Source organism: Odontesthes bonariensis, chromosome 24 (assembly GCF_027942865.1).
Source record: "Odontesthes bonariensis isolate fOdoBon6 chromosome 24, fOdoBon6.hap1, whole genome shotgun sequence".
Taxonomy (NCBI): Eukaryota; Metazoa; Chordata; class Actinopteri; order Atheriniformes; family Atherinopsidae; genus Odontesthes; species Odontesthes bonariensis.
The window spans coordinates 11,114,486-11,257,195 of record NC_134529.1 but is presented as its reverse complement, the minus strand read 5'-3'; the positions used below and the strand labels follow the sequence as shown (position 1 = coordinate 11,257,195).

At 40.2% G+C, this 142,710-nt stretch overlaps 9 protein-coding genes and 1 long non-coding RNA gene across 17 annotated transcripts in view; 6 read left to right on the top strand and 4 right to left on the bottom strand.

Moving 5' to 3' along the window:
• Positions 1-20,231, top strand: part of LOC142375293 (uncharacterized) — a 28,324-nt gene extending 8,093 nt beyond the window's left edge. For both annotated transcript variants that reach the window (XM_075459271.1, XM_075459270.1), the window contains 20 exons: positions 1-553; positions 726-905; positions 2,584-2,622; positions 3,386-3,504; positions 5,164-5,320; positions 5,534-5,673; positions 7,643-7,769; positions 8,934-8,969; positions 9,429-9,589; positions 9,731-9,851; positions 10,804-10,949; positions 12,056-12,182; positions 13,226-13,255; positions 13,391-13,503; positions 14,019-14,151; positions 15,344-15,483; positions 17,966-18,089; positions 18,311-18,469; positions 18,897-19,059; positions 19,641-20,231. The exon at positions 1-553 is cut by the window's left edge and continues 2,838 nt beyond it. In XM_075459271.1, the coding sequence (XP_075315386.1) occupies positions 1-553; positions 726-905; positions 2,584-2,622; positions 3,386-3,504; positions 5,164-5,320; positions 5,534-5,673; positions 7,643-7,769; positions 8,934-8,969; positions 9,429-9,589; positions 9,731-9,851; positions 10,804-10,949; positions 12,056-12,182; positions 13,226-13,255; positions 13,391-13,503; positions 14,019-14,151; positions 15,344-15,483; positions 17,966-18,089; positions 18,311-18,469; positions 18,897-19,059; positions 19,641-19,729 (2,857 nt within the window). In that variant the 3' untranslated portion in view covers positions 19,730-20,231. The remainder of the gene's footprint in view (positions 554-725; positions 906-2,583; positions 2,623-3,385; positions 3,505-5,163; positions 5,321-5,533; positions 5,674-7,642; positions 7,770-8,933; positions 8,970-9,428; positions 9,590-9,730; positions 9,852-10,803; positions 10,950-12,055; positions 12,183-13,225; positions 13,256-13,390; positions 13,504-14,018; positions 14,152-15,343; positions 15,484-17,965; positions 18,090-18,310; positions 18,470-18,896; positions 19,060-19,640) is intronic.
• A 41-nt stretch (positions 20,232-20,272) lies between these two features.
• On the bottom strand, positions 20,273-28,615 carry LOC142375294 (NAD(P)H oxidoreductase RTN4IP1, mitochondrial-like). Its single transcript, XM_075459272.1, has 9 exons — positions 28,008-28,615; positions 27,735-27,886; positions 26,315-26,383; positions 25,833-25,957; positions 25,349-25,397; positions 25,101-25,237; positions 24,522-24,705; positions 22,590-22,685; positions 20,273-21,026 (listed from the first exon to the last, which is right to left on the bottom strand). Exons 1-9 carry the CDS (start codon positions 28,303-28,305, stop codon positions 20,850-20,852), a joined length of 1,287 nt encoding a protein of 428 aa, XP_075315387.1. The 5' UTR covers positions 28,306-28,615; the 3' UTR covers positions 20,273-20,849.
• A 17,292-nt stretch (positions 28,616-45,907) lies between these two features.
• On the bottom strand, positions 45,908-47,747 carry LOC142375008 (uncharacterized). Its single transcript, XR_012768857.1, has 2 exons — positions 47,608-47,747; positions 45,908-46,987 (listed from the first exon to the last, which is right to left on the bottom strand). It is a non-coding gene; the product is annotated as an uncharacterized LOC142375008 (long non-coding RNA).
• A 4,648-nt stretch (positions 47,748-52,395) lies between these two features.
• LOC142374927 (sine oculis-binding protein homolog) lies at positions 52,396-65,094 on the top strand. 2 transcript variants are annotated; one of them, XM_075458799.1, is made up of 7 exons: positions 52,396-52,728; positions 55,279-55,408; positions 55,675-55,869; positions 57,200-57,351; positions 58,623-58,718; positions 58,830-60,734; positions 62,832-65,094. In XM_075458799.1, the coding sequence occupies exons 1-6, from the start codon at positions 52,636-52,638 to the stop codon at positions 60,723-60,725; spliced, it is 2,562 nt and encodes an 853-aa protein (XP_075314914.1). In that variant the 5' UTR covers positions 52,396-52,635; the 3' UTR covers positions 60,726-60,734; positions 62,832-65,094. The 2 variants fall into 2 exon arrangements, with proteins under 2 accessions (XP_075314914.1, XP_075314913.1); XM_075458798.1 differs by having other exon boundaries at positions 58,809-60,734.
• A 1,018-nt stretch (positions 65,095-66,112) lies between these two features.
• On the top strand, positions 66,113-96,731 carry LOC142375585 (rho-associated protein kinase 2-like). 5 transcript variants are annotated; one of them, XR_012768993.1, is made up of 34 exons: positions 66,113-66,536; positions 71,817-71,898; positions 72,651-72,751; positions 73,381-73,518; positions 75,778-76,038; positions 77,892-78,039; positions 78,422-78,560; positions 80,172-80,263; positions 82,626-82,785; positions 83,661-83,760; positions 83,881-83,960; positions 84,475-84,523; positions 84,617-84,752; positions 85,007-85,098; positions 85,750-85,996; positions 86,631-86,737; positions 86,853-87,012; positions 88,102-88,262; positions 88,384-88,568; positions 88,679-88,748; positions 88,963-89,066; positions 89,604-89,790; positions 90,216-90,309; positions 90,637-90,731; positions 91,020-91,208; positions 91,634-91,802; positions 91,989-92,210; positions 92,817-92,884; positions 92,976-93,064; positions 93,541-93,619; positions 93,744-94,011; positions 94,148-94,427; positions 95,258-95,343; positions 96,180-96,731. XR_012768993.1 is itself a non-coding variant. In XM_075459681.1 (34 exons), the coding sequence occupies exons 1-33, from the start codon at positions 66,441-66,443 to the stop codon at positions 95,615-95,617; spliced, it is 4,530 nt and encodes a 1,509-aa protein (XP_075315796.1). In that variant the 5' UTR covers positions 66,113-66,440; the 3' UTR covers positions 95,618-95,643; positions 96,180-96,731. The 5 variants fall into 5 exon arrangements, 3 of the variants coding, with proteins under 3 accessions (XP_075315796.1, XP_075315798.1, XP_075315797.1); XR_012768994.1 differs by lacking the exon at positions 96,180-96,731 and adding an exon at positions 95,536-95,617; XM_075459681.1 differs by lacking the exon at positions 95,258-95,343 and adding an exon at positions 95,536-95,643.
• Positions 96,732-99,093: 2,362 nt separating this feature from the next.
• LOC142375504 (uncharacterized) lies at positions 99,094-100,092 on the top strand. The gene has a single exon (XM_075459538.1). The coding sequence runs from the start codon at positions 99,094-99,096 to the stop codon at positions 100,090-100,092; it is 999 nt and encodes a 332-aa protein (XP_075315653.1).
• Positions 100,093-101,831: 1,739 nt separating this feature from the next.
• LOC142375652 (uncharacterized) lies at positions 101,832-103,153 on the top strand. Its single transcript, XM_075459797.1, has 2 exons — positions 101,832-101,861; positions 102,134-103,153. Exons 1-2 carry the CDS (start codon positions 101,832-101,834, stop codon positions 103,151-103,153), a joined length of 1,050 nt encoding a protein of 349 aa, XP_075315912.1.
• A 10,051-nt stretch (positions 103,154-113,204) lies between these two features.
• LOC142375482 (voltage-gated potassium channel regulatory subunit KCNF1-like) lies at positions 113,205-118,905 on the bottom strand. Its single transcript, XM_075459509.1, has one exon. The coding sequence runs from the start codon at positions 118,651-118,653 to the stop codon at positions 117,154-117,156; it is 1,500 nt and encodes a 499-aa protein (XP_075315624.1). The 5' UTR covers positions 118,654-118,905; the 3' UTR covers positions 113,205-117,153.
• Positions 118,906-121,941: 3,036 nt separating this feature from the next.
• Positions 121,942-128,206, top strand: pdia6 (protein disulfide isomerase family A, member 6). Its single transcript, XM_075458621.1, has 13 exons — positions 121,942-122,050; positions 122,376-122,517; positions 122,875-122,932; positions 124,058-124,184; positions 124,443-124,540; positions 124,651-124,787; positions 125,028-125,142; positions 126,157-126,297; positions 126,537-126,621; positions 126,842-126,914; positions 127,000-127,158; positions 127,258-127,354; positions 127,586-128,206. The coding sequence occupies exons 1-13, from the start codon at positions 122,032-122,034 to the stop codon at positions 127,655-127,657; spliced, it is 1,323 nt and encodes a 440-aa protein (XP_075314736.1). The 5' UTR covers positions 121,942-122,031; the 3' UTR covers positions 127,658-128,206.
• Positions 128,117-137,812, bottom strand: hpcal1 (hippocalcin-like 1). 2 transcript variants are annotated; one of them, XM_075458622.1, is made up of 4 exons: positions 137,495-137,812; positions 131,452-131,956; positions 129,691-129,796; positions 128,117-128,664 (listed from the first exon to the last, which is right to left on the bottom strand). In XM_075458622.1, exons 2-4 carry the CDS (start codon positions 131,827-131,829, stop codon positions 128,567-128,569), a joined length of 582 nt encoding a protein of 193 aa, XP_075314737.1. In that variant the 5' UTR covers positions 131,830-131,956; positions 137,495-137,812; the 3' UTR covers positions 128,117-128,566. The 2 variants fall into 2 exon arrangements, with proteins under 2 accessions (XP_075314737.1, XP_075314738.1); XM_075458623.1 differs by having other exon boundaries at positions 131,452-131,950.
• Positions 137,813-142,710: the final 4,898 nt, after the last annotated feature.

Sequence of the window (142,710 nt, the reverse complement as noted above, 5' to 3'; positions counted from 1 at the left end):
CCTTACAACTAAGCTCCAGAGCAAAGAGACAAAATCTGGCCTGATACCTGCCAGGGCCAGTTTTACCGAAAGGAGCATGCTGTTTAGCCACCTGGAAACTCCGTCTTCCCAAGATAAGAACCCCGTAAAGGATGAGGAGGTTGTCAAACAAGAGAAAGATGATCAGATCAAAGTCAAGTCTCGCTTGGAGAACAGCTGCGTCTTAAGCAGTCTCACCTCCTCCAACTTCCGAGGGAAGAAGAATGAAGTTCAAACGCTGGCACAGGGCACCGACTCAGGGAATGTGTCGCCTAGCTCAGCCCCCCAGCTCAGCCCTCTACCTTTCCCCCAGCCAGCCCCACCAAGCATGATGGCCACAGCTGCAATGAAAGACACTCTAGCCATGCAGAGCAAAGAGGAAGTCCAGACTGCAGAGGTTGTGGTCAGTGACTCAGGTCCTCCATTTCCTTCTTTTAACGACATCAAGCTGCCTGACTATTTAGAGAAGTACCTCCCACAAGAACAAACAAAACCAATGCAGAGCGTACAAGGACCGGAGCAAATCAAACCAGAGGTTAGTTTCACTCTAAAAAGTGAATTAAATGAAAAATGAAACTAAGGAATGTCATTGTAGGTGAATTGAAAAACCAAAAAGATGACTTGCATGCACGAGATGTAAATGACTGTAAACGTAATCAGAGACACAAATAACAACTCGCCTGATTGTTTTATCTTATTTGCTTCAGTTTATTGGAAAAATGACATCTCTGGTCTCTGGAGGTAAGGCAGATGTGGCGGAAAAACCAAGTCTGGTTCTTCCTGAGATTGCCGCTCCAAGTTTTCCTGGTAGTCCTCCAACTACCCACCCTACACCCCCTGAGCTGAAGCCGCCTCTGGCTCAGCCGCACGGGATACTCGGAGACAATGTAAGTGTGCTTTGTCCATTATATACATATGACACATACAGAAAGCTTCATGGTGTAATAGTACAAATTAAAGCCATATATTGACGGGCAGTTCAAGTATCAGCTCAGACTTTCTTGAATACTCGCCATCTTGCTGTGCTGGCAGTTGAGCAGGAGACTATTTTTGTCCTTGGTTTCCCCTAAAAGCTCCACCACAGAAGGCTTTCATGGAAAAAATCTCATTTTTAGCTGTCATATGTTAGAAAGCTTCCAATATTTATGCTATTTTGTCACGCTTTTCTCTTTGGAATCACTTGGTTTGAGTAAAAAAAAAAAAGCTGTGCTCCAGCTGGTTTTGGTGATGCTTTAGGGCTATTCTGTGTAAATTCAACAATTTTATATAACAGTACTTCACGTTAGTTCTGTTTGTTTTTATTTTTGGTAAAAGATGAATCCACATGACACAGCAATTCTAGATATTGGTGCCATGAATTATTCCTCAAGTTACAGCCACTTTTACCAGACCCACTTAACAATTTCCCACAAAATTATAGAGCAAGTTTAGGGGTTAAAAAAAGCTAATTGGAAAGTGTATCTCTGTCATTTTGCTTTTAGAAATAGATATGTGCTGTTCTACAAGACAAATTTCAACAGGATCTTTTACAGGCACCTCAAAAATGGGTCACAATACATTGCAAATCACTGCTCAAAAGGAATGACAGATACATTTTCAGTTTTTATTAAAGAAAAAAAATACTTATTTTCAAAAATGTTATTCGTGTGACTAAAATAATCTTTCATTAAAGGTTTCAGTGTTTTCCTGTCACCTCCAAATGAGTTCCTACAAATGCACATAAGTTGTTGGGTTTGATATATTGATATATTTTTGTTGTTGGTCTTGCAAGTGTACTGAAAATTGCACAGCAAGTTTTGTCTTGTCACATCAAATATATGCTTATTTACATAAATGACTAAATATAGAAAGGTTTACTCAATATTTCAAAATTTTGATAAGATTTTTTTTACAGTGTAATGCAAGCTATTAAAAGGAAAACCAGTTGATTGAATGATCTTTCATTTAGTCTATAATTTATTAATCATTTTTCAGAGAATGTCCTTGGGCATCTATGGGAAAGAAACTTTCTAATTTGTTTTTAATTACATGGGTTCCACTTGAACCAGTATTCATGATGACGGGATCCATAAGCATGTGATTGTATGTTTGTCTGAAGCAAAAGTTCAGATGTTTGCACATTCATCTGAAAATGCATGCATTTAGATAGAATTAATTAATTAGATGTTTACTGTGCCAACAACTATCTTTTTTGGCTTAAAAGATGCTTCATTGAAGCAAATCTCAATAGTGTTATTGACTGAATAATTCTGGTAGCTCCAGGTGACAATTTTCAGTCACTTTTTACTATTATTTGGAGCTGCCAAAATTGAAAGTCACCTTAGAAGGTCTAAAGAGCCTTTTCTTTGACCGGTTTGTCGCACAGTGGTGTGTTTTAGTGTGAAATCAGAGCTGTGTGCTCCCCACAGAACTGTGTCCCTGAAAGTTAACTGAAAGGTCAAGATAATCCACTGGCACAGAGCTGCTGCACAAAACTAATGCAGTGCAACTTGTTTGGCACTTCATACATGTTTGCAGTGTCCAGTGTGTTTGTGACAATATTAATGATCTGCTTTTGCATTCCAGATAAAGCACGTCAAAGGATTTCACAAACGCCCTGGAAAGGTACAGTAGGCATAACTTTACCCATGCAGAATAGAAACAAGAGGGAGAAAAGAATCTGAACAGACAGCTCTCTGTTCTGGGAAAACATCTGCTTTTCATATGGTGTACTTGGGGGTAAACAGAGCATTAAAAAAAAGAAAAAAAAGTCTAGTCAAATGCTCAGCTGGAAACGGTTTCAATCATAGACTCATTGCTGCCAACGCAGTGCAAAGGTTGTGGTTCTTCATTATGATTAAACTTCATTATAGTTGCCGCAACAAATCCCTATTCCCCTATTGCTTGGGATTTTTAGTCTCTTGCCTACACACCAGCTATTTATTAATTCACTCTACCTCCTGCTTCAGCTGTGCTGGGGTTCCACTCACTTGCAATTTAGACTTTTGGAGCAAGTTTTAGAGTTTTGATGAGGGCCCTGGGAATAAGAAACAGAAAGGAATCTCTAGAGCAGACAGTTTTGTGGTTCATTAATTTGTTCTTTGCAAACTTCGATATTGCGTTATAGTACATTGAGATGATTCATCCCTTAAACACTGCACCATGTTGGCTTTCATAAATTTGTGCCTGTATGGCGGTTTGGTGTGGATGATCATCAGTGTGCTCCAACTGTAGCATAAAAGGGAGACAGAGAATAGTGCCACTTTCTTAGGGTGTCCTTAAAACTAGGCAAATCCTGCTTCAACATGAAAGAATGAACAATGAATGCTTTTGTCTCCATGCTTAATGCGTTGATTTTTACAAAACTGCCCTATGTGTCTCTATGCAGATGGTGCTGTTTGAAAAAGCTCAGTTCAGTGGCCAAGCATATGAGATATACAGGGATGTAGCAGATGCTTCATCACTGCAGCTCTCACCTCAGATATCTGTGAAGGTTTTTAGAGGATGGTGAGTATTCATAAACAACACAGACCTTCAGACAAAATAAAAACACTCGCGAAGGAGTGTTCTAATTAATGTCAAGTGCCTCTGGGAGGCCAGTGTTGACTGTTAATGTTCTAATTTGGTGAAATATCAGTGGAGTGCCGGCTTTTTTTTTTAACTGAACTTGTTCTTCATAACTTACAACACAACACACTCTTTTTTTTTACATAACATTTATTGTGTATATCCTTGTGGTCTGGATGCTATTTCACACAACTAGACAGCAGATTAAGCAAAGACTTTCCCGTTATCCTGAATTAAAATGGAGATTTGTTCAGCTGCAGACCAGGCCCACAGCCGGGCTTTATTATTCCTTGTGCATAGTATGATCAGTCAGCACTCACTCCAGTCAGAAACCATTTAATTTCTAGTAAATTGCTTTTAACATTTAAAATCTGTAGTCTTCATTGTAGATGCCTGAGTAACATAATGATAAACTTTCATGCAGTGATTCATGCAAAAATGAGAAATCTTTCCATGAGTATTTTAAATACGAAGGTTTCCGTTAAGAGCAGTGGTTAGTAAATAGGCATTTTTAAGCTACATACGAATTCAGTGGGTCCACTATTGTCTGTCATACTTCTGTCCCTCTTTTGTAACAGCAGCCATTTTTTCTTTTTATTATTTATCTGCTTTCCTTAGCCTCCATTAGTGGATGTTGCTGAATAGGTGTAAAGTATGTCTATTTCTGCAACAGTAAATCTAAGAATGCATTTCATGGTTTTTGCCAGGGAAAGCCACTAACTCCCATTAATCCATGTTACTTATCTGGCTTAATCTAGTTGGACTTTCTCAACGTTTTGCTCTGTGTGGAAATTGTAAAGCCCGGGATGCACAGACTAGACCAGGACAAGTCTAGAATTTTTAAGCTTTTGTTTTATGGCCCTCTTGAAGACATGCCACCTTATTTATTTGTAGATGTGCTTATGTGTGTGCTTGTACATTTTTGTGCACAAGCATGCACTGCAAATATGTAGTCATAAGGAATACCTCTGCTGTATACCTTTCTACAGCACAATAGTGCTCCCCCAAATATAGCAACTGAGTTACATAACTTCTTGCATTTGTATGTATTTGGACAACTTGGATAGATGGTTGCAGATTAATTTCCTAATTGCATCCAGTTTAATTAAGTTAAATAAAGACGGAAATCTTTGTGTTTGACTGCAAGGGAGAAAAATAGGGATTAAACTATAAGACAAAAATCAAATAAAACTGGATTCAGATAGAATCCAGAATATAACAAAAACATATATGTAAAAGTCTCATGCCCCACAAGCATTGAGAGAGACCCATTCATGCTTTTATTTCCAGCATTGTGGACCATCTTCACAGTCTGCTGAGTTGCTTTTATATTTCAACTTGGGAACAGATTTATCAGACAAAATATTTTGCATTCACTGGTGAGCTTAGAGAGCTATAGGCAGCCAGGCAAAGCTAAGTGGCTGCCAGCTCTAGCCTCATATTGTATTCACAGGGCTGTCAGTTAGGAACCAAATAAGAGTCTTTCCATAAACGTCTGAAGGATGTCTGTATCGACAAAATCGTACTTTTTATAATATATCTGCCTCATTTGTTTTTTTATTACTGCCATCTGATACCGTACTTGTGTTTACAATACAGCTGGGTGCTCTATGAGAAGCCTCATTTTGAGGGACGCATGATCGCCTTGGAAGAGGGAAACATCAATCTAGAAAATGTGTGGGCAGAGCCAGGACCGGAGACCGAAGCACAAAACAGTCCACCAATGCTGATCGGCTCTATTCGACTTGCTGTCAGGGTGAGTGCCCTAATTAACTACCATTACCCCACCTTGCCTTGGATAACTACTTCATTTCCACCTCACATCGGATCTGAAATTGCTTTATATTGAGTCTGGTCCGAGAGAGAGAAATATACTGCTCTGCTTGTTAACTTTCTGCCATTCACTGGAAGGAAGGATGTGTGTTGGCCACTGCTGATTATTCCTGTGTTTGTTTCCCCCTCTCTGTAGGATTACAGCATCCCCCATATTGATCTCTTCACTGAACCAGAGGGCCTTGGCAGAGTAACACCATACCATGATGATACTATAGAGACGGGCTCATTTGGCATCCCACTTAATACTGCGTCCATCCAAGTGCACTCTGGAGTGTGAGTATTGTTGTATTTAATTTTATTTAAGATATAAAACTTTAAGGGACTTTTTGCACTGGATAGCACAATTCAACTCGACCCAACGCACTTTTTTTGTTTTTCCACGGCAGATATTACCTTGCACTTCGTCTGTCTTTTTGTAGCACCTTGGCCAAGGCTTCCAGCGGTTTGAATTAATACTGAAAAGTTACATTGGAGCACTAGATGGGTATAGAAAGCTGTCATTTGTATGTGTATCAACAGCGTCTCTGCACCAGTACTGGATTCTTGCACAACCGTTCCTCTGGTCTAGGAACAAAGGAATTGCTTGCAAATCCATGCACATGGCTGACATATCTGTGGCAACCAACAGAAAAGCCATGTGCACGCATTGCAAATCTGAAAACGCGACTTTGCGTGGCTCTTGTTTTTCTCTGCAGACTCAGGGTGATCTCTGTACTGGAAAATAACAGGTATATTAATCCAAAATATGCAAAAAAAAAAAAAAGGGAATTTAGAAGCTTTCACAAATTTCAGTAGTGCGATGGCCACTCACATGCGCAGCAAGTTTAACACGTGGCGCATGCTGTGATGATCTATCTGCAGTGGAAAACAATGTAGAGAAAGACACCCGATAGAAGAAGCAGGTAGAGCCAAGTTAAACTGTAAAAGAACTGGGGAAAAAAATGGCTTAAGGCACTAAACGACAAAAATGTGCTTAGCAGGTATGGAGAACATTCCAGTTCTCATCAATGATTTCTTGTTTATACTGACTGGCTGTCATCAGAGGTGCAGAGAAGAGTTGAAAACCTGCTTGATGAACTCAGTACAGAGTTGTTGTTTTTTCTTCTTCTTTATGGCACTTTCTCTCTGTTTGGGTTTGACAAATTCCTTGGAGATAATAACCATTACTTTGTTCCTTTGTGTTCATCTTTGTCTTTTGGTTTTGATTCTCAGTCATTTCCAAGGAATGTCTGTCCTGCTGTTGCATGTTTGCAAAGACTAACAAGGTGGAGACTAGACGAAGAGAGTGAGAAACAGACAGAGGTGTGGGGAGAAAATGTTTTTCCACATCAGAGGTGTAGGCATTCAGGACATTTTTTCTGCCCTGCCCGACAAGGAAATGAAATAGCACTTTACCTTTTTGCTCCCGCAGCTACTTTTGTGGCCTCATCTTGGCAACCTTTAGCATTCGTTTCAGAGATTGCTTCGGTATCTCAAAACTCATTGCTATGTGATGTCAACTCATCTCTGCTCAAGAGATAATTACAAACAATTCTGGCTCAGCAGCTTCTGCTATGGTGTTTGCGACAACTATTCAGCAGATATGGTATTGTGTTGTACTCACAGAGTGAACTGACTCATTGGCGTCGTTATTATATGTCTTTTGGCATAGTGAGCTTGGCATCGTTTCTTGGTATCACTTCCTCAGCACTGGCCAAAAGAAATGGGTCAGTTTTTCCTGCCAGAAGCACACATGTGGTGACTGGATAGGAGGCATTGTGTTGTGCTAAATAATGCAATAATAAATAACAAAATGCCAGAGTTAGGCGGCATATTTCCAAAGAGGCTGCCCACGCTAAAAATGAGATGTGAAGAAAAATGCTTTGAACTGAAGCAATGCATTCCCGAGATATTTGACACTGAAACAAATAGCTTTTGTTATTTTCTCTAGTTGCATGACTCACGACTGAGGTAGATAAGAATTAAACCCAAACAAAAGAATAACTTACTCACTTGTACTGTGGTACAATTATCAAATATTATAGTTCATATTGTGGAAAAAAAACAGCTCCTACTTGTTTCTGTATTTGATTTTTTTTTTAATTAAAAAAAAGCATTAGAGAGAGTCTTGTCCTATCACTTTTTTTATTAAAGAAAAAAAACACTCAAGGCCATGACTCTTTGTGATTACTAAACCACAGGGGCTATAGTTCGGGGGACTTTTTTTATATGATGGTAATGTGGGTGTTCCTCCTTCCCTCAGGTGGCAGGTGTGCAGTGACCCAGGATTCCAGGGCATGGTGTCTCTGCTAGAAACAGGAGTGTACCCTGTTCCAGAGACCTGGGGCTTTCCATCACCCTTTGTGGGATCTCTTAGACCACTTAAAATGGTGCGTATTTCTGTACATCTATCTGCCACTTTGGTACTGTGGCTCTATGCCAGTATTGGTGTTTGAATCCACATGAACCAAACATTTTTGTAACTTTCTCAGGGGATATAGCCTTCTGACTTTGGTGATTCTCTGACTTCTCTCTTCTATCATGACATTTACTTTTCTATGTGAAAAGAACCTGCATCCGTGGAGCAAATTCCTATAAAATTTGCTGTCTAATGAAACATCTCAGCACTTTTTTTCTCAGGACTGGAGAATACATTTTTCTGCAGGTATTTATGGTTCTAAGAGGATAAATCTTAGTGGCTTTGATGATTTCCTGACCATTCCTTTGGCATCACCATATCCATATCCTTGATTCCTTTCCTGGCCTCCTCTCGTCACGTCTTAGCTCCTACGTTTTCAAAAGTCAGCAGTAAAAGCATGGCAACAAGCAAAGCCGTCATATTAAAAGAAATGACACAGCAGCATCATGCATCCATGTACTGAATGTTATGGATACCACAAAAAAAAAACCTGTGCCTCCTCACTCATAGCACCTTTGACAGGCCTCATCCCTTCTCTAGATGTACGTTGACAGAGCGCTGAGATTGATTTTCAGATGACAGGCAAGAAAATGGAGGAGAGTTGAGATGCTGAGGCACAAAATAAGCCTGGTACACCATTTTATGCATCCTTCAGAATAAACTTATGATACTGACTTTTCGTCAAAAGCTATCATTTATCATTTGTCCAGGTGTTTGGTTTATGAAAGAAATCTTGCAAAACAAGTGACACTCCAATCAGCTGCACACTGTGTTTGATGCCAATTGTAAAATGCTGTCGTGCTACATCAGTCTTCCCATGTAAGACAAAAGCAGGGGGGCATTGTCTTTTTTATGTTAGTTAGCAGCTTTGATTAGCCCGTTCAGATTGTTACTCTCCTGTCTGTCGCTCTGTAAAAGTAGGAGGTATGACGGAAGTTTGTTCTCAGGCTTTCTATGATTCCTTCTTTGTTGTTTATTTTCTCACTCCTGTAAATGTTTGAGACAGTTGTCATACATATGATATTTTTCTTCTTTTTTTTAAAAACAAAAGACAAGCCGTTTTTCTTTTTATAGGCTTCTTTTCATTCAGCACATTTAAATGGAGAGCAAAATGATGATGATGTTTCTGTTCCAGGGCGGAATCAAAGTGGAGAAACCCGATGAAGTCAAGGTATGCACAGTTTTCTCCACCATGGCATTTTTTTTTTAAGTCTTGTAGGTTATGAAGTTTCATCAATCAGAAAAAGAAGCACTGAGATTTTAAATACATACAGAATAGAACAACCAAACAATGAACTGTGATACTTGAGCTGTGTGCGTGTGGAAAACTTGTTTTATTGTGCTGTGCATTCTTTGGACCAATAATTGTGTTTATCTTACTTGAAGCCAAAAATAGATGTAATGTGGCGGAATTTCCAAAGCAACCACTTTGAGGCAGGCCCAGAATGTGAGATGAATAACGTCTTTTTAAATTTATAACTTCAGGCTGTCCCTCAACAATAGTACTACAAAATATGGATACACAGTTAGATCCTACTCTGAATGAAAAAGTTATTTCATCATGAAATATTTATGCAAACTAGATTGGATCAAGTGTTAAGAATGAAGCCTTGTCCTCTCTCCATCACAGGCTGTTGTGTATGAGAAGCCCGGCTTTGAGGGCTCCAGTTTGGAAATCGACAGTGATGTTTTCAGCTTCTGTGAGGCTGACGGAGGCATTGCAACAAACGGAACAAACCTTGACACAAAAAGGCTGAAGTCTGTGGGATCTTTAAAGATCACTGGAGGATTGTGAGTGGCTTGGATCTAAGCACACTCAGAACTCTGCAATCTAGTAGTGATTTTGAGGTTATGTAATCCAGTTAAGAGCTACAATTGCAGCTCTAATCAATACAAATAATAATCATACCTGCATTTTTCTTCTTTTTCCAGCTGGGTAGGCTACAGCCAGCCTGGGTTTGAGGGTCAGCAGCACATCCTGGAGGAAGGAGAATACCTGGACTGCAGCGAGTGGGGAGGCTCAGAGCTTCAGTCAATGCGACTGATACTTTCTGTGAGTGCTGCACTGCTCAAGCACGCCTTTGAGAAAAGTAGTTTGGCGTAAATAAGGAAGAATAACAACACAGAGATGTTTAGATTATAGCTTGACCATGATGGATGTGGGAATTTTTCATAAAATTGTAAAAGATTCTGCTCAAAAAAGGTGCACAGTGTCTGGATTTAGCAAGCAGGGAGACCCAACGTATCTGTTCCATGACAGAAAAAAAAATCATTATTCCTTATTGGAGAATTGGCTGTACAAATAAAAGTAACTAAAGCTTTCTTTGGTCAAGTTTATTCCCAAACTTACAATATAAACATCACAATATCAGCACTGGGTATTGCTTTTTTTTAAATCAACAAACCAAAACAAAACAAAAGAAAGTCTTCATAACATGACATATGCAAGAAATTACTATTCACCGCATTACCTCATTGTGTTTCTTTGGTATTGACTGCATGCGCTTTGGGACAATACATAAATATTTGACCGTTTTGTTCCAGAAACATGCAATATAGCCAACCATAGGACCAAGGAAATTCACAATGGTAACACAAAGAGAAACAAATCAATAAATACACCTCTTGGGACTTGAGGATGTCCAATATTTCATATACAAAGCATTACCTTGGCTGAAATGGCTTTAAACAATCAAATCCCAAAGGAGTGGTTGCTAAAAAGCACTATTTACCAAACGCAACAGAAACTAGTTTGACACTGATGTGAAACATGCAGGTCATGCTGTTGATTATTTGACTTCAAAATGTAGTTCTCCTTCATAGCTAATTTCCCCACTGGGGTTTGTGACTAATGAAAGATAATTAATTGGCGTACTAGGCATTCTCTCTCTTAAAAGGGGGAAAGAGAAAGCCTGAGAAGTGCTGTCTGGAATAAATTCATCTTTGTAGTCTAAATTGTCATTAATAATTCTGTAATCTGACCCGACCTGACCTTTCTGCTGCAGGACTTCCTGGCTCCACACATGAAAATGTTCAGCGACAGAGATTTTGGCAAGCTTGGGGTGAACATTGACCTCACAGTGCCTGTTATTAACATGGATGACACAGGCTACGGCATGAGGACACAGTCTATTGATGTCATCGGTGGTGTGTAAGTGACACATATTGTATTCTGTAAGTGATGGATGGATAATTGGCCCAATTTTTCTGTCCATTGCAATGCATGAGCATATTTAATCGAAAACATACCTGGAGTTCCTACCCGTCCTTCCTGTAACCAAAGAGGAGAGCTTCCAGTAACATGCAGTTACTGGAAGCCATTTCTGATGAATTCCTGCTCTTCAACCTTATAATTAGTTGAGACCAAAGTTTCAGCTAAGTCTTGGTTGGTTCACAAAAATTATTTGCCGCTCAAGTGTAGCAGCAAGTCTGCCCCACCCACGCCGACAGGTCAAGACAGATTAGCAAGTTGACTAATGTTTTAGCCTGCCACACCTCGCTTCCCTGTCAGGGTGTTGATATTAGAGCACGCTGCCTTACATCCTGCTGGTGTGGGGAATAATGTGAATTTCATGTAGATTTTGTCGAGGAGGTAGATGGCTTAGTGCTGTTAACAAGAAATTAAAACATGCTGCGAGGAAAGTAGAAGATCCGTACAAAGGTGTTTCTTTGCCGTTTCTTTGGATTGCTTTGTTTACGCTGTGATCAGCTGAAAAAATGCAGAAAGTTTCCTGTAAACAAACCAGAAGCAAATAGGGATAACGAGATGCAGAACATGTAATACTGATTGCCGCTTCCCAAGGGAGAGACTAACAAAATGCTTATTAAAGCAGAGTGGAACATTGTGTCCTTCTTTCCAAGGAAAGACTCTCACTGCATTGAAATTCTTGCTTTGCTGCTAGCCTGCTATTAGACTGCAGAGCCTCGCCTCACTGCCTTCCCTCTGAGCCTCTGATTGGTCTTGTGTTTTAACTTGCTAAGAGAGACCTGTTTTTAGCCTTGCATGTTATAAATCTACTCAAGACATGCCACATGTCACATGGAAGTCTACTATCGAGTTGAATCCTGACCAAGAGCTGTTGACTTTTATAATGAGTGTGTACAACTTTGGTCTGAATTCTTGTGGTTTTCTTTCTCAGTAATTGTGAGCACATCAAAGACAGACTTATTCCAAAGATTAAAATGAAATCGGAATCCAGAAACAAATTTTTGACGAAGTAACCCCCCCCCCCTTTTTTTTTTTTTCTCCTTTCTCAGCTGGGTTGTATTTGAAGAGCCGGGCTTCTGCGGTGAGTCCTTCATTCTGGAGAAAGGCCTGTATGGAAGCCCAGAGGATTGGGGGGCACTGCAGCACAGAGTTGGCTCAGCAATGCCTGTCACGATGGTAAGAGCTATGACTCAGTAGAAAGCCATGAAACTCTTTTTTGTTGGTGGAAAAATGGCCTGGTTATTAGTAAGACAGTCCAGTGACTGTGGTTTTTTACATGCAGTTGCTACAACAGCCAGTATGTTTGGCTTTTTTTGTAGCTCTGCATGACTAACAGTTGTGCATTTAGATGTGTTTGGTGACTTTTCACTTCCCCTGACAGCCCTGCTTTGGCCCACCGAGTGATTTCATTGCACGTGACTAGTCATGACAGATTAATTTTAAGATGGAGCGGGGGAATCTCTGAGGTGACAGCCAAAACCTGATGGAGTAAACTATTTTTTTGTGAGCATGAGTCACAAGCAAAATAACAATAAAATGTACTTGCTTGTTCAGTGGAAGAAATACTTGTCATAAGACTGAAAGCGACAACGTCTTAGATCACAAGGGTGACTCATCACAAAGTTGTTTTGGTTTAAAAAAAAAAACATTATTAAAAAAAGACACTGTATATGTTATGGTTAGTCTAGTTTAGGAGCTTCTCTCAGAAATGAAGGTCAATCTATATGATCTGCTCCCTGCAAGGCTGTTAATCATCGTGCTCATCTTGAAACCAGCCAAACCTTTTGATGGATGTGTAGACCAATAACTGTACAGCCCTTGCAAGAAGACTGCCTCAATTTAAATATCAAATTTAGGTATTAATGATAAGAATCATTTAATAAAAAAATGTTTCCATACCACTAGATGAGTTCTGAATAGAACTCATGAAAATGTGACCTCAAAGATACACTGGTTTTGTTACATTTGGTTTGGATTTAGAAAGCGCTTCCTGAAAAAGATTAAATTTGTTATCATCTTGGAGCATCTAATCTCCAGAAATGTTATTCCTGTCACTGCTGTTATTGATATCAGTCACCATGGTAAAAGTTTGGCTTCTGTTATAAAGCACACATAATTTTTTTCCCCTCCTGTACTCATTGCTGTAGAGCTAACTTATAGACATTTCTTTTGTGTCTTTTTTTGCAAATTAGGCTCACTTTCCTTTCTTTTTCTTTCAGAATGATTTTGAGAACACTGCCAAGTTTAAGGTAGGCAATAAATTGAAGAAAAATGGATGAAAAAAAAATGTCATTTAATCCTGCTGTAATATTGTCGGTCTCACCTGATGAAGTGCGTGCTTGAGCGAATGACTCAGTCTTATTGTCCTGCTGTTTGTGCCTCAGGTGCAGCTTTTCTCTGATCCAGGTTTTCAGGGCTCTCTTCTAACCCTGGAGGACAGCACAGCCTCCCTGCCGGATGGTTTCTCAGTGGCCTCCTGCAAGGTTTTGGCTGGCAGGTGAGTAATTCTGCACACTGCGGAGAAAACATCACACTGTTGTCGTTAGTTATGACATAAGTTGAATCAGTGGCATTTGAAACACTTTGCAACAACCTTCCAAAAGCAGCTTTAAGGAGCAGATGTGCCATAACTGTTGTTGTTTATTGCTCAAATTGCTGAAATGTATCAGAACCTGCTACAGGCTGCTGTTGTTCCACTAATACAGCTTTCATATGGGAGCATGTCTTACATTTCTTTTTATGCAGAATCTATAGGTCTTAATTTATTATGAAATTAAATGAAAAAATGTGACATCGCTTAGTTTAGGGGAAAAGTAAGAATACAACATTATTTTAATCTTCAAGTAATAATTATAAAGCATACTTTAGTATATAATCACTGGGATGTAGCATTGGATGTGCAACTTGATACCCAATTGTTTACATTTATAATCCCAGGAAATTCAGTCTTTGGGCTTCTTGTGCGTGTTTATAGTTTGTTTTCTTTTCTTGTGTTTTTGCAATGCCTTTCAGCTGGCTGGCATTTGAAGGCCAGGACTTCACAGGAAAGATGTATGTGTTAGAGGCGGGCAGCTACCCAGACCTGAGAGCAATGGGCTGTGTCAGCGGGAGCTCATCCATCCTTTCGCTGCAGACTGTTGGCTTTGTAAGTCTGTTTTTCAGTTCTACTAAACACCCTTATTACCTTCCCCATTGTGCAGGTTGCCAACTTTATCTCTATAATGCACATTTAAATACGCAATACGTTTAAATATGCTAGCAGCAACATATATATATATATATTGCTGCTAGCATATTTAAACGTATTGCGTATTTAAATGTGTGTATATATATATATATATATATATATATATATATATATACATATATATATACATACATTTTCTTTGCAGCTCTCCACTAAGCTTTTCGTAATAGTTTGGGAGTTAGTTTGTGCCTATGGAGCTGGCAACATCAATGCTGGAAGGCAAGGCAGAAAACAGGTTTCAGAGCAACATACAGTGTGCTCCTATCCAGATGACATCTTTTTTAGGGAAGGCCTTGCATATCTATTACAGCAGTACAGTTTTGTAGTCGAAGTGTCCAGGTGCTGGACTGGCCAGCCTGAGGTCCAGACTTTTCACCTGTTGAAAACATTTGGCACATCCAGGACTGTAGAGCAGCTAGAGTCCTACATAAAGACAAGAATGGGACAATGATCTTCTGTCTAAGGTCCGGCAACTGGCCTCCTCGGTTGCTAGATGTTTACAGACTGTGGTTAAAAGAAGAAGGGGTTGCTAGGCAGTGGTAAACATAGGACTGTCTCATAGTTTCCCAAGTTTTTGGGAATTGAGGTTGTAAATCAGTTTTCCTATGCCTTCAATGAGGCAAATAATCAGTGCAATGATTTCCACTGCAGACTTTTTAAAAAGACAAACCATCCAATTAATCGTAATACTAACACTCGGAAACTTATATACTAAGTGCTTGTATCCCACAATGAAAGCCAACAAGGCAGCCTTGCCAATTTCAGACGAGTCAGATTTAATTATGTTTTTCTCAACCTAAAAGAAAAGTCATAACCAATTAGCCAGTGACTGTCATTTCATTCCAAACTAACATCATCTGTAGAATTCTTGGGCTTGTCCGCGACTTAAAAATTACCATCCACTCTAACATGAGGGTCAATTTAGAAAACAACCTGTCTTAGTCATAGTTTCCTGACAGCGAATATGTCAGGGAGCACAGAGGTTTGAGTGTGGTCTGTTTCCAGGGTAACTCCAAAATAACCCTTACTTCAACCTGCGTGACCTGCAGCTTGCAGCATTTGTTGATGTACTTTCTATCTTTCTGGGCAGGAGTTCTCGCTGCCGTCAATCACTTTTTTTGAGCGATGTGCTCTGCGGGGGAAGAGAGTGCTTTTCACCGAAGGATCAGTCAACCTTCAGCTGGCTGGAGGCTGTGGCAGAGTCCAGTCTGTGCAGGTGGACGGGGGCGTGTGAGTACAGTACAACCACTTTTCTCATTTTTCCTTTCCTTTTTTCTTTTTTTTTTTTCTTGTTCTGGTGAAGTATAAATCTAAATGATGGTGAAATCCAAAACATTACAGCCGCTTGAGAACTGTTTATCAAGTCACAGCAAATTTAAGATTTTCACCAGAATTACTGAGCAAGTTACAGACAAAAAAAAGCTAAAGACAAAAATAATGTTGGACCATGATGTTAAACAAGGGAGCCTCACCATTGGACTATTATCTTTGTATACTTAAGGACTGTAAGCAGATGTGCATCTAAGAGGGCGTTTGTTTGTCTTGTTGACTGTGTTGGTTATGTTATATGGCAGATATATCTGTAAAAAATATATAATAAAAATAAAAATATTATTGTTGGGAAAAAAAAAAAAGCCTTTGTGGGTACAATAACAAGGCCACAAGTGATTTAATCTAGCACAAACTGACCAGAAAAGATGGCTTCAGAATAAAAACCAGTGTCATATTTCCCAAATTTTTTCTTTTCTTTTTTAACTGATAGTTTTTGTATCCAGCGGTTGTGCCACAATTAACAGCATAAAAGTGTTTCGGACATTTTAAAACATGTTGAACATCAACATGTGAACATTAACGCTCCTGATACCTACCTATGCTAATATAATAATTCAATATGACATCCACTTTTACACGTGGGCTTTTTGCAAATGCATAGTAGAGAATAAAAGATCAAGAAAAAAATTCTAGTCATATTTCAACTGGGCTACAATTGTTGACATTTTACTTTAAGCAGTACATATGACCATATGATGTGGGATTTTACAGTAATCAATATTATTGGTTGATGTGATCCAATTCTTCCATGTCCCTCTATATTACACATGAATTCATGTAAATAAATTTCAATAGTCAACTTTAACCATTGAAATAACTACTTTCAGTAATATATAATGAAAAGATGTTAAGGGGAGTCACAACAGATGACTGAACTGATTTAACTAACAGATATCACCTCAAAACGCACCCTTTTGATCTCATGAAACGTTTCAAACTGTGCTGTTTGCTCATATCTGCCACTTGAAGGAAAATTAGTTTCTTTTTATCTATTTTGAGCCCTGACATTTGTGCATAATGTGAGCAATAAATGTAAATCAGACCTACCCACTGTATTTTGACTGTAACTTGATGAATAATCCCCTGGAGTTCTCCATCAAACAGTGGGCTCAAGTTGAGTTGTCATAGACTGACCATACAGGAATGTAAAGCAGCTAGCCAGCTGTGACTGACATGGTGTGCATTTGACAGGTTCATGCATGTTCGTGTTTCAGCTGGAGACGAAACCCAGTGTGCTGTCAAAGCAAAACAATTCTTTTTTATTTTGAAAACACATCTGCTTGTGGTTTGTTTGCACCCAGCACCTCCCCATCTAAATTCCAGCTATTCTTAATCTTTTGAATATTTTCTGATCCTCGGCCAAGTAAACATATTTTTCTTGCACCCACACTATAATTATTCCTTGTATGACAAACTGCACCCCTGTGGTCTGCCATTATTGTAAAGATTGTAGAGAAAGTTGTTATAAAGCAGATAAATCCCTCCAGACAAAGCAAGGTACTTAAAAAACAAAGATGGTGGATTTCAGGATGATGAAAGAAGCAAGCCACCAGGTTGCCAGTCGAAATAAGCGCCGCCTTTATGTTCTTTTGTTTGTGGTTATTTTTACATTCGCTAGAAAAGCTCAAAAAGAAACAAGATGAAGATGAAAACTGAGTTATTTTTGTAAATGGCCTGTATGCTCAGACAAAATCTTTACCCGGTTCAAAATGTTGGATGCAAATTGCAGGGTCCTATTATGCAGCATAGCGGATGGCAGGACTGACAAGTGGATCAATGATGGAAAGTTGCTGCTGATGTGCAAGATTCCGACTGTAGGTGTGAGCCCCTGCTGAGGAAATAAAAGGCTCATAGAGAGACAGAGCTGTCTGTGGAGTGGCACATTCTTACTGCAGGAAAGACGGGCCATTTAGGCTGGAGTTACGAGCAGCATAGAATGCCAAAGCAAAATGGAACAATCACAAAGCTCAGCACATTTTTTGTACAGGAGCCTGCACTCAGAAAATTTAGTCAGTATCTATAACAAGAAAAAAAATGTACATTCAGATTTCTTTCTTTTTTTAATCTGAGAAAGGAATAGCTAAATATTTGTTCTTTCACCATGCTTTCTTGAGTGTTTTGTAATCTTCTAGCCAAATATTGTCTCCCGTGTTAAGTCTCTGTCTAAGCGTATGTCCACATACACTATTAAATGAAGAAATTAAACATAAACATGAAATAGGAATAGCAAATCAAAGGCAGTCCTAAATTCTGTGCCAGATCTTAGCTCAGAGCTATCACAGTTCTAATGGAAATATCTGACAAAGAATTGTTTTTAATTAAACTGCAGCTATGAATCGTATGAGATTTGACTGTGTTTTTGTCTATTCTTGACTGTCAGGTGGATATTGTATGAAGGAATTAACTATCGAGGAGCTCAGATTTTACTAAAACCTGGTGTGATTCCTGACTGGCGTAAGTTCTGCAGCTGGCAGAAAATTGGATCTCTTCGCCCTCTCATACAGGTATAAACTGACACTCCCCACCGGGTACTAAATGATTTTCTGTGTTTGATCTTCTGTAGACTGCATGAACACATGTATACCAGACCTGCTGTGATCTATTACCAGTTCTTACAGTTAACAACTGAGAATGAGATCCTTAAAGGAAATGAAAACCATTACTCTAACCAAAGTTATAATCCCTCTTCTTCACTGGGTAAATATCTATTCTCTTGTGTGTACAGAGGCAGGTGCCTTTCCGTTTAAGGAATAGGCAGACGGGGCTAATGATGTCAGTGACCGGTGATTTGGAAGATCTTAAAATGCTAAGAATACAAGAAACAGAGGAGACGGATGGCTTTGAGCAGATTTGGTTCTACCAGAATGGACATCTGCACTGCAAGGTACAAATGACATCATTAATCTGCACTTTGTATAAACGTCAAAGGTCTGGAGGAAAGTTTGAATAATGCTAGAAATGAGACAAGCATTAATTAAATGAAAGGCTGAAAAACAAGAGAGCGTCTCCTTAGATCGATGTTAATGATTCTGAAATAAGATCTCCGAACAGTCAAAGCCAGGTTTGTGCTAAAGATGTCTTCAGGTGACTGATACTTGATTTGTTAGCCCTCAAACACAAGTTGAATTTATACTATTTTTGAAGTAAAAATAGCTTGCCAATTGGTATTGACTATAATGCTGAGAAAAATCACTAAACATTTATAAACAAGTTTTAATATTTAACACTGAAAATTCTAGATGATTGATTTTTAATGATAAAGGAAGAAAAACTGAAATTTGTTTATCTATCACTGACTTACTCATGTCCAGCTGTTGGAGGAATGCTGTCTGACTCCCAGCAACAGTGTCACAATGGCAGGATACCGAGTGGGTCTCTCGCTGGACACGGAGGCCGAAATCCACCTGTGGAGTATCACCCCTGATGGCTTCATTCGCTATACCCCCACTGCCGACCTTGTCCTGGACGTCAAAGGTGAGCATCCACACATGGCATGTACTTTACACTCAGTGTTCAGGTTCTGTGGTTAAATCTTAACAACCATTTCCATTAAATGATGGCATAAAAGGTATAATAACTGTCCTTCATGTCCTCTTTGCATAGATTTATATCCAAATTTGGTTTAATCCAGTCTGCCAATGTGACTTAAACAATAGTCAACCTTGTTTAGAATCTCCCGAGGACTGAAGAACATTTATGTAGAGGGCTGTAGTTCCATCGCTGTCAATCAGTGACACCTTGTGGACTAAATAATGCTAGCGTAAACAACAAGGATCCTTCACTGAATGAGTTGTACTTAGTATTATGAATATTCAACCGTATTCATAATTGTTATATTGTAATTGAAATGTGATGAAAACTGAGTACTGTTGACAAAGGCTGTGATCGTGTCGTCCATCTTTGATAATGTAAATAATGTGGAGACATTAACTCATGCCAGAGTGGAGAAAACACCCTATTATAGATATTACTTCATTGGCCACAGAGAAAAATATTGTATGCATAGACATATATAGATATCTGTATGTTAACTGAAAATTGCTTCTCTCTTTTAGGTGGTTCTCACTATGACAAAAACCATGTGATTCTGAACACACTCAATCCAAATAGACTACAACAAAGGTGGGATGTGGAAATTATATGAAAACCGCTGAACTGAGGCATAGCAGTGGGGCACGGCTCTGTTGGAGACTGTGTGTTCAAGGGAAAGGTCATCCTGAGGCATCCAACCTTTTCCAGCAGAAGTGTTAAACGTCTGAAGAGGAGGTCACCCTGGATGAGAATGTATTAATACTCACTGAACATCCAACAGTGGGCCCTGAACTTGAAATACTTTACATTTTACACCTCCAGAATATATCTTAGGGTTAATATGTTTTTTTTTTTGTGTTGTTGTTGTTGTTTTTAAACAGAATAAATAATAATAAATCTGTTTTCGGTATGATTAACTTAAACAGTGTTAATCTTTTAAAGCAATGATATGTGTACTGCCTTACATTCCAGCTGCATGCAACATGAGCAAACAAACAAACAAAAAAAAAATTCCTTGTCTTTTTCTTTGTTTTGTTTAATCCAAACTGTACAGAACTGATTGTTTTGTTATCTGAGTAATAAAACTATTTTTGTCAATAAATCTCTTAAATACACTGTGCAATAGACTGATGTGAATCAACGTAGAAACTAAATGTTTCAGAATTGAAGTTTATTTATGTTGTCCTTCAAATATTGAACCAACATATTCTGTTCAGATAAATTAGTTCCACGTATGGTGACAGACATGGCGACCAGTTCCCATATGACTTATTATGGCGACAGAACAAATAAGAGCAGAAAGTTCCCGGCCCGGTCGATATAAACTGATAAAACATCTCCAGGTAACTGTTTATAACACACATGCTTCATTATACAACTCCACATTGTATAAACTGCAGCAATCAGCAAGTTGCCAGAAGCCTGGTTACCATTACCGGCTTGATGCTGACCCGATTGGCATTTAATGGTCTGCAGTTAATGCGTAGTAACTTCCTAACATGAACACAGCATAACTCAAGCACATTGCGAAAATTCCATGTTAATTCAGGAGAGTGTATTCTCCCACAAGAACTACAACCTTTGGCTTGCTCCAATTACAAGCGCAGGTCATGCTCATGTCTGTTGCACATGACCTTTCTTTTTTAATTATACAGTCTGCTGCTGTTAAACGTCGCCTCGTAAAGGTGAGTAGAATCCAAAGAGAATTTCTCTTGGCACCTGTTTTCCCCGCCTTAGTTTTGCCGGCCAGTTTCTTGCACATCTTGCTCCGACTCTACAGTCTCTGCCCAGCTGTCGTCCTCCTCAGCCACCCTGACTACAGTCTTCCCTCTCGCATGGCCGTGCTCCAACTTCTGAAAAGCCTGAGGCACCTGGCTAAATGGAAAGTGGGCCTCCACAACTGGCAGGATCTGTGACAAAAGGCAGAAAAATATCAACTATGTCACCTTAATGAGTCGGTGTGTCAGGACACAATTAAATGGTTCATTTTCAATGCTCTGTTGTTTCTACCCAGTTCACACTGGCCTGGTCCGTCTCATTTCCCTCCAGCTCGGTCACATTTGTGGTTATTCGTCACTCAACTGAATCTCCTGCAAGTCTCTCGGTCCAGACTTCACCTGCAATGTCCTGATTTCAGTTGATAATGGAAGTCCTTGTTCTACTCTGTGGGTACTGGTTAGAGCGGGCCACCAGCCCACATTGGGCATCCCAGAGAGCAGAATAAGGACGAAAGTTACCAACTGCAATCAAAGAGGGTGGAGTTGGAGTCAGGCTCCAAGTCGAGACACTCAATGGAGAAGCAGTTGAATGACATCATGGACCACTGAGCAGCCTGCAGGTAAAACCATCAGAGGGTGTCTCGGAGTGTTCGGTACCAAAATGTTAGCAATAGATCCTTTGGGACCAGTGAGTTGTGGGGTGGGGTCTTTATTCATTGAGCTTTTTTCTCATAGATCACATCAGATTAACATCTGGGGAGGTTGGAGGCTTGGTGAACACCTCAAGTTTTGTTGTGTTCTTTGAGCCCAGCAGAACATTGTACACATTGTAAGAGGATGAGCAGTGCTAGTCACTATACTAGTCAGTGGTTTTAATCTTATGGCTGATCATTTTATAAAGCCTTTAAACTTACTTTATCAGACGGGGTTTGGATATTTCATTAACAATTCTAATGCTGTTGTCTCAGAAAAATTGGAGAAATGGATGAACAGAATGAGCTTCATTTGATAAAGAATTTGCGGAAACAATTAGCCAATTCAGGCGTGTAAATGCCTACAAGCTGCGAGCGCTATATCATCTCTGCTTTCATAGCTGCAAATGTGGAAATATGAGGGAGGGGTTTAGAATGTGATGAGACTGGACAATCCTGAGCTAGTCCCACAACACAAGCAGCCGGGCTTGTTATTCTGGTCAGCATCTCTTGTCGTTAACAATGAATTTGGAGTGCGGTGGCGTCACTGGAAACCATCCACACTTCTGACTGCAAATAGGACATGCCGGGAGAACGTGCGTGTGTGGGTTTTGTGTGGTTGGGAAGGGGGGTTGTGTGTGTCCATAGCTTGCCGCTACAGGTCTGAGTGTGCCGCTTGCTGTAAGCCCCAGGACAAAAGGACAGAAGTCCCATGCGCTTTTGCGAATGGCTGCTCAGCACTGTTTAAAAATCCATTCACCGTCTCCTGGCGCCTGACTCAAATCGCCCAGCAGCCAGCCGTGCACACCAAACAACCAACCAACCAACCAACCAACCAGGATAGCTAGTATTTGATGCTCTTTTACAAGAACGCAGGGGACCTTTGAATATAGGCATGTTAAGCATCCTTGGTATGTTCATAGTACCACACTATATCTCCATAACAGCATGAATTACTGTGACTGATGTGCAAATGAGACAATTTTCATCTCCTCCATTCTGTCAGTAATATTGGCTCTGAATAGAAAGTAGGTTTGATATGAATATCAAGGCAATACAGTACCTTTCCTGCATCCACCAGCTTGCTGACCTCATCCAAAGCGAGGCCATCTGGAGTATAAAAAGCCCACCTGTAGAAGACTCCATTTGATATAATGTTCTAAAAAGGCAAACAGAGTGGGGGCAAAAAGTAGAAATCAGGAGGTCAGGGCACAGAATAGAACTCTCCGTGGCTTTCTTATAGCATAAAACTTAAAATACAAGAAGTGGGAAAAGTGTGTTTAATCAAGTGAGAGGTCAAAGAGAATTACAAGAGTGAAAACAAACACAACTTACTTAAGTTCCAACATATTAAGAAGCAAATGACCACAAAGCTCAAATGAAAGAAAGATTTTTCCTAAAATTGTGCATACACACCCGTTCGTACACTAGCTGCTTAGCTAGCTGAAGATACAAGGTTTCCAACCAATCAAGTCTGATTTTCACTTGGATAACCATTGCAATATATTATAGGAAATCATTTTTTATCCATTTTCACTTGTCAGAAACATCGTTAGCTGACTAAATTAAATAGAAAAACATAGTAAATTAAAAGAGGGATCCAACTCACTGCCTTTCATAAACGTTTTTTTTCACATGCCATCATGTTTCTGGTAATATTGTTCTTGGAAGCCATTGCTCCTATAAATGCAACCCATGCAAAAAAACTCAGATAACTTATTTTGTCCACTTAATTCTGACTTGAGTAAACCCTCAAAAGAATCTTTTTCATAGCAGATATATTGAAAACATCACACCGCATGTAAACATCAACATGAAACATGGCTGCATTTCCTTAAGGATTGCAGTATTCACTTCCCCTGTACTTCTCTCCAACAGGGAAACCAGGAAACCAGTGTGGAGCAATTTTGCTCGCTGAAATTATGCCTTTCTAGCAATGGCAAGTCAGGGTAATTGCTATGAAAAGGATCAATAAAAATGAAAACGCTGTTACATTCTAGGATAAAAGAATATTGACACCACTCCCCCGCCTCCTCAACTGTATCCTGAGGAGTACTCTGCAAGTGTAACACAGCTTGATATTGAGGGATGGTATAACTTATGCAACATCATTTTCTGACAACTCTTAGGCCCTTAAAACAATTTTTGATCATTCAATGCTATCAAGAATTTGAACGCTAGAGGGCTCAGTTGCGCCATGACCTCCCCAAGGAAAAGAGCTTGCTGTCCAGAGCTGGGCACAGACGCTGTGAGTGCTGCGGCCGAGCCCCACCAAACTGACCAGCTGGCTGCTTGCAGACAAAGGGGCTCGGAGGCTTGGCAGGAACGACACAAATACTGGTATTTGTCGGGGGGAGATAGTCAGCTGCAATCTGAACAAACACCAAATACTGCTGGGTCAGCAGCAAACACATGCGCTTACAGATACGCTGCATCTCGTCTAATGCCCACACTCACACACGCTGTCTCATGCACACATACCCAGTCCCAACACTGCCAGCTTTGCTGTCACCAAAGCCTGCACTGCCCAGAACAACTTGACTCAGTCCCAAGAGAAGCTCCACCCGGTCCACTACAATCATGACATGTACCTGACTGACTGTGCAGCTGGAGGAGCAGAACACACCAACAGTAATACAAGGACTGAACAAATTAAGGGACTTGGATTTATTATGCCCTACGGCATAATAACAGCAGAGGGAAAATATGCTATGAAGCTTGGTCAAGTAATTACATGATTTTTCCCTTCCAGTTCCACCTGAACTTCAACATCTGACCATCTGAATGGAAGTAAATTGTCGCAGAAATTTGTTGTGCTTGAACAGGTTTGCACAAACACAATGTTGTACTTACCCCTGAGGGTAAAGCATGCCATTACTCATTGGGAACAACTGTTGTGCACATCCCAGATAAGGGATTAATAATAAAAACAAGGCTTGGTGCATTTAGAGAAACGACTAGAAAAGGAAGGGCTCCGTTTTTCACTTGTGTTTACCTGAATGGCTTTGTTGTGCAGAGTGAAGCCAGCGTGAAAGGTCCCGTCTAACAGGCCCATGGAGTCAGTGTTGAGGAGTAAAGGTGATACCAATGTGACGTACTTGGCCCCTGACCATGGCTTCAGCAGGCCCATAGCCCACTGCTCAATATCTCCTCCCACATTGTCCAGAATAACATCAAACCTAGTGGTATAAGCACAAGCTGTCAAACTTAGAGAAATCTCGTTATAGAAAGGTTAGAAAAAAGAACATGTTGCTAGCCCAAAAGACCTTTTATTTATCAAAATGTAATTATCATAGTTTCCATGGAAACAAGACAGTGAGTCTGTGTTTGTCACAATCGGGGCGTTTAAGGGGAAAAAAAAATAAATCACACAGAATTTTAGAAGTACTGCAAGATTTCTTTTCATTAGCACCTTGAGTGGACTGGCACTGACTAACAATGCTTCATTACATTCTGGGGTTGGGAATCAGGCAGCACTGTCCTCCAATACATCTCTTTAAACAAATCATAACCTTTTCCACAGCACACAATTCTATGTTCTGGTTATTGCTAAAAGCACAATAACAACTCTTACTTTTCCATCATTTCAAGCTGTTCGAATGCATCTCCTGCTGTGTAGTCCACCACTTCATCAGCCCCCAGTCCTCTGACGAGGCCTTCAGCATTCTGGGAGCAGGTAACGGTTACATGGGCACCCCAAGCCTTTAACAGCTGGCAGAGCATAGAGAAAGAAAACAGGAATATACTCACAGCAAGTTGTCTTACAATCTTTCAACACCTACAAGAACCCGCAGCCAGCTACAGGAATATACTTTGCCTTACCTGAATAGAAAATGTTCCAACGCCTCCAGATGCTCCAGTGATCAAAATTCTAGGAGGAAAAACCCAAGCAAGTAGAGGATCACTCAGCTACTGTGTGACGTATCAAAGCAAAGCTACAAAAAGAAGTGGAAGCCCCAGGGGGTAAGAAGGGGTTTGCAGGATTGAAAGATATTATGCCAGAAAAGGAGTCAAAGTTCCATCAAATTACACAACCATTTAACATTTTAGAATTCTGCAGGTTAGAGGTACGATAATAAACCCTTTTGGCTATGTGACGTGAACAACAGAGACAAGGAAAAGAGCCAGAAAAATTTTCAAAGAAACTAAAGCATTAATTCAAGGACTACACTTGAAAGCACTATTTAGGGACTTACATTTATACCACCCACATCCTTCCAATACTGCCTTTCATGTTCATTAAATGTTAACAGCTAGGGGATAAAAGTTTCAGCGCACATTTATTTAGGATCCGGCTGATACTTGCCTTTTATTTGAAGAGCTTTCCCTGCAAAGACCACCTGCATTTACAAGTGCAGACAGAGCAGTGTTGGCAATATATGGGATGGATGCCGCCTCTATATGGCTCAGTGACTTTGGCTTATGGGAAACCTGCAAAAATAGAGCCAGAAGGACAAAGTTACGTTAAAACTATATTAACAGGCGAACAATCTCCTAAATTCCCAACAAGCTCTACAAAGCTGCTACAAGGGTCGATTTGTGTGCCCCTGTAATCACTGCCACAACGGCAACAGCAAACTAATTTACACCTAATTTCTTCCTCTGCAGCAGGATTACATACCAGGGTACAGTTCTTTCAAGAGTTGTTAATAAACTATTTTTTCCCCCCTTGGTCTAAAAATAGACAGTACAAATTACTTTAAAACCAGTCTTACGACAACAACGTAAACATGCACATTATGAATGTATTATGAAAATGCATTGCAATCATGCACTCTTCAGACTCACCTCATACTCTGTTAGAGTCACAAATTCTGCCAGGCTGCCTTGTTTCCACGGAGGAATAGCAGCCCACACCTGGAAGAAAAATATGACATTTACCATGGTGAAAAACAAGCTAAATTAACCGCCTACTCGTCGTCTCTGAATCTGGTTAATCAGCCATTAAGCTTGCAGAAGACTGTTCCTGTCGTTTCTCATAATCAGTTGCTTCCGAAGATATTTTTAAACAGGTATAACACATTTACCAGAATTCTTCATGAGGAAATGTTTAGTGCTGTGTTGTTCTATTATTTGATCATATTCACTTCAAGCTGAATCTGCATAATTGCATTTCAGTCAAAAGGAAGACAGTAATATGGACATGTGGGTGAAAGCACAGTAGGCGTCTAAGACTGTTATGAGTCACACTTGTGTGACAACCGAGCAGAGAGTCTTTCTTCCAAGAAATGGCTCTGGATGATTTAATCCTGCAGTTGCCTGCTAATGGTATATGACAGCATGTACCATTACTTAAGATTTGAAGAATTGTGTCTTAGCATCTATGATAGTTTTTGTGTTAAAACCATTTTGACTTGCAAATCAATCTAAGGAGGAAACTTGCAAACTCATTTGCAATATACTTATGTTTAGTATCTTACAATTTTACAGCAATTTTGAAAAATCATTACATTCATTTAACAGACAGATCCTTTTGCCCAAATCAACTAACGAATGGGAAACAAACTGTGGTGGCTTCACTTGAAGCTACCCTTCGACTGATGGATAACCACACTACCAACTGAGCTACAGCTGCTCTTCATCTTCTGCACCACAACATACATTTCCTGATTACTTTATAAACAACCTCACTAGAATTTACTGCAACCCAATATGATGCTTGTGACACAGGTTCTACATTTCGGTCGATCATGGTGTTTGGTTTCTGCTAAGAAAAATTCAAATCCAATTTCTTGTTGGGGTTTCACCATATGTTGCCCTTGTAAACGATTGCATTGTATTTATTTTCTAGCATTCTTTCCTGAAGCAGATGTTTTATCACTCAATTGTGCTGAAGAGAGCGAAACCAAAAGGTGAAGCTGTCCAGTCAATCTACGTTCCTAACCGCACCGATGGTCATGAGCTGTGGGTGGTGAATGAAAGATGAAGTCACAAATTAACACTGCGAAAATAAGCTTGCTCCAAAAGGTGTCTGGGTTCCTCTTTAGAGACAGGGTGAGAAGCTTAGTCACCCAGGAGGGACTCTGAATCGAGTCACTGCTCCTTTACAATGAAAGAAGCCAGTTGAGCTGCTCCAATGAAAAAAATGGATGGGTCAATGTGGTCAAATGTTTGGGCACACCTAACATATTCAATTTAAATAGTAATGTCAGGTGATGCTGCCTGCTCTTCAAATTCTGGACACCGTGGTGCACAGTGAAGCACCTACCTCGTCTCCTGGAGCAAAGTGGGTAACTCCGGATCCACAGTCCACGACTACACCAGACAGATCACGACCCAGAATGAGGGGAAACTCATTATAGTTGCTCACCAGAGATGATGGATCCCTTCTTAGGTTCAGCAATGTAGATCCATAGCCTCCTAATAAGGAGAACAGCCAGAAGATATGTTTAAAAAACTTGAAATACAAATCACTTGTCTGTTTATTCTTATTACTTTGCCTATGGGACTGAATTACTAGTAATGTTTATGCATCACTTACCCCTCATAGATAGATCCAGAGGGTTAAGACTAGCCGCACTGACTTTTATCATCACCTCACTGGCAAGATTAATGGTGGGGATGGTGATTTCATCTGTGTACCTTAAAACTCCATTAGTGCCGTACTGGTCAATGACCCAGGCTGGCATGCAGCTCTGCAGTCTTGAAGGTGAACTACAAACATTTCTCCTGGAGCACACACTGCAACCTGCTCGGGCTAATGTTTTGGTCGAGCCTGCTGCTTTCGCATTGATGAAACACAGGAGCCTTGTTGATGCCATAGCTCTAACAGAACCCATTTAAACCGTCTTCTGGCTGGCTGCGCCTACAAGGTCAGCATTAGATATAATATGATATTTACAGTACAGTACTTGCTACCAAGCTAGCAAGCTACACGGCTAACGCCAACATGCCACCGCTCAAAACATACGCTTTAACGTACAGTTTGTTCAAATAAGCGTCAACACCTCTGTGCACTACTGTTGTGTTACATTACGGTGAATAAGCAATCACTATTCCAAAATCAACACACAAAGCGCTTCTCTCACACATAACAACTCACAAGTTACCAAACAGGCTAACCTCCGAACTTACAGGGGTATCCAATCAGAATCCAGTAGGTAAATAGTCTGGCCAATAGTGGAAGAGATTTGGTTCTGACGTTGGCAGGGTCCCTCTTTACTCTTTTACTCTTGCTGCCTATCTAACAATATCCTGAAGTTCATTAGTTTCACAGTTTGGTTTAAACACTTCTACATCTGTCAAGCAATTGTAAAGCTCTTTTTGTTATAGCAATTGTAGTAATGATTATTGCAAAATGTACTATTTTAAAAGAGTAAATGTTTCACAATACCACACTGCTGGTCTTATTTTTAACAAACTTCAAATCTTATTAATCTTATTTAAATTTACATTTTGTTTGTACATTTTAAGTAGTGCGTTTTGTTCAGTTTTTTGGTAAATGAAAAAATGCTTATGTTATTACATCATGATTTATATCAAAACCTTAGATAAATATTTTTGTTTGTTTGTTTTTCATTTCATTGAATTGTGGTTTGGTAACAAACCAATAACATCAAGAAATATAAACCCCAACAATGGATTAAAAGATAATAATTGCACTGGCTCCATGAAGACTCAAACCCTGAAACCCATTATGGAGCAGTAATAGTCTATTATCATAAAAATTCAAGTGTGCATGAAAAAATATAAACCAATATGCTTGAGAGGGCCCCTCAACACTAAAGTGACTGCTGAGTGCTCCATCAACTGGACATAAATGGGTGGGATACATGCCAGTGTTGGCATGGAGAGGGCACAAATCAAATCAAGAACACAGACAACAAATGCACCCAAAACATTATTCAACATAATTTTGCTGGTACAATACACATGGGGTTATAATGACGTTTATTTAAATGATTACATGATGCCTTGCAGTTACAAAATGTCATTAGCGGGATGTCAAAAAGATCAATTTGGAAAATGCGATCACAGATAAGAGGACGTTATGATGTATGAACTACATCTTGTCAGTGTTGGCCTTTTAATCCTTAAACACGAGTTACTTTAAGCTTGTTATAGTTTGAATGTCAAGTGGATTTAAAGCAAATGAGCTGCCTTGCCGTTTATCCTCACACCGTTAACCTACACAATACTGTCTCAGCTAGAAGAGCTTTTTTTTTTATCAGCAGAGAAAAGGGAAGACAGTCAAATGTCTTAATCGCCTTTTGTTGTCCTGTCTTATAGGCTGGTTAAATGAATACATAAACCAAATAACACTTCTCCCAAGTGAGTGACATAAACGGGAAGATGTAATGATGTTCTCTTTTTCCAGAAACTGAAGGAAGACAGGTGGGAAAGGAAAAGCTGGTGGCCTGTAGCTGTGTGTTCATGATTCAGCATGAAACCAGGCAACAAACAGCCCTGTCATTATGATCACAGCTCTCAGGGAAAATAGGACACAGTGGAAATTGGGTGCTTTGTCTGTGCCGGCTCATTATAGTGGGTCTGTCAAATGAATTATAACCCTGGCAGCTGCACAAAAAAAATTCAATTCTGTGCTACTGAAAAAGAGGGTGTCATCTTCCAGACAGCTCCCCAACAAAAATGAGCACTGTTTAAATTCTTGACCACTTATCCAAGACAATATCTTCTCGGGCATTGAGAGAAGCATTTGTTTTAAGTCAGTATTTTCAGGAGGGCCATTCTTTCACAGAAACACTGTGTGTAGCTTTTAGGCCTCTCATCTGTCTAGGGACATGCGGCCCAAATCACAAACTTGCTCTGAAAATCAATGCTTCAGTCCAATTTCATTTGATTGTCTTGTAGAATGGACAACAGTATTTGACAAAGCATATTGTAGCCACCTTCCTTGTGTTACCTTGCTGACCTGAACAAGTCATTTTTTCTAAAAAAAACTATATATCATTGTAATCTGATAAGGGTTTTTTTTCAATCTTAATTGACCGTTGTACTGTGCATTCACCTTTCATTTTCTCTCTGCCATCATCTAGCTCAAGTAAAACAAATGAACAGGACAGATCACCAGATTCTCGGCACACAATGTCCCTGCAGTGAGCTTGGGCATGAATGGTCACTCATTGCTTGGACAATGATCACACAAGCCTTGTTTATTATGTGACCGACCAGCTCCCCCTGAGAAACAAAAGGAGGGAATCGAAAAAGACAGATATGTGTTTGTAATATTATGCAGGTTTAATCTTAGGACAGCTGATGGACACGTGGATCTTGGGAAAAGAAAGAAACCTTTAAATCTTGGTGTAGATGCAGGTCAATGTTTTTTTTCACAGGGTACGGTACTTGTTGTCTCGGAAGAGAACTCCAGTTTCCTAAATAGCTCAGACACAAAAGTAGATATTCACGATGATGTAAATTAAGCTAGAGGTAACATAAAGATTTTATTAAGTTTTTCCTCACCTTATTTTGTCAGCAATGTAAAAATCACCAGGCACTTGGAGAGGAAGTGGAGGTTAGGAAAAGATCAACTCATTAAATTTTGATGTTGATCTAGATCTCCTTCTTTCTGATTGTGAGATATGGCATTTGTCAGAGTACCCCACTATCTAAGTGCCTTTTTATCAGATCAACTGGATTTTTATTTTGTGCCTGGAAACACTAATTTGTCATGTGTTAACAGAAGGATATACTTTTAATGAGCCTGACCACAATACTGCACAGGGGATTCTGATTTTGGTCACCAGTGTCCAAATTATGTTCAGTGTGACCGAGTTTTCTCATTTGTGTGTTCCTCAGAGGCACATCAATGAACATGTGAAGGTGAAACAACAGAGGACCAGCACACAAGCTCAGGAGATCAGCAAAGGATTTGTTATGTCATACGTTTCAAATAGTCACACACAGTTTTTCAAATTAGTTTGTATGCCAGTAAAATGTGTTTTATGATAGTAGTTTTATCATATCATTTAATGACAAAATTAACTCTGATCGAACTGCTCAGATTCTTGTTTTTTTTTTTAACTTATTAACACTTGGAGTAAATTATACATTCTACAAGCTAACAGGCTCTGAATATACTAGAATAGAATACAATGGAATACAATAGAATAGAAGAATACTTTATTCATCCCCCAATGGGGGGAATTCAAAGGGAACTAGGAGGCGTACACAACTTCATTGCTTTTTGACACATGCAAATTAAACAGCACCTACTCATATGTACATTAAAAACATTCAAAATACAAAACAATATATAAATGTCTCATAGAAAGCCATTCAATGGTGGTGTACAAGAATGGGGAACGTAGCAGACTAATCAAGTTTGGTAAGTTTTACAGGCATCTTGAACAATAACAACACAATCCTCATATCTGTAGAGACATAATCTGACAATGTTCACAAATATAGAACATGAATGTCAACCTCAGTGGAAAATATCAATATAATTTTATTTTACTTTCCTAAACTTGGATTATTATTCAATGCCAAATAAACGGATACATACTCACTTTGATGGCATCATTCTTCCATTTTATCTAGACCCATTGGCATAATACGTCTACACAGAGGGAAGCCTTCAGCATCATTCTTCAATATTGAGGGTAACCCAAGTGAAATAGAATATTGCTAAATCCACACTGGATTGACATTGTAAGGCATGACTCTAATAAGTAAAGCATGTTGCCTAAACCTAACCAAGTAGATATGATGTTTAACACCAACTAAACTGCAGTAAACAACTGGCAAAAACAAAAGTAAACAGAACATTTTGAAAAAAAAAAAATTTGAATAAGGAAGTGGAAAAATCTGCTTTCCAAAGTTCAATTAGACGCCAGGGACTTTGACAAAACAGCAGTATTTGATGCCCTATGAGAGATAGAAGTGTACACCAGTCTCTGTGGACTGGAGAAACCTGTCTGTCCCTTCACAGAACTTTGTGTCAAAGTTCTGAAAGTTAGCTCAAACATATTTGTAACCAGAGACTATTCAGGGACAGCAGTGGAGAGTTATGGAAATTACAATGAAACCTAATTAAACATATATAAATGAACAATAAAAAAATTCTTTATTTTTTAACACAAGGTTATATAAACTTTCCAATGATAATACATGGTGCTACAAACTGTTGCTAGGATGTCCTCACATGTGTGTGCAGATACAGACCATGGGCAGCCCAAAGCACTGACACAGGAAACGCAATCCACTCCGTTGTTCATCTCACAGATAGCATCTTATCTGCAGGCTTCCTCCATACTGCAAGGACAGCATTGGAAATATAATGCCTTGCTCTCTCTGTTTATCCAGTGGATTAGGATTAACTATGCTGTATGCTGCTGTCCATTTTAAACCTCCGGCCGACAGACCTACACACATCCAAACCCACTGCCACTGAATTTTTTCACATAATATTTTCACTTGAAAGTGTCAAATTTAGTTTCCAGTTTTATTGGCACATAAATATTGCTGAGACTACTTTTCAGACATGAAGTGCAATGTGATGCCATCTGAAGATTTAAAGTAACTATTGAGAGACAAGCTCTTCAATTCCTTTGACAATGTTGATCAGGACTTTTTTTCAAGAAAATGCTGAGATGTTAACTTTAAAAAAAGTGCCAACATACCTTTAATCAAGTCTTAAGATCATGCCTTTGTCTGCGTTAGAGCAGAACAATGATATTTTACTGTTGTTTTGTGTACAGTTTTGTGTCTATTGTGAGTGTAGTGTTTAATCTCACAAATTTATTTTCTTTTTCTTCTTTTCTTGTGTGTATGAATGTACAAAAAAAACACACATTCAAACATAAACAAGTGCAGAAAAACATGTCTAATCCACTTGTGTATGGACAGTAAAAGTATTTTAGATTCTGGAATCAAAAATCTTTATCATAAGCACATGAAACTTTAACCGTTCTCCTGATCATATCATTGCCCTAACATAGTCTTTTTTTAAATCTTATAAAGGCCAAGTCTTTCACTTTATATCAAGGAGGAGAAGCCAACTAAATATTTCCATTGTGACTTAAACCAAAAATGATCCAAAGACAGATGAAAAAGAGAAGATGCACAGACTCACAGACCTATTTTGGTGAACTTGTTTGTGCATTTGGACAACATAATTGATAATCACTAATGACTGAAAAAGGAAATCCTTTGTCGACTGTGTGATTAATATGTCTGTGCTATTGTTCACTCCAAGAATACAAAATGAAGTCTGTCCAATAAATTCAACATATGTCAACTGCTCCTCAGGAGCATCTGGGCCTTTCTCATTACGTCTCTGCCATCTGAACACCCCGACCTCCAGCCAATGGACAATATCAATACTGCTAAAGGTAAACACACATAGTCTCTGTCCTTTTGGCAATATAATGTAGAAAGAAAAAAATATGTATTGTTGTACTGTAGAAAAAATAATGTGGATGTTCTTTAAAAATTAAAAAAAAATCCATAATTGAGTAATATACTCTTGTTGAGATTCCGTGTAATCCACATAGTGCTTTTGCCACAGAACTTTACTCTTGCACCAATATAACACAGCTTTCTCTACAGCGCAGAGTGTCTCACACCTAATTGGGCAACTGTCTGAAAATGAACCACATTCATTATACAAATGTCAGTGCCTGCTGGTGGAGTGTGGGAAGAAGAGAGGCCAAGGGGAGGTGTGCAGGGGCTGCGAGTTGAGCCGACAGTGTGCTAATGAGACTTCATCAACGAAAAACGCTCCTCAGTCTATTTAAGAGGCACAATTAAACATAGTCGTTGGGTGTATAATATAACAAAGACACAGAATTATCACGTGTTATGTTCCAGGTTTATGTAATCAGAAATCTTTTTGTCCCCATACATCACCAAGTTTTCATTCTGAACTGGGTTTAACCCGTTTCTCTTCTTGTCTGACATCAGTTTCCCTTTTGCCATTCAAATTTACTCATCACATTGGTTGTGTACAAGGCAGCGGTGGGTGTTTCATACAGCTAAGTGGTGAATAGAAAGTAAGGCTCTATCTGATGTTCATTTTAGCTTGAAATAGTTTGTTATTTTGGATCCATTTGGCACCGAGAACAGTAAAAATAGTTTAACTGCTATTTCCCCCAAACCTTGAAATGAATCCATCAGGTTTTCCAGGTCAGAGCCAGCTGCTTGTGAACTCATAACTATTCCAACAGGAAGCCTAGCTCAAAATCCACGTATTATTACTTTACTGGAACCAAAGTAGTAAAAGTTAGTTTACTTTTGACCACATTTCTGAGGTACTGGTAAGCAGAGTCTGTTACTTTTGTACGACAAAATATGTATGTTTGGAGCCAATAATCCAAGCTAAGTACCCAAAACCTTAATTAGCATTAAAAACCTGCAAGAAGTCACTGCAAAACAAATCAGACTTAAAAGAAGTGAATGGGAATCATTACCCCCTCTACATTATAACATTTTCCTTTTGAGTTGATGGTATCAATCACTAGTTTCAAGTTTTTCTTCGATAGAGCATGAGATTAGTTCTGTGAATGATAGTTCTGTTTTGAAAAAAGATCTGATGATAAAACAGAATATGCTTGAGGGCTTGGCTACCTTGTGACTGGCAAACCACCATCCAGTTGATGTGCCTAGTTTCCACAGTTCTTAGTCAGAACAACAGGTTGTTATTTCTAGTTCCCAAAGACCAAGAGATCGACAGCCAATATGCTGAACTGGAGCCTTTGCATCTATATTTTTTATACAGCTTAAAAAAGACAGATGACAAAATTTTAATCAACTCAAATGCAGCTGGTAGTTATTGTGCAGGAAGTCCAACCTCCTATTTCTGGGACAAACAGAGAGTCAACATCACATTTTAATTCTAAATAATCAGTTGCACTGAAAGGACTCGTTCTGGGCTCCAGCATGTAGCTACTTTGCAAAGATTACTTTGAAACAGAGTTTGTGTCAGACTTGCTTCTTTATTTCTTCGCTTGCCAAAATGAAATAAGACTATAACTTCAATATGTCTCGTAGTTGATATGTCTGCAACTCCTACTGCATTTACTTTATTTTATAGAGACAGTAATGTCACGGATGATGGAGACTGCTGACCCAAATCTGGACGAAGAAAGGGCTCTGGAACTGACGGACGTCCTTGAAGGTTTTATTTACAGAAATGGCGGAACACAAGAGATCATGGGTGACAGAGACGTGGATGATGAATTTTTGAATGAACAGATTTACAAAAAATTGTCACAAATGCCAGGTGTGTATTTATGATACAGGATTCTAGGTTAAATCAAAATTGTAGGTTTAAAAAAAACCAAAACATTTTATCTTTCACAATGTTTAATGCATTTTCCTGCAGGTTACATTGAATTCTGCCAAAATCTGCAAAAACGTCTAAAAAGAATAGTCTGGATGTTCAGATATCATGCTGACATCATCCCTCCCTCCAACATAATCAAAGTCAGCAGCTTTTTGACAAAAGTGCCCACTTGGCCTCGGCTTTGGACACTAAGGTAGCAGAATTTATTTCTTGAGCCTCCTGTATGAGGGATGTGATTCACTTTGATAAATCAGAGGTGCTGCACTGAAATGAAGTTAAAGAAAGATTGATAAGAAGATGAAACTGAGCTGCATTTGGGTTCTGCAGGCAGCTTAATTAAACACCTATAATACATTATTCTACAATCCATTTTGCTGGTGTCTGTTTCAAGAAAGTCTTGTTGTGGTTTTGACTCAAAATGTGTGAATATAATGGATCGAAAGGATTGGGATGAAAATCAATTTTCAGTGTGCAAAATTTCTGTCGACAGCTTTTTATTTGTCAGATGTTGCTGACCAGTGAGTGCAGATTGATGGTAAAGCATAGACTTTGTCATGCCTCACAGACCAAATGACACTGAGAGATTGTCTCTGTCTCATGCATCAGTGTACTCAACTGTCATTGTGTAGAGGATTAGCTCATGTACATTGCCAGTTTCTGGCCGTGGGTTTTCATATAACTTTCTTTCAACGCACTGAGTGGATGCTATTTCCAGCAAACAGGTGCCATCATGCGGCATCGGGTGTCTTTCCGAGAGAGACTAGAGGCTGGTTTGTCCTAGATATTCAGTCGCTAGACCAGAGATGCTCTCAGAGGAGACTCTGAGTTTGGTAACTGCTGACTGCAGGAACAGCGATGATGCAAATCAGGGATCCAACCTGATTTGCTTGTGAAATCAGGTTAGCTCTTCGGGCTCTCACTCCTGTCCCTTTTAACAGGTCATGCAGCGTTAACAAAAGGATGAGACTTTGCACGACAGCAAGGCAAACATGGACTCATGTCATCTTGTTGCATAAAAGCTTATTTAGGTAGAAACCTGTCTGACTGCTCAGGAAATGTGTTTGTTTGGCATTGATAAAGCATCGCCTGTGTCTGAGTCAGCAAAGGCACATCCCCATTAGAGGATTAGTGTCAAAAATCGTTCCATTGTTAGGTTTCCATGGTGACCAAAGCATCAGTACAAGAATCACTAAAACTGCACACAGGATTAGGAGTCTAATTGATGACCACATGTGATTCCTTCCAGACAACTGATTCACTTTTGCTGCGCGTTAACACAGCAATGCAGAGCCTTATTGTGTCTGAAAGGCAATAAGCCTCCTAAGAGAGGTACAGGGCAGCAAAGTACAGCAGACCATCTGGCAGGAAGGACCTTTCAGCTGATTTGCAGCCTTCTGGCTGCCTTTTCCCTGTTCCTCCCTCTATTTTATGTCATCAAGAACATGATGTTCCTAAAATGCTTGTTTAAAAATTACTTTATAAATAATTTGATTTTACAAATTACAGAGAATTGCCTTGAGTAATGCTGTAGATTTTGACTTTGACATGCACAATGTTGCCATTTTGTACAAAAAAGCATCAAAATTCATTAATCCATTAATAATCATCAGCTGGTGGGTTTTTTTGTAAATTGTTGACAAAAAAACAAGATTTTTGACCTCCTCCTCCTTCATCACGAAAAGGCTCATTTGATACTTTATTTTCTTGATGTGTAATTTATCTATTAACTTAGTTTCTTCTGTAGGTTACCAAAGATATTTGTTGATTTGTGTCTTATACAAGATATATCTATGTGTTTTCCTGTGTGTTTAGCCTTTCTTCATAACAGTATGATTATTTTACTTTATGGTTGGTTGAAGCAAAACATTGTTTTTATTATATATTAAGGACAATCTAAGCTGTAAGTCTGTTCTCTCTTTTGCAGGAAATAGCTTTTGCAGGTTAAGGTGGTCTTCAAATTCATAGGCACATGAGAAATATGTGCCCACAGACAGGAAGGACAAAAGCCTGTCCTGGTCATGCGAGTACAATGCTGACAGAAACAGATAATATGCATAAGCATAAACACAATACATGAGCAAAAAACTGAAAAGAGATCTCAGAATAATGTAATCATTGTGTGTTATATTACTGTTACAGATGTGAACCCCGAGAGTATTTAGATTACAAGTATTTCATGTTGATAAGTGAACATGAATTTAATACAATCCAGCATATATATAATATCTTTCAGGAATGCTACTGATAATTCACAGAATCCTAATAACCTGAGTACCATTATCAACTTGAGGTTCTTAATTGAGATAAACTGTTAGTTCTGATGTGAAGATTACTTTAACTGTGAAACTTGACCTATTTTTTAATAATATTGAAGAAAAGGAAGCTTTGCAAAAATGTTTGCAAAACATGTAAATTTATGCAAATTGTACTGGGCCTGTAGTAAACACCTACGCTCAGAAGAGCCTTTTTGTGCTGATGTGTTTCTTGGGTATTCACAAATTTGGTTCTCTTTGTGTAGAACTCGATGTTATTTGAATAAATTTTAATTTTAGTTTTTTTTAAAACATTAGACACTTGCTTTGAGGGCTCCTCACCTCTGTGTACTTGTCGCTGTGTAACTTCATTTAACCTCATTGCAGGCTGAATAAGACCAGCATGACTTTCAGTCTTCCCTCACCTGAAAACCTTAAGAATCTTCTTATTTGGCAAAATCACCTCTGGCAGAAATGTGTAAATACAGAACGTAGGACAAACACATTTCACAGCAATAATGAATTTTCATATTTATGAGACTACTACATACGTTCTAAGTAAAGCAAATGAGTCAGAGAACATATCAGAGTGATCAAATATTTGTTTGGTTGGCTAGAATAGTTCATTTTTAATGTTTGTAATAGTGATTAACAATATTTGTTTGGGTTTTTTTTGCAGATGGGGAAAACATTCAGTTCCCCCTAGAGTAAAAGAACCATATTTTTTATTCCTTTTCTGCTGGGGAAGATACTCTGGCATATATTGACTTTTTATCACAATGCTTTTACAGTGTACACATTTAATGGGCAAATTAAGGTCACTATACATAATTCAATTTAATTTCAAACCATACCATAAGTATTTCCATGTAACTCAAAACAAAACGGAAAACTTTATCCGACTTTAACATGTTTAGATGATGCTCCCTCTGACAGAAATCTGGCAATAGTCACAATTCAAGGCAAACTTAACACACAAAAAAAAGTAACAATATGTTATCTGATTCTAGAGATCATCTTATCTGCTTCTTATGTTGTAATCATGAACCACATTTTTAAAGTATTTAGAGTTAATTTCACAGGGCAGTTGCCATTTTATCGTTATAGAATTTCAGGAAAACTCTTTAAAGGGATAGTTCGCCTCATTTATTTTTTAAGCCCCAGCCAACTAGCCAGACTACTTTTGTCAACGCCAAAATGAGGCCGGAACTCGGCTCATAGGACGCAGCAGGGGGTAAGTCAAATTTAATAAATGATATTGCTAATATGGGATGTCATAAAGCTTCATGTCAAAAGAGGCGAACTATCCCTTTAATGGACCTCTTACTCTCTTATTGACGTAAAAAATATATGCACAATACACAGCGGAACTCAATATTTCCACTTTCCAAAAATGCTCACTGTGAAGCTGCAGATACTTGTTTACTTTTATTCTCCTCTTTGCTTAGTATATGGAAACTGAAGCAATGGAGTGTGAAAACAGCGTGTGAGTAATACCTGTCGCGAATTTGACTCAACTCAGTCATCTCCCAACTATGAATCGGTGTCAGACTGTTTTGGGCTCTAGGCAACAAGCACTGTGGCTAGAGGCGTGATCCTGTGCCACGCATTTCTCCGACGTGTGAAATGGATTATTCAAGAGTTCAGATGAAACTCACAGGCAGAGAGGAATCTTAATTCTCATATGAAGCTTACAAAAAGCAACACTACAGAATCATAGCAACACTAGACAATCATGAGAAGACAAAAAAATGGATGTTGCCAGTTAAAATTGCACATCTACAAAATCTACAGATTCTCTTAAAAGTTCCTCTTTTACCTCTTTACCCGTCTCCTTTTACAGTCCGGAAACTTGACACAAGCCAGGGAGGCTCAGCACACAGTGACTGAATCTTGAATGTATCTGATATCCGTCATTACCACACAAACAGTAAAACACAACAAAATCTAGTTTTATTTCTGTTCACAAAGTAATAGTGAAGATTCACATGGAAACACTTGTCTCCCGTTACACTGCATTGTGTTGTGAATAATGACCCTGTGAACTCAACATTTGCTTTCACACAACAAAGAAACGTATGAAAGGCTCCCAAGAGAAGGGTATCCATGTGGGTTGGGAATGGAGCATGATATGTGTGTGACATTGTCCCTGCAACAGTGGCATCCTTCTGAATGATTCATCAAACCGATCAATGATTAAAGGTTTGTTGGGTGTCACACTTCACACCACAAAACAGGTGACTCTGACGTATGTTACAGGAAATTGTACAGAGTTTAACTGGTCTCTCAATCAATTAGAAAACTAATTGCCTTATTTGATAAAAGTTGTAACATCAACTATTGATCACATTCAGTGATATGAAAATATGACATTATTTGCCTGACTGTTTATTCTTCATTTTAAATGATATTTTGACATCCTTTTCATGAGGAGTGCTTATTGTGTACGCCATTGTTGGCGTTGTTTCATAGGCTGAGTCTAATACAGACACACAGGAAAAGCTGCCTCTGATGTAACACAAAGCAGGAACTCAGGTTTATTTAATATTCAGGAGGAAATATAGACAGGTGGTGAAAATAAGACTAATTGCACTCTCTCATGGGAACAGCTTGAGATGATTGATTCAACATCAATGGTTAACCCTCATAAAAGGTATGAATGAAAGCGATATCCGCTTAGTATCGGTAACAGTGCTTAGATCACTAGATTATAAACAATTTGAAATTAAAGGAATCTTCATTGTCAGGGATTGGTTTTTACAAATCAATAATGTATTTGCAAAGTTAAAAAAACTGCAGACAGACTAAACGCGTAAGTTATGAAAGTTTCATACCATTGTCAATTGTTAGACATTTATTTTACTGTCCTCATGTATTTATGCTCTCCTCTTTGTGTTATAATTTGTTTACATAAAGCATGCTGAATTGTCTCTATGAGATGTACAGCACAAATATACTGGCCCTGCTCAGTTTATTAATGACCCAATAATCGACACGCATCATCATACTTTGTGACTATATTATCGTGAGTGTGTGACCCACATATTATTTTTTCACTGTTACATCTCAACAGGAGCTATCTTAACAGCCAAAAGCGTACCTGGCAGCAGGTGAAGGTAAAGTACAGGAAAATATTTCAGAGTGGTAAGTAGCCTTTGAATAAATGTGTTTGTCCAATAAAGAGAGCGCCAAACTAGATATGGAATACAAGAAACTGAAAATAAAAAAGATCAAGCTAGAGATTATCAAACTGGAGAGGGATGTTAGTATAAATTCAGATAAAGGAGAATTCCGTGTTGTGAACTGTATTTAATTATGTTTTCTCTCCATAGCTTGAGAAACATGTAATAATAATTAAACAATTCAACACAACTTGAACTCAAACTTGTCATTATTGTACGATTCATGCAACGTGTTAGAAATGTGTTTTTTACATTTATATTCACAGTGGGGTGCCATGACCTAAACGTGTGGAAAGTTATAAATCATCTCTGTCCATTTAGCCTTCTTATACTTGCTCTGACTTAAACTGCTACTGTGTCAATGCTAAATTATGAAAAGAAGTTCTAACTCAAAGGTCACAACAATAAGGATCAAAGGAAATATGTGTCCCTGTATAGGTCCCTCACTGTGTCAGGAGAAACTGAGTCCTTTCAGGCACTAGAACCTGCAGGGACTCAACGAAGAAAAGACTTGAGCCTGAAAAGTTGTCCACAAGACAAAATGTATAAAATATGAAGTATACTATTAATTTAAGATGGCTCTGTCAGAAGTCAGCCATGAGAACTTTAAGTAATGAACCTGTATTTAATTTGGCCAAAGGTCATTTCTATCCGTGCCCTTGTTTTAGCATGTGCATGTGCATGCCCTTGTTCCTGGATCAGGATATGGCGTGGGGAGGTACGGCCAGCATGTATAGCCTCTGTCCCCAAGCAGGACACCATTGAACTCTCCTGCAGAATAAGAGAAATGTTGGATGGATATACATGTGTTAATACTTGGCAATTTGATGCAATATGTACCTTATATGGCTATCTATAATAAAGTATGACGAGCACTTTAAATTCCTTAAGATGACCTCTACACCTGACCTCTTATTTGATTACCAAAATTCTGCCTATGCTATATACACCTTACTTCAAAAGTACACTCCTTCATGTAAGTAAAACTCTTGTGCCTCGTGCAAACCTCTGTGCCAGTGAGGATGCTCGGAAGATCCTAGAATCATGAACTGATCCCGGCCATTTAGCCTCAATGTTGGAAATGAAATTACCTCCATCACAGATCATCTGTATGCACGGAGGATAGGAGTCAATGATGAGGTTTCACAGGGCATAAATGTAACATTGCTCAGCATTACTCAAAGGGGTTGATGTGGTATTTTTCAAAATGAGAAATCCAGTTCAGAGTCTATGGACAATTATCCCCAAGTGCACCTGTACATTTAGGATATGGAAAAATTTTCGGTTTACATAGTCAGCCTCCACGGGTCCAGCAGGGGCCTGGACAATGTGACAATGTTTAAATCCAGACTGAAAACAGTTCTATTTAGATGTGCATGACACCTGAAAGTATTTTATCTGCACTCTTCACTTTTAAATGAATTAATTAATGATTTTTTTGTTTTTTGGAATGATTTTATTGCCTTCTTGTGATTTTATGTAGCTGTAAAGCACTTTGAATTGCCTTGTGTACGAATTGTGCTCTACAAATTGCCTTGCCTTGGATGCGTACATGGGTACAGTGTAGTGCACCGATAACATTAGGGAACATTAGAGAAGCCTGAGGGAGATGATGAACTTAATGCAAATACGCCCCTGGTAGAGCAAAAACTAAACAATAATACCATTATTCTGACAACATGTGCAGGGGAAACAACACGCAAAGCATCACCATCCTCTCAGTCAAACATGACAGTGGCAGCTTTATTCTGTGGGGATGTTTTTGCATCATAGATTGGTTTTAGCAGAGCTATGCAAAAGATATGTAGAGGTAATATTTGAAAGTGTCAGGTAGGGTGGGTGCGAGGAAGGATGCGGATGCAGATTGTTTAAAAAAAACAAAACTTGATTTGTTTTCAAAAACAGGTTTTAACAAAAAGCACAGCTGAGCCAGATACCAAAAACTAACCTGTGACAAAAACAAAACATGACCATGGCTTCAAATACTAGAAAGGTACTTAACTTCTTAGTGACAAGTGAGGATCTGGCAATGAACATGAACAAACTGGGAGACTAAATACTGTGGAGGGTGATTGAGTACAGCTGATGGGGAAAACACAGGTGAAGGAAGTGAAGCTGATGGTAGGGCAGGAGAAAGACTGAGGAAAAAGGTGGCATAGCATGGGAAAACTAAATACAAGACTTTAACCTAAAACTTAACAAAACTAAGACATGAGAAAACTAAAACATGGTAAAACTAAGAACTTAAACAGAAACTAAAAACGTGGCAAAAAAACCCACAGACATGACAGAAAGTTGACTGTTTGGGAAATTATTTCGAACTGAATAGAACACAGCAGTTGTTTTTTATTTCTTTGCTACAATTTGCAAATTGATAAAATCTCCAAATGACAAATAGCACAAAACAACGGAATTAAACAACTTATTTAAAGCTTTTGGTGAGATGTTCCTTCCAGTTGTGTGTCTGTGGCCGTCTGAGACCTGCCAAACAGTGTATCTCTCTGTGCTGTGGAATCTCTTACATCTGGAACATTCTCTCTTACTGAGAAGTTTAAGTTTCATAGTTTTTTTTTAAACATTTTGTTCTCAACTCAGTCTGCACACAGGGAGCAGCTGTGACAGATACAAAGAGTTGTCTTTCCTAATGCAAGCTATAGTTTCCAGAGACAGAAATTCCACCACACTGAAATGTGAACATCTCCACAGGTGATCAAAGGTTATTGGTACCTCATAGAGCCTTATCTTTTTGTCTCTGACTGTACGGATGGACACACCTGTAAACTCTTAACTGTCCAGATGTTATGCTATATAGAGATGAGTCCGTATAGACAGGAGGACCAAAATGAAGAGAAGCAAAAGCAGTTTCATCAATCCTCTTTACGTGGGATTCACAGTTTCCAGTTCCAAAAACTGACTGCTAACAGAACATGTAAGCGTGACCCATCCTGTTCACAAATGCCCTCTCACTGATGCATTGTATGTACAACAAGAGCAACTTAAATGTAAATATGATGTAGATTTAAATAAATTTTTACGACACTGATCATCTACACTAGCATCAGCTTATTTAAAGAAGTAACTTTTTACATTTTATACCAAAGTGTGAGTTGAATTATACAAAGAAAGTGTCCTCCACATTAAAGTTTCTCAGACCTCTCTCAGGACTCGTTTCTGCTCCAGATTCTTGAGGTTAGCAGTGATGCTGCTCCTGGTTTATTTCTGGCTCTGCATACGTCCACTTGAAGGCATTGTCAGCCCAAGCACTGTCCTTTACAGCAGGATAATTATGTAATCAATCATGTATGGATGATCATAGAATAACACTTAGAGTTATTCCTTTATCAAGTTTTAGAAATTTTAAATTCAGACATTTGTAGTATGGAAATACTTTTTGAGCTTTTATAATATATTACTTTGACACAATCTATCTGCAAATATGAATAAAGAATTATCCCCATGTTTTCTACAGTCAAAAGGTTATGTTATCTCAACACTTTATAATACAATAAATGATTTTCACGAAAGCAAGGCATTAAAACCATATTTTAAAGAGCATTTGTGGGGGGTGGCCATTTTTGGACATTAACATTTGGATATCAGACTTAAAGTACATGGATTGGTCAGGAAAGGGTTATCACAGGGGAGAGGATGTAGAGTGTGACGAGAGGTTAACAGTGCAGAGAGGATTGAGAGACAATGGGCTGAGCTAATGAGGCCGGCTTTACTGGTGCTGAGGCATTTCCGAGCCGCATGCTGCTTGCTCACCAATACAGTGTGTTGGATAATTTTTTTTTTTTATTTTTTTTATTTGTTGCCTTCCATGAACTTTAACTAAAGTGTATATGGTGCTTTGTGTTATACACAAAGCACCATATACTGTAAATGTAGGCAAAAAGGTACAGATGAATTAAATAACACGATAATGATTTGAACTTTTCTGAAGTGCTACAAATTTCATGAAACAAAAGACACTCAAGATAGTGTTGTTGCTCAAAAGAATGGCTAACGTATTGTTTTTTCTTACCTAATTTATGTCAGTAAACTAACTTAAAGCATTCTTTTTTTTTTCCCCCACAGGTGGTGCATATTCCATTGCTACTGTTTTTTTTATTTGGTAAAGAAAACAGTCTCTTTAATTGGCATCTGTATTTGCAGTTACTTTTCTGCTGGAGAATTAGCTATAGAGACACAGGAGTAGACAATGTTGAATAACAGCCAAACTCTAATCAGGATGAACTGCCAAATAAATGTGACGTCGTTTTCCCCTCAAGGGCTCGACTTCATTCTTCAAGTATTCAAGAGTCAGTGGTATAATTCATCAGATTAAAGCAAGTTTCAGCATGCTGTTTTGCATGGCTTTATTCCTCTTTGTAGACCAAAATCTAATCCAATTGTTGTTAATCATTAGAACATCAGAGATGACATCGTTTTATATGCGGTCAATCACTCTGGCACTGATCCAGAGGAGATCTGTGGGGCATCAGGGAATGCTGAGTCCATCTCTGGCCTGCAGCACAGCAGCTGCCTGTCTAGACTGGCTGGCAGCTTGATGAATACATCACCACACCCTTTAATTCTTTACAGGATGATTTTATGGGTTGAGACTCCAAATTTGGAGAGTAGAAAACAGAATGATCCAAACCAACCCTAGCTAATCTTCTTAACAGCTTGACAAATTAGGAATCAAATAAAACAATTACAGTTATCCGTTTCCATAATTTATTGTACACTGTCATTTCTTCCATCATCCTTTACGCAAACTAATAAACAGTACATTTCCATTTATACAAAATATAAACTATAAGGGAGAAATATAAATCTAACGTGAACCCTTCCCATATGGTTACACATACAGTCATTTCCTGGGTCTAACCCATGGATGAAGGGAGGAAATGTGTCACACCCTCATTGTAAAAGACCACAACTCTTTCAAATCACAAGGCAAAACTGATACGTTGTGTGGCAACTTTTTTGCTACAAACATTTCATTGACATTTCTAATAAAAAGACCAAAGAGCCAATTTTTGAAAAAAAACCCCAGTGAAGATATCATCCGGCTCACACATTTCTTTAACCTCCTACAGTAGGGTATGTGCCAAACTTCACTTGAACAGACATAAACCATTCTGATATATTGATTGCCAGGTGGATGTGAAGCCACAAAAAGAACCTCTGTACACTCAAGTGGTCCGCATTTCAATCAAGACATGTGACATGACAACCGCAGCCCTGAGCATCTCCAATATATGTGATGGCGTGACAGTGGAAACGCAAGCCGAATAGGAAGCTGGATGCACCACCATTCCTTTTGATTCCATGCAAGGGGCTGAAGTGGAAGGGGACTGAGAGGGGTGGGGGGCCTTTGGTGATGATCTCCAGCTGAAAGTTAACCCCTGCCCCCCAACCTTTATTAAAACAAATGTCTTGAATGACAAAATTTTAGCATTACTTTAGGAGGACGAAGGAGGTTGTGGAGTCCATCCATTTTAGTCTTGTGGTCTCTGACAGAGTGAGACGAGAGGCTGGACTGGGTGGGATGATGAGAGGCGAGGAGGAGTGTTGAGGCAGAGAAGAGTGGAGCTGTTCAACAGTAGTGCTGCAGGAGAGAAGCTGCCACGGCGATGGGTATCAGGACAGAGAAGGTGCCTGCGTGCAGTGAAACACCTGCTCCGGTGGGGGAGGTGGAGTTGGTCGAACTGCTGTAGGGGTCTGTGGGCATGGTGGTAGCGTTGGAGGTGGAGTTTCCCCCCGCTGTGGTATTTGTGCTGTTCTGGGAAACCACCTGTTGAAGGAAGATGGAGGGATTCAGCATATCTGTAATAAAACTTCTGCCTGGTTGTCTTTTCTAATCTCTGAAATCTTACAAAGCAGCAAGGGGTTACATTTATTGAAGCACACCGAGTTTAATGACCAAATCATTCTCAGGGATGTGATTAAAATATATACAATCTGTGCTTACTAAGTTTAAATTATTAGAACACTTCTGCTGTGCACTGGCAGTATACAACAATTGGCTGGTCAACTAAAAGAAAAGAGACTTAAGTTTTGAAATGTGACACCTACGTTTGGCAAACTGCACCAAAAAGAAACTTTAGATTCTTCCTCCACCTTTGCACAGGTGGACAGACAATACGCAGCATCTGAATCATTAATTCACTCGAGTGCAAGATAATCTAGACAAGGGGTTGAAAATAATTGGGAAAACTTGCTGTTTAGTCATTTTAAGAGTGACTAATTGAGAATCATAATTTCCCTCCAGAGAATTCCATGTCTAGTCTGCTGTAATCCAAACAGCCCATTTAAACACATTTCTTATAAATAAAGAATTCCCGGTGAATGCCTGTCTGTGATGACTGTACGTCTAAAAATGTTGTTTAAACTGAATAAAAAAAAAAATCTTACCTGTGTTGATAAACATATTGCGAACACAACCACTCCGAGCTGAACGATCGTCATTCTGAACATTTTTCTTTTCCTGTAGAACTAATTCGGCCCGATGGATGAGGATGCCCACAGACTCTGCTTTTCTGTAATGTAGGCGCAGCAGCAGACGGAGCTTTTTTATACCAGCTGCAGGTCTGTGACGTAAGCACGGCGTTCTAACGGAGTCCTGGACGTCGGGGAAATAAACTTTGGCAATTCAGAAATGAGACATTAGCTAATAATGGAGAGTGTTTGGGCCACTTGAATTCACACTGGGGAGACAATGGCACGGTTTTTGGTTCACTGTAAACTATTTATTTAAAAGTTTGGAGGCATGCTGAGCACGCATGCTCGTCTTGGTCTTGAGCGTGCAGTTTTTTTTTTTTTTTTTGTTGTTGTTGTTGTTGTTGTTGTTGTTTTTCTTATACCTTACTTTAAACTCAGCAGCCGGCTCCAGGCTAATTATTTTCCCCACAAAAAGCACTCCGTAAGTCCACCCACCTAAAACTTTCCATCACCATTCTGTCAACTTGGCGACATCAAGTAGTTTTGTTTTTCAACCTCCTTGAAATTTGAATAGGTCTTCTGATCACATAGAATTGTTGCCTCCTGCTGCCTTGTCGACAGAAGAAAGACTTTAAATGCTTTTAAATGGCAGCACAAAAGTCAAATGTCACCTGGCTGTAACTTGTTGAGTGGTTTTAACATGAGGTGTGCGACAGCGACGCCTAGCGTTCAACAATGATATGGAGATTTGTATTGTGTGAGTACCATGAAGAAATTCAAAGTTGTGCCAATTATACGTAATTAAGCAAATGCCCCTGGTTACACCTGGTTTTTGTTTTGATCGTTTAAAAAGGACCCCTTATTTTGCTTTTTAGAATTTAAATCCTATTTAAATCAACTTTCCTTTGATGAGTTTCACATCTTTTTCATTGATTTTCTATTGTTCTCATCAGCCTTTGTGTATGAGAGTGTATGATTTTGTCAATCTAGACAGTGGTGTTTGTTCTTTCTTTGCTGATGCAAATGTATAAAAAGAATATAATACAGTGAAAACAAGAAGGTGTTTGAAAGTTTGTGAACACTTTTACTATTTCTTGAATTTTGTCCAAAATATGTCAGAGACAACTTGAAATTCTTCCAGAAGTAAATATTGAGAATCCAAGTAAAATGATATTGGTCAAACTTTAATTGGGGGAAATGAATATTATCTGAATGACAAAAATGATTCCAATGACCTAGTATGAAGTCCTTGTTATTCATTACCTGCAACTGATCATTTCCAGTAGCTGTTGATGAGTCTTTCATTTCAACTTGGAGGCATTTCAGCCCGTTTATCGAAACAGAACAGTTTCAAATATGAGGTACCCATGTCATGTCAGGTTCTTATGCTTTTGTGCTGGATTAAGATCAGGACTTGGTCTTGTTCAGGACTAACTTTACCTTTAACCTTCACTAAGCGTTCTTTGACGCACATATTCCTGACATTCAGTTTGTGGACAGATGTTCTGACATTTTCTTTTAGAATTCACTGCAGTATTTCATGATTTCTTGTTCAATCACTGATGACTAACAAAACAGGCCCAAGCCACGATATTAATACCACCATGTTTCACAGAGGCTAAAGTGCTCTTACGCTTTTGCAGGGATCTTTTTGAAAAGCGGTGGCTTCCTCTTTGCAGCCCTATCGGGTATATCATTGCTGTTCACTGTTCTCCGGATGTTTGACTTACGAATATTTACATTACCAACGTAAATAAGGATCAACCGTGAACTCTGCATATGATCACGCGCTTTATATTTGGAGTGATTTGTGGGTCAACAACTACTTGGGAGGGTAATGATGGTTTTGAATTTCCCCCATGGCAGACAATCTGTCTGACAACAACAACAAAAACTCTTTTTTTTTTGTTCTTCTGAGGTTCTTAGAATTTTTCTTTGTTCATGCCATGATTCTACCACAAACACGTTGAAAAGATAAGACTTAGAAATATCCCTACATCAAAGAGGGGGACGACTCACATCTGATTGTCATCCCCCTGATTGAAAACACATGACTCTAATTTCACCTTCAACCTAACTGTTAATCCTACCATTGCTTCCCACAGAAATGTAATTTTGGACCAATTTGATCAGTAACTAAGCATAATACAAGCACCGTTTTCTGTCTATTTTATTCAAAAGGATTTTCTTTTTCGACTTTTAGAACTTTTAATGATGCTTTACCCCCCTTTAAGGCAGACTTATATCAACATGATATAAATGTCCCGAAACAGCAATGAATATAAATGAAAACTGTGTTTAACAAACTTTTCTATGACACAAAGCAATGGGCCAGGGACGTAGATGTCCTAATTATTGTGTGTTTGTATGTAATTTGACGCAGAGAAAAACACCAGGCTATATTCATCACTAATGTGCACACATCGCCCTCCATCGGTGAAAATACACCACCATAAACCACAACGGCTGTATCCTTCTATTAAATCTGAACACAGACGAACATTTACATCTCCTGAATTGCACTTGATGTTCGCTGTAATCATGTGCCCGTTTACAGTAACGCGAGTAATCGTGCACAAAGTGCCCAATTGTCATGATTCTACCCAGATGTTGGGGATTGTAACTTAAACCCCGAAGACTGTCTTTGGTCCTCTGTCATTTGTGTGCCTAAGTGGATTTCTTAGGAAATGGTGAGACGGCCTTACTCCTGCCTTCACCCCCAGAGGAACCTGAAGGGACAGCGCTCCCTGCAGAGGCACCAGATGTGCGCTGTTATGGAGAGCAGGAGAGAGGAGCCTTTTGTGAGGCATCAGATAAGCCCTGTTCCCAAAGCTTTGCCGGATCAGGTATCATCAGCGAAGTCTACGAGGGGGCGAAACCTAAGCCCTGCGCAGTGGATCTGGTTTCTGTTTACACGAGCGTGGTCTCTGGATTTCTCTAACCAGAGCAGACCGAGGTGGGCTGACGGAAGAAGAAAAAAAGCCTGTGAAACAGCCTGGCTGTCCCGCCTGTCTGTCTCTTCTGAGGTTCGAAGCGACTCCTGCAAGAGGAGGACGTTTGGAGTTGTTTTGTAGTAATCTAAACCCAATACTGACACGTATGGTAATAAAGTATCCGACTTATTAAATTCTTTACACCTGGGTGCATCAACCCAATGTTGCTCAAAGTAATAATTGTTCAAAGTTGACGTTGATGAACGCAATTGAATCATCTCTTAAATGTTATCACCAGCAGTGGAACATGATACGGTAATAAATTCCCTGGGCTTGCTTCAGGAATAACCATGGGGACAAATGTTTATGTTCAGAGCCCTTGTTTGCACAGGGAGACAGGAGCGCGCCACACACCTCCCTAGATGTAAACCCTGCCCTCAGGCATGTGTCCTCGAGTGAGGGCGGCTCAGGCCAAATGTGGACTTTTCAGGTGTTTTTAGTGCAGTGCGCACACACTGGCACTGATCAAACAGATGCCATTTGAGAGTGCTTCAAACATTGTGCCACGGTATCATTTAACTCGCAGCAGTCTTTCCATCTCTTTATTTTAAGACAAGAGCGTACAGACAGTGTTTGTACTGTGTCCCCTCAGATAAAACACAGTCTTTGCATTCCTTATGAAATGTATCTGTTGAGATTTGGGAGGGGTGGGCGCCAGGTGTTGGGTTACATCAAATCAGATGTGCCTTCCCTTCACAGAGCGCACGAATGAGGCCGGAAGTCGAGGGGTTTGCCTTTCATAATAAAACAGTAGAGTTTCAGTTGCATCTCTTTGTGTATCCAACGATTGTTGAGTTTTAGATCAATTTCATAAGCCTTAATGCCACTTCTTCGTTTTCGGTAAGTGAAAGAGAAACGGTGCAACAAAAACCTGTTGCAGAGCAGTTGGGATGCTGACAAATGTGAATACACACAGAATGCAGTCAAACACAGCTATTTGGCCAGTATGGAGCAATACATCCTGTCTCTCACATAACAACATTTTAGGGAGAGCTGTGGAAATACAAAGTGAAACGTCATTTTATATGTATTATGACAGAATTTATTTTTAGTTAAAGAGCCTAAGTACTAAACACTCCTGCTTCTGGTAAAAAATAAAAAAAATTGGTTGCGTTATGAAACAAAAATATGACAACGGAGGCCCTTCAAGAGTACAGGAACCAGTTCCCAAACACTATTAAAGTGTTGTTAAAAGACATGATGCAACACTTTGGTAAGCCACTGTCTTCTTCTGTCTTCCAACTTTAAAACACAACATTTGACATATTGTCTTTTTTCAGTCACCGATTCATATATATGGTTTAAATTATTTGGATGTCATTGCATTCTCTAGTCATTTATATTTTACTCAGCATCCCAGCTTGCTTTAGATCAGCTGTTCTGTATGTGCATTGGTAAGTTTTGAACTGATGTCTGATTTAGAGGGAAACATATTTGTATGTCTGGCTATATTTTTTGTCTGATTTCAACAGTTTTTTCAATATTAGAAATACAAACATTCACATATGACATGTAAACAGTAGGCTACACTTAATTAAGTTTTTATGAGATTAAATTTAGCAACAAATGTGGTCTGTTGTTACTGAAATTGCTGTAAATATTCAACAGAGATTGAGCTGCAATTGATCTATTTTGATTTCGTAACAACTTCAAAGTTCCTTAATCTTGCTTTGGTTTTGCTTCACTAGCTTTTTCCCCATGTCATCTCTAGTAGGGCCTTTACTTTAAAAGTCTTAACGGGAAAAGGTTTCTTGGGTGTCAGTAGCAGCTTGACAGCGGTGAAGCAGAGAGAGTGGGGGGATTGTTCAGCGGCTGGGCCTCCAACGCGGACAGTACACGCATGTTCACTGGAGCAGTATGGTGCGAAACCCTAAATGAGGGACTTGGACGTCCGGGAATGACAGCGGCTGTCACCGGGAGTGACAACTTTCACTCTGAGCGACTCCGCTAAAACTCCTCCAGCTGACACTCAACACTGATCCGGATCGGATCCAGCCAGACCAGGACTATGCCAGAGATGGAGAAAGGCAGACCACCGGAAAATAAACGCAGCAGGAAACCAGCGCACCCCGTGAAGAGGGAGATTAACCAGGAGATGAAGGTGAGAATTTGCTCGTGTGCTTCTACTAGATTAGGTTTTGAGCAGTGAGAGGTGCTTTTTCAGCGAGCTGTAACTTTTTTACGCACGCATTCGCAGAGCGTCAACTGCGCACAAATCAGTGCTGGGAATAATCAAGACATATACTCCGTTTATTTTCAATAAATACTATATTTGTGTCTATTTATGTAAATAATTATTTAATCGGGTTTTACTGAAAGTTGAGAAAAAGTACTCAAAGTTCCTACTTTTTGGGAGACGATTCAATAAAACATTTTTTATTTATAATTTCAAATTAAAAATGAAACTCAGTAAGACACAGGCAGTTTTACGTCTAGATGTTAGTAGTTAATTTAAGGAAAATAGGTTGACATTTGCCTTCTAGTGACGCCATGGCCAGCTGTGGTCGGACGCGCACTCTGAACTGTCCAGCGGAGATCCAGATGTGCGTCACTTCTTCCCCGCTCCCTGCGGTGCGCTCACTTGCTGCACCACAGAGACTCATGAGAAAGAGAGGGGGGCATTTATATTCCTTAAATAGCCTGCTTCAGCCTCACACTGGGAAAACTCAAAAGCAGTGTCTCACTATTCTAAAGAATGCAAGCATCCCATTAAAGGCAAGCTCCTGCCGAAAGACAAAACACTGCTCACCAATGACAAGTGTAAGAATATCTCATCTGTTCCTTGTGTTGAAGAGCAGTGACTGTACAGGCAATAAGAAATTAAATCACAGTAACAGACACATTCCCTCCCACCATTATGAGCCTACTGCATGGAAACTAATCCCTGGATTGTCTGCTTTGTTTGGGTTTGGACACTGGCTATTTGAGACGCTTGACTGTGGTAAAGGATATTTGAGGATCCTTCTAGCTGAAGCAGAGAAATCTAAAAAGACAAGCCATTTTCTTGGGGGAGTTTCTGGCCTTTTGTGAGAGAGGAAACATGCTCATTTTTGTGTGTAAGAGGGGTTTGGATTGTAGTGTTTGATATCCAGGGAAGTGTAGTGTTACATCTTAACTAATTTTAATCAAAACATGTGAAATGCTATCCTTGCTTGATGTGAGCCTGCTTGGGCTAAATCTCAGGGTCAGCCCCAGTTTGTTGCCTTTGGCTGCAACTCTCCGTGGTTTGGGATATGGCTTGTCACTCTTACAAAGCAGATGTTTGTCTAAACTGCCAAAAAGAAACAAAAACAATATTGTGGGAAGTGGAGGGCAGGGTGAGGGAAATAAATTCTTTCGTTCAGGAGAAAAAAAGATTAAGTGACACATGGCTTTACGGGAGGAAAGTTGATGTAAGTGCTGTCCTTCTGGGTAACACCAAAATTTGGCATGCTGGGAAATAAACCAGACTAAAATTGGCCAGTAAAATCCCAAAGGTGTGCACCACCAATTTTTAAACAGCAAAGGAAAAAAAGTGAAAGAAAGATAGGCAGGATGGCAGGCAAAGTGATTTTCTAGTTCAGCTGAGGTCCGACCCAGTGTTGTCTCTGTAATACATCTGTTTCAACACCACATTCGGACCTACTCCCTCCACGTCAGACCCAAGCGCAGCACCAGACACCGGATACTTAACTTTAATCATCGTTAGGCATATTTAGCTGGATATGATACCGCTGCTTTCACTCACCCACACACTCTCCTAGACGCACACACTGAGCACAAAGTGAGCAAGCGAGGGAGAGATCCATTTCTTTGAGGCCCTAGTGCAGAGCAGAGGTCGGAGTGAGGAAAGCAGGGGAAAGAATGTGCAGTCAGTACTACAGAACTACAACACCGCTACAGCAGACTGGCTGTGCTGGAAAAGGGTGAAACCTGAGCAGCAGTGCTGTGTCGGGTGTCAGGGCTGGAAGGTGCTGGGATGGAGGGGAGGATGGGGAAGATGGGAGGTGGTGGCAAAAAAGAGGCAAGGGGAGGGACAGGGAAAGCTGGAGAAAGGGATTGAGTGGTGGACATTAGAAAGAGAAGAGTAGAGAAGAGTGGGGCATTTCCGAGAACCATGGGACCTCGCTGTGGTGTAGGGTGTCCCGCTCTGATTTCTGCCCGTTCCGGATCAGGTTTCTCCTCCAATCCGGTTCCACTAAAGCCACAGAGAGAGGTGGGTGGATAAAAAGAGGGACCTTTGTGTTTTTTTTTTCATCTGGTCGTAATAAAAAAATAAAAAAAATGAGACCACACATCCCATCTGTGCAGAACAGTTTTCTTTTCTCCCCCTTTTTTCCAATTAAAAGAGATAAACAAAGGATGATTCATAGATTTCACACTGGTGTTAGGTTTTAAACCTTTCCGTCTCAGATTTAGCAAGAGTAAACAACTTGGAATACATCATGGAAAAAGAGTCATACTGTACTCCACTGTGCCCCTATTCATTTCTCCAACAGGGCTGGGGCTGAGAAAGAAGCCCTCACATTGATTCAGAGTAGGAAGGTCTGATTATGTTTAACATAGGATGAAAAGTTCCACTAATAACCCTGAGACGCATGCTTACAATTTCCCATTTGCAGACATGCTTTACTTAAAATTTTAATTCCTTTTCCTCTTTTCTCTCTTGCAGACGTTTGCAGAGAGCACCATGAACGAGCTCCTGGGATGGTATGGGTACGACAAGGTGGACCTCAGGGAGTCTGAGGCTAACGAGATCAGAAACTACAGAGAGAGGCGTCAGCATGTGTCTGTGCTAAAAGGTGAGGGCAGGTGTCGACAGGTCACTGTTGGTGCTGTGATACACCAACTAACAGGTTCTGCAGGTTTTGGTGCAGACATTGAGTCACTGCTCTAATTTGCCCAACATATTCTCCAGTGGTTGCAACTACTCAAGTTTCATTCATTCAGATGAATCTTTTGCTTGTGTATAGGTTATTATACTATCGTGTAAGCTGTACTGTAGTTTTATGGTATTGTATTGCATGACAAAGCCAGGGTAATATTGCATCTTGTTCACGTCTTTCAGAAAACTCTTTGCCAAAATCCAAGAGCCTGGACACGAACGTCAATCATTCAGTCTTGGCCATAAAGAGTGGAGAGAGGGAATCCTCCAGTGTCCCTTCCTCTTCACCCTCTTCTTCATCAACAAGTTCATCGCTGACCACCCCCAAGGAGCACAAGAGTTCCCCTGTCATCGTCCCCCTCATAAAGCCATCAGCAGGTACGGGACTTCGGTAGCTCTCATGAGGAGATAGAAAAGTGATCACTTCAAAGTCTTCTTGTTAAATTATGATTTTAGTTTATAGCATTGCTTCCCTCTGCTTCACATAATCCAGGATTGACATTCTATTTACTGTCTGTGCTTAGAGATGAGGGTGTAAGACCAGCTGCAGACTATGCTGCAGGTATTAGTTTCAGCCTTTTCCTAAAAGGTGCCTGAGAAGTAATAGAAGCTCTGGAGAAAGTTAGGAGGCGCTGCGGTTACATGACGTGTGCTTGTCCTCCAGTTACATGGCGTTAATTATTTCAGTTCAGTTTAGTGTTCTTTTGAGAATGATCAACTCTTCAGATGGAATCATTTTATGAAAAAAAGAGCAAAAGCCTGAAAAAGTGAAATATCTGAAGTCCCCTGTTGATTTCATATTGCTCAGTGGCAGCAATCTGAGAGTAATTACTTTGGAAGTTTGTTGCCATAACAACACAAAACAATGCAGCATAATAAAATTCAGGTCAGGGAAACTGAACAAGCAGATGTTGCTGTATAGTCTCACCTTTTTATACCATGCAGCACATGTCAGTATTTTCTGTTATTTTGACTGTGTTTTTCAGCAAACCTGACCTTAAATAAACATTAAATTGCTGCTTTTACTGTTGGCATCTATGTTTTCTGTGCAATGTAGGAGTTATAGCCCTGTCGTTGCCCTGCATGCTACACTATTAAACTGCATGAACTGGTCTTGTGTGCCAAATGAGCCACTGATCTGATAGTTCTCACCCAGGATGGATGTAAAAGTCCTTGAATGAAACTGACAAGGTCAGACTCAGTCATTGTTGAATTCCACTGTGCTGGAGAATCACGTCAAAACAAAATGCTAGTGTCCACATATTTCCTCACTGCGGCATAACTGCATAAAGCCGACAAAAAGTTGCAATAAATAATATAAAATAAATAAATAAGAAAGATGCAGTTGGATCTCTGGTCTCCCCTGGAAGAATATCACCCTGAGACTCCTTCAATTAATTCACTTTCTGATACATCACTACTTAGGAAGTCTGAAGCACCTCCAGCTATCAGCTAAAGACTTGGGATTCATTAACATACTGAAATTATTCAGCTGATCCATGTCTCTTTAGTATGAGTGAAATTAAAGGGTTTTTTCTGTTAACCCTCAAAAATAGTCAGCTTATTTGCTCAATGCTGTTCTCATCCTCATAAGATCTTCTAAAGCCAAGACCAACACCTGCCACCTTGGCACTGATCTGTATATAATACTTTTTCATATTGATTAATTGATCGCCCTCCTTTGTTCTGATTTTTTTTTCCCCTGCAGTGGAAGATGTGCAAAATGTGCAGATCGTGTGTGTTTGGTGCCAGAAGGAAGGTGTAAAACGCTACTCGCTATGTATGGGCTCTGAGCTCAAGAGCTTCTGCAGTGAGAAGTGCTTTGCTGCCTGCAGACGGGCCTACTTCAAACGCAACAAGGTTATTATGAATTGTGCATACAGTATATAACACTGTGGGAAGTCATACACTTGGTTTATCTCTTGTTGATGATGTCCATATCCTGATTTGATATCCTGATATCTGCAAGATGATGATTTAGCACGAGATGTTTCCATAGTTTTGGAGCATTGAGGGTGGCGATACAAAAGCATTACATGTACATATAAGTGCACAGACACATAAAGATGCAGTTTATGCACAGTTTGCACTGGCAGTGTCACCATCCATACACAGGAGATCGAGCATCAGCTGGTTTCTGGCAGGTACGCAGACCTCTACAAACAGATACTCCTAATCTTGTGAGGTCGTAAGTGAGATTCAATTGCAGGAATTCAAAAAAGGGGGAACCTTCAAGAGCACAGTTCCTAGTAAGTATAGAGAAGCCAGTTAAGGAGTGGTGGGAAGGGGGGGTCAAACTTTATACAGGACACTTAGTATCGGTTTCGCGTTAATGCAGAAGGGGTAGGCCATTAAGTGGCTTTGGTCTGGAGGACAGGAAAGCTGCAACTAGGGAGAAACGCTCTAATGCACATAGCCATGATTTTTCACCTTCCATTACGACATGAATATACCGCCTTTAGAGGTACGGGATGACAGGCTGCTGTATAGTCTTTCACGTTTAGTGTTGTTTATACTGTGGTGGGTTTATTCACACAACAACACAGACACAAAGGGAGGCTGAGCAGACTGTGTGCAACAAGCACTCCTATGTTTTTTGAAGGCGGGGAGAAAAGCATTTCTGTTGGCTTGTTGCTGCTTGTCTGAGAGGAAGGCCAGGAGGCCTGGGGCGAGGTGTCCACTTTCAGCGCATACCTTACCTTCAGCTGCCTCATGTTTCGTAACTCAACACGACTCATTGGGTCACAGAGATGGGGGAGCACTCAGATCCACAGCATATCAGTTTACATGAATCAGAAGGAATTTCCTATATTAATACTGGTGGGGACATTAGTGATATGACAATACATCACCTGCATTATCTCCCTACTTGGTTGTAGAATCATATCTGTTGTACAACACAGTTTTCCTCCCCTTTGTTTTACTGACCTTTAGGATTTTAGTACCTTGCGTGAACTTTCAGCTACTTCATGACAAGGCCATTGATTTTAAACTATTTTTTGTCTTGTTATGTAAGCGCTCAAATGTGGTTTTATGAGCACAGATGGATTCTACTGAAGCATTTGACAACAAACTCAAACTGCCTCACAGTGGTGTGTCATGTTTGTCACACTGTGGTTTTTCCCTGTCAGGCCAGAGATGAAGACCTCCACAGTGAGAGATCCCCTCAGCACCCTCATCCAGAGGACTCGCCCAGACTGGTGTTAAAGATAAATACCAATGTCAGAGTAAGAGGACACTGTATCTTTTGTTTTCAACAATATAAGTAGGCTATGAAATTACAAGGTTTAAACATGCAGAAGTATGACCCCCCGCAGTCTCTCTCCCCTGTGCCACAGGTATGTGATTGGTGCAAGCATGTTCGTCACACTAAAGAATATCTTGACTTCGGATCTGGGGAGGAACGACTGCAGTTCTGCAGCACCAAGTGTCTGAACCAGTACAAGATGGATGTTTTCTACAGAGAAGCCCGTGCAGCTCTCACCAGCTCCAGCCCAAATAGAACAAGCCAGGATGGGAGGGTGGATGGCAGTGTGGCTGGGCAAAAGCTACTTACCCCTGAGTCTTGGAACAGCAGCAGCAGTACAGGGGAAGCACGGAACAGAAATCTCTCTCCAAAAGGGTCTGCACTAATTCATGGATTAGCAGAATCTATGTCCATATCACCTTCAGAAGCTTCATCTTCTTCCAAAGTATCTGTCTCAGGGCTAAGGGGCCTGGATAGATCTGTCCAACCACCTCCACCTCCCTCTAATGTGTCCCCCCACCCTGCTCCCCTTCCTCCTCCTCGCCCTCTTCTGGATCAAAAGCCAGTACCTCAAATCCCCATACCCTTTATCAGACCTCCTCTTCATGCTCAGGGCCTAAGAAGCCCCCTTGTCAATCCTCCTAGACATCCAGGACCCCCTTCCAGCCCTATCCACAGACCTCCACACTCTCCTCTCCTGCAGCCCCCCACCTCTACTTCCATGAATCCACCTGGACTGATGCATCCTTTCCCAGGAGCCTACTTCCCTGGCTTGCACTCCCCTCCTCTGAACATGATGCCAAGAGGCCCTGTCCCAATGCCTCCCATAATGAACTATGGTATTCCCTCTTTTAGCCCTCTTCTGCCCCATCCCACTGTCCTGGTCCCTTATCCCATTATTGTTCCCCTGCCTGTCCCCATACCCATTCCTATCCCTATTCCAGTACCCCCTAAAGCAGCGATAGAAACTCCAAATCACAGTGGAGTTATCCAGCCTGTGCCAGAGGGGATAGACAGGAGTAGATTCAGGGCCAACAGGCCCCCATCTCCAGGAATCTCTGAAGGAGACAACAGATTGGTTGCCAATAAATTGGGTGGAACCTTTCCTAGAAGCCTCACCTCACCAAGTGAGCCCAACCCCAGAGACACAGATTGGGTTAAATCAGAGAGGCCATTTCTGTCCCCAGCATCCACACCTCAGAGTGGAGGATCCTCCCCCAGATCACAATACAATGAATTTCCCTGCCCTGCTGCAGGGTCGGAGGGACAGACGGACTATAAGCTGCACACAGAGCGGCAAGTCATCCAAAGGGTTCTTCAAAGGACCCAAGTGAAGCTGGAGCCCAGTGCTAATGGAATGATAGACCTATCAGGGCTGGGGGAGTCAGCACCTGGGCAGGTTAACAGATCAGGACTCCATGACATAATCAAACCTACCCTTTCTCTTCCACAGTCACCTTCACATGACACTATCTACCAGCCACAGGACTCCCACTCTCCACCTTCTCACACCCCACCCAGCCCTACAGAGAGCAGCCTTTTACATGATGCCAAGTCCTCTACCCTGACATCTCAGGACCATGGTCAAAATGGTGTGTCCTCCTCATCCACGCCTACCAGTATGGACTCTTCCCTACCCCAGAGATTACCAGCACCACCCCATGACCCTGCACTTAGTGAGCTGGAAGCTGTCAAAGAGAACAAGTGCTCAGTTGTTAGCCCAGTGCGGGTTGAGGGCCCCGTTAGTCAAATGGAAGGGCCCTTAACAGTTGCTGGGGATGTAGGAGAGGACTCCCATGTTCCTGATGAGGACCATGCCTATGCTCTGCCCACAGCGCCAAAGACAGGTGGGACTGCCACCCCACTGCTCTTGCCCAAACTCAGGGACAAGGGTAGCCTGAGGAGTCCTGCTAATATGCCCAGTGCCGGAGATATGGAGCCAGCTCTGAAGAGGCGGTGCCTACGAATCCGAGATCAGAATAAGTAGAGGATAGAGGTGGGTTATTCAGTTGAAATTTGACAAAAGATATTGATAGTGTTGCTTTTACTTACTTTTATAATATTTGATTTTTAACATTTTTAGAGAGATCTAATTTTCTACCAAGTTAACTACAACTTTATTTGCATAATCTCTCTGTGATATTTCACATTGGATAAATTAAAAACATAAATATCTTTTTTAAAAAGCAAGTGGACTGAGGGACTGGATAATGTACTCATACACACATTCACACATATACAGGGCAAGCTTAATCACAGGTCTCACAGTATGCTCATGGTCACTAAACAACATGGCGCCAAACAGAGAGAATCCCAGTAACCTGACACTCCTCAGTCCTCTTAAGTTACAACAGAGGAAGGAGGTGGAGGGCACAAGCAGTAAGAGTCACTTTGAAAGGCGATCACTTTACCACAACCCGACAGTCACAATACTTTGTTTGCATGGCCGTCTGTTTTGCAGGCTCGAATACGCCATGGTAAATGCATCTTGCTAAGATGGAAGGAAAGAATTTGACAGTTACTAACTAAGTTCCAATCGGGAACTGTTTGCAGTGTATGAAGAGGTGGTGAGTTCATGAGTTGGAAGCAGATAGCTGCTGCTAAGTCAAAACTTTGACCTTCAGGTTATGGGATAGCCTGTCCAAAATGACACTCAGACAAAGCGACAGATGAAGTTGCGGTCTTGCAGTATGAACTGCAAGGCAATACAGGCATCTTTCTGAGGCTGCTGTACAGACAGAGGTGATTGTCAGGCAGACTGCAAGGCGCTGTGAATATGAGAGGCAGCCCTCTGCTGTGATAGAGCTCTGGGGTTTTATTAGAAAACACAGGGACTGAATCCGAGCGATCCGATTACACGTGTCATAACGACACTGTTCTGGCTTTGGCTCGTCTCACTCCATGTATAAGTTTGCACTCTCCTCTTCCTTTTCAGTGCTTTTCCTTTTCTTCACTCGCCACTGCTCTCCAGTGCCAAGCAGATGTTGTTGTTAGAATGCAGCAGGAAAGCCTCTATACTTTGGACCAATCAAAGGCCCTCTTGATTTCACTTGCCTGGCAGTCCACATTTATGTAACACCACCCATCATTCTCACCTGCTGGTATCTTATCATAACATGATCATGTTTCTGTTTTGCTGCATGTGCTGAGATTGATCTTCTGATATTACAGAGTTGATTCAAATTTCAACCAGTCTACTTTTCTCTCTGTATTCCTTTTCAAGCCACCAAGGGCCATAGGTCATATTAATAATTGTGTTTTAGTGATGGCTGTTGATAGTGACAGAGTCACAGAAACCTTTATCTTGTACCCCAGATGTTTAGTGCCTTAGAGCAACAAGATCTCCTTTCACTAAATGAGTTCTTTGTCATTTGTTGTGGTTTCATGCATTGCCGTAGTAACCAATACATATGAAATCACAGTGTGCTGCTTGTGTCTTGCAGACTGGTTTATGGCCTTGCGTTGTATGTAATGGGATCTGGTTGTCATATGTGAATGACTTTAGCTAGCCACCTCTGTGCTCTGAGCAGAACATTGCTGTCTTGTTCTGTTGTCCCCGCTGCAAAAAGTCCTCCCAGTCTGACAGAGTCTGCAGCCAACTGGAAGATTTCACCTCAGGAAACAGTCCGTTTTTTCGTCTCAGTTTTCCTTGCCTTTATTTGGGATATTTTATAGCCCCGTGTAATCTGATCCAACCACATGGGTATTCGCTGAGCGTTTGAAACTAAAACGCAATGGGACAGAGGGAGTACAGAACCCTGGTTTGGCCCTTAAGTGTGTGTTTGCGTTTCGTATGTGTGTTTGAATGCGAGTCTGTGTAAGTGTGCGTGAGAGAAAAGAGGCCAGATGTTCTTAGTTTGATTGTGCCCTGTGCAACAGTTATCTGAGTGTTGACATGACTAAAAGCCTCATTCCCTCTGTTTATGTAGAATGGCTAGATTAAGTAACAAAGGTCCAGACCAGGAGACTTAGTTATAAGATATGGTGGAAATGGAAATTACAAAGAATCAGCCCAGAATCTATAACATCTCACCACTCTTTCTCTCTCCCTCTGTGTTTTTTTGCTCTCTTGCCCTTTCCACCAAATGAACAGACTCCCTGTTTAATACTGTATGGCAGAGCCAGATTCAGTGCCACGCCCTCTTGTGGACAACACCAGTGCTAACACCCTCCAGCCTGTCCCTCAGCCTGTCAGCCCACCAGAGTGTTGTTCTGCCTGTAGACCAGCAGGGTGCCAACCCAGGAAGCAGTCCAGATGGCCGAATCATCACCAGTCAATAAGGGGGAAGAACACACAACACACTCACACTTTTTGTCTTGGACCAAAGAACACCGGCTGGTGTGTTAGTGTTCATTGAGCGCTTGAAGGACAGAATCTCAGATTCTCTTCCTGTCTGACATTGCCCTAAAGCATGTATGTGTGCACAAGTGTGTGGGGCTGCCCAGATGCGCTCCTCCTCCTCTTCCTCCTTCTCTCCTTGCTCCACACAGCAGACAGAGCTCTGATCAGCCTTGTGTGGTCTTCTCAGATGGAGCCTGAACATGATCTCTTTCCAGGGGAAACGGTTTGTTTTCTCTGCCCGGCTTGCACAAAGAGCCACATTGTTCCTTTCCCCATATCCCACGCTGACTCCCCACTTCAGGTTTTGGGTTACCTGGCTGATGGGGGCTCAGACTTCAGGAGCTTTTTTTATTTTTTTTAGCATCAGCCAGGAATATAGTATAGCCTTCTCTCCTCCACCTATCCGCCCAATCTAAATACAGTACACACTACAAACACTGGTTCTGAGGTTTTATCCCTTGCAACTGATTGCCTGAGATTCCCCATTCAGCTCACTTCCCTTAAGGGAGGAGAGAAATATGCTGAGATGAAGATGTTGAGTAGTTTTCTCTCTGTGTTCAGTCAGGGTGAAGAATCCCCGAAGAGAGTTTCTACTTTCTCTCCCATAACAATGTAAAAGTACACCGACTATTTGAGGGTCAGTAGCTGAGATGATATGTGAACACTAATCGTCGTAATGACGCTGGTACACAAATGTGTGATTTGCAGATCCACAGTCACTTTCCTGAATCCACCAAATGTTGGAAGGCAGATCAGAGTGACTTCTAGCACTGAGTGCCACGCATGCTTAAATCTTATGACAGTTTTGATGTGACGGTTTAACTGATCCAGATCCAGATTTTTAAAAAAAAAATCTAAATGTTATCTGCTCTGATGTGGTGATTCTGACAAAACAACACTAATGTAATATTACCAAATGGGGTATTATACTCAGAGGCATCAAATGCTGTCATATGCAGCGATCAGTATTACAGTTCCCGCTGTTGGGGATACCTTGATCCAGCCAGATCACTTAGATGCTTGTCAATACTTGTCCGATGGTATGATTTCAGTTTTCAAGTTGAACTCAACACAGATACTATTTGATGTTATATTAACTTATGGATGATGCATTAATAGATTTTCATTTAAAAAGAAAAAAATCTTTATTTCCTCATTTGTATAATTCTTTGATTATATTTTGTGGGTGCCGAAACCCTTAAATGCCCCCTGCCTATGTGTTTATATGTTGCATCTCCACTAGAGAGCAGTGTTTGCCTTTGTTACTTTGCACCTGCCTTACTCTGACAACAAAGCACCAAAAGCACCAAAAGCAGTTGGCCAAAACCAATCTCACTGAGTACAAAAATGGACTCTGTGCCATCCGACTGATTTCCGAATCATAAGCCTGTCCCCAACATTTTGCCAGTACTTTGCCTTTGAGTCCAAATACTGCCTACATGAACCAGCCCCTCAAAGTTTCTTCTTAATAAGGACCTCATGACCTACAACCCCTGCTATCATTCCAAAACCACCCATGTATGTGTGCCCTACAGTGGCAACATATTCCACTGTCTCCCAGCTCATTCCAGCCCTCATCCTCACCACGGGTCATACCATCATGACACCGTCATCCTCAGATGGCAAGAGGACTTTGTCAACAGCTTGTATGAGTCAGCGATGACATCACTAAAAATAAACAGCTGCAATATCAACAAGTTCTTCACCAAAACATGCCAATACGTACATAATCAGGAGTGCCATTATTGGTTAAATTACTTAGTATTTTTTTTTTCTTTATCGTTGCCATTTCTCATGTGATACAAAAGTTTTGGAAAATATTTCTTTTGCGTCAGAGATTTTGTTGCTGTTGTTGCTCGGAATGCATAGATGATGTCTGACCCTCCCTGTCACACATTTAGCCTACTATCTCAAAGGAAACAGTCCGATTGTTTGTATTTGAATAAATATAAAGTAACCAAGAGCTTTGTTGGAGATCTCTTTGTAAAGTGAAATAAATAAAAGTTATTCTAAGAGCATAGAAAATGGCTGATGTGTTTATTCGTTTTACTTGAAACTGTTATTTTTGTTGGGCCACGTACATTTAAATCTTCATTTTGTGATTAAGAAACATATAAGCATGAAATACGTAACCATGCTGTGGACGTTGCAAATATTTATTTTTAGTTCCAGGACGTCTGAAAGGCAGCGCATCAGCATTCCTATAATACTGAAGGTTGGTACACCCTCTGTGCAGTGACGGTAAAATCAGATGAATGAGATAAGGGAAAAGGAATTCCGGCTTGCTAAGGTCTTGGTGTGAGTGAGGATTTGGGAGATTTTTAGGCGGGTGGCGGTAATCCGACCTGGGACAGCTACAATGATTAAGTGATAGAAACCAAAACAGCTGGACCGAAGTTTTCGAAAAAAAAAGTTTTGAACAAAGTTGGGGATTTATTTTTTATTTTTTATCAATTGACCTATAAATAGATAGCACGAACCGGATTTAAGGCCATACTTCAAAATAAAAGCATGAAAACCCTGCCAGAGGAAATAAGATAAGAAATGGGAATCTATTTATGTCTTCAATTGCAGTTGCACCCAAAAAAATATTGTAAGCTTATTTTAAAGACCCAACATGAAAAAAATCTATAAAACGCATGACTAAAAGTACAAAATATAGAAAAGAGACACATAATAAACACCTGGAAAGTAACTACAAAATACTAAAATATATATATATATTTGTAGGATTTAGTTGTGTTTTTAATTATAAAAACTAAAAGCAAACTAATTTGATCTTGTTTCTTTAAGTATCTGTACACAACAACTTTTTAAATTTATGAATAGATAGCAGATGCAGGTCTAACGACGGTAATTTGAAAATAATTGATTTATTTGAGTTTTATAAAGTAAGTAAAGTTGTTTCCTTAATGTAAACTGCCTGGGATTGAAGAGGCCATAGGACAGACTTTTAGTTTCATAGATATGATCGGAAGCAATACTAGTGTCTTTGGTCTGACTTAACAGTTGCGTGTCATACAGGTTGAACATGCTGTGGTCTGATAGGATTTTTTAGAGCCCACCTGACTGGTAGCAGCGACGGGACGCACCTTGGAGAGCAAAGTGCGCTTTGGTTTTTACTTCCCTGTGAGATATCAATAACTAAAGCCGCTTATGCGTTTTTCTTTGGTTGTGGACGAAAAATTAATTTGATAACTCAAGCCGCAGTTTGCCGAGGAGCAGACATGAGGAGCTGAGCCGAGCAGGAGAGGAGTGCGCCTCCACCCCCAGCCCGAGACAGAAAAACAGGCCCACAGGTGTTTTTTTTGTTCTTTTACATTTTCAAGTCATTTGAGCTGGATACGCTGTGCGGTAATCATGCTGGGAGCGGAGAGCAGAGTGGAAAGCCGGCTGGAGAAGCTCGAGTCCCTGATGAGGAATCCACAGTCGGCGCTCAACTTTGAAACCTTTCTGGTGAGTTTGCATTTACCCCGGGGGTCTGGCACGGTACGTGCGTCAGACCGAGTGAGTTGCACGCATAATTGTGAGTAGTTATTCGATCACCTGAAAAAAACACAGCTGAGGTAAACAGTTGTGGAAAAGTCAAATACAAAGGGAAAAAAATAAGTATTTTATTCTATAATATTAAAGAATAAGTGGGTGGTTGGTTAATTCATGTGTCCACCAAAGCTTATCATTACTCTGGATTTTAATCAGAGGTGTAGCAGAGGAAAGCCCCACCTAAACTCAATGCTCAGCCACCTTTCCTGTCTGGAATGCAATATGCCCCGACTGACACCAACAATGGGATCATATAATGGGGAATAAAGTATTATAATGATGACATTTTGTTTTACTTTGATCAAGTCTGATAGACTCACCGGAACCGAAAGTGTTTTAATTGAGCCAATCCATAAAATTCGCCCATAGGCAACAACAGTCTCTTTTTTTCCACTTCATCAGTGTCTGCTTGTGATTACCTGTTAAATATCTTGGTGTAGTCTCCAAATGACATGGGCTCCCTCTGACCTGTACTAAGAATGCACTCAGCTAGAATATAGATTAGCTTTTGTAACTGCCCCTCTGCCTTGGGAGGATCTAGCACAAGGCCAAAGCCTAACACTCAGCTCTATCTGTTTGATTTGTACTTGCACCACTGTGCTTACATTTGATGGATTTCTTTTTTTATAGAACAAAAGTGGCTCTGAAGGAATCTGTAAACTGGATTAACATATTTTATACATGCATTACAGAGAACTCTCTGCACTCGTGGGTTTTGCTTAGGAGGTGAAGTAGTATAGGAGTAGTCCATTTAGTTATCCAGTTGCTTCATACATATTTGATATTAATAAAAGTTCACCGACTTTGTTTCTTAGTTGGCCTTTTTTGCTCATTTTTGGAGCAAAGTTAGACCTACACAATCATGTTCATGCAACATAGATATGATAACCTGATGCATGCGTGAGACAGATAAAGTTTTTATGTTCATCCTCATGAGAGAGCCGAGTCTATTCTCAGTTGATGAGTCACATGCAAAGTCCAGTGTACCCTTAAGCCATTACTATTAGATCAAGTCCAACTTAACCCACACAGTGACGTAAGCGGACCAAAAAGTGATGTGAGTGTATTTACGTCAACTTTGAGCATCCATCCAAATCTCAGCAGCCATCATTTTCGGTTTTTATCATTACAGTCTACTTTGGCTGGCTTTGTAAGCAGCTCTGTAGTCGGCACAACAATGGCCACCATGCTTCCTAACTCTGTGAGCCACCACACAGGAAGCTGAGGGAACTTCCTGGAATTGAGATGGAGATAACCTGCCATGACCTCATGTCTCCATTTCCTGTTTGTCCACAATCGTTTTGATTGTGTAGGCACAAATGGTATGTTTTGAAGTGTTTTGTTCTTGTTTTGTTGAAGAAATTGGTTCTAAGTAATCCATTATTTCACTTCTGTAATGGTGGTTTTGCGGGGTTAATGATTGTAACAACAGGAATGATTAATGTGAAGTTCATTTCAGTTGGAAATTATTATTTCTTTTTGTTTTTGAAAATATATTTTTAATTGTTGCATCAAGTATAATTGTAAATGATAAATCGAGCTGATAGCCTCATTACTAAAGTCACCAACAAGGGAGCTCTTCAGTCAGTGCATTGATGTGTTATTTTACTGTTAGTTGTTGTTGTTCGGGCTACAGTCATTAGTTGGCATATAATAAGTAATCTAACTAATTGAACTTAAACAAAAACAACTCATATTTTCTCAATCAGACTCCTTAAATCGTAAAATAAATGTACAGAATTGCTGGTTGAATAAATTGGGCACTTTTATAGGCACTTTTGCAGGATCAAATGATCTCTAGTGGCAAAAATGCAGATTGCCATCAACTAAATATCCCTTGTCCCATCCTGTCCTTCTAAGCCTGTGGGAAAAACTGGTGGCTACAAAAATATATGAGAGCCAGCTCAATGACCACTGTTTGAGGAGTGTGTTCTGTATAAAATGTGAGGCCGCCACATGGTAGACTACGATGAAGAGAACCTGCAGAGTTTGTTTTTCCAGTCCTCCAATGGAAGAATCTACTTGAAACCAATTAAAATCACACATTTCTTATAATATATTACAATATATTGTTTTAAATGTTTCACATGTGAACTCAGAGCTTTTATGACTTGACATGAAATTTGCCCTAACTTTTTTTCAACCAAAACTTGAAAGTAGCTGTGCATCTAATTACTCCAAATGTATTTGTTATGATCATTACTTTTGGCTTCAGCAGTATGTCTACATCTGCTCCGACAAGCCCTCTTATATTTTTCTCATTCTTTTACAATGATTGATAGTTTGTCAGCAGTGATCAGAGGAACGTGACTATTTATAGGAGTGTTACTGTATGGATCAGACCCTCTATAAGGAGATTAATAGCTGAGGAACAATGCAGTATATGTTGCTGGATTACCTGAGCATGGATTACCTTATTGCATGTGCTCCTTGATGATATCAACTCAACTTGGTGTCTTTAGGAGGACATGCAAATCTGTTTAAAGTACTGGATCGTGTTCAGATTTGTCCAGATTCCTATGAAATTTAAGCGAGTTGGATCTAATAGTCTTCAGATCTGGCTGGCAAGAGATTTGGAATCTTAAACCCCTCTCACCACAAGATAACGCAGACTGGTTGTTCAAAATCAAACAGTGTGATCAGATGATTACTAATTAGAGTTGACAAACTTTCACGATACAGCCGTGACTAAACGAACCTGTAGGGAAAAAAAAAAAAAGAGGACGAATATTGCCTGAATTTCATTTCACTGGTTTAGAATCCCTTAAAGAAACTTTCATTGTCTCTTCTTTTAATCATTAAAATTATGAAAATTATTTTGACAAACAACCTCCTTCTTGATGAAGATTTTTCAAAACTCTATGTTTGACGAGTTGACGAGGAATTTCAAGACTTTTGAAAACAATCCATGCCTTTCTGGATATGTTCGGCTTTGACTTTGTCTTCTTTGTCACAACCAGCAGCTAACCCTCCGCTTCCTGTTGACACATGCAGCATTCCTTCATGGGAAATTCATCATACCCAAAGTATTGATACAGTTGTGCTTTGAGAAAAAAAGATAAAATAAAAGGCCATCCTCCACCTCCTATTCACTCACAATAAATAGTAAAGTTTTTGGGGTGCATTGGCTTTGGTTACTGTGAAGATGCAATCATGAAATGACAAGTTGATAGAAGTTAACGAAGCCAGTGTGCAAAGCAGTGATGCTGTTTGTAGTAACGTGTTCCAACTAGGTTTTTAAATGTGGGTTAATCCTCTGAAATGATTAAAACCTTTTCTACTAGCAGCGTGTTTACCCTCAGTGCTCTGACAGGTACAACATATTCAGCACAAGTCTGGTAACTACCACTACTATCCATGGGACAAGTCTGTAGCTTAGAGTGCAGCATCATTTTTGAAAATTGTGTTCCCATCAATGCCAATTGGAGGCAGAGCCAGTCAACACCCACAACTACAACAGAATCGTAAAAGTCGATTGGAAACTTTCCCATTGCACTCAAAAGCCAGATGTTAGTGGGTGTTTCAAGGGTTTTGACGAGTGTGAAAGAAGTTGTACAGTTTTATCTAATGGCCAGCGTTTGGCAGCTTCTGTGGCCACAAAAACAAGTAAAAAAACAAGATGATAAAACAGGGTATGCTATTGTTGGAATTGACAAGCTGCTGTCCAATGGTTCTCACCAGTATAAGGTCATAACGTTGGATGTGTTAAAGAAGTAAAATAGTGACCGACAAAACTTTAGCCAGACTTGAAAACACGAGTCGATAAACCAGTGGGTCAAGATAGCTTTGTCCATTGTTCATCTACAGTCTATGGAATAATAAAACTCATCATAACCACTAATGTGTTTGGCCTGAGGGACAGTACGTAAAAAGATGTTATTGTGATTCTCACTTGTGTGATTATAGCACTCCCTCTTCAGGCTTTCTGACTGACCTGCTGGCGCTTTCTTGGCCATCTGTCCTTTATAACAACACAATTATATTGTCAAGCAGATTTCTCATCCCTATGCATCTCCACTGCCGCTTCTTGAGCACAAGATGGAACACCTCTGTTGCAGACTGTTTCTATGGTACTTTTATTGTTTTTTGGGGGCTTTTTCCCCCACAGAAGACTGTTTTCAGATGAATGGCTGCTCCAGCCAGAGTAAATTTAAGATTTAGTTCCCACAGACGACGGACTGCAGATGCGTCATATGTCTGTTGAGATTAGATTCTATTTGAATATTACTTAATCTCTGAGACTCTTGAAAGCAGAGTTCACCCTTTACTGCGGCAACCATACCTGATATTAGAGACACACACTCACAGATGCTGTGTAAAACGATCACAGATCCTCAAGCGCTCAGCCTGAATCCAGACCCATAAGCTATTTGTCCCACAATAGCTTCTGAGCCTTTAGGTCTATTTCCACCCATCTGCAGTGGGGGAGATCTCTTCTCAGCGCTGCTATTTAAAGTTGCAAAATTGTTCCACATGCCCCTGTCCACCCACACCCATGTCCCCAAACAAACAGACCAGTAGATAACTGCTATTACTCAACTTTCCTACACACATTTATGTGAGATGACTCCACTTGACCCCTTGTTTTGGGGAACAGACGGTCACTCTACACCTCCACCCCCCCTCACCCACCTGCCTCCCTTAGCATTTGGATCACAGAGACATTTTGGATCTACATGAAACCCAACACTGCTGATTTAAGCGCTGATGACACTTCTGAGGCCCCGGCTTTCAGTCAGATGCTGCCCCGCCCCGCTGTGTTGAGCCATAGGGAGGGGCTAGTGTGTGTTTGGCTTGACCGGGTGCTGGTGGGCCTGATGGATGGTCTGTGTATTTGGTCAGGCGGCTGTAACAACATCACTTCACTAGCTTTTGTAGTTACATGACTTGTTATGTCTGTATGTCCAGCATTCACTGTCCTGTATTTGCTTTGATTTGCTGCTCATCAGCAGTTCACTTCTCCCATTTATGTTGCAAATTAGAGAACTCTGTGTATAGATTGCACATTGTAGCCGTTCCTTACATCTTACACTGCATCCTTCATTCATTTACTTTTGCAAGCATGTATCAGCCAGTAGTGGGTCAAGGTTGCCATGTTTGCAAGATTTGGCTGGACGAATTAATATCAGTATTTTCTTTTTGTTTTATTTTTTTAAACAAAAACTGATTTCTGTTTGTTTTTCTGTCTTTCAGGATTCCATGAATGCGTTGGCTCATGATTTGAACTATCCTGCCCTGCGGAAAAACAAAAACATCGAGGCATTTCTGAGCAGATGTAAGGGCTCCAGTGTGTTTGCCACAGCCGCTTGTGAAGTTAGTTCATTGTGCAAAATGTGAATAAAAACAGCATGCCAAGGATTTGAAATCATTTAAATAACATGCTTATTCAGAAATCAAATATTGATTCTTTTATTTGATGCCACCAACTTTAAAGGAAAACAAAAAAAAAGTAAGAACACATGCGCACATACTATTTTGTGTTTTTTTTTATGTCACGGTAAGGAAAAGCATCACATTCCAGGCAAATTTTCCAACATCAGTTTTACCCAAAGACTGGAGAAAGAATTGGACTTAGCCATCTGCTCACAGATGTGAAGCTGATGTGGACATCTCTTAAAATGTGGCACAGCGGGTTAACCGCTCAAAAGTGTTAACTTTTAGTTTTTTAAATTGAGTGCTGTTTGGACCTGACAAAATATTACTCACAGGTGCCAATAGTCGCTTTTTTTACAGCCTTTTGTTTGCTATATTTTCTAACCACTGCTTAATTTTAGATAATAAAGCCGTATACACATATATACATAATTGGCCAAAATGTGGCAGTAATGGCAAGAATTTAGCCTTTTGCTACTCAACGACTTAAAAAATTTTAAAATTTGTAAACCTTGGAGAACTTTAATTGCCACTGTGATCCTATATGGTTGAGTTTCTTGACTCAACTTAGACCTACCCGTGAAGTATTTGAACCCAACTGGTAGCAGCTTGACCTTTTGTGTCGCTATGGTAATGAGAGTGTCTGTCCCACAGATGAAAAGCTGGTGACTCAGCTGCGAGAGCTGCAGGTGAAGCTTGAAGACTTTGAAAAAGTGAAGCTGATCGGGAGAGGAGCCTATGGAGAAGTGAAGCTGGTGATTTGTTTCTCTTTGTTTTGGGGAAAAAAAACAAGTCTGTGATTGTTCATTTTAAATAGCCTGTGTGAAGCAATGAAATACAGCCGAGTTTCTCCAGATGTTCTTAAACTTAACAGTTTTCACCAAAAGCAAGTATTTATAAACCACTAGAGGGAGTAGCCATCTACAGAAACGTGTAACTTTTCCACCGTATTTCAGATACAGTTGAATCGTTACCAATTTAACTGATTCTAATTTTGAAGTTGGTAGTAATTCCTTTCTCTCCCTCAGTCCCAGTTTTCTAAATGTGAGCCTCTTGTGCTGGTAAAATCTGGGATCTGCTGAGCGTCTAGTGGTAGAAACAAGTCTGGACAGGCTCGGCGTGTGGGGGGATAAGGATGAATTCTAATGTGGGGGTGTGGAGGGGGACTTGAGTGTGTTTGTGCTCCAAATCTTGTGTAAGCATGTCTGTTTTTTTGGGTGTGTACTACAATTACAGCTTCCCATTTCGGGACGTCTCTGGTGCTGTTTTGGTCATTGTGACATTCTTACACTCTTCTTCTTATTGTCCTTGTCGAGTTATCACTGTTTTCATTCTCAAATCTCCTTTTTTTTTTTTGCTTTGGCCCTTCCCCCTTCCGATACAGGTCCGTCATAAGGCCTCTCAGAAGGTTTACGCCATGAAGCAGCTCAGCAAGTTTGAGATGATCAAGCGGTCCGACTCAGCCTTCTTCTGGGAAGAAAGGCACATCATGGCCTTTTCCAACAGCCCCTGGATCGTCCAGGTGTGCTTGCAGATTTGTTTTCTCTTCAGAACTTTCACAAGATATAAACTGTGTGGAAGTATTGAACATCGTCCCTCCATTACAGACTATGTTTTTGGTTGACACTTGTCCCTTTTAAACATACTCTACACACTAAAGTCTAGAGGAATTAATATTTGATATCCATGGGAAATTGTACCATTTACTGAAATTAAGAAAGGGGGGATCGAATAAAATAAACACAGATACACTATGATATTTTCAAGCCCCTGTCCTTGCATAGAGACATTTCATTGCAGACCTAAGTATCATCACGTGGTCAAATGTCCATTCTTGTTGACCAAAGTGATGGTTTACGCAAACCGTTTTATTCCCTGTAATATGCCTCAAATACTTTTGTGATTTGAGTCAAGTATTTATATGTTTCTGGCCATTATTATAAAAAAGCAATTAGACGTGTTTTTTTTCCTTCTTAGTCTATATCGAGCACAATAATAAGACGAAAAAACAAGTAATACCTCAGTGTAGGGAGCACAGGAACCTAAGCAGAGTTTAGTGAGATCTTCTGTGTGAACAAGTCATTTAATTTAAAGCTAATTGATAAATCAAAATTGCAGTACTTTTTAATTTAATGGCTCTGTTTTCACATCTTAAAAGGGTCTTAATGGGGACAAAACTAGAGCTGGTCCCAAAATGCTTCAACCAGAAACCACAAAACAGCTGCAACATAATCTAAGGGGGCTTTTGTTCACGTCAAAGTAAAATTGCTTACTTTTTGGGTCAGCAAGGTAACTTTAACAAGTGAAATTGCTCTTAGTGTCATTAAGTGTGTCACACAAAAATGTACAAAAACAGAACTGCTGTTTTATAGTCAGATAACAGTTAAATTAGCTTTCTGCGCTCCATTTCTTTAAAGGGGAACTCCGGGGCATTTGAAGCGCGTTTCCAAAACTGCGTTCAAGTATTTAAAACATTACAACAATACATGCCCAGTAATATTGTTGTAATGTTTTAAATACTTGAACGCAGTTTTTCTAGAGAATATAATTGTTTTGTATATGGGATTATCGTCCATCGACTCTTTTGGGCTTTCACATGCGCGAGCCTACAACCAGTCGGTGAGTTACATGCTGTTTATAAAGTTGTTTTGTAACGTCCCCATGCCAGTAATGTGAGAACCATGCATATGGTTTTGATGGTAAGGCTTGTGACTTTATTGTCGGATGGTTTATAAAGTGGTGTGACGTTTCTGCAGTGTGCAAGTTGTTTTACGTGGAAGGGTTAGCAGTTGCCCCTTAGCCACCACGTATTAGCCTCGCATGACACGCTGTGCGAACAGCGCGATCTCCACACAGGGAGCGCAGATTTGCACCTCTCTGTGTCCTACTATCAGTATTTGACAACCTCTAGCAATGGAAACGCGCTTCAAATGCCCCGGAGTTCCCCTTTAATGTCACTGTCCTCTTCTCCAAAAGGTACTCTCGCTTCTTACTCACTTTTACACTGTTGTCTTCCTGCAACCACTTAACCTCCCAGAGGATTTCAGAGCAACACTTCTGTTATTTGTCAGGTACACATGTATCTCTATTCGAATCCCATCTGTAATGTAGTCAGACATTTGAGACAACAAACACTACTTTCACTTTGACAGACATTTGCTGCTTTAGATAACTTCACAGAGGTTTTGAAGTTCCAGCGTTATCACTCAGTATGGAACATAGTTAACACACTATTTTTCTTATTATTCATTGAGACCTAGTTATGAAATATAACATTTTATTGAATGCTTTTAATTCCAAACATGAGAAAACTGCATACAGAGATATATAAAGATAAGTAAAATATAGAATAGTTGGTCAATAACTGTAAGGGCAGATGTTGCTTTTATAATTATGAGGTTATTTGAATTAGCAAAACTGCACACCATAAAATGCAATGATTATGCTACATGAGAGGGTTTAAACAGAAAAAGTGTGTATGATTTTGAATAAGATTAAGTCATAGTGAGTAACATGTGTATGCCAAAGCCCAACCAAAATAAATTTAACATGCTTTAGCCCACATTAACCCCCCACCCTCGAGCTCTTCTTAATGTGTATTCAATAATTGCAATAATGATTTTTGGCTGACTTTTGCTTCCTGTTGTAAAATGATAAACACTGATCCTTTTAGAGATAACACACATGAATTGTGTTCTCAAATCTTTTATCAGCCTAATATCTTTTCACTCGTGAGTAAGGCCTGAAATGATATTAAGTGACTAAGATTACCTTTTTCCAGCTTTGCTGTGCTTTCCAAGACGATCGCCACCTCTATATGGTGATGGAATTCATGCCGGGAGGAGACCTGGTCACACTCACTATGAACTACGACATCCCTGAGAAGTGGGCTCGCTTCTACACGGCTGAGGTCGTGCTGGCGCTGGACGCGATTCACTCCATGGGCTTCATCCACCGGGACGTGAAACCTGACAACATGCTGCTGGACCAGCACGGACACCTGAAACTGGCCGACTTTGGCACATGCATGAAGATGGACTCAGTAGGTTAAGTTTACAGTTATGTCATTGTTGTTTTCAAATCTGTCAGAAGCATTTTTATGCTTTAATCTGAGGAAAATACACCGACTGAATCAGCTGCAATAACAGTGAATTTCCATTGCTATCTCAGGGAAAGGCTCTAGTTTGCCACCAGGGGTAAAGAGAGAAAGAAGCTCAGTGCTAAACTCTTACATCGGGCTGTTTTGAATAGTTTCAGGAGTTACTGTGCCAAACAACCAATCTAGAATGCAGCGGCGGTTCCGCCTCTGCTGTGGTCCAGGAAGTGTTTTTCAGCCTTTTGTTTTCACCACAGAAATTTCAGAATAGCTGGTTCCACACGTTCAAGCTTTCTGGAAATCTACTGTTAGACACATGGTGTCATACTTTACATACATACATACATACATCACTTGTGTAAATACATAGTTAAACTGTGGAAGAAAAGAAGACGGAGCTTCAAAATATCTCAATGTAATCAGCTGTTTCACTTCCTGTTATCTTAAAAGTAAAGTCATTTGTTTTTTGTTATAGTTTTAAGCAAATTCAATGACGTTTACAAGTAGGTGACACTGCATATAAAAGGTAATTTTAGGATGTTTAAATTTCCTTTAGGCCCAAACTAACTTTGGGCTGTCTAACTTTTTACTGTCACCTATTTTCACTCCAGTTCTAGCACTTACCATTTTCAGAGGTAAGTGTTTTTGTTAGTTTGTTTGTCTAGCCTCTAAACACTAACCTATGAATCATCCAAGCATTAAAGAAAAGCTTCTAACTTAACAGATGAACCAGTGTTGCATCTACACGACGGTCTACTTTTCAAAGAACCAATTTTAAAATGTACCTTTTGAGCACTTTGTTAATAGCTGCCTGTTTGTTCACTTCTTTAGTCGAATCCACAAAATATACAGTTTGACGGACATCAAATGGTATTTTTGCACCAGCAGGGGGATTTCCACAGAGCTATTAGCTGAAAACTTGGCATATCTCGGCATGTGTGCTGTGTGTCTTTAAAATCGTGACGAAACAGGACGAGTGGAGGACAATGGAAGAAGTGTCAAGCCTTAAAAAGACTCTCCAGAGCAGATTAGCTATCTAAATGGACTGCAATTATATAGCTTTTTCTGGTTGAGTTGGCCTCTCAAAGCACCTTTGTGCTACAGACCACATTCATGTAGTGACACATACTCACACAGCATTTCTTAAAGTGCTGTAAATGGACTGTATTTATATGGGGCTTTTCTAGTCTAGTTGACCACTCAAAGTGCTTTTACACTACAAGCCACATCAACCCATGATGGGCACATCGGAGGCAACATGGTCTTGCCGAAGAACACTTTGACATGTGGTCTGTGAAATCCAAGGATCAAACCGCCAACCTTCGAACTGACAGATGACCACGTCTGAGCTACAGCCGCCCCAACTTCTGTCTGAAAGTGATGTCCTAAAGAAATACGGAAAAAGAAATGGAGAAATGTTAACAGCGAAGACTTCAACATATTTGAAGCAGTGTAAGATCATTTTGACAAGAGAACGGAGCAAGAGGCAGCCAACGATCCAAAGAAGAACTTTGGAATGTCTTTCAAGAAGCCTGGATAACAATTCCTGAAGACTACTTAAATAAATGGCAAGAGCGCTTGGGGGTCAGGCTGCATTGAAGAATAAAGGTTATCATACCTAATATTGACTTTAAATTTTGGTAGAATGGTAGAAACTGTTTTTGCCTTATACTGCATTTCCATTTATGTTTGATCATACACTAAATTACACTAATTTACCAAACTTCTTTCCCATTTTCCTGGCAATATATGGCTAAAGACTTCCATGCTGAACTGTATGTTTTATATTTGTCTTTCAGAAAACAGGTATGGTGCACTGTGACACGGCTGTAGGCACACCAGACTACATCTCCCCCGAGGTGCTCCAATCTCAGGGTGGTGACGGCTATTACGGTCGAGAGTGTGACTGGTGGTCTGTTGGAGTTTTCATCTATGAGATGCTAGTTGGTAAGTTACCTACTTTTGTTTTGTCTCGACGGTCCTGATTTTATTTATTAATATTATATGATTTAGCTCACCCTGTGATGGACTGGCAACCTGTCCAGGGTGTACCCTGCCTCTCACCCGATGGTGCTTAAGTTGAATAAAGCGGGTATAGAAGATGGATGGATGGACGAAAAGATCGTTTTGCCCATATTGTATATTGAACACAGTCCAGAATGTTTGAGTCGATCTGCATTCACTGAATCAGTAGTCTGATCATCATCTGCTTGTTTTATAGCATTTGAAATTCAGTACATGCCCTCTTAGAATAAGCATCATAGAAAACAGGTTTTTGTCTGTTCTTGGGTCAGTGTTTGTGAGTTTCAACGTCTCACCTCTCTCTTAGGCGAAACTCCTTTCTATGCCGAGTCCCTCATTGGAACTTATGGGAAGATTATGAACCATCAGAACTCCCTCGTCTTCCCAGATGATGTAGAGATGTCGCAAAACGCCAAAGATCTCATCTGTGCCTTTTTTACTGACAGGTTTGAACATAGATTTTACAAAAATCAATATACATACAGTATGTGTGTATTTGAATTAAGTGGATGATTTATGCACGACAGTCAGATACAGGATCCACCTGCTCTCTTCATATCACTGTGTGCCAGTGATCTGACATACTTTGAATCATACAGCAGCCTGAGAAGAATACACCCACATCTTTGTTAAACATTCAGATGTGAAGCTCATTCAAATTCTGGATTGAATGAGATGTATTTTTTTAACATGAAAAATAATCTTCAGTAATGCAGTTTGCTTATTTAACATATGATTGTAAAAGAACAACAAAGCAGACTCTATATGTTGTATAAAACAAATATGTAGTTTGAAAATAATGTTGCTTCTATTTCCTATTTCTGAGTTAGATTAAATTCACTTTTATATCAGGATTCACAACAATTACAAGGACCAGTTTATTCTCTCTTTGGGATATTTATTGTTGATAAAAACAATGTCAACTATCTGGGTTTTTTTCTTTTTTATTTTAGAAAGATGTATTTATTTTGTAGATTAGTTCGCTTAAAATGATACCTGTGATTTGGAACCAAAGTGTAAAGTACATGCGTTTCCATTTCTATATTTTTAGTGTTAAAGGTAGGTGGGTCATGTTCCCGGTTCGTGGCCCACTCCTCTGGAAAATACCACTTCCTGTTTACATTAGTGACCCCGCCCCCGGAGAAGGCCTAAACACAGGCCCTTTCTGCTTCTGTACAGAGCAGCCTTTCATTTTCCCCTCACTCAGTTTATTTACCTTCTCACTCACTATTCTCTCACCACAGACAGAATCTCACATGTGTGTATGGCTGCCCAGCCTCACACACACTGACCTATGACTGCATTCACTTAACCCACATGCTCTGTCACTGTCTTCCCATCTTGCTGAATCATTCCAGTAAGCTTAACCACTCTCTCCTTTTGGATTTTTTCCTTTTTCTCCTTCCCATGTTTTTTGTTTCTACATTTGTAAATTTCCTCTTCTACCTTTCTGTAGATTTCAACACCTTTCATGTTTAACTTTCTCCTCTGCACTCTTTAATTTTTTTCTGGCCACTGACACACAGCCTGACTCTTTCTTTTTTTTACATTTTTTCTTCATGAAGGGGTTTAAAAACTCGCCTTTTTCTCTTTCTTCCTCCCCGCCCTTGCCCTCTCTTCCTCTTGGCTGCATCTGGAATGTCCCACACGTGGCAAGCCCAAACTGCCGCACCCCTCTCCAGTCCTGTACCAGAGGTGGAGGAGGGAGAAAAGGGGAACAAGGCAAGGGAGCAAAGAGTACGGGAGGAGAAGGAGGGAAGATCTAGTAGTTGCATTGAGTCAGGCTTGTTTCCTTGTGCGCTCTGATCCTGCTCTAGAATTATATTATCTCTGGCCTGACTGAACAAAGGAGGCTCTCTAAGCCCGTGGTCATGCGGCTCTCCATGCTGGTCAGTATGGTCAGTGCAGAGCAGTCATTCCACTGGGCTGTGTGTTTGGGATGACATGTTAGTGATGGTGGGTGGAGGGGAGGGGTGGGGTGGGGTGTGTTTTGCATTCACACCGAGGCGACTCTGCTCTCAGTTGGGCTGCTCTCTCTCTCTTGTCGCTGTGTGCAGGAAGGTTCGTCTGGGCCGCACTGGGATTGATGAAATTAAGTGTCACCCCTTCTTCAAGAACAACCAGTGGACCTTTGACAACATCCGCGAAAGTAAGTGTGCCCACATGCATGTTTTTGAATCTTGTGTTTTATTAAGTCCCCAAAATGCAGGTGCAGATTTCCCATTTTCCAACCCCAGTAATGCAATTTGTTCTTGTTGCTACATCCGTCTTGTCACCTCCAGCCCATTCCTCTGCAGATCTGTTTTGCTTTAGCCTGATATTGAAGTTGTTTTCCTGCTCCTGAGCCAGTAAGCTTTCATATATGGTGCACATGCTCTCCATATGCTTCTCACTCATATCTGACATTATATGATGGAATGCTGTGCAGAGCAATTGACATTACGCACGACTCCATCTGGATGGCCAGTCTACGTTAGAGAGAATTGAGACGCTCTTGAAAGATTCTAATTTTCACTCTTGATTGCAAACACCGTGGAACAATAAAGTGTTGTGTTTGGCAAAGTAAGCTAGCTGGGACGTTTAGTTTAAATATCTCTTAACCGAGCAAGTAAAGCATAGAGAGTTTATCAGAAGTTCTGCAGCTAACACAGTAAAGACGAATACTGTAATATTTTCCAAAATCCTAACATTTTACCAAACAGGCTGTGATAATGCGAACATTGTAAATAACAAAGAAATGTATTTAAAAACATTCAACCATGATTTTTAGCTGGTAAATTACAAAAACAACAAATTCAGTGTTGTGCACTTTGTTGGAAAATGGGCATGGCACAACAAAAAAGCTACAACATTTGATATGTAGAATTTTAAGTTAAATAAGGGTTTAGATTATCGTCAAATCGTTTTATTACATTTTTTATTAAAGTTTTGGAAACTGTGTAATAATGTAAAACATCTGTTTAAAAAGTGTACCGGGTGTAATAACTGCTGGTATTCACATGATTCGATTCATTTATTTGTCAGATTTCTTTAAGCTTATTAGGTCAATTTGACCATTTAATGCAAACTCAGTGCACAATGCCGAAGCTGTTTCGACCTGTATCAGTTACTGCATAATCAGAAATTTACATAGGAAGGAAAGCTGAAGGAAGAAAGGAAGAAAAGCGGATATATTAGGAGTATGAACAGGACCTTTGTGTCTGCATATGATTACATTCAGACTCTCCCTCTTTGCCTCTCTTCCTCTCTGCTTCACCTGGCTCTGATTACGACGACAGACAGAACTTCTGATCACAGCCTGGCAGTCTGGAACACAAAACCACTGCTGTGCCACTGCTGTGCTGCTCAGCTCTCTTCATGTTTGCACATGCATGTCCTGTCACACATGCACACACACACACACACACAGACGCAGACTCTTGAGCATGCACTCCAGACATGACCCTGCTTCCATTCTGGCATCCTACAGAGCTGCATGTACCTCTGTTTCTGTTTAAGAAAGACACGACTCCCTGCTGTGTGTTGCCCTGACTCCCAGTTTTCTTCATGTTTATTAAGCATTAGGTTGGTTGAGGGCAAAGAAGCCAGCTTCATGGATGGATGAATGGGGACGGGAGGGAGCATCCCCTGTAGCGGCAGGCGGGGCAGGCGGGGCAGGCCGTGCGGCCTGGTCTAATGAGAGGGGCGCCCCAGTTTGGAGGGTTTCTCCCGCTTTTTCACTCTCACTGTGGCTACGGCTGCCTGTCATTAGTCTCCCGCTATCAGAGAGCATTCTGGGAAGCCATGCCACAAGGGCCTCCATGTCTCTTTCCGTCTCACCACACATCGGCCTTTTTTTCGGTCTCTTCTTTTTTATTCCCCCCTCATTTGTCTAATTCCTGTGCTTGATGTCTCCCTGTATTTTCTCCACCGTCACTGGGTCACATTTGTCACACTTGTCACACTGGGGGTTGTGTCTTGACCTAACAGTAATGAGCTCTTTGCTGTGAGCCAGAATTGCACTGGTCTGAGGAACTTGATCCATAATGGTTCCTTTTTTTTTTTTCTAAATTACAATCTATTTATAGACTAAAGGACTAGCTTAGTTTTATCTGATTGGCCCCTTGACATATTTTGTCTGCAGACATGTTGTGCAGACTTTTAAAGTGTGCCTGCTCCTGTTTGAGGAGGGCAGAAGGAGCATTCGCTGCTGCTTAGACTTCATTTGTGAAAGGCAACTGTGTGTGGGGCACAAAGCGAGCACTGTGCGGGAAAAGGAGTGCTGTCAAGCTCACGCCAACCTGCAGAAAAGTTACTCCTACCCCAAGCACTGCCAAAGCTTGTTCAAAGTTGTGAAAGAAGTGTTTTAGATTTGAATACGCGCAAAGCAAGAGTTTAACCTTTGAGTATCTCATTTAATGTCAAACAGCACCTTTTTTTTTCTCCTCAAACCCTCCTGGTCTGTGCCTCCTCCTCTCCGTCTCTCTCTCTCTCTCTCTCTCTCTGACTCCATCTCTGTTTCTGTCTTCCAGCTGTGGCTCCAGTTGTGCCAGAGCTGCACAGTGATATAGACACCAGTAACTTTGATGACATAGAGGAGAATAAAGGAGATGTTGAGACCTTTCCTCCACCCAGAGCCTTTGTGGGCAACCAACTACCATTTATTGGCTTCACCTATTTCAAAGAAGATCAGTAAGTGTCTTATTCAGATATATTCTTTGTTTTTTCCCCCCCGTTGTTTAGAATTTTGGCCACTCTTTGTGTTTACTAACCTTCTAGTTTTGGTTTATTATTGATACTAGAATTAAATGTGGAAAAATGTACACTATATATCTCCTGTATTGAGGAGACAGGCCTCAGGACAACACTGGGCCTAGAATTGGAGAGGAAACAGAGCTTCACCCCCATACCTTTAACACAGTATTGCACGAGTCAGACACTGTATCCCTGTTTGAGCGCCACACTGCTGCCTTGTTCCTACTTTCACTTTAACATGTTTAACAAGCTTTTGATTAATCCTGGTTTCCTATCCAGTATTTGCTTGTAAAAAAATAGAAGAAAAAAAACATTTATTTGTTGGAATCCCGTTGCTTTGGATCTTTATATCAATCTTGTGACCAAGATGAAAGTTCTTAAACTTTGTAATCAACCTGATGAAGATTAAGCTTTTTGCTTTTTCATTCACATTAATCTGACTAGTCAGAGGCAGGAAAAAAAACTATAAACTATTCTGTAAATGAATAAATGGCACGAGCAGCATCCAAACATTAAAGAGAATACAAAGCAAAACTGTTTTTCACTTCAGGCCCACCGTAGTGCAACAACTCACATGGAAAAATGAGTCTGAACTGATCCTCACACTGGTCCAGAGTACATATTTCTTCATTATAAATGTTTTCTCGTGGTAGCCATTAAGTGATGTAACATTTACTTGGAGCACTCAGGTTCTCGTCTTATGGGTCTGATTATGGCAATAAAAATCACTTGCTTGTAGATGTTTGGACTTGAGGATGGTGAGAGACTTTGTCCAGTACAGTAAAGTCATGAAACATGCCTTTCTCTGTCAGGCTGCTGAGGTTGAGCAGCAGCAGCTCTGTTAAGGACTCAGAGAACTGCAAAGAAAACTCTAAGGAGAAGGAGAACAGTTTGGACAGTAAGAAAGACGAGGTTTGTGTCTTTGTTTCCATTTTACTATTACAATTACGAGAGAGAGATAAGAGACAACATGAAATATGGTAACTGATTAGACAATAATGTTTTTATTTTCATGTCTGTCTATCGGTGCAGCTGCAGAAAAAGCTTCAAACACTGGAGGAGCAGCTCGACCATGAGATGCAGGCCAAAGATGAGCTGGAGCAAAAGTGCAAGTATGAATGGACGCACACGAACACATAGATCTGCACATCATTATGACGCAATACTACTACCAACACAAACATTAATCAGCTCTTTGTTCAGACTTTAAATGTCTGAAGTTGAGTTTTACCATTAGACTTGAACAGATACATAGCAATGCAGTTTCAATGTAACATTTTAAAGGTGCTATTACCTCCTATTAACAAATCATCTGTCGAGTAGGTCAGGAAATGAGCAGGAGTGTCCAAAGTTTCAATCTAAAGCTGAAGCCCTGAGTTTCTGATCATGGCAAATGTTAACAGAAAAAAACCTTTAACAAGAGCAGCGAAGTGCAATATAGAGCAGAGTTATGGTTGGGCTCGGCTCCCCGTCTGGTCAGTCATAAATGTTCAGTTTTGTTTATTAGGGACATAAAAAATACGTTTTAGAAACATATTAACATATGCAGTATATTTAACATCAGAATATAAACATATTCTTTCTCTTAGCCTAGCAATTTATAGTAAAACATTTTTTTCTCCCCAGAAACGCTACCAACCGTTTAGACAAGCTGGTTAAAGAATTGGATAAGGAGGTAAGAACGGATGGAAGGGTGGATGCTGTCTGATATGATGAGGTAGGTCCGTTTGTTTCTGCTCACATTGTGTGTGAATCCTTCTCTCATTAGATGAACAGCAGGCAGAAAGTTGAGGCCTCGCTGAGGCAGCTGGAGCGAGAGCAAGCGCTGCTACAGCACCAGCGTACTGAGAGCCTCCGCAAAGTGGATATCGAAGCCGACAGGAAACGCAGCCTAGAGAACGAATGTGAGAACCAAACAAAAACACTAATCCTTTTAAATATCAGGCCTGAAATTTCCAAACATCTTTTTATGCTATTTTAAGAGTTTGTTCTCTGAAGTATTTAAATATTTTATTGAAGCTTGAGGACATGCAGGGAGGTTCATTTTGTATTATGAACATATACAAAGTCTCACTGGATGGATCGTTGTATTTCATTTCTGTATTTTGTGATTTCAAGTATAACATTAACTGTCTTCATGACTGTGTTTGTTCATCAGTGAACAACCTGAGGGACCAGTTAGAGGATCTGAAGAAGAGGAACCAGCACTCACAGATCTCCAATGAAAAGAACATTCAGCTCCAAAATCAAGTGAGGAGGGAGCTTTTTAACATCACCCAACACGGTTTTACAGACAGTATCGTGCAAAAAGGCACCTGTGGTCAAACTTTCTGCTTGTAATGTGAACAGTTAAGCGAGCAGATGAAGAGATCTCCAAAAGGCCAAACCTTGAGTTTACACATTTCTTTTAGATAGTTTAAGAAAGATTAATGTTTTGTTTTTGGGGTATTTTTGTATGATTTTTAGAGCGAAAGAAGGAATATAGTGCCAATAAGTTTTGACTCCCCAACACATTCAAGCTTTCGGATAACTTTTAACCAGCATCTCAGACCTTAATCGGCATATAAGGGCTCTATGTATGAAAGTGTATGTATAGTCTTTAAAAAAGCAGCATATGCAAGACAGAGCATTTTTAAGAATGATTGATTGGAAAAAAAATCCCAAAAAGCAAGAACTGAACAACTCTTAGCTGCCTTAAAGAGTATTAACAAGCACGTAAGATGGACATAAGGTGTTAATTTTGCTAAAGATATTAAAGAAATGTTATTTTTTATACAATGCCTTAGATTAACTTTTAATTTCACATTGGTCTACAGTAAAATAAGCGTTAGTTATTCTAATTTTCCCTCATTACATTTCTTTTTATGCTGTTGCAGTGACCAAGTTTTGTCTGTTTTGTAGCTTGAGGAGGTCAACAGTGTACTTCAGGCCGAGCAGGAGGCAGTGGCGCGGCTGAAGAAGAGTCAGGCAGAGGCACAGAAACAAGCCCAGAGCCTCGAGGCCAGCCTCAGGGAGATGCAGGAAAAGTGCAGTCAACTGGAAAACAGCAAGATGGAGCTGGAGAAGCAACTGAGGGAGCTGCAGGCCGAGCTGGAGGAGGAGAGAAGAGACCGCAACCTTGGGACAGAAACTATTACTGACCTACAGGGTGAGACATTGAAAGTTGAAAGTGCTAAAGTTTTAATCAGATTCACCTTCATGGCTCCTTAAAAGCCCCTGTAGTGAGCATCTTGTCAGTTGTGGGAGAAAGACATTACACAACTTGGAGCTGGAGGCCGAACCAGGGTATTGGATGTGAATCGGTTTTTGGACCCAGCTTTGGGAAATGTTCGATCATAGGTGGAAACATCTGCTCAAAGGGCTGAGAGGGAAGCCGGAGACTGTAAAAAGCCAACACAAGACTAAAGCCAGAACCTCTTGTGAGAGGCTGTTTGGAAACTTGAACGTGCTCTGTCTGTGCAGAGAGGCCAAACTCTGAGGTCAGAGGGGATGTATTGAAACAACAGTGTTGCCTGTTTGCTGTGATGCCTCGGGTGGAGTCTCGGAAAAGAAATATTAACATAAAGTGCCAGTTTTTTTTTTGCAAATTTGACGCCAAACTTGGACAAACATTATGTAATGTGTTAAACCTAACAGCTCAGGTGCATTCATTTAATTCAGTACATGTTTGTCTCAAGACTTTTGGATCACATTCAGCATAATTCTGGCACTTCAATGAATTTTGAAAGCCATCCTAAGATCTTTCTGTATTAATTAATTTTTTCCTCCTGTTCCTTCCCCAGGACACATCTCTGGTCTGGAAGATGAAGTGAAACATATAAAATCGTCTCTTTCCAAGGTCCACACTGAAAAGAAGGAGCTGCAGGAGAAACTCAATGATCTCGAAAAGGTTGAGTCATCTCTATAAAAACAAATCCTAAATGTGAAGTTTGGTATAGCCTTCCTATAAAAAAGTTGCATGAAATAAGATGAACTAGAACACTAACATCAGTTTTTGGCTGCAGGAAAAGGGCAACCAAGAGATCGACCTGACGTTCAAGCTCAAGTCGCTCCAGCAGAGTTTGGAGCAGGAGGAGGCAGAACATAAAACCACCAAAGCCAAGCTTGCTGATAAAAACACGATCTACCAGTCCATAGAGGAGGCCAAGTCTGAGGCTTTGAAAGGTGAACAAGGGGGAGGGGAAAAAGCAAAAGCTTACTGTATAAAGGGCCCAGCATAGTTGTAGCGATGGCTCGCCAGAGCGGTGTTGACGATGTCATGGTGCCCTGCCGGCCATATTTAGTGTCGCGAGTCGATGCGCCAGTAGTTGTAATCTTCTCCGTCACAGAGGTGTCGCTGCTAGGTGAAGGTTACCGCTAACTACTCTACAACAACGAAAGTGGAGAGCAGGAAGAGTAGCACTGTCATCAATGATACTGCTGCAGTATCTGTAGGATGAAATGCTGCTTAGAACCTTGCTGGCGAAAAGGTGACAAAAGAGAAAGATTACTTGCATAAGAGCTGATGATCCTGCAGAAGTTGAAATTTCAATAGGCATGATGATGCCCATTTCACCTTCAAATTCCTGAGCATTCTCACCCATTACTTACATAATAGCTGATGAGACTGCAGAAGTTGACATTTCAAATGGTGTGTTATCACCATTATAATCTGATATAGTACTTAGAATATTGCTATAGGACTTTTCTTTGTTTGTTTGTTATGAAATAGTGTGCTTCAATGGACACACTTATTATTGTTGCCTTTCAGGATGCAATAATAAAAATAATATATTGGTTTTATATAGCGCTTTTCATAATTGCACAAAGTATTTTAAATGACGCAACACTCAGCCGTGAGCCTGTTTTGGAATTGGTCCATCCGGTTTGTCGTTCTCCGTGCGCGCCAAGTCCCAAATTTTGACTGGTGCACGACTACGCATGACGAATACGTCATTTTGACGTCACGCGCCATGCGCGCCGTGAGCAACGCGTCAACTATGAAACAAGCTTTAGACTCTAGATTTTTTTAAACGGTATTCAAAAACCATATCTTACTCAGCTAACCTGCATTAATAAAGACAGAGAAGCTGAAGAACTGCCAAGTACTGCCATTAAGTAGCTTGATTGATGCAGTAGACCTTTAATCATAAAATAATATAATAATTATTCAAAGTGTATGCCAAACGTTGGTTTATGTTCATTTTAAAGATTGAAAGGGAAGAATAGCTGATACTAAAGTAGAATACTTTCTTTTCATTTCCTTTGGTCCAGAGATAGAGTGCACCCTGCAGGAGGAGCGCAGCTTGAAGCTGCAGGTGGAGGGAAAGCTGCTGCAGCTAGAGAAGGATCACTCCATGCTGGACTGTGACTTCAAACAGGCGCAAAACAGACTGGACGAGCTGCAGGCCCAGAAGGAGAAACTTTCTGAAGAGGTGCTTTTCACTCCGTAGTACAGAAAACTTGCAGATCTCACTTTTTCTTGTGTCGCTCAGTTGATATATGCCCCATGCTCAGCCCTAAGTATCTAACAGTCATGTTTGCATGTGTCTGCAGGTGATGCACCTCACCTTACGTCTGGAGCAGGAGATGCAGAAGCGGAGTTTGAGCCAGAGTGAGCTGAAAAAGCAGAACCAGCAGGTGTCTGTGTTCCGCTCCTCAGAAAAACAGCTCAAACAGGAGCTCAACCAACTGCAGGACATGAAGCAGATCCTGGAGAAACAGAACCAGGAGCTTCGCAGGTCAGCCTGACAAAAAAAAAAAAAAACTCACGATATACATCCCTACTGCTCTGGCTCTGGTGTTCATTTGGCCTTCAGCAGGGACTGACAGATTTTTGGTTCTGTTTCAGGGAAAAGCAGGACGCTGATGGCCAGCTGAAGGAGCTGAAGGACCAGCTGGAGGCAGAGCAGTATTTCACAGTTAGTCTTTCCTTCTTTTTGAGCATCTGTCAGAAGGCAGTAACAGCCAAATATTTGATAGTCAGCACAGCTAGCGTAACTGGTCAGTCTAGAAAAAAATATATAACAGATACACACTCCTCTGAAGTGACTTTCCACTTAAAATCCAGCTCTTTGTGTTTATCTGACTCCTGATATGTGATATGAAAGTGATCAAATTTTTTTTCCCTTAAAGACCCTTTACAAGACTCAGATCCGTGAGCTGAAGGATGAGTGTAACGAGAGGAATAAGCTGCACAAAGAGGTGCAGCAGCGACTGGCAGAGTATCAGGAGGAGAGGTAACTGTGCCTGTTAAGATTTTACTGCCAGCAGCAAACACATGACAAACCTGTTAAAATATGAACAGAAGATTAATGAATTCAACACGGGACGTCGACGTAATGATGAAGTGAACAGCATGTGAAACAATACAGCGCGAGCTCTCATTTTGCAATAAAATGGGAGTTGCAGTTACTTGTGTGCAGCACAACACAGCAAATCATTATCTGTCATTTTCAGAATGAAACAGTCTTTGCAGATTAGAATTATTTGCCAAAAAGCAGTACGCAACAATCAACACAGGAAATGACACTAAACCAAATCAGCCGCTGCTCCAAACACTGCTTTGGACAAACTGAGTCTAACTCTCACTTGGAGAATCTGTCAATGACAAAAATGTCATTGACTTATTAATGTATGGTCACAGTATAGGCAGAGGACTTCTAACTGGGATAATAATGACATGGATTAAACTCTTTTCAAAGACTTATCCGGCTCCAGCAGTTTGGTAAGATAATAACGGTTCAAGCTGCCTTTTTTTTTTTTTCCCCTTGCAGGGATTCTATGACAACCCAGCTGGAGACCAGCTTGACCAAAGCTGACTCTGAGCAGCTGGCTCGCTCCATCGCCGAGGAGCAGTACTCCCTTCTGGAGAAGGAGAAGATCATGAAAGAACTGGAGATCAAAGACATGATGGCGAGACACAAACAGGAGCTCAGTGACAAGGAGGCCACCATCAGCTCTGTGAGTTCATTCACATGATTCAGTCCAAGAGTAGTTTGGAAATATTCTAGTATAATAATGTTTTATTCGGGACTAGTAAGTCTAATGAGGGTTATTGTCTTTTTACTCAGCTCAATTAAAAGGAATTCTGTTCCAGCAACTATTGACCAATGAAATGGATTAAAACTGATAGCGAGAAAGAAAAAAAACTCCACAGGATGCTTTTAATGATTTGATTAACATTTAGCTAATTGTCTTGAGCATTCAGATATAACATACAAATACAGCTGTAAAAAGGATGTACTCTTATGTCTTCTTCCTGTAAAGAATACAATCATTTTTTTAATCTGAACCGACTCCAAGGTATTATATTATTTTTTTTCCTTGCTGGCTACTAAAACATGGCTGAACATTCAAACTCACCTCTGCCCTGTCTCTCTTCACAGCTGGAGGAGTCCAACCGCACTCTGACAGTGGACGTAGCCAACCTCGCCAGTGAGAAAGAAGAGCTGAACAACCAGCTGAAAGACATGCAGCAACGTGAGTCTCCTTTTGAGTTCATGAGCACCAGAGTGAACAGATTTCTACAGAAATAACATTTCACCTGATCCCTGGAAAATGTGTTTAAAAAAAACTGTCATGCATATCCAAATGATTTATGGGGGACACCCTCTAAAATATGTCATGAAAAGTAGCCACTGATGTCTCCATAAGAATACACTGTCAGTGAAACTGGAGAACATTGGTCAAATCCCCCTCATAAATTATGGATTGAATCTATAAAACCTGTCCAGAATAAAATACATGCTTAATAAGGTTAAGTCAATATGTTTTGGTTTTTTTTGTTTGTTTTTTACATTTTTACAGAACTCCACAAGGCCAAGGAGGAGGAAAAGCAGATGAACAGTATGAAAGAGTATTTTGACAAGCAGCTGCAGAATGAAAGGACACTAAAAATTCAGGTACATGCGCCTACACAGGTCTGGAAAGCTTGGAATATCTTGTGTACTTTCTTACTTTTATATCTTTTTCACAGACAGCTCTTGTGCAAACATCATTTGTAGTCAAGAATGATTTTCCGTTACAGGCTTGTGTTGAACTCTGGGCAAAAAACTGACATCTAAAGCAAGAGTAATCTGTTTTTCCTGCAGCTGCATTGATATTTCTGTAGGCTCCCCCGTCTGTTTACCGTGTTTATATTTACCATAAAGAGAGCTTTGTGAAGTTCCATCGTGCTGTTTTGCTTTCAGGCTGTGAACAAGCTGGCTGAGGTGATGAACAAGAGGGACCCGGTGCGGGGAGTCCATCGAAGCAACGACACCGAGGTGCACAGGAAGGAGAAGGAGAACAGGAGACTGCAGCGGGAGTTGCAGGCAGAGAGGGAAAAACTCAACAGCTCCATCATCAAATACCAGAAGGAGTTGACGGACATGCAGGCGGTCAGTGTGCCCACGCTGCCAAAAATATACACAGAACATAGACTTGTTACCAGAAAGCATCTTTTGTATGAGATACTGCTGAAAGCTGTGTTTGTTAGCACTTCGATTTTTTGGTGAATAGCAGAATGTAGATGGAGATGCTGACAAATAGAGCAAAAGACACTATGAATAACTTGTCAGTCAATAAAACAGGCCAGGGGGTCTTATACCTTTCTTTAAGGAGCCTGAGCTCACATTCAAACATGTTCCAAAGATGCATTTAAGGAAGATTTCTTCGGGTTCATAGAAGATGTGAAAAATAGGCAACTTATTGGCATCATTTAAGCAGTCCGGAGTTTGTATCTCTCATTATAAACCTACTCGGATAAAATAGTTCAGCACAACAAACTGAGTTAATTGAAAGGTTTTTTTGTGTGTTTGTTCAGATGATAGTTGAAGAGAATCACATGCGTCTGGAGCTTCAGATGGCTTTGGACAGTAAAGACAGCGACATCGAGCAGCTTCGGTGCCAGATCACCTCCCTCAGCGTTCACTCTCTGGACTCCACCAGCATCGGCAGCGGCAACGACTTGGACATGAGCGACGGATACCCAGGTAGGCTCTTCACCTCACACTCGTCTTATTGTTTAGGCTTCAACATGTGCAAGTTAAAGCTCAAACACACTTCTGCATGCATTTCCCGTATTCTTCTTCTTTCATCTGTTTCCACTTTTTCCTCATTACTTCCTTTCTTTCCTCTCTTCACTTCACTTCATCCTCTCTCCTCGTGGTCCGGTGCAGTGCGCCTTACTCACTCTCACACCTCCGAATCAATGTCCTTCACCTACCAGCGTACGCACAAATCTGTCTGCATTGACACGCGGCCCAACCTTCGCTCGGCTCACGCTCTCTTTGACTCTGACACCGACTCCGAGGATGAAGATGAGATTATCAGGCCTGAGGAGCGGAGCCAGAGACCTCTGGCCCTCACCTATGAACAGTCCTCTGAGCCTGAACCTGGAGGTGACCCTGCATGGTGGCTCAAACCTGAGATACAGCAGGAATTTTAAAACTGAAATTGCACGTTTTTGGTTGTTTTGTCCTAAATCGGAAAGAAATAACCCCAACTCTGGTTCAGCAATCTTTAAGCTAATCCCCTTACTCTGTTTACTCTGTCTCTGCTGTGCTTTAATCCTTTCCAGTATTCACTGAACACATTAATTCTCACAGCATGATACTGCTCAGCCGTGTTGAAACACTAGAGATAACATGGAGAGGCTTCATTCTCTCCATGTCATTGGTTGCTCCTTAACTCATAATCAAACTGGACAATTGGATTTAGTTTTTACTCTACTGACACCTGCCATATTTGGTGCAGAAGATTCTTTACAATTCCGACTGTTTCCACTGAAGGATTGTTGCTTTTTGTTCAAGCGCAGAACAGGATTTCCTGTCTCCTGCCCTTTTGTTTTAGTGTGGAATCATTTCCTCTGCGAGTGATGAGCGCCTGCTTAAGGAAAATGCCACAAGAGCTTAAAAATGTCAAGGTGTTCTTTTAAGTGATTCACATGATTAAAGGCTGTCGTCTGTTTTATGTCAACATCTTCCTGTTTTTTCTGTGCTCTCAAGACTCCAGGTTGGAGGGATGGATCTCGTTTCCTTCTAAGAACACCAAGCGTTTTGGCTGGGACAAAAAAGTAATTAAGCCGCCAGTATTTCTCATATCTACAGGTGTGTTTTCTCATTAATCACTGAGTCATATCCCATCTCTTACTGTTTTTTTTACAGTATGTGGTAGTGAGCAGTAAGAAAATACTCTTCTACAACAGTGATGTGGACCGAGAGCAAGCCAATCCATTTATGACCCTGGACATCGAGTGAGTCATTAAAATCTGTATTTGAACAACTAACCCACAACTGATTAACAAGAAGTACAGCTGAGACTGATGAGAATGGCAGATGTTACATTACAAAGTATGGGACAAGTTAAAATTCTGACATGTGGCAATGACATGAAAGGCTAATGTACTGAAGTTGATCAAATTCATCATAAGGGGACGAATTTGTGAACCAGATATCATGACAAACCATTCTCCGGTTCTCTTCAAAAGTGATTTTTTATTTTTTTTTTAAAAGGAAAAAAAGATGCTTGTGGTGGTGGTGCTCAGAGAAAAGACGTTGTAATTTCTCATTGTGGAATACTTTCCTGCTGTAATGAATGTGTGGTAACATTTAAAGTCATTTTCTTTAGCTGCAGTTAAAAAAAATCTGTCTATAACCTGAGTCATAATTACATTTATTGTCCTGGCTGAGTTTGTCACATAACTGTCTCATTTCTTTCGCCCTACCTCAGTAAGCTGTTTCATGTCCGACCTGTCACTCAAACTGATGTGTACCGTGCAGATCCCAAAGAAATTTCAAGAATATTCCAGGTAATGAGCAAAGACCTTTTCTGTTTCCCTCCTTCACATACTGCCAGCCTTAATTGAGGATGCTATTCTCTCCCCCTCAGTTTTCTGTTACATCACGTTCTCCATCTTTTCTCTCTTACCTCAGATCCTGTATGCCAATGAAGGCGAGAGCAAACGTGACCAGGAGGTCATAGTGGAGCCCACGCCTAACAGCGAACGTCCATCTTACATCAGCCACAAGGGTCACGAGTTCATCCTAACTCTCTACCACTTCCCCTCCAGCTGTGAGGCCTGCACGCGGCCCCTGTGGCACGTCTTCAAGCCCCCGCCAGCCCTCGAGTGCCGCCGCTGCCACACCAAGTGCCACAAAGACCATCTGGACAGAAAAGAAGAAGTTATCGTACCATGCAAGGGTCAGTAGGCCACACCTAAAGATTACTTGCATTTGCTTATGTTGTAAAGAAAAAAAGCTCTCGCCTGTCATGGTTTTTGGTAAAAGCTCTCATGTTCATCCTGATTCTAATCTTTTTCATTCTTAATCTTCATCAGTGAACTATGACATGTCCACTGCCAAAGAGCTGCTGCTGCTGACCAGCTCTCAGAAGGAGCAGCAGCGCTGGGTCAGTCACCTCCTCAAACGGATCCCGAGGAAACACCCCACAATAAGTCCTCCCTCTGCAGCACAGACCAGCCCTCAGGAATCAAGAGCACGATCGTCTCCGCGAGTGTCGCCACGGCCTTCACCCAGGAGCTCCCCTCACATGTCACCCCATCGCGGCGCCATCAAGATCCAGCCCAGCAGACTTCAGCAGTCGTCAGGGAAGTCCAGGTGAGAAAGCCAGAAAAAAAATCTCCTATTTTTTTACCTGAATTAAAACTGTAGTTGTGCATTGATGCAACAAGTCTAAGGCCATCTTATTCACAATCAGTTTTTATTCAAAATGAGTTTAGCATTAAACATGGCTTCCCTGTATAAACCGTGAAGGAATGCAGGCAACAAAGTGCAGTCTGGTTAAAATTACAAACATGTTTTATGGTGCTGAGTGAAATAAAGTGATACATTTATTGTTGTACAATGTACTTAGTGGTACTCAGGCCCCTCTGACGTTAAGCAACAGACGCTTTGACAGAGAGCTGTCACTGTATCAAATCCTGCATTCACTGATTATTGGGAAACTTTGATTTTCCAAACTCAAACTAAATAAATGAAAGAAAATGGCACATGTTCTAATTTCTGAGTCGATAATGCACTTTGATTTACTGAAAATTTAGCTTACAATGTAAAATATTTGTTATTCTTGATTTAATGAAACATTGCAATGAAGGAGTTTTAGGGTGTTAGTCACTAATTTCTTTAATCTGTTAAATTAACTACATAATCACTGATGAGCAAAAAAGCAGGAAAGAAAAAAGTTAAAGCAGTCTAAAGTAGTCATTATCTTCTGATGTAACCTGGACCTCCCAGCCCCCCCTATGACTTCCGCCTATGCCTGCTACATCCTTTGCACACGCATAACGCTGTATGCAGCATTAATGCTCCAGCACAGCATCTCATACATTAGCAAACTTGTGGAGTAAGAACTAACTTCTTCTTATTTTCTGTGACTGTTAAGACACTCAGTAGTCTCAGCCACACCCTAACTGGCTTTCATCCTCCAGCACTGGCCCCATGCTCCGTATCATCCTCCACTGACCCCTGACCTCCTCTGACCCCACCATTTTAACATCTCTCGCGTTGGGAGACTGTAAGTAGCAGAGCTTGGTGAGCCTCTCCGCCTGCTGCATTGCTGTGCTGCTGTGCCTATTAACCTTCTCCTCATAACAAGCAGCCTGCACTCACCCATGTACTGCTCCTAGCTCCACACTGCCCCCTGGTGAGCGTGGTACATATTGCCCCAACAGATTTTTGAATCACTCCCTGAACCTCGTTTTTTCAGGGTGCTTGAGTTTGACCTGAAAGACTGGAGTTGGTCGCTGGAAGATGTCGATAATGATGATGATGATGATATGTTCCTCTGAAGGAAGTGAAAGAGGAGGGACAGAGGGTAACTGGGCCTCTGCATGAGATGTGTTTGTGGTTTATTGGAGGCGCTGTAAAACAATCAGGAGCACGGTTTTTGCCTGATTTCCACATTTGCAGTTGAGTGCAAATCATAAACTCTGAAATTCCTAGTTGTTGCAAGTGACAAGACATTTTGGGGACTAGACAATAGTCTTGATCTGCATTTTTTAATGAAATAAAAAACTAAAACTATAGTTTGACATTATACATGCTGTATTCTGTTTCTGGGCTTCATTCTAAGCTTTGTATCTAGCTTACAAAACAGTAAAAGGGCATTGTCACCAAAACATCAAATAAAGTATATTTAATAATGTACCTTTTGATAGACATGTAGACGAGATCATTCCTCTATCTGTCTGCTTTTGATGCATTTTTTTCTCATGCTTTCAGTGGATGCTGTGTCGCGTTCTTGTTTAATATGTGTGGATTTTGCGTGGGCGTGCCTTTGAATTCCTGCCACCGTGTTGGTCGTATCCCAGGTTCTCACATCATTCTGTTTATTTCCCTCTCTCCTCACAGTTAACCCCGGCTGCATTTTCTTCCATGTGGATTAATGATGGTGGTCTGGACACAGTTGCCTACGCACACTATTTGTTCACAGAAAGAGACTGACAATAAGCCAAAAAAAACATCATGGACAAAAACATTCACAGAAACCGGCTGTTGTCATGAGAACGGGGATTGTTTTGTTTTTTTTCCTTGTTTTTTTTTTTTTTAGCAAGTGAAAATTCAGCAGTCTCCATATAAAATCTGCCTTATTTTATAACCCTCATCTGACTCACTCAGATTTGTATTTTTAAAATGTTTGGGGTGTATGTGAACATTTGTATATAGAACAAAGAGATGTGTGTATTGTAACACAAAAATTGTAGCTGATAGAATATGTTTTATTTTTATGGATATAACAGCAGCACATTAGTCCGTATATGAGTGTTCTGGAAATGTGTGAATATAGTGTTTGGTAATTGCAATGCAAGATTTTATCCTTTTGAGCCTTGATCCCTTGGACTTATTTCTTTACATAAAAGATATCCCTCACAGTATGACAAAATAATGTGAAATGAACAGAAACATTGTGTCTTCTTGTCATTCATAACGACGTGTTTTTTTGTTTGTTTGTTTAAAATTCCATATGCAGGATTTGAGGGTGATGCCTTAAAAGGACAAACAAAAGTTCAAGACTTACTGTATTTCAGTGTGCAACTCTATGGATGTACGCATATTTAGCATTTACCTGTTATTTTAACACTTTCAGACTTCAGTTTCAGGATGATGTTTATAACCGCATTAAAAGATGCACTGATTTAATGTGTGAAATATACAGAAAGTACTAAGTTTTTCTTGTGTTACGACAGGAGAGAAACTCTTGAAAACCACCCATAAGTTCTCATGTTTCATTCTATCCAAATTAGTGGTGAAACCACAGAAAAGTCTATGTGTACACTGGAAAGTCATGCTCGACCATTTAACATCATTCTGTTTATTGGAAAGACAATTATATGATCACACAGTAATTATAGGGTTTAAAAAATAGAGAAATTCTGCCGTAACATTGTAGTGATCCTTCCTGTCAGTGATCAGACTAATGTGTATTTTTGGAGATTGCTTGAACTATACTAGAATAGGTCTGTCTATCTCACAAGTGCATGTGGAGTGAGTGGGCTTGACTGAAATAAATCTTTCAAAACACCCTAAAGCCAACTGGCTCTCATCATACATAATGTAATGGTTTATCTCATAACCCGAATGCCAAAATCATATCTCGTACAGCAGGTTTTAATCCATTCTGTGCGACGGTACGTTCCGGTTAAATCATCATGAATGAAACCGCCTGTACCTGCCTTCAGTACTCGGGACAAGTCTCAGTTGGCACACAGCCTCCTGCTGGTAGGAAGTCCTCAACATGATTATTTTTTTTCTTTTTAATCAATATCTCTAAGTCTTTCAGTTCACATCTCAAATCAGTGTATCTTTCTTCCAGTTTGTCAGTAACTGTATTCAAACTGGAGGGAGTAAACATCTGAGTTTCTTTAATTTGATCCTACTTTAAATAATATATCAGAGGGAAATGTTCTTTAGAAGCTACTAAATAACATGTAACCACAGTAACCATGGTATCTGCACCAGTTTTTTTTTATTGCACTCCTCTTGCTAGGAAGTTTAACCTTTGTCCTTCTTTTTTTTGTTTTTCTGTTATTTTCTGCAGTTGTTGACCTTTAATTGGCTGGCATGCCTAACCAACCAAAAAAAAATCACTGTTGTTCCCACTTGAGATTTTAAGATCAGATTCTTTTTGCAATGATATTACTTTTTGGATATATTTTGTTTTCAGGATATATTTAAATCTCACATTTATTTTATGATGGATTATATAAATCCAGATAGTTATATACAGACAGTGTAACACAACCCTAAATTTAAATAAGTAATAATCCAATGATATAATACTACAATATAACATTATAACAAGAACTTGAGTTACTTTCTGCATCTGTAATCTCAATTTTACTTACAGTGAATATGAGCTGCCAAACGCAACAAAATCAGAAAACACAAATTTACTAAATGATCTCACAGAAGAATGAACATGGAAAAAAACACTACATTTTACAAAATCCAGTACGTTTTCAGAAAATACAGTAACCACAAGAATCATATGAAATCACAACAACAGAGACAGAAATTAGGGCCGTTTTGTGTCAAAGTTTTACATATCTCAGAAGGAAACTGCCTGCACTCAAAGAGCCAGCTTTCAATGGACACCTGTTCTACAACTGTGCACATGCTATTAATGCTCAACAGCTTTAAAAGAAGGATTGCATGTGACAGTTTTTTTCTCCTGCTGAGCAAATATTGTCTGTAATGAGCTGGTTTTTCATAATTAAATTTGATGCTTAGCCAAACAACCGAATCAACATGATTTTGAAATGACGATCACATAAATTTGCAAATATAAACTTTACATTTTTCTCCCTCAGTGGCAGCCCAATCACACATTTTGTTCGCTCACTTTAAAGCACCATCACAATTCAGAATGTGCAACGGCTACATTAGCTTGCTCAACAAATTGATAAGAACATTCCAGGGTTTGTACTTTCCCCGCACGTTCACGTCACTCATTCTGTTGCAAGTGCATGTCCTTGGCGAATGATGGCGTGGTGACGAGTTCTTGTTTACACAATAAGTAATGATTACACAGGAGGGTTTGTCTCCCCAAATGACAGTAATTTGCAAGTGAACATTATTGAATCAGACATACGGAGAAGTGTGACTGATACCCATTCAACTGGAAAACATCAGTAAGTTTGTTACAGAACATTTGCATGAGCTGGAAGAGATTTGTCATAACTGGCCTTATTTGCAGAGAGACATTTTGCAATACTTTCCTCGTGCTATTTATTTCTCTGTGTGCTCTTTCTCTTACATTCTAGCAATGAAGTCCTGCAGTGCTGTTGCGTTTGTCTTGTTGGCATATTTCTGCCATGGCACTTTTTCCTGCCCAGCGTCTTGCCAGTGCTATCCCAGAAGAACAGAGGTGGTCTGTAATACTGTTCCTCTGACAGAGTACCCGTCAGAGGGTCTCCCAGAGAGCACCACCATGCTAACAATTCAGTTCACAAACATCACCTCCATCTCTGAACAGCATCTCAGTGCCACGCCGCTACTGCAAGAGCTTCACCTGTTTGAAAACCAACTGCAGAGCCTTTCCCCTCATCTTCTCAGGGGCGTTCCTCATCTTCACACTTTGGATCTAACCCGAAACAAACTGAGTGATCTCCCTGCGGATGTCTTCAGCCACGCCCCGCTCCGAAGCTTGGTGTTGAAGAAAAATCTGATTAAACAAGCAGATGCAGAGTGGCTTTCTGACAATAGCAGCCTGACCTGGTTGGACCTATCTGGGAACCATTTAACAAAGATCCCCACTGCTTTGTTTCAGAAGTTGCCCAACTTGGAGAATCTTGACTTGTCCAATAACCATGTAGAGAAGATACTAGCTAATTCTCTGGACCCGCTGACCAAACTTGAGAGGCTAAACCTGCAGGACAACAAACTAGAAACTTTGGATGCAAATGTACTCCGGGGCATGCAGAACCTCACTTATCTGTTCCTTACTCGTAATAAACTCAACAAACTCCCCCTTAACGTCTTTCAAGATCTCTCTCAGCTCAAACACTTGAGTCTGGATGACAACCAGCTGAGCTACATCCCCACAGGACTGCTGGACCCACTGAACTCCCTGGAGGAGGATGGACTGGACCTGACTGACAACCCTCTGCAGTGTGATGGGAAAATGGGGTACCTCTGGAGGTGGTTTCAGAAGAACAAGAAGAAGGTTTATCTGGCAGAAAGGGTCACGTGTGCACTGCCTGAATCTCTGTCAGGGCGCTCGGTAATGACTCTCACAGAAAATGACCTTAACCTTCAGTCTTAACTTTCCTCATAACAGCTATTATATGATATGGTAATGTGTTTGATCGGCCTGTCATAAATGTTCTCTTATTCGAATACATTTCTAATTAAATGTGATGTGAAAAAAATGCTTGCGATGCATCATTTCTCTGAAAATTTGCTGGGTAAGGAAAAGTTTGGCGTTTTTGGAAGTCACATTTTGTTGTTTTCTTGACTTTCAAATAAGAGGCTCTCTTGGTAGTCTTGGTGATATTTAACGCAACATAGCTTAGAATAAAAACTGGACACCGTCAGCTTGGGCTTTGGCCAAAAAAAAAAGATCCACCCACCTGAGCTCATTCAAAACTCCTCAAGACCACATGCTAAAATCTCTAAAACAATCTAAACATATAGATAATTGGTAAGCAGAACTTTACATAAAAACCCTAACAGTTTACTCCTGTTTTCAAGCTTTTGGGCCAAATTAATCTATTCTGTGCAAGCTTTAAATTTAGTTGGCAAATATTTGAGTGGATTCATTCTGTCTATGTAGAAGTTGAAGCAAGAAAGCTCAAAAGCATGGGTACAAAATTCCATAGTAATATACTCCTTAATGAGATCAAATAGGCAAAAATATATCTGATTGTCTCAAACTGTAGTGCAAACTCAGTAGTAGGCCTATGCAAAGTGCATAGTGCAAGTGCAATATTCCAGAAGAATATTGCAATATTAAAGCACAGGACACACAACAAAATACAGGGAAGGTAGCTCAGCAGTAAAGTAAATAATTCTCCAATTTAAGGGTAAGTATATAACAGAATCATTTAAACTGGTTAATCATCTTTGTAACATCAGAGATTGTGGATGTTGTCACGGCAACAAGGATGCCAGGAAGATATTCTAATATATTTTGGATGATAGTGTACATATTCATAATGTAATGCAAGCTATGGTATATTGGATGTAGCTCAAATATGTCAAAAGATTGAACTATTCCTTTAAAGTTTCCATTGAAAACTAGCAGAGTGTTATTTGCTGAGAGAGATTACCCCTCTCTGCTCTTTTTACATCAGCTCTGATGAAATCCAACATTTCATTTTCCGCTTGGCCCAGAGATTTGTGAAAATGATAACATCAAAATTTGTTTTATGAGCACCGTAAAAAGTTTATTCCACCCACCCTACCATCTAGATCATGTCATAGCTTGTCCTCATGAAATTCATGATACAGTAACTTAACTTAGTTCCATTCACTTAATGAAACCTTACAAAGTCATGAAGCCTAACTCCCCCTTTTGTTATTTTTTGTTTACAACATTTGTAACATTGCTGCTTTTGTGTAGAATTCAATCAGTTTTTGCAGCCTCACAAATTTGACCTTTGTCTCTGGATTGGACTGAAATAAGTTTCAAACAACGACAAAGCACATTTTAGACTAAATAGCTGGTGCTTACAGTTTTATAGTAATCATATTGAAATCATTGAATAATGTTCCATAGTTTTATGTTATTGCATTATTTATGTAGTCCTGCATGGAGTGGGGAAAGAAGACTAATACAGACCCTGCCAAACATATGTCCAGCTTTAAATCTGCTATTTTAAATTCTTTTCTATCTATCCACTCTCACTCCCAAAATATATTTGCACCTGAATCATTGAATCTATTCATGAGAATTGATTGAAAGGTCAAATTAAATAACTTTTTATAAGTTATATTTTTGCACACAGTAGAACTGGACACAACACATTAACAAACACACTTGTAAAGTTTATTCTTGTAGGCATGAAAAAAGAAAATATTGATTTCAGTGTGGTAACATCTTTACTTTTAGAAAGTACAGAAAACAGCAACCACTCACCTGCTGATCAATTGGTTTGTTTGCTTGGCTTTGTTTGCCTCTTGCAAAATTTTGTCCTGAATCACTGAAGTACACCCAATACTACATAAAACAGTCTGTGTCAAAAACAGAAGCGCTTCTCTTGTGCCTTTCAGGTAAGAATGCATTTGTGATCATCATTTTAAGAAGTTATTGTAATATCCTGTGAGTCACTTGTATTGAAAAAAAACCTTATTGTTATCTCCAGTGTTGTGCCGTAAAGATGAAATTCTCGCTGGTTCTCACCCTCATGTCACTGGCTGAATTTGATTACCAAAGAAGAGGTGCACACTCGTGTCCAGATCTATGTTCCTGCTCCTTCTCGCCTTCTGGTGCTGAGGTCGTGTGCAGCCAAAACTCCCTCAGACATTTCCCTGTAACTGGTTTACCCTCTAACACCTCAAGATTGTCCATCCAATCCACTAACTTCAGCAGCATTACAGTCAATAATTTGAGGGTTGTGCCCCTCCTGAACTACCTTCAGCTGTATCATACCAATCTGGAAAACCTTCCCTCGGAGCTTCTGGGAGTTGTACCCCACCTGAACACGTTGGATCTCACAGGAAATCAACTGGCTGATCTGCCTACAAACATCTTCAGCCACCCTTCACTCCGTAGTCTGGTGATGAAGAATAATCAGTTTGAAAAAGCAGACACAGCGTGGTTCCCTGACAACAGCAGTCTCACCTGGTTGGACTTGGCCGGGAACCGTTTAACCTGCATCCCCGCCACTCTGCTCCAGAGGCTGCCACATCTACAGAATCTAGATTTGAGTGATAACAATCTCCAAGATTTACAAGCTGACACACTTAAGAATCAGCGCCACCTAGAGACGCTAAATCTCGCTGGGAACAAATTAATCTCCCTACAACCCACCACCTTTGCTCACAACCTTAAACTGAAACAACTGTTCCTGCAGGAGAATCAGCTGGAAGAGCTGCCAGCAACCCTCCTGCAGGATCTGCAACACCTCGACCTTCTTCTGCTCAATCAGAATCAGCTACGTCACCTCCCTGCAGGTCTGCTGGACGGGAGAAAACCCTCTTTTCAGATGATCATAACCGGGAACCCGTGGGAGTGTGATGTGAAGATAGAGTATCTGTGGAGATGGCTCACAGCCCATCCTCAAAATGTTCTCTTTCTGCAGGACGTAACTTGTGTTGGTCCTAAAACTCTGAAACATCAACCAGTTGTGTCTTTAACTGAGAGTCTGATGAGTATCAAATAACAATAAAAGATGCACGTGATGATCATGTAGTAAAAGTAAATTGTTTATTTTACGTTTGCTCCCTACATTCTCATGGCAAATCAAAAAGTAGATGAGTATATATTCCTTCTGCTTTACTATGATTTCTCCTCAGGTGTTTCATTCAGATGCTGTGGTGGCATAAAAACACAGGGAAATAAAATTCTTAGTGCATCCTTATAATAGCATATCTGTCTCACTTGTTGGTTGCATCACATATTGCTGCATTGTTTCAGTCGTGCCCTTTGTTTTTAATGATGTTGAGCACGTGGGTGTGTGTGGGCAGTACAATGGCTGAATCTTGCAGCTGACCTCTTCTGGATGTGTTGAAATCTCTCCATATTTCTTTTCTTTTAGTTTTGTTCCCTTTCTCTTAGTGTATGTGTGCATATATCTTCCACATGCCCACACATTCTCAAGTCTTGATCAGATTAAGTGCACCAGACTGCAATTTATTAAATTTGTGATACATCAAACTTTGAAGCCTTTACAAGCTGCGACTTGCAAAAATTAAACCTTGTTGGTGAATTTTACACTGAGAGCAGAAGAAAAACTTAAGAGGTTTGATGGATATCTTTCATTCCACCTCTGTTCTGGGGAAAGTGAGCTCTCTCTTCTGCTTTAAAAACTGCTGCTACTCTCAGGGCAGGATATTTAATCTCCATCTACTCCTGTGAACCCCCTGGATCTGACATTTGTGAGTGGTGGGCATCATATTCCTTGGGAAAATGAGAATGATTAGTATGGAGGAATGATGTCTGCTCTCTGACTTCTAATAATGACTGACTGACAGTGAAATCTAAAAGGTCAGGGGTAGAAATTTCTCCCACTTGAAAATTGCTCTAACCTTTGTGAATTAGTGTTGTAATAACTGAGACATGATCATCTCTGATAGCAGCTCATTAGCACCTGTTGGATCAGTTATTACGTGACATTAAGCTCTACAGTGTTTCCTTTTTATACTGTTCTTACTGAGTCCATTCTGGTTTTTGTTGGGGTTTTTTTTGCATGCAAGACTACAAGTTTTAATAAGGCATGCCTTCAGTACTCGTTCCGAAACTGAAATGGCTTATTTGTTGTTCAAATTTCATTGCAAAAGGAGGGAAAACAACAAAATACAATTATCTTGCAATTTCAGAGGGGAATGTTTTACTTCTTACCAAACATATGACAATTATCGCAGGTTTTCAGTTCCAAATAGAGAGCTGAATGTCATCAACTGCAAATCATACATTCATCAAACCTACATTCAGTTGAAAATAGAACCAAGAGAACTTATCATATTGTGTTAGAAAATCTGGTTGATTCAAAAAAAAAAAAATGTCGCTCATTATTGCTCTTTGCTGGTGTGGAGGAAGTACTTTTAAGATTAATAAAGCTGCCTTTCTTTGGCTGTGAGGACAGGCTGTTCAAAATAACAGTCCTGATGTCGAAATAAAGTGTTGATTCAAAATTTTACAGTGACATTAAATCACATTCCGTCATGGTTGTAATGCAGGAAGAGCTTTTACTGTTTGTTAACACAACGTCCAGACTAATTTCCAATCAGCTGGAGTGACAGCATGCAAGCTGCTGTGGGTAAGACAGCTTGAGAATGAATGAAGGTACAACATCACCCTTGTTCTTCACCTTAATGTTAAAAGATTAAACAAAACACAGAGACGAATAGCGAAATCCTGTGTTTACCGTCCTTCAATGCAGCAGAGGAATTCTAATGTGATAGTGACTCACCTGCTAACCATCTGCTGGCTGTTGTGTCCCTTCAGCGTTTCTGCCTACACTGTCAATGAAACCTGGGAAATAAGATATGTTGTCTTTTGGGTAGCAGTCCCCAAACCTTCAACGAGCTCCTAGAACTGTCTGGGCCGAAAGTGCTATTTAAGATGTGTATGGCAATGATATTTCAATGAACGGCATTGTGGAAAAGAGAATGAGCTAATGGTGGTGATTAGTTTTAATCCTAATCAGGGTGGGCTGAGTATTGAGGGAGCCAAGTTCTGCAGTGGGAGCTTGCTCAGGGTACAAATGCTGCTCATTACATCAAGAGGAGCCATCTGAGGCTATTTAAGCATCTCAGTACAATGGCTCCCGAGGACATTATTATAGAAGGGTTCTGGGCACATACAGCCGGGTGGAGACTCCAGAAAGGACTCAACTTCTCACCTGGCCTGGAAATAGCTCAGTATCCCCTATCTAGAAGTGGAAATTTTAGCTGAGGAAAGGGGCATCTAGAATACCCTGGTCTATTGAAATTGCAAACAGACCGTGAATAGATGGAAGTATGGATGGATCACACCAAGATACTACAACTAAAGACTATGGATTATATTACAATTAAAAAGAAAATCCCAAGTCTATATTTCCACAGTATCAAGACGATGTCAAACATCTGTTCCTTATCTGCACTGTAGAAAAATGCCTTCTTTCTTCATCTGTGATGTTTTTGCAGGTTGCACAGATCTTTTAGTGCTCAGCTCAGGCTGGAATAAGAAATGAGGCTGTTAGACTCATTAAAAGCTTCCCTTGAGATGTGTGACAGGAGTCACCGGCAGCTGCCTTTAGAAACTTAAGGCTATCATCATGCAAGAACTTAACGACGATAAAACACTCAGACCGAGCCTTTTATCAACCTTCCCACGCTTTTTTACCAATGATTGACAGTATTTTGTATATTACTTAAACCTGTACGTGTTCAGAACCAGCATGCTCTGCAGACCACATCCCTCCAGCAGAATTAATCAATATACTGTTGAAGGTGGGTGGAGGGGAAAAAACAGCATGATCCAGTGCGTTGACCTGCATCTTCATTTGTCATAATTCTTCACAGATTTTAGACATCTCATAACCCGGCTCATAAATCATTGCTGTAGTAGACAGCATACACATGGGAAAAGAAACGTGGTACAGGGTTGCCTTCATGCATTATCTCATTATCGGCAAAGTGGACTGAGGTCGCTTACCCTGCTGCATGACTGGTCGTTATAAATGGCCTCCCATGCTCTCCAGGGAAATGGGCTATTAGGAAGCTCTGACTACATGGGCATTGAGTTTAACAATTTACCACAAATTGTGGCTGTTTTCTTGCAGGAATAAAGCTTTTTTTGTTTTGGGGAGTCTGCCTGCCTCAATGCTCTGAAACGTCAAAATGAAACATCTTTTTTTTGAGCCAATTTTTTTGTTCACAAACACAACTGCTGAAAAAATCTAGAAGAAAATGGTGAGGTTGCAAAAATAAAAGATTCTCAGATCCTTAGTAAGAAAACTGTAATTGAAATATTAAGAATATGATATCATTATCATAAATGCTTTAGGTAATTGTGTAGCGAATATCAGACGTCAAGATAGCCGAAATCAGCAATGGAAATAGTCACAACTTCATACTCACCTTTGTTTAAAACCACAATCTACAGCCTCAGAAAGTGTAAGATCTCTGACTGAGAAGCTGAGATAATCTTTTCTTCTATTCCCTTAAGATTGTACACCTCCACTGTTTGCAATGAAAATATAAAATATTCCACTGCAGCAATGTGTGTACAGTCCCTACAGCTATGATCAGACGAAAAAAGAGGAAAAACAGTATCTTCCTAAGGGATACTGTCACCGAGTCTTTTTCTTGTCCCACCCTGTAGTTTTTCTTTCTAGGGATGGCAGATTGATTTCCACATTACCACCCATCTGCAATCACCCACGGTGACCCACTCTGGGGACAAATGGTCCAAGGGTGTTTAATTATCTTGAGCCACAAAGATAACAACACAGCATTTCATCACAGCTTGACATCTACATCGCTCTTTTTGTGTCTGGTTGCCGATTTTTCTTTTTTTTGACACTGAGTTCATGTATTGTATCATTCTTATTATACTCAATCTGTCCTGAGAGGCAATACCTATAAACAAAACTTTCACCTGTTGTAGTGGTGTCACACTGAAGTCCCTGCAGCAAATGGAAACTTGTTCACAGCATGCAGAAAGAAGGTCAGGGCTATTTAGAAATCTCGTGTGTGACTCTTGGGCAGTGGGAGGAGGTCAAACCAGCTGTTTCTGAGGTCAGGCTCAGATAAAGTAGCGAGAAAAACAACAGTTGCTATAGGCTTGGACAATCCTGTACAGAATATTGATTATATGATAGAAGATGCTCCTGAAAAGATGTCAAGAAGCTGAACTCTCCATGCCAAGACCCTCCGGCTCTACCTGAATCATTTGAGAAATAGTCGTACAAATTTGGGAAATCCCAAAAAAATCCAAAGTCCAAAACTTTGAAGCTCTTTAAAATGTCATCATGTGCTTTTTAAATGAATGTAATGCCATTTAAACAATAGCATGATGATGTGTTGAATTATGTGAAATAAAATGAAAGCAAATATAAAGGCTTGAAATGCTACCAACATCAGCTCTACAGTCACAAATCATTTACGATTTCGACAAATGGAGTCAAATTTAAGACTCATTTTCACAGCTAAAAAACCTCAAATTCTTATTCATATAACCAGAAGCTAAGAGGAAACAGCTAGCCAGGCTCTCTACTTCTCTAAAAAGCTCACTGATTGGAATTTTGCTTTTTTTTATTGTGATTAGTTGTTTTATTTGGTCACCACTGGGTTAGGGTTAGGGATTGCTTTAGCACTCTGTCCTAGTATTTGCTCTAAGTTAAACTATCTGGCTGTTGCCTGTAGCTATATTCAGTGATTACATATAAGTGAGACTAATCTTTTAATCAAACATTTAGCACAAAAGCAAACAAGGCCCTTTCTAAATGTCAAACTAACAACTGCAGGCACTTGTGACTGCTTTCTTCCTGTTACTCCCAACTACAGAGAATAATCACATTTCCTATAAACAATGCAGGGGACATTTTGCTGAATATCTTTATCAGAAATGATTTTATTGATTCAATTTTTCAATAACTAGTATTTTTCAATTATTTGCAAATGGCTTAATTGCAAATGATTGTCCATGCTTTTATCTCTTCTCGCTTAGATTACTGCAACAGCCTTTTAGTAGGTCTGAGCAAATCCTCCTTAGCTTCCCTTCAGTCTGTGCAAAATGCTGCGGCCAGACTTTTAACTAGAACTCATAGAACGGCTCACATTACTCCTGTTCTGGCCTCCCTGCACTGGCTCCCGGTGCATTTTAGGATTAATTTTAAAATCTTGGTTTTAACTTTTAAGGCACTTAATGGTGAGTCTCCAAAATATATACTGGACCTTCTGAAGCCTCTCTGTTCATTTAGGACTCTGAGGTCGTCTAATCAGATGCTGCTGTCGGTTCCCAGAACCCATTTTAAAACTCGTGGTGATAGAGCATTTCAGGTGGTGGCTCCAAGGCTCTGGAACGCCCTCCCTCTGGTGATGCGCTGTTCTGAGTCGACTGACTCTTTTAAAAAAAGTCTTAAGACTCATCTGTTTAGACAGGCATTTGGCTAAATTTTTATATCTGTGAAAGGTGCTATATGAATAAAGCTTACTTACTTACTTACTTACTTAATTCATTGCACACATTACCATGTTACAGTTTTGTGATTATTACAAGTTTTTAATGATAAAAATCAGTCTGCAGTCACTTAATTTCTGTGTTTAACCAAGAGGGACATAAGCCCAAGGCCACACATTTCCATAATGTAAAGCCATCATACTCTAATGTATGAAAAGTGCCTGTCTGAGCTCTCGCATCTCAGAGAAAGCATGAGTCTGGTATAAACTTGAATAAATATATTTCTTTATAAACTGCAACCCTGATGTAATTGTCATAATTGTGGCAGTCCCACTCCAGGACAGTGATGTTCCTCCCCATAAAACTTCATTGTCTCTGAACCAGATAATCAGAAACAATCAGCCTTCAGTGAGCAGGTCTATCAGCTTTGGTTTCGCAAGACACATTTCCATAATTAGATGCCCATGCATTTATCAGCAAAAGTGACAAAGGGCTGCAACAACATGGCTGATTCATTGAAAAGTGTCCCTTGTAAGACACTTTTGAAGTAGGGCTTGCCTGTGAAGGACATGAACTAAGTTGCTGAAACAAAGATAGAACAGCTTGTGTCGGACAGAGAGCAGTTGTCGCTCTTCAGAATGCAAGCTGTGGTACATGGGAGAGCCGTTGCTGTCTATAACATCCTAATTAAATGCATTTGCTAAACAACCCAGCAAAGGATGGATTGATTTTTAAATAAACTGAAGCGGCTTTAACAAGGTTTGGCTTTGAACTCGCTGTTTGAAGCAGCATGTTCTCACAAGGCCCGATCAAAGCAGTCAGCACAACAGAAATGCAGCAACACAAAACACTAGAATGACAATGCAAACACTCACAAAAGTGGGTAAAAATACCTGTAAATAGATCAAGATTCTGAGTTTTAAATAATGTATCATACATGCATATATGCAGAAACAAAGTTAGCTTTACTCCAGGGGACAAACAGTGGAATACAAGGAAAAGATTAAACATTGTTTCCATGCCCCCAGTGAGCTGAAAGAGTGTTTCTCTCATTACTTGTTTGATCTTCACTGTCAAGAGAATAGACTGACATTTGCTGAGTTGAGATTTTGAAAAAGAGAATAGAACAAAAAAAAAAAAAGGTCTTTACTTTGTATACAAGCAGTGCTTCCTGTGCTTGTGTATTATGTACATAAAAAATACATACATATATATGCATATACCTATAACAATGATAAATCATGTATCATTGTTATTGCTGTAAAATCATGTGCATTATTTTGTCTCAAAAGTCACTGAGTTTAATTTTTATTCAATTTCTACTGATGGAAGGGGAGCTTATGCTTATATATTTGTCAACCTTTAGTTAATGAAAATGAGTAAATGAATGAATGTAAAAATTAGATATTGATTATAGTCCCTTTCTGGCGTTTATGGACGGATTTTTTTTGTTGGACTTTTACGTTTTCACATTGGTAAAAAAGCGAGGTAACCGGATCATTACAAAACCCTGCCTCCACATCCTTGGACGTCGCCATTAAAACAGTCTTCATTCAGTCATCTATTCTCCAGGCTTTTAAGTCTATTTCATTGTCCACTTTAGTCCCCTCCATCCACAACATATAGTGCATCAATATATTAGGAATGGAGGGGAGGCAGACCCCTATGAGCCTCTCAGGCATCCTCACCATGCATCACAAAATCTTGTACAGTTCCTGAGTCATACAGTGATGCTGCTGACTCGGATGCTCTCCACAGTTCCTCAACAAAAAATAGTGAGGATGGGTGAAGGAGGGTGGACTCCTCTCTGTGTCTGCAGGAAGCAAAGGCTTTGCTGTGCCTACTTCATAATTTCTCTAATTATGGAGAGGCAGCTGAGTAAGATCCGCACAGAGTCCCAGATTATCCCAGAGGAACTCTGTGGACCTCAATGGAATTGTTACCGTGACTTGAAGAGTGAAACAAGGATCTACCCTGCAGACAGGCTTTGGTCAGGACTTCCGATTTTGCAATTTCATTAAATTAAGGTCAATTTAATGTGACCTTTTTTGATTCAGCAACAGAAAATGTGTTTTAATTGTCAAAGTGAGACATAATACTACAAGATGATCGAATCAAACCATGAGATGTGGTAAGATACTGTACAAAAGAATGTTGTGGTTACCTCCTCTTGTAGCCCAGTTAAGGGCTGGTTATTTGGCAACGTACTGTACAGTCTGACACTTGTCGATGTTTCCAACATTATTAGACTAACACATTTTAGAATAATTGCACTAATGTGATTGTACCAAATAAAATTACTCTGCATACTGTGTAGGTTTCAGTTGATGATAACATAACAGCAGATTCTGTGAGGCAAAATCCACCTACATCATTGGTGTCGGAAATCCAGTTTGAGTTTCCCTCTACTCAGTGTTATAAGACATTAAAAACTAACGTGTAGATAGAACTCGGTTAAGAGGTAATTAACTAAACGGAACACAAATATACACAGGCAATGATCTATAACATAATAATCATTTGAAGAGCTTGACTGTGCACACAAATCAAAAACTAACGTTCCCACGTTAGGCTTGAAAAACTACAATTTACTAAAGAAATGACATACTATGAGACTATAATAAATTACACTAATAAAATTAGTTCATAAACATTTCATTGCTCCCATTAGTCTCACACAAGAAGTATGAATCTAATTAAGCTTCTTTTTCTGGAAGAAAAAAATCTCAGCTGAGCCAACACTTTTTACTATCAGCTGAGAACTGGTGGTGGGATGGTCTATCATTACCATCATCGCCTCTTTGAGACTCAGCATTCGCTGAACCACGAAACACAGAGTCTCTATTCCACAATAGAGGCCAATAAAAGCCCCCAGTGAACAACCAGAAGAAACGAAGCCACAACTTTTCAGCCAGATGTCAAGAAACTGAGCAACACTCAGGCTGAATTAAACTTGTTATTCTCCCTTTCTTTTCCATTTTCTTTTTGGGTTGATGGCTTTTCGGAAACAGGTAGATTTCCAGGTTTCTTTTAGGTATTGAGGCGATGTTTTTTGAGACATCAATCGCAGTTTAATTTTCAGCACAAGAGTCTCTAAACATGAATGAGTATTGTTTCATTAAATGAAAATTGTAAAGACATGTATTGGGCTCAAAACTATCTCTCAGGATCCTCTCGTCTTCGAGCAGAAACCAATTGTTTGCAAACCCTCCATCAGGAGTAAAATCTTAGCATAGTTTAGTTCCTGGCATGAAAAAGAAACCCACCAGTGTGAACTGGTGCACTGCATTGGCAATTATAGTCTTCATTCCATTGTCCATGTGGGTAATCAACTGTACGGATAAAGCTGTATTTCATTTTCACTGGTCAGTGCTTGGGTTGCAAATGCACAACTGTTTGACAGTTTAACACTTCAGAATAACATCTTGCATTGTTAGCCACCATACATTTAAAAAAAAAAAAAACACTGATTGAGCTCAAGTTATTAATTCTATCAGAAGAAAGCCTATTATATTCTGCCAGCTCTACACATTTCTGTTGTTAGAAACCTTCAAGTGCAGACCGTTTCCAAGAGAACCTTTTGCTTGATGAATGTGTTAAGAATGATCAGGTTAGAGGGGAAGAGGAGATATGGGAATCCTTTTTGAAGACGGGTTGAGTGGGTTCAGTGCATCACCTTTTGCTATTTTGTAGAAGGTCATATTTAATCTTTGTAATTATTTTCCAGCAGTTTCACGCTCTCTGTCTGAGTGCTCTGGGGCGTACCTGAGCAGCACTTAAAACATTCTCAACGTTGTCTTGTTGGAAACAATAAATTAAGCTCCCAACAACGCCTGTGGAATGTGTTTTTCCTGATTTTCAGAATCTGACATCAGGGTGATTATCTGTTCCCTCTCAAGCTTCTGAAAATATCTCTCAAATGGAGATACTGCTCAGAGGGGTGGGCTGTTAAGCCACAGCATCATGCACACACATTCTTATTCCTGCTGCATATGCATCCAGTAGAATAGATCAATTTTATCCGATGTAGTTGTGTTTTTTTAATATATTGTTTTTAATCACTGATGTGTTTATTTATCTCATTTTCAATGCAAATCTTTTTAAAACCTTTAAAAACCAAAGTTTTTAACTGAAGCTCAAATTTCATGTGGAAAGCTGACTTTTTCCTGTCAGACAATGAATGATTTAACACCAAACAGCTGTCCAGAGACGTAGATTTGGGACATTGTTAGCCTGAGTTTGTTTTGAGCTTTCATTTGTCTGTCCTCTTGTAAACAGAGATCTCCCTATTTTTAGAAGGGAAACAGGTGTTGACAATCCTTTCCTCTAAAGGTCGAGAGAGAAGGGTTATATTATGGCAGAGCTATCCATGCTGTCATCAAAATGGTTGGCTGTAACTTAATTCCAATAACGTCAACACTTAACAATCAGTGCTGGGGCTCAGCTGGACACCACACGTAAGCTTTATGAATGACACTGAATACCTGAAACACACACACAATTTCTACTAGTTACATCTCATCTTTCTGAGTATATACAGTATTTACTGTGGTATCAGGGGTTCATTCGCTCTACAGCTGTTGGAAGTATTTGGAGGTTCAGTCTGACTGTCACACTGAGTTTATTTACAGCATCCTGCAAGCATGTTATATTACTGCAATACAGAAGTACTCATACAGCGGTGTGATACAGGAAAAAATAACAATATTTTACAGAGTTCACATGCTTGATTATCCTCAAAACTCCCTCTGCATAACAGTGTTTTGAAATGTTTAGCAAGATTATATAAACACGAGTAGAATTCGGCAAAGAAAATCAATCAAATGACCAACTTCATAATTGAAAGATTTCACCCTCTGGATCCACTGATTAGTAGATCAAAACTACAGTTTACCCACCACGTCTTTGGCAAATTGAACTGTTTGAAATAAATTACTCTATTTTCAATTAAAATTACTTTAGTCTTGGATTTACAACTGGAAAAAAATCAAAAGAATATATACATTTTTCAAAGAAACTAACATTAGGAAGCTGGTTAATAACTGGTACTATTTTGGTGGAGAGATAATGAGCAGTTTTGTGTTAACGCTTATCTTAAACACCCACTGAATGCAGCAGATGACCAACTCGTGGGTGTAAAAACTGGTCATTAGCCAGCAGAACACATAGGTCACTTTAAAGTACATCACACATGACTGTGAATAAATTGGCAAAGGGGTGTTTACATGTGCAAGTGCAATCATTAGCCTGCACATGTAGGTAGGCGGTAGAGAGGACAAGGGACGTTAGGATACACCAGCGTATATGTGTGTGGACTCGTGCATCTAAATTTGAACTCGGCGGTACATGGGTTTATTTGTATGTGCATCTGTGGAAGGAACAGTGTGCTGTTACACAATGCACGCCTTTGACATTCCTGCTCCACCTGTCAGTGTGAATAAAGGCCCTCTTCTCTGGCTTTGACAAATGTGAATCTGCAGCCGGCCAGAAGAGATAGCAGTCCTGTACAGGACATTTGTGGGCGGACAGTCTGCAGAGTCCTCCCTGACCACCCTCATGTTCTGTCTTTCAGGACATGGAGCTCTGTGGAGAACAGCACTGAGGAAGTGCCTGAGCTGAATGTTACAACAGAGACTGGTGTGTAAATCTTAAGGAGTTTGAGAGTTCTACATTTTTGCCAATAACAATTAGATTTCTTTTCATTTTGTGATGTATTTGCCATTTAAACATTTTCATTGACTGAAGTGTAACTGTGATGGTTGGGCTGCTAGGATTTGTAGGTACAATAGTAATTCTCAGCCAGGGTTGTGGCGCCTCAAATAATTTGCCTGCTATTTTCAAGAATATCTGCACACTAATACATATAACACTTGAGCCATGCTGTAATAAAACATTCAAGAAGACTTATCAGAATGCAAGAAGTCTAGTAAGGAATAATAACTGGCTTGATCCCCTCACCAGATAGAGCTGTCAGAAAGGACAAACAGTTAGGTAAAAGTAACATATAAGATGTCCCAAGTGTAGTAACACAAAGGCAAATTTTAGATTGCTTTGAGTGAACTAATTTTGAACATAGCAAGTATTCCAGGCAGAACAAAAAGTAAAACAGCGTGGTACCTCTACTGCAAGGTGTGGATGGAAATAAGTAACTGAAAACTGATGTCACAACCAAGATGAGGGCAGATATACAATGCTGGGATGACTTCCCGGAGCCCCTAAACTGCATGACAAACATGCAAGTTAATCAGTTTAGTATATACAGAATATTTTGATATAAAGAGGTATTTAACAACAACAAAAGGCTTTTGTAAAGTGAAATGAGAATTTAAAACATGAACTGTACTGAAAACATTACTTACAATCATCTTCTTTTTTTTTTTTGGCTGAGTCTTTGGCCACATTGACAGCCTCTAAACATTTCTTGTTGCCATTTAGAAATGTTTTGCACTCATCTGCTGGTCGTTTCTGATATTTTCCATTCAAGCTCTGTTAAATTTGGTCTCACTCCAAAGGTTCTGATTGAATAAAGTCAAGACTGTATTGTCCTTTTGAAAGACCCACTGAGCAACATCTCAAGCTCTAAAATGCATTCTTAATCTTTTAGTTTCATCATTACTTTGATACATTCTGTGCCTCCGGTATCTTAGCAGCCCCACAGAATGATAAAACCTTCACCGTGCTGTACTGTAGGAAGGCTGTTATTTTCTTTTTAGGTTTCATTTCACCATCTATAAACAAACTGATTCTCTGTGTTCCAAAAAAAACACAACTTTGGATCCCTCAGCCCATACAACATTATCCCTGAAAAACTGTGGTTCCTAAAGTTTTTGGCCTCAATGACTTCTGGGCCCCACTTGCTTCAGTTACAAGTGTATATGTGCTCAAACCAACCGTGCAGATTGCTCCAGGTCAGCCTGCAGCTCTTTGAATACCTTGTATTGTCTTTTTTCCCACAACCTGCTCCAGCCCTGAAAGGCTCTATGTCTTTCTGTTTCTTTTTCTTGCTACATCCTGAGAGCATTTTAACAATTTTATGACTGTGAAATTCCTTGATAATATTACAAAATGCTAGTTTTTTTTAATGAACTATTTCAAATTATGTTATATCTTATATAAGTTAATTAGAACTAATTTGGTCAAAGGATGTCATTGTGTCTGTGTTTACTCATACTCTATGATAGACATATTTAGTAGTTTTTGCTTTTGACATTGCTTGACATTGCTTTAAATTTCCAAATGTTCTGCTTGTATAATGTTGGTTCGTAGGCAGCTATTTCTGAAGATATTCTAAATCTTGTGGTAACAAGGGCTGCTGATAATTCTGACTGAAATCACCTCAACCAGTCAAGCCTACACCAGATCAAACTCAGGCCTTTTGATGCTATTAACGTCCTCATTGTTTTCATCTTTTCAATGTGCTGACAACCATCACACTGTCTATTTACATTCAAAATTGTTCGTTTAGAATTTCATAAACAAAAGAGCACAATCCTGACATAAATCATCCCACAGGTTGCTATGTGAAAGTTAGACATGAAGCTTGAATCAAATATGTCAGATTCTAAGTATAATGCTGCTAATCCCCTACTGTGCCAACTAACTATAACAATGACTGTTCTATTTGTACAGCAAGTACCATGTCACTCAGACTAATGGTGTAGGAGTTGAGACCTTTCAAAAGTGTGCAAATGCCACCTTTATAAATAGCACTTTAGAGTTCAAGTTTAAACCTGAGGCACGGAGCGCAAATGCAGTATGCTTTCAAGTTTAATCAAAAAGAGAAAAGTAATGTGTTAAGAGACGCTTTCCAGCCAGCTCTGTTCATTTATCATTCATTTTTGTTTTCAATCATGCTTTTCCCATCCCTGCTCTCTTCTCTCATCTTTAACTTCAAGTTCAATCCGCCGAACATCAGGAGAGAGGTGAGAGCTGCTGCAAAATTTAAACCCATTATAGGAACATGTCCTGCAGCCAGAGAAGCGTCTGAGGTCCCAGTATTAGCAACACAAATTCAACAAGAAAAGCATGCAAATGATACAGTTGCTGCAAAGATTCCTGCACAAAGGAAGAGCTTTATGCCTTAAACTCACAGTCACGAAGTGACATAAATCACATTGATGCAGATAAGTAACAAACAGATACGAAGAGCCCTTGCGCTTTTATATCTCCTTGTAGCTGAATCTGTGGCTGCAACCTGTGACCTCACAGAAACATATAGATTTCTACTACATCTGCCCAGCTTAGATGTGATGGTTGCACAGATATCGTTTATCAATTATTGTTGTTTTTTTCTGAAGAAGCTGCCTTTAAAAAAAAAAATCAATTGAAAACCACATAATGTGATATTGTGATATACAGAAGAATACAGAGCAGTCTACAGTGTATGTGTGAATATAGGTATGGGGGGGTTATATAAGATTCCTACATGGAATCCATGAACTGGCCGTTCAGACAGACATGTCAAATTATCGTCGTATCTCAATCCCACTTTTTTTAAGTTTTGAAATGAACGATTCAGTTGAAGTAATCTTTTTTCACGTTTTTTTTTCGAGTTCATGAGATGACATATTCAGTGGCCTCGGCTGTGCTCTCAAAGCTCGTTTCCATACTTGGGGTCTGGATTCTGTTCCTTCCCCTGTGATCTTGCAGTAAAGGTGTGTATGTATCGCTGTGACCAGAGCTCAAGGAGTTGCCCAAGACCCTCGCGCCGCAAACGTGTTTATGAGCCCCGGGTGATGCCTTCAGCTCGCCTTCATCGGTGCGCAGCGCCATCAGTTCAATCTCGTGTTTAGCCGCAGTCTCCAGCACCTGTTGCTTATTGTAGAACAAGACAAAATTGTTGATGATGGGGTGTATAGGCAGTGCTATGGCGATAACCCCACACAGAAAGCTGATGGCTGCGTTACACCGACCTAAAGTGGTCTTGGGGTACACGTCCCCATATCCAACAGTGGTCATGGTGATCACAGCCCACCAGAACGATTGTGGGATGCTGGTGAACAGAGTTTCTGGGTGGTTCTGCTCCATAGTGTAGCCCAGTGCGGAGAAAAGGAAAACTCCCACCCCCATATACATGAGCAGCAGTCCTAGCTCTTTGAAGCTGCTCTTCAGGGCAGATGTGAGGGTCTGGAGTCCAGAGGAATGGCGAGCCAGCTTGAAGATGCGCGCAATGCGCATTATGCGTAAAGCCTGCACCGCTTGCTGCACGTTCGCCAGCTCCATCATTCCTGCACCGAAGGAGGTCAAAATCAGCACCACGAAGAAGGGTATGATGGCCATGAAGTCGATTATGTTCATGAAAGCCAGAACGAATTTTATTTTATTTGGGGAGGAGATCAGACGAAGGACGTATTCAATAGTGAACCAGCAGATGCACACCGTTTCGATGATCTCCACAGTTGGGTGCTCAGTGAGGTTACCTTCTGCGTCTTCCACCTGCAGGTCAGGGATGGTCCCCACACACATCACCACGGAGGAGATGAGGATGAAGATGAACGAAACAATAGCGATTATATGCGCAGGCAGCGAAGACTCCGGCTTCTCCATCAATCTCCAGAGGGACATCTGGAAGCGCTGCCAGCCTCCCGCAGACGGATCTCCCTCTCGGTCCACCAGGATAGTTCTTACTTTCTCGGCAATCTCTGCAAGTTCCTCCTCTACCTCCTGCAGATGGCTTTTACAGCATTCATCCAGAAAATCCGAGCCGATTTTCCAGAAGTCCATCTCCTTCATGAAACAAATCGGGCAGATGCCTCTTTTCATGTGTATCTCCCCATAATAATACAACTCAATTATGCACTTAAATGCTTCGGGGTCTCTGTCAAAATAAAACTCTCCCGTGTCGGGGTCATAATCGTCACATAATAAAGATATTTCGTCAGAAGACTTAAGCGAACAGTCCACCAGTTCTGCCAGTCTCGTGTCCGAGTAGCGATTCAACACGTCTCCATACAACACTTGTTTCACTCCGCCGATGTTCACCACAATCTCCGCCTCCTCACTACCTTCTGAACCGTTGCAGTCTGCATATCGTGTCCTCTGGATCCCCCACATTATTCTGACGAACCCACCACAAAACAGCTCTACTGATTAAGATTTACACTAAAATATTTACTGATAAAGTAAACGCACGTCACCAGACGCACTTGCGCTTTGCGTAAAGCCTCCGGAGATCTTCTAAAGTCTGTTTTTGGTTGGAAAAATAAAGAAATATGTTTGCTCAGACGTGACTGCTGCAGCATGAAGTGGTCTCGGTTCCATGCAGCCGTGTTTGGCTGTGAACAGTGCGCCTGTGCGCTCTCAGAAAGTTGGCATTGAAGTGCGCCTTTTGTCAGGTTTGCAAGAACCAAGCAAAAACTTCCGGGCATGAATTTCAAAATAGACCATTTCCTACTAACCACTAATAACCAGCCTAATGGGCTGCTATTACAAACGCTACTTCCCTTTATTCCATAAAGTGCACCTGTCCAATCCAATTGACTGAGGCAACTTTTATAACATTATAGGATTAACTGTTATCAAGGAACTGTTGTATTGACAGTTTCAACAGCAACAGGTTCATTCAGTTGGCCAGTGTTTCCCAATCATGGCCCCTCGTGCACTGTATTTTGTGATGCATGTTTCCAAAACACCTGTGTCAAATGAATATTTGTTTATAAAGCGTTGACAGAGCTTGAAATTGTGATAAGGTGACCTGAATCCGGTGTGTCGGAACAGGGAAACGTGCACCCAGCGGGAGGGCCCAGGACCAGGTTTTACAAAATGCTGCAGTATCATCCAGAGAGTGTTATATTTTGAAAATAGAGAGAAAAAAGAATGAATTCGAGTATATGGGGGGAAACAAGAAAGCCCCCAACCTGGATTCAAACCAGGAACATTCTTACTGTCCATCATTACCCAAGTATGATCACGGTCAGCATGTACTTTATTTTCAAGACTTTGCGCCTTGTTTTCCGGTTGGGACGTCGGCTCGGTGCGTCTGTGGTAGTCTGTTGCGTCTTCAGTCTGTGGATGTAGCGCAGTGCGGCCAGACGGAGCAGCCGAGAATTGGTATGATGAAAGGAACTGTTAAATATGGGCTATAGAAAAGTATGGAAATGGATTGCGTTCGTGTATCCGTAGTGGCTGTAAGGGGTTACCACTAGTCAACTATAATCACCCGCAACAAACACAATTCTTAATAACTATTATTGTCATTTTTAAACAATAATCCTCCATCATTTAGAAGTGGCATCACCATTATCATGTAACTGACCACACACACCAAAACTTAATCTCAGGGCGATTACAGATAGCCTACTAATTGTAAAAACTACTACAAAGTGAATTGACGTATGGTAATTACTTTATAGTTTTTTTTTTTTTTTCAGAATAACTTATAAGGGCACCAATCACCAAGAATGACTACCTAAAAGAATGACTCATCATAATTAATTGCATGTAACAATGTAAGATATGCCATCCAGCGACTATTGCTCACTATCAGGTCACAATGCATATACAGTATGTGATTTATTTAAGATGTTTATTTGCAACTTTATAGGTTATGAGATAAAAATGAGCAGAATTTCAGTTACATGAAAAAATCTTTTCAGACCTATGTCTTGGCTCTGCAAACTGGTCATCAGATCCAAACTTTCCATGACAAACATAAATACATAGATTAATAAACTTCTATGTGTTTTTCTTAACGCAAAATGTTATGACATACATGCATATAAATACATATATTCAAATATATGTTACTGAAGTCCAGCCACCTTGATCACATCAGTCAATTATGAAGTGAGCTACCTTTACTGATGATCTGTAAAGTGTGAACTAATAAACAAAAAGTCCAAATCCCTTGATTTGTACAATAGGAATCCATTATGTCATATCATAAAGTGTTACCAACTATTTATCAGAATATCCTTTCAAAATATAGATATTCAGAGGAAGATTTGTTACAATTTGTACTTTCAGTAGCTTATCTGAACACTCCTGCAGTCGCTCCACTGGGCCTGCATGTCTTGTACTTTGTCTCCACCTACAGACTACATCCTCACAATGCAGTCCAAGACTTCACTAGTAACTGGCCAATTATACTCGGTTGCATGTAAGTCCAACCTCTAGATAAATGTGAAGAAGATAATTATGAACTATTTCCAGAGATCAGGGCTCGTTCTGACGGAGGCCCTGCGAGGGGGCACTCCGAGTCCAGCGCTGCCAAACTTTACCTGTGACCAAAATAAATACTTTGTCTGTGAACTGAAGATTTCTCCGGTTTGTTCTTGGGCATCCAATGAAAGAATCGGCCTAGCAGGATCAAAGTAAACATTTGAAAAAAATGATGATGATTTAAGATTAAAAGGACTTGTGATTTAACCTAACTTAAAAAAAACTAAAGCAAAACTTTAATTTCATCTTAGAAAGCTGATTTTTTATTTTTTTTGGTTCACTTAGTTTGATGTAGTACAGAATGCAAATTAAACTGATACATATATTAAATATACTATGGAAATAAAACAATAGTTTAATATAGATCAAATCATCACCAGTCCATCACAGGGCCACATAGAGACAAACAACCACACACTTCCCAACATGTTTTTTAGACAGTGGGAGGAAGCTGGATTACATCCATACACAAGGAGAACATGCAAATTCCACACAGAAAGGATGTCAACCAAACCCTCTTGTTGTGAGGTGACGGTGCTAACCACCACACACCATGCAATCCTCATTTTAAGTCATATGTCAAATTTAAGGTGGCTCAGAGGACTAAAACATAACACCAATAGACAAAATTGGCTGAGAACAAAACAGAAAACAAATCTTTCAAAATCCACTTTTTTATGTATTTTCATTCTATTGCTAGTTTTTGTGAAGTTTTCTGAATCTGTGTTCTGTTTTGTTGTTACTCTCCCTTTCGCTGAAAACTTTGCCTTTGTCTTGTGTTTTGTGAAATGTTAATGATGCCTTGTTTACCATTTTGTTGTATTTAAAAACATTGTCGTGTTTTCTGAAATGTGATTTTCACAGTCTTTAAAGAAACAGCTTAACTTTTCACGGCACATCTTCCATCAATGAAAAATAGGACATCTTGGGTTACAAGCCGATTTCACATATAGACAGCTCTACGCACACCCAAAAGCATCACATCATTACACCGTAAGAGTGAGTCATCCTTGTCATATCTTATCCTGTTGGTGCCATTACGTGCGTTTCTTCCTTTCTCCTCCAGCCCCTTTCCTCCTTTCCTCAGTGTACCAGTCCGTTTAACTACACGGCGCGTACTGATTGGTTGAAGCTCGGCATCTCCACTAGTGGACCAATCAGCGTAGGCCACGGTGAGATTTTTTTCTATGTACTTCTGAGTGAGAAAGAGCCGCGGCAGTCGTCTGTGTGTGTTGTTTCAACTGAGGAGGCAAGCTGAGCGAAGTGAGAATCATGAGACCGCTTTTACTTGGTGAGTGACAGCAAAAAGTGCCTTTCTACCTTTATGAAATATAATTCTTAGAGATATATTAATAGTTTATGCATGTGAATGGGTTTTAGCTACTATTGTTAGCTTCTGGGGCTAAGTTTTGCAAGAACAGGCCTCCGTTATCGTAGGATCAATGAATTAATAAACGAAGGGTTGTACCCATTTGTTCATGAATTAATATATATGCTCTATAAAAGTAGGTGTACGGTGTTCAGCAGCTGGTTTCTTTTGTTGTTGTTAAGAATGCATTGAACGTATTTGGCAGAGTTTGCTGAGGGACAGCTTTTGTCTTCATTTTGCCTTTCAGGAGTGCTGGGCTGCTCACTGGTCCTGTGTGTTCAGGCCTTATACTCATCCAGTGATGATGTTATTGAGCTCACACCTTCCAACTTCAACAGGGAGGTGATCCAGAGTGACAGCCTGTGGCTGGTTGAGTTTTATGCACCCTGGTGAGTATAACTGCTCAGTTTGAAACCAAGTTATGGTTCAGTTACCTTTTTTAAGTTCTTCCCTCTAATGAAACTTGTAAACTTGAAGTTAAGATCTAAACAGAGATATTAAACAGTTGAAAATAAGTTTTAATATAGATGGATACTCATAGTCGACATGCCTTAGATACAACTAGCTGATATGATTTGGAGTCATTTAGTTTTAAAGCTAACATAGTGTTGCCATCAAACTGTCTACCATCTCTCTTTAGAGCTTGAAAATTCAAATAAATTTTGAGTCCATGAGGGTTTATGTCCTTTATCTCTTTACATCGGTATGAATCGGATTCATCATTCATTCCTCTGTGTATCTCTCAGGTGTGGACACTGTAAAAGTCTTGTTCCAGAATGGAAGAAGGCTGCCACGGCCCTCAAGGTAAACAGAACATCAACGGTCATCTCGGAAGCAACGGCTGCCAAAATGTCAGATTTTTCACAGCACGGTTCCTGTGCTCAGTTTACAATGCAATCAACCCCAGAACATTTCAAGCTGTCACAGTGTTATAAACTTATTGTAGTCATGCGTTACACTGACCCTTTGAGAAATTAAGATGTATTTTGTTTTTTCTATGTGGAAGTCCATACGGGTTTGTAGTTGGTGCAAGTTGACAGCCAAGAAAAGATGATGTATGTACACAAGAGACATTTGTTTTACCCTCTTTTAAACAGTAATGTAGAAGAGCACATTTATAAGTACAAGTATTTAAGTGGTTCATCGCTATAACATGGTTCACTGTCAAACTTGGAGCGTCTGCTCTTGTCTGGCCTCTCCTCCAGTGTGACTTTTGTGCAGTTGTAGTAGCTATGTAGTAGCATCTGTGTCTTTTATTCAGTTTTATGGTTTGCAGGCATGTATTATGAAGGCGCAAAGGTCCAATTTATTTATATTGTACATTTGAAAATGACAACAGCTGACCAAAGTGCTATAAAGTCACGTGAAATGTACAGCCAAAACAACAAAGTAGTAGTCTCTGTGAATTGATCAAGAGTGATTACTTTTTTGTTAGACTACATGTTGTGTGGGTGTGTTCGGTTATTTTTTGAAGGAATATTTAATCTAATCTGCCTTCTAAAGACAACAGTATCGCAACCAAGGAAAAGGAGGGAGTTGAATGATTGTTACAGTTTAAAACAAAGACTGAAGCTAGGACATGATTATCAAGCTCAAGTGCCAGCTTTAATCCTCCTGAAAATGTTCATAAGTTTGTAGATCAACAGTATTATTCGCCACAATCGGATGTTAAACAAAGCACATAGTTACAGCAGGAAATATTCGCCTAAACGCGACTGTTTTTGTGGACAAATTCTGCAAATGAAAGAACGGCATCTCGCGTGCTTGTTTGTTGACATTCAGGCTGCTAAGTCTTCTTTTGTCAGCAGTCAAAACAACAGCCTGATGCACTGATTTGAAATTGGAATGCCAAGATGGCAAACTGAAAGCTGTTTGTGTTGTTTTTTTTTTTGTTTTTTTTTTGTTTTTTGTTTTTTTTTTTTTTTTCAGGGTGTCGTCAAGGTTGGTGCCGTTGATGCAGACCAGCACAAGTCGCTGGGAGGCCAGTATGGCGTCCGGGGTTTTCCCACCATCAAGATCTTTGGAGCTAACAAGAACAATCCACAGGAGTTCCAAGGTACAGATGAGAACCATTCAGACTTTTAAATGTGAAGTTTTTAGTGTAGTGCAATTCTCAGTTAACGTTGAATAGAAAGACTATTGTAATGAGATGTTGGAGAGAAAACATGTGCACTTCATTTTTTATTTCAAAATTGCTTGGTTGTGTTTTGGAAACCTAGATAGAAGTGATCAAGAGGAACTTTTCTTTGGGCATTCACTGAACGATGAGTAATTGTTAGTCATAGTAACTAAAACTTTGTCCTTCACACCTCAGGGGGACGCAGTAGTCAGGCCATCGTGGATGGAGCAATGAATGCTTTGCGCACTCTGGTGAAAGAGAGGCTGAGCGGTGGCTCCAGCTACAGCAAGCAGGTACAGGAAGCAGTGACACTGCGCAGCAGTTCTTATTTTCTAATTATGTCAAATTAGAAGGATAAAATAATTAGTTAGTGCTTTAAATAACACATAACTGCCCCTTGCAGAGCGGAGGTGGCAGCAGTGGTGGCAGCAAGAAGGATGTGGTTGAGCTCACAGATGACAACTTTGATAAGATGGTGCTGGACAGTGGGGAAGTGTGGTTGGTGGAGTTCTTCGCTCCCTGGTGTGGACACTGCAAGAAGTGAGTTTGGTAGCTTCCCCAGCGGGGTTGGGAACAGTAAGACCAACTCATTGTTGGAAACTATGCACTTTAATTGGGGCAGGTGCAAAAGAGATGGTTATTTCTGTCTCTGAGATTTCTCTTGCTGAACATATATTTGCAGCGTAGGACTATTTAATAACACTTGTTGGGCTTTCTTAACAGCAGCTGTATTATAGACATTTTGAAAGTATGATGGGACATTTTCTTCCTTCTCCACAGCCTGGAGCCTGAGTGGGCAGCTGCAGCCACGGCTGTCAAGGAGCAGACGAAGGGCAAAGTCCACCTCGGGGCTGTGGATGCTACTGTACACCAGGGCGTGTCCAGCCGCTATGGGGTGAGTAAAAACACACAAATGATTTGAAACTTTTGTGCTTGTTATGAAGGAACTTGAAAAAAGTGTATTTAAAAAAAAAAAAGAAAAAAAAAAAATCTGACAACAAAATGTAAAAAATATACAGCTACTTTATAGCAAAATTAGCTGTATATTTAGTTTCTGTCTATTTCCAGCATCAAAGAACGTTTTTATCATTAAAAATACTTTGCTTTAAAAGTAGTCACACAGTGAAGGAAGAAATAAATAATCCTAAAAAAAAAATGCATCTCTAATAGTATTTTATTCACATCGTAGCTCCCTCATCATAGTCGAATTGAAAGGTGCTGAGAGATTCCCACCCTTAAAATGTACACTATATTTACAGTATTTTCATTACCTTAAATTGCCATCAATCGGCAGTTCCCAGCGATGTACTGGAGACATGATTTTAATTTGTGCTTTCATCAAAGCCACTGGAGGTGTTGACCAAAGCTGTAACTTAACTTCAACATTTAGTTTGTTATCTTGTCACGCGTTACCGTATAACACATTAGTTCAGACTATAAACACAGCTCCGGAGGCCTTTTCACACAGTGGTTGTGCTTTATTGGCACAAAAAAAAATAGAAGAAGATCAGTATTGCATCAGCGTGTGCTCGTACACGACAAGCTGGCATCAGCCGAGCTAAGACGGCACCATTGTATAGAGTGACGAGCTCGGCATTGCCAGCTCTCCTAAACACACTGACTGATTTTGCCTTAGTGACTATCTCTCTTGCCGACTCGGGCCTTATCAGCAGCACATCAGCTTCAACCCTTATTCCTCTTACACACAGAACACAGTGAGCAGCAGAGGCACATCACTGCCAGCTTGTAGGTGATGTGGTGAGAGGGGCTACGGTTTTTGGGTCGCATTAGAAAAATAGGGATGAGTTTGCCTGATTAAGTACAACTTAAAGTCAAAAATGCATCTTCATTTCTTGCTCCACATCAGTCTGCTACAACTGAAATTCGAGGAATGCGTTTGTGTGTCTAGATCCGTGGATTTCCCACCATCAAGATTTTCCGCAAAGGCGAGGAGCCTGAGGACTACCAAGGAGGTCGCTCCCGTGGAGACATCATTGAGAAGGCTTTGGATCTGTTCTCTGACAACGCTCCTCCCCCTGAGGTGCTGGAGGTCAGTATCGGTCACGTATGAATGCACATCGTGCTGATGTAACATCTGGCAATAACGGTATAATTAACATATTCTAATGTATATTTAGTAATGATTAAATACGTGTTACAACAAAAAAAACTGCTACCCTGCCCAATCTTTTCTCCTAAGTTCATCCTTTGACCATCTTTGTATACAATAAGGGGCCGTGAATTAATATAAAGTGTTTTAAAATAAAGTGTTAAACTGTTTTTCATCAGATCCTCGGTGAAGACGTCCTGAAGAAGACCTGCGAGGACAGTCAGCTTTGCATAATCGGTGTCTTGCCACATATCTTGGATACAGGTGAGAAGAAGCAGAAACGCATCTGACTGTGTGAAATGTTGACCTCCTGTCAGTTTTAAACCGATTAGTTTTGTGCTTTATAACAAACAGTTTTTTGACCTGAGATGTAGAATCTGAGAAAAGTTTCATGTATCAAAAAGAGAGAGGGGGGGGTACTTTACACTCACACTCAAGGTAACAGTACCTTTGCTCATCATTTGCGAACTCTGTTTCTCAACAGGTGCAGCTGGAAGAAATGGTTACTTGGAAGTGATGACAAAGATGGCTGACAAGTACAAGAAGAAGATGTGGGGGTAAGGACTCAAGCAAAGTCGAGGATTATTACAGTGCTGGAATCAAAATTGGAGCTCGCTAATGGTCTGCTCTTCCTCTTGTCAGCTGGCTGTGGACTGAGGCAGGGGTTCAGATGGAGCTGGAGGCTGCTCTGGGTATCGGCGGCTTTGGGTATCCTGCCATGGCTGCCATCAACACGCGCAAGATGAAATTTGCTCTCATGAGGGGCTCCTTCAGTGAGACTGGTATTCATGAGTTCCTCAGGTAGGGGGCGCAGTTTGCCAGATTTTTTTCGAGCAATACAAGAAGAATCGATGCAAAAATAGGTTGAATGGTGGAACTCAATGTGGCTGATGTTTTCAGGGAGCTTTCTGTGGGCCGCGGCTCTACTGCCACGCTGGGAGGAAATGTCATGCCCAAGATTAACACTGCTGAACCCTGGGATGGCAAAGATGGACAGGTGAGTGGGGACATTGCAGTGTGTGCTCAAAGTCAACTTCTGTTTTCACACTGCTTCATAAGCTGGTTATTAAAAATGGGTTCACACTGAAAAACTGACTGAGGAACCGCTGCTAAATTGTTAAGATCCCAATATAGTCAGACTTGTAGGGTGGCCCTAGGAGGGTCAACCTATAAACAGGCTCCATCTTTGCTAACATCATGTCCTCATTCTTCTCCATGTCACCCTCAGCTTCCTGTGGAGGAGGAATACGACCTCAGCGACGTAGACCTGGATGAGGACTTTGATAAGGATGAGTTATGAGTCCTAACAGGGTAGGATCTGATCCAGGCCGGCATTGTTGGATCTGGTCTGGTCCTGCGCATCCCGCCTCCCCTCTCCTGTGGACGAATGGGAGGACTGGTTGCCCAGTTACTGAAATACTCCAGAAAAAGGCACATGAGAGACACCTGCAGTTTCTCACATCATCTTTCCGTCATGCAAAGACAGGAGGGAGGGGAGCGTGTGCGCAAACCTGCTGAACATTAGGCTGCATATTTATACAGCTGCCACCAGCTGAGGAGAGGACTGAGGAGATTCTGAATGTCACGTCATTCATTCTTTTTCAAACATTGTTTCCTCTTCTCTCTTCAGCTGCCTTCAAGCACCTATTTTAAGACGTGGACTTGATGTGACTAAACATGTGTTTCCTCTTTAAAACGGTGAAAAGAATCTTGGTGGGTTTGCGTCATGTCTGTGAGGACAAGGGGATACTGTGGGATTTCTTGTGTAGATTTTTCTTACACGACTTTATTTCAATTGTGTGAAACAAAATTACATTTTTGTTACAAAAATAAAAAGGAATAAAAACAATTGCAGCCTTCATATTCACATGAACTCACAATAAAAGAAAACACACAACACGAAGCACATGCAATATCAAACTTTTTAAGCTCCTGAACAAAACTAAGCCACAGTTCAACCGTTGAGTCAAATCAAATTCTCTTAATTATTTAATTAGTTTTCTCTTTGTGTAACATGATAGGAGTCTTAATACTTATAAGCATATAATCCAGTCAGTACAAATATACTGTATGGCACTTCACTCTTGGGAAACATTAAGTTGAAAGAGAAGGAGCAACACTTGGAAAAGGAGCGTACATCGATGTAAACATGGAGTTTGAAATGAAAGGGGGGGCAGGTGGTGATGTCGAGCAGCGTGCTTCTGTGTCCTCAGAACTGACGAGAGGCGCCCTGATCCGACTGCAGCAGTCTAACAATGGACGGGTCGCTCTTGGCACCTTTAATGAACTCCTCCAAAGACAATCTACCTGTGGAGCAGAGATCAAAAAGATTCCCCATAATTGGCAGCCAAACAGGAAGTGACTAATGCAACAACCACCCACAAAAAGCCTCTGATGTTCTTTGGGTCTCATGTAACGAATAAAATCACTGCTGCCCCAGATGAAACGGGACCTGCTCCATCTTTTAAAAAGCATTGACTTGAAAGGTGAACTTGCATCAGCCAGCAGGTGATGCTGCTGTGCAATACAAATGTAATTATGTGACTGATCTCTGTTATCAGTTTTGAAGTTAAATCAAAACAATGAAGCCTAATCGATAGAGACTAAAGAATTCCAGGATAACATGAAGCTATTTTTTTCTTTAAAAACAGAATCATTTCTAACCTCAAAGCCTCTGTGCATATGTGTGCTTAGGGTGCAAGGCACCGTCAACAACTTTTCCTCTGGTTAGCTTTATTTTTCCATGAATACCCCTCTAATATTTGATGAAAGGGTACAACATGAAACTGCTTTCTGTCACATGTCTGTAGAGGCTGAGCTTCGGTGGATTTACCCTCCTCTGCAGCTGCAGGTGTCTGCCCGGGACCTGTGATGTTGTAAAACCTGAGTCTGAGGCTCAGTCCGACCCTCAGCCTCTCTGGCCCTTCTGCTTCCAAACAAACTGCTGTGTGCCATGGGCGTAGCTCTAAATATCTGAGCTGTGACACGTCAAACGCATTCAGAGCAGTAAGACATGTCTCCTGGGTGTAACATCCCCTTCTCACACTAAATGCCAAACCGGGCAGCATCAGGGAGGATCAGCAGACTGATGCAAAACACAAAGACTTAATATTCTTGTGTGTCACATTTACATATACATCCCATTTTCCCCTGCATCTTATTCGCTAACCTCTCTAACAAGTATTCTATGGTGGATAGTGTGAAGAACTGTTATGACTCGTATCATTTTGACCGTTTATGTCAAAATGACATCTTTCATCTGTTCATCGTGGACAACCAGCATACCTACTAAACATAAACCCATGTGAAACACTAACATCGTGCCAGTCTTACCATCATTGTCAATGTCCATTTGTCTGAAGATCTTATCTGTCCTTTTCTCCGGTGTTGATTCATCCTCAGGCATCTTCATCACTGATGACACCATCTTGTAAATCGCCTGTTAAGGAGGATAATGGTGATTGCTGTGACGTGCCTATTGATCTTTTGGTTGTCTCTGTGAAGCCTTTCGGCAGTAAAGATTACAAATGACTGCTATCATCTGGCACATTTCTTCCATGTATTGTCTTGGCGCTCTGACCTGTTTTCTGTTGCTACCTGATAATGATGCAGCTCAGACGACTAAATCTCCCGCTGTTCGACTCGCAGTCAGTCGCCCCGAACAGGCTTATTGGAGACATGTCTACTTGTAAATTTTAGATTAAGCATTGGTTTCTGCAGAGGGGGACGTTTCGAGGGAAAACAGGAGAGCATTCTGCAGAGACAAAAGGTACTTTTGTGCTTTAATGTTGTTTTTGTCCAATATTGATATGGCGCCACAAGTCACTGAGCTCCCCATTTTGGAAGAGTAAATACGGTCGCAGCGATAAGAAAAAACAGCAAGGACAACCTGCCTGCACGATAGGGGATGGAAATATGTTGTGAAATCCCACCAGCAGACTCAGCCTAAAAACAGCCTCTGACAGTAAAGTAATAAAGCGAGAGTTTAAATTATTCCAAGATATCATGCTGATATTTGTATCCAAACATCTGCATGAAACAAGAACTCCCAACAAAGTTCCAGCTGCATTTGTTTGAATCTGGTCTTATATCAACTTCACACATTTAAGTTGGAAGTCACAAGAAAATATTTTTGTGGATATCACCCCTGAAATATGAAAGTATAGCCTAACTGTCTGCTTTTTACAATTTTCTTTACATTTTGTTGTCATTGTCGTCAACTAAATGAACATACCATGCAATGGGATGCAATTTTAGTTAATAATAAATAAACATATACTTGAATAGAATAAAATATATATACCTGCAGCATATATACTTACCGGCTTTAAATGATTTATTGTTTATGTTTTTATTGTTAAAAATAACAACTGTTGACTCGTTAAGGATACTTTTGATTTATAACTACACATAATCCATTTTAATATCATAATTAGTTCCCTGCTCTCTGTTTCTGTTTGTTAAACTCAAGGGTGTGTGGGGGTCTGACTGAATCAGACACAGCAGCTGTGGCTCCGAGTGTGGGTGCAAGCCTGAATCAGCTCTGCTGTCTGACCCAGCCTGTTTCTGGTGCTGCTGCTTTGATTTAGCACATTAAAATGACACCACAAAAGATACTAACCATTTACAGTATTTATTTATCTTAATTATTTATCTAATAGCCAGATGGATTAATTACACGGACGTATTTAGTCATCAAAGTGCTTGTTTATTTGTTCACTTAATATGAATTAAAATGGGATTTCATACATAAAAGCTCTAGGCTAATGGTCTGTATCTCAAGCTCTGAAGTAAGTAATCATTTACTTATTCTACAGCTCTTACATGTAATAGGTCGAGGTTTGAGTTCTAAAATGTGCTAACCTGATGACATTTTCTTTTTAATTGCTGGTTTTAGAACAGAAAATGGGAACCGAGTGTATGTTGCAGATTTGCATTTCTCACACATCATTGTTTCCTATAACCTACAATTTAGCGTCTGTATGTAAAGCAGAACTACTGTGAGAGTGTCCTCTGATCACATTTATACCTCAGATGACACGTACAGAGCATATACATATAAGAAATGAGTCATAAACCACGGTGTTTTCTTACCTGAACTATCTCCAGCATCTCTGCTCGGCTGATGTACCCATTCCCGTCCAGGTCGTACATGCTAAAGGCCCAGCGCAGCTTCTGTTCCAGCCCGCCACGAGATGTCACACTCAGAGCTATGATGAACTCTCTGAAATCAATGGTGGCGTCCCCGTTGGTGTCAAACGTGCGGAAGACGTGCTCGGCAAACTTTGAGGCGTCTCCGTAGGGGAAGAAGTTGGCATAGATCTTCTTGAACTCCTCCACAGTCAGGTGGCCTGTGGGGCAGTCCTTCAGGAAACCACGGTACCACTCCTGCAGCTCGTGATCGGTGAAATCTGTGTTTTCTCTCAGGTCATTCAGGACCTCGGGCCGCAGCTTGCTGTTCTGTTTCCCCATGACGCAGCACTTCCACAGGCAGGCAGGCAGGTAGCTGGGCTGGAGTCTCTACCTTCTCTTCTCACTTCTCCCCTCTCCCTGCGCTTTTGCTCTCTCCACGTCAACGTCTGCTCGGCTTCCTCTGCTCCTACAGGGGACCAACAACCCTCATTAATATCACTGTGTGAATTTCATAAATGATTCATGGTTTCAATTATTCCTCTTAGTTTTCAGCAGCATTTGGTAATAAAACTTGTGCTGTAGATTGTTCTCAAACAACCGAGCTGGGGTGGGGGAGTGGATATCTGGATATTTCAGACAGTTTCTGCACACTGGAAGCGAAAAAAATAGATTCAACCACTCAGATATGATCTGCAAGCTGTGTGTAAATACGTATATGTGTTGTGGGAGGCCACCGTGGTCTCCGTGGATACAGTATTACTTCTCTGGCACAGTGATAATTCATCGACCCTGCCCTGCATGGTGGAGGGACAAGTGTCCTGGGGCATTGTAATTCTTAATAAAGCCACTTTTCTAAAAGGTCAGGCTGATGCTGACTGCTGTTACTGAGAGGACCAGACGTTCACCTCGACAACAATCCCCTCCTTCATGGGAAAACAGACCATCTAACTGATTTTAAGTAGTTGGAATTTATTCACTGATTAAAAAGAAACACAAATGATGAAAAATACCAATGCAAACAAGGACACTAAAGCATTTGGCCACCTGGGCCTATTCACCCCTGGCTGCTCTGGTTTGTCTAAATTCTGTTCCCAAGGCTACATTATAGTCTACAAATTCAGCTTATTCATGTATGCAGGGGTATTCATGATTGGGGATATGAGGACGCATAAACACAACACATCCAAATCAAATATAATCATTAGACTGGAACTCTCGTACATAATAAAGCAGGCGCCGCTGTGTTTCAGCAAGCACAAAGGCTATTACACCTGCAGCAAGTAAAAGAAGTGTCAATGGTGACACTAACTTACTGGCTTTTTTTTTTTTTTTTTTTTTTTTATTACTATAATCCATCTAACATTTGAATTTCATAAGACACTTCAAAACAAGAAAAGGTTTTAACATGTTTCCCTGAAAGACAAAAGCAACAAGAATGGGTCGATAAAAGAAACCTGCCAAAACCTGAGCTCGTCTTTTATATGTATCTGGTAAAGTGTGAGTGGGTGGGACAGAAAAGAGAGATGTGTGGGGGTAGGGAGGAAGAAAGAATGGGAAAGTGTGACACATAGAAGAAAAACTATTTCCAGCTATACTGCATAAGCCGCTTTGCTAATACCAGAGGTTCAATTACACAATAACCGTCCTGAATCACACCTTCACTCCTCTGTGTTAGCTTTAATGAATTTGTGTGAGGGAGAGATGTATCAGAGCCCTCCGTTCCTCTGTTGCTGCCAGCACAACGATTCTATCTGGCAAAGAACAGATGAGAGCAATTTGGATGAGGTCCTTTCTGCACGCAGACATCCTCATTTCTTTTAATTGTCACACAAGTGTAATTTCCTGCAGTTTTATGAATCAAAGTCACACAGCGACAAGAGAGACGGGTTTGAGAAATAGCCGGTGACACGAGCTCTTCACAAAGCCGCCCAAGCTAATGAATGGAAAAGAAATAGATACACGCAGATGCAAAGCACATCAATATGATCAACCTCTTCTTCCAGTTTGGACATCATTCTTATTACAAGCGTTTATTGCTATCCCAAAAAAAATTCCTATCATAGTTCTGAGTTGTCACTTATTGATTCAGACTTCATTTTCAACCCGGAGAGTAAAAAATACTCAAAGTGTAATGATCTGTTTGATCAAAAGTTATATGACCAGAAGTCACGCAAAAGCTATCAACATACAGGCATCATACAGGAAGGCTCACAAAAGTCTAAAAAAAAACGAAAAAAAAAAACATCTAATGCATGTGAAAGCCTTTATAATAAGCACTGAGCAATAAACTATGTACTATATTTGGACACAGTTCAGATTGATGGCCACTCAGCCCCACAATATGTTTGTGGTGGCTCATCCAAAATCGAGGAGCAGTGCTGACCTCGACTCCATCTCGGGGCACATCGTGTCCGTTTCTTTTGTGTTATCTGGACGACAGCATAAATAACAGGCTGCCTCACAGGCCTGACCGTAGTGCTTCCTCTTTAACATACAACAGGATGAGGAAGTGGCGGCAGCTCCTCAGCTCTGGGTCGCGTGGACTTTTCCAGGACAGCTCAGTGTGCAGGCTGAGCAGGAACAGACATAAATAAGGGCGTTGCTATTTTATCCTCTCCAACACACAAAGCCACATGAAACCCTGCAGAGTCCAAGCTGGGAAAATGAAAAGTCCGCCCTGATTCAAGAGGGCTAAATTAAAACTGAAGCTCCTGGGGGAGGGGCTCAGAATTCGAGCAAAAGACATTGAAACAGTCGAGTCGAGATTCTATCAATGAGGCCTCAATAAACCAAAACATACTGACATGAAGCTGTAGTATAACACTAGTTTTTAGAGACCTGTTGCATGTGTGAACTTTATAAGGAGAGAGCCATTTGTTCTTTGGACACCTAATGAGGTCCGAGTTGTTAACAGCTGCTTTGTAATTGTTATTCTAACCACTTAAAAAATAATGTTGCAGGACCGCTGAAGTGATTCCTGCGGATCCAAGCTCTTTTTTTTTTTTTTAAACCTCCTGCAGGGCCTGTTTTTTTTCCCTCAGCACACATTTGCAGCGGCTGTGCATTTTGTGCTTACAAATATAAATGTTTCCTAATCATGCATACAGTTCTGTTGTCTTTTTCTTTTTTTTTTTTTTTGCATTTTGCAGCATAATATCAACGTCCCGATGACCTCCTTCTCAGACAAAATCCCGCTTCCCCTGTGTTAGAGGCTGGATTAAGTCCACAAGCTGAACGCAGTCTGTGAGCGCTGCTCGATACACAGCATCCCATCGAGATTGCCTTTCCAACATTCAGTGTTTGCAATTCCCCCTCGATTACACAGCAACAGTCTCTCTACTTGTCCCCAACCCCCACAGCCATCCCCGGGTCTGTTTGGTCAACTATTTCCAGTGGGTTCCCTGCCTAATGAGACTGTTGCAAGCATCGGGGCAGCATGTGTCCCCCTTCCCCAAGGCGACAGAGGGGTTCCTGTAAACCGCTGACCAGTTTCATTGCTGTTTGCCATTCCCACCTCATTTCCTGTGTGAAGCTGTCTCACAACAAAGAGAAATTCTATTTTTTTCCCCAGATGCTCATTACATCATGCACAGCAGAGGAGAAGTGTTGAAGGCTGTAAGAAAAAGGAGAGATAAAGGGTGATTATATTTAGATACTCTCAAGCATGAAACATCTCTTCTTTTGCCGGCACTCTCTATGTGTTTGGGAACGAGGAGACAAGTATGTGTAGTTTCGAAAGTTTAACGTCTCATATTCTGTCTTTACGTAGGATTTCAGCTCCCTTCAAAGTTTCTCGGTCTACTTTGTCACATTTCTTGTTCCATGATGCTTTATTTCTGGACAACGGGAAGGCCAGTCCTGTGCGTAGAGCTTTATTATTGCACAGAGCTGTGGTTTTTATTTGTTTATTTATCTATTTTTAATGTAATACAGACGGAATGTGGTTTGGCAACGTCTCGCTCAAATAAGTACGCGCGGAATGGCAGCATACCTTGCTCCAAAACCTGTGACATTTAACATTCGTGGTATCTTCTCAGCTGTGCACGTTAACCAGGCCACATGAGCTAAATGCCCTCCGTACCCTCACAGTTAAAGCAGGCTTTTGAGCTGTGTTCTGATAGCAGGATGGTCCCTCCCCTCTTTAGTTTGGAGGAGCACAGCATCCATCATTTCCCAAAAATAATTGCAAAGTTGGATTCGTCAGACCACAGGACAGTTTTGGAGTTCACCTCAGTCCATTTTAAACGAGCTAAGCTCAAGAGAGAACTTTTCTGGTTCTCTCAGATGCTCTTTTCATACCCCGTCATGCTATTGACCTGTTGGCAATTAACCTAATTAGCTGTGACCTGTTCCACAAAGATATTTGGGGCTTTTTAGCGCTAAGTTCCTTTTTTTAGCTGAACTTCTCTGTTTCAGTCTGTTCCAAACCTTTGTGAAATGCATAGCTGATGACAAATTCAAACCAAACATATCGAATAGAAAAAAATCAACAATTATATTTCAAATTTTTGACACCTGATGTGTTGTGTCTGAACTACTTTCCATCGCAGAGCTTAAATGACTTGAATTTTAATTTACATTGTACACATTGTCAAACATCAGGTTTTTTTAGATTCAACTGTTAGATAAAATATTATGCTTGACAATGTACTCTGGGGTCTCAGCTGGACCGTTTTAGACTTAAAGAGTAACTGATTGATGAAGAGAATAATAATAACCACAAAAATAATCATGAGGAAGTGAACCCTGCCCCTATTTTAAAATGTAAGAGTCATTACATCAACTATTTTCCTATCATCAATTTTGCATAATCACGAACAGAAAAGTGCTTTTTGCCATCCTCTCTTTGCGGCGTCTCTTTTTCCGTTTCAAACATGCAATCCAGTGGACATTTTTCCATTTTAGCAGCGGGCTCAGTGGACGAGCAGAGCAGCGCTGGAGCCCGAAGTGTTGTTCACCTCGGGCAAAAGACTGCATCAGGTGGATGAGGAGTCAGTCCAAGCGTATAAGCAAGAAAACGAGAAATGAAAAAGCTGCTTCGTGGCATGAACTCATGTCAGAGAAAATCACACGGCGGATCAGGATGAAGTCCCCTGACACACTAGTAGTCAAGGCAACAGGATAGTAGTGCTAAGGCTTATGAGAGGGAGGCAGTGTAACTATCAATCTGGGGCACGTACAGGGCAGGAGATATTTTAAGACTCTAGAAAAACAAGAAAAAAAATGTGTGTGTTTGTGTTAAAATGTTCGCAGTTGGCTTCAAATGCTGTTTTAAGCTGAAAGAGGCTACATTTTCACTCTGTTTAAGGTGATCCGCGATGTCTTTTACATGTAGACAAACTTTTACCATACTTATTTCACTTTTGTGTGCAGACAGTCTTCTTTAACAATGAGTTTGTCAGAATTATTGGATGAATACCACCTATATAGTGGTGTTGGTCTTTTTAATTTTACACCCTAACATACTGTACAATTATTCTCAAAGGTAAAAGTCTTATCATTATTAGTTATTGCTGATTATATTAGTCAAATAAAGACTTTGACAGGAGCACAAGAAATGCTTCTAAATTGTTACCTTTTTATCATCACAAGTGCTTGTAAATATCTACATTGACCACATTGTGGTATACAGTCTATTGAAGAAATTATTAAAGATATTGGGGCAATTATATTGCCCACACCCCCTTTTTTCTTCAAAAGCTGCACATTTACAGTGTTATCACATTATTACATGTGCCCAGGCTTTGTGTAAAGTATCTGTCCTGCTTTTGGAAAAACTACTGTCACCTAAAAATGTATTTTGAGCCTGCGAAAAACTGACAAATATTTTTAAACTGTTTAAATATACTTTCCAGTGTAGGTGCGATGTCTGGAATGGGTGTAGTCCGTCTAACACCCTCCTGTCTGTCTCGGAGAAACTGCCTCGCCAGTCCAGGATAACCCACTGAGACACAGCGGACTTCACAGTCCTACACTATGTTAGAATAAGCTCATACAAACTTACCTCTTTCGGGAGTCGTTTGTGGGTCTTCGGGCTGAAAAAGTCCCCTACTCTCACACTTTAAGGCGTCCCCGGCAGCCTAACTTGCCCGTTAACTTAACTGCCGTGCCTCAAAACTGATGAAACTGCAACACGGGGAAAAAACAAAAAAAACAACAAGATGCCTGAATGAGTCAGATGCTTTAATTTAAAGAAAGAAAAAACAATAATAAACGGCGTTTATAGGGGTAAGGTATCACTTTTTACTTAAGCTAGGTTTTTAGATCCGTACGTCCTGGCTCAAGTAGCTTTATCATTTAGTGGAAGATGTGGCACAGAACTCGGTTTTCATCTGACTCTACCAAATTACCACCAACGGGGTTTCCCTTTTCTTTGAAGACGATTGAATCTACTCCATGTGCCTGCTGAAGTCCTGCCCACAGTTGGTATCATATAGAAGTGTGAATGTCCATTAAAATGAACGTACCCAGAACTAAAATCGCGTTCTGTTGTAGCGTCCAGGTTTTAGTTTTTGGGTAATACACTACGAACCCCTATGCACAAAATGGATCCGTCCACACTCGCTGCTTCCATCGCAGAAACAGTGGAAAATTATCACTGGGGACTATTATTAGAGCAATATCTAAAATAAGCGGTTCTAATTTGAGGGAAAATCTTGAGAATCACAAACACAGTTTGGCAGTCGAGCAAACACACGTGTTAAAATACAGAAATAAACCGGAAAAGCAAAATCCCACGATATCGTTTAACAATAAGCAAATAATCTAAAAGCAAAGACTTTCTATGGACTTTCTTGTTATTTTCCAATCATTGAGATGTAAATATCAGATACATGTACATTTTTTCCCCCCAAACGTGTTTGTATAAATTCATATCCTTGTTGGACAATTATAGCATACAAAAATCAACCTTATTCAAGAATGTAACTTGTTCTTTCCAACAGAAGCCCATGTAACATTGTGGTATAAGTTGAACTACACTATCAGTAACTCCATTTCATCTATTTATAGTATTATTTTCCCCATATTTTTCCATACAAGTCTTCATCCATCAGCACCTATCATAATAACTGCTCTAGAGCATTTTCTAAAGTAACACTGTTGGCAGGATGGTGTGTATGTCAGTATTTCATTGAGTGGATAAATAATTAACTGTGAGTGTATATGTGTGTGTGTGTGTGTGTGTGTGTGTGTGTGTGTGTGTGTGTGTGTGTGTGTGTGTGTGTGTGTGTGTGTGTGTGTGTCCTCCTGAAGCCCGACACCTGTTTCTGTAAGCACATGGAGTGTTTATCTAGTCCTAAGAATGAGCACAATACAAATGGAGGGGGGATTCAAGGCAGTGATAAAGTGGCCTGAGGTTGGTTTTGTTGTTATGGCCAGTTTGAAACTCAATACTGACTCAAGCCTGGTATTGTTGAGGTAATGCAGATGACACGCTTGGAAAAGAGCTGCATTTTCCATTTGTCACAAGTATTAGGGACCAAACTGTGTGTGACAAAAATGAAATAAAACATAGCCTCTCATCAGATCAAATAGTTTTAAAACAGAACACTTTAAAAATCCCAAAACCCAAAGAAATTGAAACTTAAATTTAGAGGGGGCAAAGTGGTGTCCAACACATTTGAGTACATGAAAAACTATCAGTTCTCAGAATGAAGGTAACGATTGGACTCTGATGTTCAGTGGGATAAAATGTTTTCTTTGCATACTGAACACTTGCAGTAATGAAAATGGTTAAATGTGAAGATTTTAGATTTGACTGTAAGATTGTTCATGTAGTGTGAGTCATGGGAATCAAATCCTATTCAATTCAATGCAATCATATGCTAAAAAATCAAATTTACAACATTTTTGGCGGAAACTTCAATAGTATCAAATGGAGGAGATGTTGACAGAGATGTAATGATCCACTAGAGGCCACTACTAACCCTTCATTCTATCTGCAGTAGAGTTGATGGTTAGTTATAATGTAGGTAGGTCTCTCTCATGAAGCTATAACTCAGCTGATTGGTGGTCTTTATGGGAAGAGGTGGGTGGTAGGGGTGTTCACGGGGGCAGTCCCCTTCCAGCCAATTATCAAGGAGAACTGGCTGTTTAAACGTAGTGGTGCCATGCAGTGTCATCCGTTTGTATTGATTGCTTTTATAGTTTGTTCTATCCTTCTTCTGTTTTTTTTTTTTGGCCCACAGAAAGCCCTCTTCAGTCCACACAGATATGTGGAAATGAAAAAACAAGAGATGTTAAATCTACATGCACATATAGAAATGAGCTTCACACAAAAAATTAATTATCTCAGGCTTTCAAATAGAAAATAAAAATAAAAATAAAAAATAAAAATAAAAACAAAAACAAAAACAAAAATATATATATATATATATAGATATGTATATATATTGGTAAGGTAAGATAAACCTTTATTTGTCTCACAAGGGGAAATTCCAAAATAATACACCAGCAAAAGAGTAAAGAATACACTACTGATGTATATTCACATGACTATACACATGTACAAGTGTGTAAAGTGCACAGTGAACTAGAAAAATTGCAGTTTATGTTGCCTGTCACTGGAAGCATGGGGTGCAATGTTCATTGTACAGTCTGACAGCTGCAGGAAGCAGTGACCTGCAAAACCTCTCTGTCACACACTTTGGGTGGAGCAACCTGTCATGAAGGAGCTCTGCAGTGCAGTGAGTGCGTCTTGGAGGGGGTGGGAGTTTAATTTTCTAAGCATACTTGCTGGCAAAGTACTGGGATAAAATGTTTGAGGCTTTTTTTATTCAAGTACCAACCAGGGTAAATAAAATATTTCTGATGTTTGTTTTTTTTACCATTACCATTAGACAAACAGAAACATTCCTAAGTTTTCCTGAATTTACTTTTCATCTTCGAAAGAATTTAATTTCCTTCAAACAGACATTAAAACCATCAATGAAAATTGTCAGATAATTATTTTGGAACAAGCAGGCCTTTGGAATGAGTTTATCCGACACAAGTCATGTCATATTACTTCATGGAACTTCATATTGACTTTCCGTCCTTCCTCAGTTGAACATATGTACGTTTAACCTTCTGTATGATTTGTTTCAACCAACTGCCAGATATTGATTTTACTGTCCTTACATTAAACAGACTAAGGTGCATTGCTCTTATCCATAGTCTTCAGTAAATATTTAGAGAACATGTAAAGCTGAATGCAAGGTTTAACATGATTACGTTGCAGTTACATGACTCACATGGTATACTTTCAGCATTATCAAATCAATTCAATTTGGACTTTTATCAGACTACTATCTATGGAGTCCTGCATACATAGCTTTCATCAAAACGAGATATTATACAAAAAGTGAAGCATTTAAAAAGCATCTGTGTTGTGGTATGAGGCAGCAAATCCTTTAATGGTATGAATAGCAATTTGCTTTTTAATTTGATTTGATGAATACATTTGATACAGAAATAGATATTAATAGTGACTTTCACTGAGTTTTGCTGGACCTGCTGCAGTTTGCTTTCCATTTTGGGATTAGGACTGAAAATGTCATCATATGCTTGCTTCACTGAATCCACTGTCATTTTGACAAATCAGGCAGCACACTCAGGATTTGTTCTTTAATTTCTTTGAGGACATACAGGTGGATATCTCCAAAACTGCCTAGATTATTGTCCACCAGAAAGACCCCAGTTTGTGTAGCTGAACAGGTGTGCTTTTAAAGGATGATAACCAAATATGGAGCATTCCAGGTGTTTATTCTCACCATTTCTGTTTGCATGGACACCTCAGACTTCCAGTACAACTCAGAGTGCTGTCATCTGCAGAAATACTGAAATGAGTTGACTCACCTGATTTTGAACACGAGAGAGACAAGTGAGGAGGCTGTGGATTTAAGGAGAAATGGGGAGAGTGGTTTCCCTTACAGTCAGCTGATGGGGCAGCAGCATCAAATAATTGGATACAAACTAATAAAGAAAACTGGCTCAGTGCGTGAAAAACCGAGCGCTCCCGGCTGTTTTTAACCAATCAAGTTAGGGTGGAGGAATCCTACCTGTCAATCACAGCTTGTGCACACGCTGCTGAGCGTGAGTCTGCCCCCAGCTTGTGTGCGCTCACACTGGTGTGAACTCACGTGCACAACCTCGTCCAAAGGGGGGGAGGGGTTTGGGGGGCGATTCGGAGCTTGGTAGAGGTTGGGGGAGGGACCTGAAAGTTGTATCAGTTCGAATTTTCCGACTTTAGACTCGTAATTTTGAAAACCTGCCGACTGCAGCTTTAATACTGCAATATTATAACTTCACTTTGGGGATTACCAAAGTATTATTTACTTTCACTGCTTGTCTGTTTGCCTGTCTGTCAGGGTCTCTGTTTGTGGACAGGATTATGTAAAAAGGCCAAAAGAGCATGGCCATGATCAGAGCTGTTCAATTTAGGTATGGATCCAAATTAAGTTTTTTTTTTAAAAGAAAGTCCACTGACCTTAGCAGATGACTGCACTCTTTTGACTTCTCACCACTTTCAATGAATCACATCACTACTTGTAAAGGGTATTTAATCTACATTCAAGAACCTGACTCTGCAGCTCACAGTTTTACATTTAACACTGTGATCTTTTCAGGCATGCTCACTGTTCTCATCAACCTTTTCCAGCAGCTGCAGGGAGCTCAGACATGTTACTGTGCATTAACTGCCCAACATGAAGGTACAGAGGTTTAATGTTTGAAACCAGCTCGCTAATATGGTGCTGAATTTAGCAGCTGAAGCCAGGATTAAAACAGAGCTAAAGCGTATCTGCCAGGTGGCCGGAAACCTAACTCTGAAAAATGCTGTGGTTGCTCTGAATCTGTTGGTTGCGCAAATAGGCAAAAATCCCTTTTAAAAAGACAATAAAGGGCAATATTTTCATTTTGAACTAAAACAATTAAAATTAATAGAAACCAAGACGAAGAAAGCAGTTTTTCTTATGTGTCCAGTGAACACTGAAATCTGACAGAATTGAAAGATACCGCAATGAGCCGATATATATTCTGAAATATATGCAGACAGTTGCTAAATTTGTTTGGTACTGAAAGCTACAGTTTGACAAAAGCAGAAGGTGAAGGTCTTTTTATGTCTTTACTTGACAGCAACAGTGGAAAGAGACAGGAAATGATGGAGAAAGAAAGCCGAGAATGGCATGCAAAAAATGGTTTATGGTCAACCATAAATCCCACAGAGCTTTTCCTCCATCT

Bases quoted from the DNA above. Each gene is read 5' to 3' on its own strand.
- LOC142375294 (XM_075459272.1), bottom strand. From the start codon at position 28,305: ATGGGTTCTGTTAGAGCTATGGCATCAACAAGGCTCCTGTGTTTCATC. The intron at 26,384-27,734 runs GTAGGTGCTTCA...TTTTTCTTCCAG, and splicing joins ACTTTGCTCCAGGAGACGAG to GTGTGGGCTGCTATTCCTCC. The intron at 22,686-24,521 runs GTAAACACAAGT...TTGCCTTTTTAG, and splicing joins TGCACAACAAAGCCATTCAG to AACATTATATCAAATGGAGT.
- LOC142374927 (XM_075458798.1), top strand. From the start codon at position 52,636: ATGCCAGAGATGGAGAAAGGCAGACCACCGGAAAATAAACGCAGCAGG. The intron at 55,409-55,674 runs GTGAGGGCAGGT...CACGTCTTTCAG, and splicing joins GCATGTGTCTGTGCTAAAAG to AAAACTCTTTGCCAAAATCC. The intron at 58,719-58,808 runs GTAAGAGGACAC...GACCCCCCGCAG, and splicing joins AGATAAATACCAATGTCAGA to TCTCTCTCCCCTGTGCCACA.
- LOC142375585 (XM_075459681.1), top strand. From the start codon at position 66,441: ATGCTGGGAGCGGAGAGCAGAGTGGAAAGCCGGCTGGAGAAGCTCGAG. The intron at 93,620-93,743 runs GTAATGAGCAAA...CTCTTACCTCAG, and splicing joins AAATTTCAAGAATATTCCAG to ATCCTGTATGCCAATGAAGG. The intron at 94,012-94,147 runs GTCAGTAGGCCA...AATCTTCATCAG, and splicing joins AGTTATCGTACCATGCAAGG to TGAACTATGACATGTCCACT.
- LOC142375504 (XM_075459538.1), top strand. From the start codon at position 99,094: ATGAAGTCCTGCAGTGCTGTTGCGTTTGTCTTGTTGGCATATTTCTGC.
- LOC142375652 (XM_075459797.1), top strand. From the start codon at position 101,832: ATGAAAAAAGAAAATATTGATTTCAGTGTG. The intron at 101,862-102,133 runs GTAACATCTTTA...TGTTATCTCCAG, and splicing joins AAAATATTGATTTCAGTGTG to TGTTGTGCCGTAAAGATGAA.
- LOC142375482 (XM_075459509.1), bottom strand. From the start codon at position 118,653: ATGTGGGGGATCCAGAGGACACGATATGCAGACTGCAACGGTTCAGAA.
- pdia6 (XM_075458621.1), top strand. The intron at 126,622-126,841 runs GTGAGAAGAAGC...GTTTCTCAACAG, and splicing joins GCCACATATCTTGGATACAG to GTGCAGCTGGAAGAAATGGT. The intron at 127,355-127,585 runs GTGAGTGGGGAC...TGTCACCCTCAG, and splicing joins GGGATGGCAAAGATGGACAG to CTTCCTGTGGAGGAGGAATA.
- hpcal1 (XM_075458622.1), bottom strand. From the start codon at position 131,829: ATGGGGAAACAGAACAGCAAGCTGCGGCCCGAGGTCCTGAATGACCTG. The intron at 129,797-131,451 runs GTAAGAAAACAC...CCTCCTTAACAG, and splicing joins AGATGCTGGAGATAGTTCAG to GCGATTTACAAGATGGTGTC. The intron at 128,665-129,690 runs GTAAGACTGGCA...TCTGCTCCACAG, and splicing joins AATGGACATTGACAATGATG to GTAGATTGTCTTTGGAGGAG.